This window comes from Nelumbo lutea, chromosome 1, assembly GCF_056320005.1.
Source record: "Nelumbo lutea isolate HS-2025 chromosome 1, American lotus-T2T, whole genome shotgun sequence".
In the NCBI taxonomy this organism is placed as follows: Eukaryota; Viridiplantae; Streptophyta; class Magnoliopsida; order Proteales; family Nelumbonaceae; genus Nelumbo; species Nelumbo lutea.
Window position 1 is genome coordinate 173,808,470 of NC_142684.1, and position 132,800 is coordinate 173,941,269.

The 132,800-nt window shown below is 38.7% G+C and overlaps 2 protein-coding genes and 1 non-coding gene across 12 annotated transcripts; 1 reads left to right on the plus strand and 2 right to left on the minus strand.

Moving 5' to 3' along the window:
- The first annotated feature begins 25,694 nt into the window (after window positions 1-25,694).
- Window positions 25,695-99,187, plus strand: LOC148879279 (glycoside hydrolase family 2 protein). The gene is made up of 11 exons (XM_088960774.1): window positions 25,695-26,275; window positions 27,382-27,520; window positions 28,545-28,772; window positions 41,176-41,234; window positions 41,896-41,944; window positions 43,927-44,157; window positions 52,500-52,669; window positions 52,765-52,969; window positions 97,038-97,706; window positions 97,796-98,023; window positions 98,118-99,187. The coding sequence occupies exons 1-11, from the start codon at window positions 26,130-26,132 to the stop codon at window positions 98,913-98,915; spliced, it is 2,922 nt and encodes a 973-aa protein (XP_088816900.1). The 5' UTR covers window positions 25,695-26,129; the 3' UTR covers window positions 98,916-99,187.
- LOC148879280 (U2 spliceosomal RNA) lies at window positions 74,022-74,209 on the minus strand. Its single transcript, XR_016106019.1, has one exon. It is a non-coding gene; the product is annotated as a U2 spliceosomal RNA (small nuclear RNA).
- Window positions 99,188-102,078: 2,891 nt separating the features above from the next.
- Window positions 102,079-113,446, minus strand: LOC148879281 (cyclin-T1-4-like). Of its 10 annotated transcripts, none has more exons than XR_016104162.1 (8): window positions 113,177-113,446; window positions 112,052-112,595; window positions 111,203-111,284; window positions 110,334-110,468; window positions 110,040-110,215; window positions 103,810-106,751; window positions 103,407-103,552; window positions 102,079-102,327 (listed from the first exon to the last, which is right to left on the minus strand). XR_016104162.1 is itself a non-coding variant. In XM_088960780.1 (8 exons), exons 2-8 carry the CDS (start codon window positions 112,491-112,493, stop codon window positions 102,296-102,298), a joined length of 786 nt encoding a protein of 261 aa, XP_088816906.1. In that variant the 5' UTR covers window positions 112,494-112,595; window positions 113,177-113,416; the 3' UTR covers window positions 102,079-102,295. The 10 variants fall into 10 exon arrangements, 7 of the variants coding, with proteins under 7 accessions (XP_088816906.1, XP_088816907.1, XP_088816908.1 ...); XR_016104163.1 differs by having other exon boundaries at window positions 103,810-108,213; XR_016104164.1 differs by having other exon boundaries at window positions 103,810-108,213; window positions 113,224-113,378.
- Window positions 113,447-132,800: the final 19,354 nt, after the last annotated feature.

Here is a 132,800-nt window from a genome sequence, read left to right on the forward strand (position 1 = left end):
TTTAACAGAAAACTAACGAAATGGGGTATTTTTCTCATGGTCATAGTACAAGGGGGTCTTTGTCACAAAACAAAGTACAAGGGGGTCTTTGTCACTGACCCCATAGTACGAAGGGATCTTTGTAATTTATTCTAAATAATATCATTTTTAAGGAAGAGTTTTATTGGGCCCAAAAATCTAAAATTGATTGGATCAATCTAGGGGATAGGAGTTTTTTCATACAATGGCTACAATTAGGAGGGCAAGAAATATGATTGTCTATATCAAAGATGAGGATGGAATTGTAATAAATAATCATAATGAAATTGTTGACTAATTTTGTAAGCAATTTGAAAAAAGATTCTAGGCCCAGGGGAATAATAATATTAAAGAAGTCAATAGGGGTATAACCCCTTGCATTAGTGATGATCAAAACAATGATATTGGGAGGGATGTTATTGATGAAGAAATCCTCTATGCCCTCACTCTATGAAGGATCTTAAAGCGTGGGACTTGATGGTTTCAATGTTTTATTTTTTCAAAAAATATTGGAATATTGTTAAGGATTTAGCGTGCAAAGTAGTAAAAACTTTCTTTCATTTAGGAAAGCTATGTAGGATTCTCAACAAAACCTAAATTTCACTCATTCCAAAAAAGAAAAATGCAGAATCAATGGATTGCTTTAGACCTATTAGTCTTTGCAATGTTATTTATAAAATTATTTCAAAAATTTTAGTAAATAGAATCAAGCATCTACCGGATAAAATCATTCATCTGTATCACAGTGCATTTATTCCTAACAAACAAATCAATGATAGCATTCTTCTTGCCCATGAGATGATGCATTCTATGAGAAAGAAGAGGGGGGAAATGGCAATAATGGTCTACAAGATTGACAGGGATAAATCTTATTACAGATTGGATTGGAATTTTATTGAGAAAGCCTTAAGGAAATTTGGTTTTCAAGAGAAATGGATAAATTGGGTTATGGAATGTATCAAAACAATTTGTTACCAAATTTTAATTAATGAAAAACCTACTAGAGAATTTCACCCCATGAGAGGTTTAAGACAAGGAGACCATCTTTCCCCTTGTAAATTTGTTTTCTGTGTTGAAGTCTTAGTTAGATTGTTGGAGTAAGAGTCTTTGAAAATGATAAACCCTTTTGGCTACAAAATTGCTAGTGGTGCTCCTACGATTCCCATCATACAATTTGCTGATGATTGTCTTATTTTTTCTGAAGCTATGATCCTTGCGGGTCTTAAGGTCAGAGAAATACTTGATAACTATGCAAAGGCATCAGGTCAAAGCCTTAATTTTTCAAAATCCTCAGTTATTTTCTCTGAAAACATGCTTATGAAATTCAGGAAAATTTTAGCCAAAATTATGAAGATTCCAATAGAAGCAAATTACAAATCCTATTTAGGTGCCCCCATTATTAGAGGAATGTCACAAAAAACACTTATCTTGATCTCCGTGAGAAAACTATTAGTAAGTTGACAAATTGGAAAAAAGAACTCTCTTTCTATAGTTGGTAGAATCACTCTTCTTAACTCCAATGTCAGTATGATTCCTCATTTTATGATGGGATCCTTTCAAATTTCAAAGAACATGATTGGGGAGATTGATAGAATTCAAAGGGGTTTTCTCTGGTCCAACTCTAATGGAAGGAAATTGATTCACCTTATGAAGTGGGAAAGATTTTGCACTCCTATAGATAAGGGTGATTTAGGCTTTAAGAACCTTGCCTGAGTTAATGAAGTCAGCCTTGAAAAATTAGGTTGGAAAATCCTTACTAGTGAAAACAATTTGTGGGTCAAAGTAATTAAAAGTAAATATCTAAAAACAAGTAAGTTCTTGGATGCTAAAAGCAAGGAAGGTATCTTGTGGGCTTGGAGAGGAATCCTTTTGGCTAGAGAGCTTATGAAGGGTTTGTGTTGGAAAATTGGCAATGGTAATTCAGTGATTTTTTTGAGAGATAGATGGATTGGAAATAAAGCTATTGTGAATTTGGTTCCTCAAGATAACATAGGTAATGAGGAACTCTTAGTGAGTGATGTGATTGATTAAGAAAGGAAAAATTGGAATAGAGAGAAAATATGCAATTTTGTTCCTTATGATATTTTGATGAAGATCAAAACTGTTTTCATCCCATCAGAGTCTAAAGTGGATGAATTGGTGTGGTGCTTTAATGTTAATGGCAAATTTTCTTCAAATTCTGCCTATAGCTTGTAATGTGATACTATTTCAAACCCAATAGATAGGTTTAATTGGAATATAAACATTTGGAATCTTAAGTGCTTGCCTAAACTTCAAGTGTTTTTGTACCTATTGTGGAATTATCGGCTTCCCTCTAAGGCACTCCTTAGACGAAAGGGTTTCAACATTAATGGTGACTATGAGGTTTGTGGTGAAGATGAGGATGTGGATCGTATCTTTAGGAAATGCTCTGTCGCTGGGAGTTGTTGGGGAATTATACTCCCAACTATCCAAGGGCTTGATGATCAAGATAGATCCTTAAAAGATTGGTGGCAGGACCTTTCAAAGAGTTTGTTGCTTGAAGGGGATTGGGAAAAGGAAAAATGTGTTTTCCTGTTATGGCATCCGTGGAAGAGTAGAAATTTGAGAGTTTTTAAGAATCTTTCAATTCCTCTTTTTAAGGTCATTGACAATGTCTCCGACTCGCTTATGGAATTTCAAGAGTGTTCAAATAAGTCTAATGGGGAAAGTTTAACCAAAGACCATAAATATATAAGGTGGAACCCCCCTAGATTTTGGTGAGATTAAAATTAATTTTGATGCCTCTTAGATGGAGGACGATATGTGCACCATTGCGGCGCTTGCTAGGAATCACTTGGGTGCAGTTTTGGATATTAAAGCTTATAAATTAGGTTTTACCTCCATAAATACGGCGGAAGCTTGGGCTGCCTTGGAAGCCCAAAAATTGGCCTTGAATTTCACAAATTTTCCTCTCATAATTGGGGGTGATTCCAAGATTGTGATATCTTGTCTTAACAAGTCTTGTCCATGCAACCTAAGGAGCACCATTCAAGATTGATGGGAGCTCAAGGAGATGTGCGGGAAGGGAATCATTTACAAACATGTTTTTCGAGAAGCAAATCAAGCTATGGATTGGTTGGCTCACCATGCTCATGAAGCCTAATTGCTAAGTGATAGTTGTGTCTCTCTGAACCTTTGTAAGTTGCCTTGGCCTTTTGCATTTATTTGTTTTAATGATTTGTTGGGACGTGCTACCCCCCGTCTTGTGCAGCCCCTTACGTTTATTATAAAAAAAATAACAATCATAGAGGAAAGAGATGTGTTGCCATGAAACACGATGGTGATGAACATTAGACAATGTTAATGAAGCCTAACATGGGTGAATGTATGTGAAGGTTTCCCTCAAGATAACTTTGGCTGTTGGGGGCTAATAGTCTATATTGTTAGAGAGTTTAGGCTGGGCACGTTCACCTATTTGTCATGGGAGGGCTTGCCACTTAGCTCAATGGGAGGGTTAGGTAGGGGAAAGAAGGGAGAGAATTAATGAGAGAGCAAGAAGGGGGAAGGGAGGAAGGGGAGGGTGGGTGATGTGGCATTTTTGTGTGATGCATGGGCTTTGTTAAGAAGAGTAGAAAATGTCACTTAAATTATAATCCATGTAAATTAATAATTTATATTAAAATTTTTTACCAAAATTATCTTGTCATAAATTACCAAAATTAAGTAAGTTTTCAATGAATTACCAAAATTATTAATTTAATTTAATTTTTTGGTAATTTAAATTATATTACCAAAATTACCCATGTTAGTTTTCGGTAAATTACCAAAATTAATAATGTTCAATAGTATAACAAAATTAACCATAATTAATTTCCTGAAAATTAAATTTTGATAAATAAATTTACTAAAGTTAACTTTCAATTAATTATTATATTTGGGTAAGTAATTTTGAATGCAATGAAAATATAATTAGTCAATTCACTAAATAAAAAGCAATTATAGTTAAATCGTAATAAATATAACTAGTCAATTAAAAGTAGTTTTATAAGATTAGTTTTCGGTTAATTAGTAATTTACTGTTAAATTTCAATAATTATTATTAAACTAATGTTAAATTAATATAACCAGTCAATTCATTAAATTTCAAAAATTATTGAAAGTAAGTAATTATAGTTAAATGATAATGAAGAAGACTAGTAGACCCGACCCAATCCACCAACCCAAATACAATAATCTCTTTAACCTAAAACACTGATAAAGACATATATGTTTTGTTTGGTACCATTGCCACTTTTATTTGCAATGTTTTGTGTTGGTCAATACAAATTTTTTAAAAATTGTCTTGTTACATCATGTCAAATAACCACTTTCCGCACTAAATTTGATATTTTCTAAAGAAGCAATATCTAGTGTTGCATTGATAACTCATAGCATTTGTGGTAGAAAAAAATACATATTCTCATAAAAATTGCATTGACCAACCTAAAATGTTGCAGGTAGAAGTGGCAATAATGCCAAACACAAGCATAGTGCTTGCTTGACAAAGTGACCACAATAACCGCTCAAGGTCAATCGAATGGCTGGCTTTGTTTGCTAGGGGTGCAACTTGGCCGGGCCTAGCTCGAGCCTGAAATTTTACATGAGCTGGGCTTGGATTTTCAGTCCTGGGCTGGGCTCGGGCCCAAAAAGTCAGGCTTTTCTATTTTTCAGGCCGGGCTTGGGCCTAGCCCTTAGGTAGCTAGAAACCAGCCCGAGCTCAGCCCAATTATATACATTTATACATATATATATATATGTGTGTGTGTGTGTGTATATATGTAAATATTGCATACATATTTACATACATACTTAAATATATGTATACATATTTGCATAAATACATTTATATATGTATAATTTTAGAGTGGGTTCATTGACCAACCCGAGCCCAAGCCTAACTTGAGTGCATCGAATTACAAGACGGGCTGAGCTCGAGTTGGAAAAATCAGGCTTGACCTCAGGCTCGGGCCTTAAGCCCAAATTTTAGGGTCAGGCCTGGGCTGACCATAAACCTAACCGAACCCACCCGACTTGCACCCCTATTGCTTATTATACAAAAGTTCTATTCAAGCCATGAGAAGCCGAAAAAAAAAAAAAAAAGAGCTTTTGGTTGTAAACAAGCATTTAAGACTGAAAAAATGAAAACTAAAAGCATGCCTGGATTCACCAAAAAAAATTTGAGAAGAAGATAAGCGAACAGACCGTTGAGAAATACTTATGAACCTACAACCTCATATGAAACACACAACCAAACCAGAGAACCAAACAATCAATATCTCAAATAATTAATCCTATTAACACCACCCCGATAATTAATCCTATTAACTATTACAGGAATCTATATATATATACTAACAACGAAATGGGGTACGGACGACCCTCAGCATTTAGAAAACATAATCTAATGTTTAATAACCTTTGTTATTTAATAGCCTTTGTTATTTCCAATCCTACCATGCTTTTTTACTCTTTTATTTTTATTTTACTTTATTCAACATCTAATACCCATCTCTCTCTCATTACCAAATATGTAAGATTATTTTGAATTTTCAACATTCCATTTAGTTAATTGTTTTGATTTTTAACTCCTTTATTATTTGTACTTTTATTTTATTAGAAAATTTTATTTTCTTTTTATGTTTTTATTTTACTTTTTAGTGTTTAAACCTCTTGAAACCTCTCTTAAATCTCACAAAATTTCATTGTTTTCTATATTTTTAATATTCTTTCATATTTTAGTTAATTGGTTAAAAATATTCTTTCTAATATTAGTAATAACCTAATTCTTTTTTTAACTATTTTCTATATTTTTAATATTATAATAAGGAACTTCCTACAAATATTTTTTATTTTTTGAGATAGATTTTTATATGGTTTTTTGAAAAACTATTCAAGTTGTTAATGCTATTTTTCTATTTTTAAAGAAAATTAAAGTTTTTTCTATCGATATCTATTGTCTATTGTTTAAACTTTAATGCCCTTGCTTAGTGTAGGCACAAAAGCCCTATTTTGGTTGGGTAACACGTGGATCAAAATGGAGGGGAGAGACGGAGAGGTGGGACCCAATATTATAATCAGGGGAGAGACCAAGTGTGTGGGGGGGATTAGGGTTGTAATAGGATTAGACTTGGATCAAATGCAGCAAAATCTGCACCCGATACTTAAACACTCAAATTTAAATTCGAATCCTAAAGGACTCAAATCGTATTCGAATTTAATTCGATTCTGCTTTGAATTTTCTAGAATACTGAGAAAATAAAAATTTTATTTATTTTTCAAAATTTATATAATAAAATAATTTAAACATAAAATACTAAATTTATTATATCTATAAATTAATATATAATATAATATATAGAATGCATTTTTATAATTTTAAATATAATTATATAACATTTATAAATATTATAATATAATTGGATTTGGATTTTAAGTGGATCAAATGAGTTTAAATCAAAATCTGATCTGATTATTAATTAGATGTAGATTATAACATCCGAATCCAATCCGATTAACGGATTGGACCTCAGATTTCGAGTATCATTGACAACCCTATGTGGGGAAATGGCTAAGCTCAATGTCAATAGAGAGGGGATTGAATGTTGGATGCGGTGGGCCTAGTGTCAAGAGAGATATAGGGGGTTGTGTGGGACATGGCGAGGCCCAATATTAAGAGAGAAATAGAGGGTTGTGTGGGACCGGATGTCATAAATGGGGTGGAAGAGAGATGGGAGAGAGAGAGAGAGAGTGGAGTTGTGTGGGATCCAATGGGCCTAATGTTAGGAGAGAGAGATTGTATGGGGCCTTGTGTCATAATGGGGTGAAAGATAGAAGAGGAGGGGGAGATGAAGGGTTATGTGGGACCCGATAAGGGTCTGTATTAGGAGAGAGAGATAGAGAGTTTTTTTATCACTAAAGAAACATAACTATTATAAAAATATATTTACATCCATCTAGGAGTTCAGAAAAAGAAAGCTAAGCTCCCTTCCTCATAAGGAAAAAACTTTAGCTGTTGGGGGCCAACAACCTATGCTATTGAGAGAATTTCTGGAAATGCCACATTACCACGAGAATGGATAAATTAATAATTACATCTTCATTTATTTTGACTAAAAACCAAAACATGGGCATGAATTGATAAACTACCCAGAACGTATCCAACCCAGAAAATATCAATTTCACAATATTTAACCTCCCTAGAAACCACATGGACAGACATATTATCAGTTGTATTTATATATTTACTATCAAGAAATAAGAAGGACCTGACTAGACCAATAACTTTATCCATCAAGGGTAGACAAGTCCATGGAATACTCCCAAAATCAGCAAAAGCTATAGCTTTCCCTAAGGTGGAACAATATGAAAGGATAATCACATCCAAAAAGTCCTTTTCTCACGCAAATAACAGATCCTTCAAGATAGCTCACAACTCTACTCTAGCTCTACTGGTCCTTGCATTACAGCAAGCAAAATGTACCCATACTAGCATCAATAGTTCCTCCATCACAAAAAATACAGCAAGCAAGAAAATCACTAGTAGATTTATAACAAACAAAACCAAATGTACCCATACTAGCAGCAAGAAAACAACTAGCAGATTTATAACAAACAAAACCAAATGTACCCATACTAGCATCAATAGTTCCTCCATCACAAAAGATACAGCAAGCAAGCAGAGGAAACCGAATGTAAAGATGACTACCAAAATGAGATCTTTGATTTCCAACCCACGGATGATACTTAATAGAGCTCAAGAAAGTTCTAAAAACCACAATTACATTATTCCTACAGATCCAAATGTAATAGCAAGCAATTGCCAACTAGGTTAGTGATGCCGCGCAATCCGGACACTCCTAGCTGGCAGCTAACTGACTCCTAACTGGCGACGGATGGTACCTGAGAAGAAGACTGTGAATGATTCCCGGGAGGCTTGCCCGGTGGGAATACTCCGATGCTTAAGTTATAACGCTGGAGAAAGCAGTAAATAGTGCAAAGACGGCTAAGAGTACAGGTCGCGCTAGATCACTGAATGTTTGAGATTAGCTCGAGATAAATTTCATATATGTTCAAGATATTCAAGATGTTTAAGATGTTCAAGATGTTCAAGATACCTTTTCCCCTTCGACCATGGGGCTCTTAAATATGAGCGTTCTTGTCAAATCGGGCGTAACCGCCACTAGACTTCTGTCGCAACCGTTATCTGCCAGGGCTGTGCAAGTAATCATTGCAGAGTACTACCCAATCGGATGAGTGACACGTCCCGGAAGGACAGACATGCCACTTCCTGACGATACGGTCTTGTCAGATAGAAGCTTCCTGAAAACATTGCATCGCTTAGTAGCGAGCTATCCTCTTGCGAGCTACCTTGTAGCGAGCTCCTAGGGATACTTCGAGGTGATTCCTCTTGAGGTTGCCTTTGGGGCAGTTTCTCTACCTGAGTATCGGAGCGAGCTGGTCATCCTAGCTCACAAGCTGGGGTAGACTTGTCTTCGAGTATTCCCTTTCAGTACGTCAGGGTCCTCGTGCTCACGCTGTAGCGAGCTCACCCTATGGCGAGCTGCCCTGCGGGCTCGTTACTTAGTCACGGTCAGGACGTTGTGCTAAGCTGTTACTTGTGCTGAGTCATGTCCACGTGTCACCGTTTCAAGGGGTCAGGTCAAATCACCCTCCATCAATTGCTCCCCACTCCTCGGGCTAAAGGTGCTACCTTAGCGTGAGGAGTTCATGAAGTGTGACGGGTGGATTTGACCCAAAGTTCAAACTTGATTGGCTGATCGCATTAAATACGCACGCAGAAGTCAGGGGGTCTCTAGACCTTTCCAATGCCAAAAGACGTGCCGAAGTGGCTCTCAGTTCCGGAAGATGTGCAGCCGTTATTACCTTAATCACGAGAGACGTGCAGCCAATCACATTTCAGCTTCAGGAGGCGTGTGGTCAGCTTGACTGTGAAACCGTCAGATCCGTCTTAATTTGAGTCATCGATTTGAGGGCACAGTGGCTATAAATAGGAGGGCCGCAGGCATCATTTCTTTTACGCTAACTTGCCCTGTTTTCGGATTCTGAGGTCGCGTCTTCATCTAGCTGCCCGAGCTCTTATTCTACTCACACTGTCTTTTTGGTTCATTTCTTCCCTGGTGAGTCTTATCATTTTGTCAGTATGTCTAGGTATCCGTACCATGTTTTTTCCTGAGGTGACGACCAAGATGACGCCCCCTCGAGCTTAGGGGGAGCTTGGGGGTAGGCCCCGGAAGCTCAGGAGGCTTCTGGCGAGACTGCTTCTACCTCTCAGGGCAGGGAGCCAGATAGCTTTGGTCCTTCCTCCATGTCGATGGAGAGACTTAGGACCTTGGTTCTCCAATTTAACCTCCCCAGAGACCTTGTCTATACGCTCCCTTCCGGTGACTATCCCTGGGAGCACGATCCTGATGAGATAGTGATCTTCCAGGAGCAACTCATCACTGGCCTCTGTCTTCCTCTTCATCCTCTGATAGTGGAGGTTTTGAATCAATTCAACGTCACTATTGACCAGCTTCATCCCAAATCCATCCGAAATGCAGTTGGGACTATCTCTTTGTTTTATGAGTATTGTTTTCCCCTTAACCTTGACATCATCTCCACCATTCTTTGCATTAAGAATGCTTCCCCCGGAGTGCCTCCAAAAAGGCATTCCTACTATTTTTCTCCCCGTCGCGGCTTCAAGCTCTTATACGAGCTGCCGAACAGGATCCCGACCTGGAAGCGAGACTATTTTGTAGTTCGCAACCTCGAGGGGTGGCCCTTCCCAACTCACTGGAGGGCCGCCATCCAGGATTCGGGGGTCGACTTGGATCCCAAAGTTCGGGAAATGTTGCGGTCCTGGGCAGTAGTTGGCTTTCATTGGTCGGAGTACTTGACCAAAGACAAGCTCGCGTAGTGCCTTGTAATTTTTTTTACCAGACTAATACCTTGTGATTTTTGGCAGCCATCATGTCTGGTGTAGATGCACGCCGCCTTCTGTCCAGCAACCAGAAGTGCAAGGCAAAGAGGTCACGTCTTGACCGAGCTTCCACTTCTAGGGGTGCTGAGTTCGAGTCTGCTGACCCGACCTTCGCTTCTCCACCACCTGAGGTTCCATTGGTCCCATTCGAGGGAGTTGCCATGGAAGGTGGCCTTGAAGAAGGCGAGCTCTCGGGGTAAGGGCAGTTCCCTCTGTCTGGGCCATCCCGCCCCTTCCCTTCCCGCAGTTCCCTACTGGGAACTGGAAGTGTGTTAATGATTTCATCGTGGCTGCGTGGAAGAGCCGAGGGGCGGTCTGCCACGAGGGGGTCGCCCGCTGGGGAGAGATGGACCCCAAAGAGCTCGCCATGATAGCCTCCGCTCACTGCATGGTGGTAAGTGCCCTTTCTCTTCCTTCTATTTTTTTTCTCTCATTTTCTATTTTCTAACCTTAGTCTCTTGTTGGCAGGTGAACTCCGCCATCCACGCCATGGCCCTCCAGACCAACATTCACTCCGACGATGCTCGTGCTCAGAGGTCAACCGTGTAGAAGCTCCCGGGTGAGCTCGACCGGGCCCGAGGGGAAGTCCTTCCGGCTCGAAAGGGGAGCGAGGCCCAGGAACTGCTCGTCTGGGACTAGGAGGCGCAGATCATCCGACTATCTGAGGAGAGCGCTCGCTACCGGGAGGAGTCATCGAGGGTGGCAGCGGAGAGGGATTTTCTTCACCAACAGGTTTGAGACTTAGAGTCCACGCTTCAGGACCGAACTTAGAACTTTGACACCATGATGGAGGCTGAGCGGGCTAAGGCGGTGTGGGACTTCAAGGACTCCCAGGAGTACTACGACCTCCAGGTGGAGTATGGCTCGAGCTCCTACCGCTTTGGATTCAAACTCTGCCGCTGGTTGGTCCGAAAGAAGTTCTCCAGGCTCAGTCTCGACGGCATAACAATGAAGGGTCTAGATCCTGAGATGGCGGACCTAGCGGAGGAGGAGGAGTCTGACTCTCTAGAGGATGATGATGATGTGGAGGCGGTGGATCCCTGAGGCTGGTTGCTTTTCTGTTTTCTTCTCTGAATGGATTCTGGTGGTTCTCGGGTATTAGAACCCGGTTTAAAATATCTCTCTCTTGGGCGGTGGGGCCCTACTTTTTATTTGTTTTTTGCTGAACTCTTCCTGGGTTGTTAAGCTCGGTTTTTTGTTTTATATAATGAAATGTTCTCTTTTTCTACTAAGTATGGTGTGCTCTTTACTTTATGCTGAAGCGATTTTACCACTTGAGCTGCTAGAGCTACATACCCGAAGTAGGGTTTTTCGGTAGTTGTTACCCCGAGCTGCTCCCTAGTGCTTGAGGTAGTGTACCGAGATGAGCTGCGCTTCATAGGGTTCACACCTAAGCTGCCTGCGCCTCAGGTACTAACACTTGGCCTTTGCCGATGAAACAATTATACCTTATACAGTGCCGAGGTCTTTGTTAGCTCGGCATTCTAGCCCTTAGGCTAGGGGAGTGACTCGTGGTCTACTCAGTAGCTCGCCCATGCCATAGAGGCAATTGGGTCTTATCGTGTCGAGGTCTATGTTAGCTCAGAATTTTGTCCCTTAGGCTCTGAGAGTGACTCGTGGTCTACTCAGTAGCTCGCCCATGCCATAGAGGCGATTGGGTCTTATCGCGTTGAGGTCTATGTTAACTCAGCATTTTGGCCCTTAGGCTCTGAGAGTGACTCGTGACTACTCAGTAGTTATAGGTAGTATTGCCTTAAGTTGACAATATTCCATGCCCGAGGTACTTGTTTCCCTTCTAGGGTTTCGAGATCGTATGTTCCTTCCCCGAGCACCCGTTTTACTCGGTAGGGTCCTTCCCACTTAGGCCCGAGCTTGCCAACACTGGGCTCAGGCACCATAACTTTGCAAAGGACCAGGTTGTCGATGCGGAGGTTCCGCTTCATGACCCTAGCGTTATAGTACCGAGCTACTCTTTGCTGGTAGGCTGCGGTCCTGATATATGCAAGGTCCCTTACTTCTTCAAGAAGGTAGCTCATCTTCATTTGCCTTATCGTCATACGCTTTTATTTGTAGCGAAGGAACCTCGATCTCGGCTGGGATGACTGCCTCAGTGTTGTAGGTGAGGTTGAAGGGGGTTTCTCCCATGGCGGTCTTTACTATGGTTTGATAAGCTCATAGAACACTGGGTAGCTCGTTTGCCCATAGTCCTTTAGGTCGGTCTCACCGTGCCTTCAGTCCGTGGAGCATAGCTCTGTTTGTGACTTCCGCTTGGCCATTTGCTTGAGGATGTGCGACTAAAGTGAAGTTATGTCGAATTCCCATGTCTTGGCACCAGTTCTGGAATTTAATGTCTTCGAACTGCTTACCGTTATCAAAAATCAGTACTCAAGGTAACCCAAAATGACATACTATATTTTTCCAAAAGAAGTTCTGTATGTTTCAAGCTGTAATTGTTATGAGATGTTCAACTTCTACCCACTTGGTGAAATAATCAACTACTACTACTAAAAACTTCCTCTGGCCTGTCGCTGGTGGAAACGGTCCGAGTGTATCGATGCCTCATTGTACGAAAGGCCATGGGCTGGTGAGAACTTAAGTTTGGCAGTGGGCTGATGGTGGATATTGGCAGCTTTTGGCACTTGTCACACTTTCTAACGAGCTCAATAGCATCTGTTTTCATTGTTGGCCAGTAGTACCCATGTCGTAGCGCTTTTTGGGCGAGGGCCCTGCCCCCCAAGTGTTCTCCGCACAGGCCCTCATGAGTGTCGTGGAGCACGAGCTCGGCTTCGGAAGGTCGCAAGCAGCGTAGGTAGGGGAGCATGTAGGATCTTCAGTATAGCCGTTCATCTATCATGACGTATTTGGCCGCCTAATGCTCTACCCTTCTGGCGGCATTGCGATCTGCAAGGAGGGTCTCGTGTAGCAGGAAGCTCGCAAGCGAATCAATCCAGCTCGACTCTGTTTGAATGATAGGAGCGGCCTCCTCTGCCCCCCCCCCCACCCCCCCGAGAATGCTAGGCCGAAGTAGGTTCTCATGGTATTATCACTGGTGCTGGATAACCGGGACAGGGTGTCGGCCTCAGCGTTCTCTGACCTCAGGATTTGCCTGATGAAGTGTGACTGGAAGTTGAGCAAAGCCTCTCTTACTTTGGCTAAGTAGGCAATCATAGTTGGTTCGCGAGCTTCGTATTCGCCTGTGACTTGATTGACCACGAGCTGGGAATCGTTGTAGATGATGATGTGCTTGGCTTTCACTTTTTTGGCTAGAGCCAGCCCGGCTATTAACACCTCGTACTCCATTCATTGTTGGATGCCACAAACTCGAAGCGTAGTGCGTATTCCAGTTTTGTGTCACTTGGGCCGTACAAAACAATTCCGGATCCGCTACCCTACTAGTTTGAGGAGCCATTTACGTGAAGGATCCAGGGCTCCTCATCCTAGTTCGCGCTTGGCCTAACTAGGAGAGATGTCGCACTGGTTGCTACCTCACGGTGCTCGAACTCAACCAGCCTAGGAGCTTCGAGCTCGCCTGAACTGGGGGCCTTGTGCTCAATCGGCGTAGGGACTTTGGAGCTGAAAGTGCATTCCGCGACGAAGTCTGCTAAGGCTTGGGACTTGATAGCAGTTCACGGTTTGTATTGGAGGTTGTACTGGCTGAGCTCAACGGCCCACTTTGTCAGTCGGCCAGAGACCTCGTGCTTGAGTAGAACTTGCCTCAGAGGTTTGTTGGTGAGGACGACAATAGTATGAGCTTGGAAGTACAGATGAAGCTTTCGGGCTGCAATAACTAGTGTGTAGGCCAGCTTTTCTATCTCCGGATATCTCGTCTCTGCTCCCTACAACACCTTACTAACATAGTAGATAGGTTGTTGGACCCGATCTACTTCTTTTATTAGTACCGAGCTGACCACTTTGTCACTTGTCGAGAGGTATAACTCTAAAACATCGCCCTCCTCGGGCCGGGTTAAGACCGATATGCTAGCGAGGTACTTCCTTAGCTCGTCGAACGCGAGCTGGCAATCTTGGGTTCATTCAAACCCTTTGCTTTTAATTGCTTTAAAGAAAGGTACGCAATGGTCTGCCAACTTGGACATGAAGCGGCTCTTAGCAGCTATTCGGCCATTCAGCCTCTAAACCTTCTTCACTTTTTGGGGAGGTCTCATGTTTAGGATAGCCTTTATTTTATCCAGGTTAGCCTCAATGCCACGCTGGTTAACAATGTATCCCAGGAACTTATCCAAGGTGGCACCAAAGGCACACTTATTCGGGTTCAATTTCATGTTAAATCTATGCAAGATTTCAAAAACTGAATGCAAGTCTTATATTAAATCATGCGAAAATTGAGTCTTGACGACCACGTCGTCTACATAGCACTCTATTTTTCGGCTAATCAATGGCTCGAACAACTTATTTATAAGTCGCTGAAAGGTTGCCCCAGCATTTTTCAACCCAAAGGGCATGACCTTGTAACAATACAGGTCGAGCTCAGTTATAAAGGCATTCTTTTCCTCATCAGTTGGGTCCATCCTGATTTGGTTGTAGCCCGAATAGGCGTCTAGGAAACTCAACAACTCAGGCCTTGAAGTCGCATCCACTAGACGGTCGATCCTGGGGAGTGGGAAGCAGTCCATTGGGCAAGCTCGGTTCAGGTCGGTGTAGTCGACGCACAAGCGCCATTTACCGTTTGCCTTTTTCACCAGAACTGGGTTGGCCACCCAACTCGGGTAATGTGCTTCCTTGATAAAATCAGTTGCAAGGAGTTGCTTCCCGACCTACTCGTTGACTGCCCTCCATCGCTCTAGGGCTAGGTTGCATTTCTTTTGTCTAACGGGCATAACTACATGATCAATATTAAGCTTATGAGTTATAATGCTAGGGTCTATGTTGGGCATTTCTTTCATAGACCATTCAAAGACATCTAGGTTTTCGAGTAAGAAGCATACCAGTTTAGACCGCAGAGGCACCTCAATGGATGCGTCGATCTGAAGTGTTCAGGTTGGGTCCTCCATCGATGCCGGGATGGAGACGATCTCTTCCGTGGGCGCAGCATGCTCCTCGCCCTTCTCCGTAAGTCGCTCCAGCTCGAGGTCGTCGACCACCTTGGCTTTCCCTTTGAGGGCGGTGACGTAGCATTTGCAAGACTCGAGACTCAAGCTGGTCACCTCGCACTACCTCGATTCCGAAGCCCGTGGGGAACTTCATGGCCATGTAGTAAGTGGAGACCAAAACTCGTAGGGCATGGGTGATCAGCCGACCTACTATGGCATTGTATGGGGAGGGGGTTGCGACCACTAAGAAGTCATGGTTGAGCCTCACTATGCTAGACCAAGTGCCGACTTCCACAGGTACTGTATTCCCTCTTAGGGGCTTGACTTCCTCTCCGCTGAAGCCTACCAGGGGAGAGTTTGCGGGCTTCAGGTTGCTCTCTTGGAGCTGAAGTTGGTCGAAGGCTGCTTTGAAGAGAATATCTGTTGAGCTGCCTGAGTCGACGAGGACACGCTTGACTTCAAAGTCATTGATCTTTACCTTTATGACAAGCACATCATCATGGGGGTAGTGGACCCTGCACGCATCATCCTCCATGAAGAAGATTGGGTCTTCCATCCTTGGCCGCTTTAGGGGTTCTGTTCTTCCCTGACTGCCTCGCGAGCTGATGCCCGAGCTGTAGCTGAGGTGCAACCAGCCACAATCAAAACTCCAACAATCACGTGGATGGTCCCCGAACTGGTCTCTCTTCGGGGGGCTGCTTCTGTGGCTGTTTTGCCTACTTACTGGACTCTGGAGCATCTCTACTCTGCTCCCCCTGGTGACCTGCTTTATTATTACTATTATTATGTATATGATTTTTCAAGTACCCGCGACGGATGAACTCTTTTATCTCGTCATGGAGGTGTTTACAATTCTCGGTGTTGTGACCATGGTCTTTATGAAAACTACAATACAAATTTTTGTTCATTACATTAGGGTCTGCCTTCAGCCGAGGTGGCCACTTCACATACGGAGCGTCCTTGATCGCCATGAGGATCTCGGTCTGCTTCGCATTGAGGAGCGTGTAGTCCCTTTCTACTACTGGAGCTTGAAAAGGCTAATCTGGCTTTGCCCCCCGAGTTTGGTCATTTTTCTTCTTGTTGTTTCCTTGAGTTGGGGGCTCTGGTTCCCTCTTCCTTTTCTCGAGGGCCTGCTCACCCTTCTGGTTGATCTCTTCCTCCGTCCATATAAACCGATCTGAGAGCTTGAGGAACTCGGTCACGGTCTTGGGCTGATTGACAACCACATGCCACTTGAATTCTTTATGAGTAATACCTCGCTTGGCCACGGTGAGACGAACTGCGGGGTCCAGATCGAGTATTTGCAAACAAGCATCATTAAACCGCATGATGTAACTCCGAATGGATTCCCCTTCCTTTTGTACTACGCCGAGGAGGCTTTCTTGAGTTCTTGGGCACCTCTTGCTAATGACAAAGTGGGAGGTGCAGACTTGCACGAATTGCGCCCAACTTCTTGTCAATCCGGGCATGAGATTTCGGTACCATGTGCAAGCTACCCCTTTGAAGGTGGTGGAGAAAGCCACACACATACAGGATTCACTGGCTCTTGCTAGGTGCATCTGGGACTGAAAAGCGTCCACATGATCATTCGGATTGGAGGATCCATCATACTTATCCAAGGGAGGGAGCTTGAAGTCCCTTGGTATGGGGACAACAAGAAGTTCTGGCGACAGTAGGGAAGGAACTGAAAGGAGAGGAGTAGCTTTTACTTCATCTTAGCTTACCTCCTCCTTTCCTTTGATCTCGGGCAAAACACGAGTAGCAGTTCGGCAAGCTCGTCGGTGTCTCCGCTACTTCTTGGTCGGCTCAGCGTTGGTGCTGCTTGCTTCGGTATTACCGAGCTCGATGGGCTCGGACTGTTGGTGGTAGCTCTGAATCGAGGGCCCTACCTGTAGTCAGTGGCTAGGACCTCAAAAGGGTTTTCTACGAGCGGGAGCTCGAACTGAGAGTGTTGGAGCGATGCGGGCTTGACCAGCTAGGAGGCCCTCGACCTGCCCACAGGCTGTGAGGCGGGGGTGGTTGGCATTTCCTTTCTGCCATGGGATGAGGCTTGGCTCTTGGAAGGATCCTGAGCCTGAGATGCTTCTCCCCGACGAGGTCGTTCGTTTTGATGGGAGGGCTTGACTTGCTTCGTGGCCGGGTGCCGAGGGGGAAGCGGCTACTCGGCCTGAGGCAAGGAAGAGGACTACTGTTGATACTAGTACTAAGAAACCTGATGCAACACTTGTTGCTGGTAGAGTTGGAACTATTAGAATTGCTACATTTGAGTTTGCATGGATCGCATGCACTACACTAGGTCTTCCAACTAGTTCTGTTTGGTCACTGGGGGCACAACCAAAGGTTCAGCAAAGGTTGCTCCAACCGTGGAAGGGGGTGGAGCGTTCACGGGTGCCACTGCGAGAGGCACGTTCAATCTGGGGATTCCGTCCACAGAGAGGGGAATGGTGAACTGTCCAATACAGACAGTGGGGAGCTAGGGTTGCTCCCCAGAAGCGTTCTGGTTGGCACCACGTCCGACGCTACTGGAGGAGGTCATGAATGCTAAATTTTCAGAGGGAAGTTGTAGAAACATAGAGGAAGGCTTTTTTGAAGCATTTCCCACAAACGACGCCAAATGATGCCACGCAATCCGGGCACTCCTAGCTGGTAGCTGACTGACTCCTAGCTGGCGACAGACGGTACCTGAGAAGAACGGTGAATGATTCCCGGGAGGCTTGCCCAGTGGGAATACTCCGATGCTTAAGTTTGAACGCTGGAGAAAGCAGTAAAGAGTGCAAAGAAGGCTAAGAGTGCAGGTCGCGCTAGATCACTGAATGTTCGAGATTAGCTTTAGATAAAGTTCATATATGTTCAAGATATTCAAGATGCTTAATATGTTCAAGATGTTCAAGATACCTTTTCCCCTTCGACCATGGGGCTCTTAAATATGAGCGTTCTTGTCAAATTGGGCGTAATCGCCACTGGACCTCTGTTGCAGCCGTTATCTGCCAGCGCTATACAGGTAACCGTTGCAGAGTACTACCCAATCGGGTGAGTGACACGTCCCTGAAGGACAAACACGCCACCACCTGTCGAGAAACGTAGGTGCAGTCTATCAGGCTGGCAGGGACTGCGCCGTTAGTCGGGAGACGTGGTGTAGTTTGACGGGTACGGTCTTGTTAGATAGAAGCTTCCTGAAAACATCGCGTCGCTTAGTAGCGAGCTATCCACTTGCTAGCTACCTTGTAGCAAGCTATTAGGGATACTTCGAGGTGATTCCTCTTGAGGTTGCCTTTGGGCGGTTTCTTTGCCTGAGTATTGGAGCGAGCTGGTCATCCTAGCTCGCGAGCTAGGATAGACTTGTCTTGGAGTATTCCTTTTTAGTACGTCGGGGGTCTTCGAGCTCGCGCTGTAGCAAGCTCACCCTGTGGCGAGCTGTGATGTAGCGAGCTGCCCTGCTCATTACTTAGTTGCGGTCAGGCCGTTGTGCTGAGCTATTACTTGTGTTGAGTCATGTCCACATGTCACCATCTCAAGGGATCGGGTTAAATCACCCTCCATCAGTTAGCACCTTAATTCTTTCTGAATCTTCCTAAAAAATATTCAAAATTTCAAGGATAATATTGACGAGCTCAGAGTGATTAAAGAAGTCCAATATAAAATTCCATAGAGGAAAACTACACACTCTCATATGACTGCCACAAAAAGCACATAGACTAGAGCAATTAAATCCACGCTCCATAGCAAAAGAAGAAACTTGAACAAAGTTCCTAATAACTCTCCAAAATTTACACCTGGGGGAAACTTTTAGTTTCCAAACTCTCTTAATTAGGCTTTTTTTATGAGAGGAAAGCCGAAATTCCCTCCTCTTCCAAATTGAAATATAGGCATTTTTAACAGAGAGAGAACCATTTTTTGCAAGGTTCAACTAAAATTGTCAAACTGAATATTTTACATTTAATACAAAAGGAACCCAATTCTCTCCCAAAGTATTTAACACAAGATCTAAATTGCAATTTCCCTCAAAATCTGCTAAATCATTAAGCAAAATATTACCGTAAGGCACATTCCAAATATTAATAGAAGAATTCATAGGCACTTTAAAAGTAAGATTAGGTTTCAAGACAAGAATAAACCTATAAATATTTTTCCAAATCCTAGAACAATTAGATTTCAGCCTAGTAGGAAAAATACAATGAGGATGAACATATTTACTTCTCAAAAGCCTCACCCACAATCTATGATCTCGATTGAGAAAAATCCAAGCTAATTTCAACTAAATACAATTCTCTCCACTCATTTCACCACCTTTTCTAATTCCCAGACTTCCATACGATTTCGGGGAACAAATTTGGTTCCGATTAGTCCACTTGAAACCATTAGAATTCCTCCCAAAAAACCACTAGAACTTCATCTAAATCTTTATCAAGTTTCTCATTAAAACTGTTAGGAAGAGAAGCCACTGACATAACATGGTTAGGAATAAATTGCAAAGTTGAATTCAAAAGAACTAATTTGCCTGCCTAGGATATATAAGAAGTCTTCCACCCATTTAATTTAGAATGAAATTTATCCAACAAATAATTAAACAAATTACTCAGGCTTTTATTCCAGAAAACAGGAACACCAAGATATTTACAATGAAACTCCAAATTAGCCATCCTTTGTTGCCTAGCCAACAACTTCCTATATCTATGATGTAGATTTTTACTGAAATAAACTCTTGATTTATGGTAATTAATAACTTGACTTGAAAAAGTTTTGAAGTTTATTTAACACTTCTAACAAATTATGAATTTCATCACTAGAAGATTTGACAAAAAAAAACACATCATTAGTTATGAAGGGCATTTTGGTCAATCCACTTGACGGTGGACACGTGGACACTATCAGGAATACAACATCCAACTCAGCAAAACAACTCACCAGATCAGCACGTGGTAGCTTATAACAAGAGCGTGGCTGAGTTGAGGCAAGCTTGGACCACCGAGAACAACAGCTCACCCGAAACCGTGCACCACGAGACCCGCGGGCGACCTGTAATCGCCGCACGAATTTAGCGACTAATAGCCCAACATTCCCTCAAACTGCGAAAACAACTCCGTAGAAAGCTGAAAGACGTTGGTCAATGACACCTGAATACCTAGTAACTATAAAAAGAACCTAGGGACACTTTGAAAGGTATGTGCATTAGAGCTCTTGAACTCCCTCAAAGATTCTCATCAAATCCCCTCTCTGACTTAAGCATCGGAGTGTTTCATGGGTAAAATATACCTAGGCACTCTACCCTTTCTCTCTTCATAGAATTTCTCAGCTCAGACTCCTAGCTCGGCACCACAGCTTGCCGTCATCAGACCTGGACTCAGTTTGAGCCACCTCATCAAACACGAGAGAGTGAGCGAATTGTGTATCACCAATTAGCAAACAAAAGGTGGGAAATTGGAGGAGCCTCCCTAGCTGTTTTTAACCCATGAACCCTACGTGCCTCCTCTTCTTTTACTAACAAACGAGAAAGAAACTCTATATCCAAGATAAAAATATATGGGGACAAAGGATCCCCTTGTCTTAAACCTCTACTAGGAAAAATAAAACTTTCCATATAACCATTAATCAAAATAGAATAAAAAATAGTTGAAATACAATAGCAAATATTATGAAAAAAACCTTAGAAAAACTGAAAGCTCTTAAAACATTAATAAAAAAAATCCCAATCCATTTTGTCATAAAACTTCATCATGTCAATATTGATTGCTACAACATAACCAGGACCCTTTTTTGTTTTTTTGTTCATATGATGGATCAATTCATGAGCAATAATTACATTATCCATTAAATTTCTTCCTGGAACAAAAGCATTTTGAAAAGGATAGATATATTTATCAATCAAACTCACAAGTCCTTTAGCCAAAATTTTATAAACCACATTACACAAGCTAATTGGCTTAAAATCCTTAATTGAAGAAGTGTTCTCCTTTTTAGGAACCCAAGTAATAAAAGTATGATAAAATCTTTTAACAATTTTTGTTTATTTACAAAGAAATCTCTAATATAATTAACAATATCATATTTCATATTAGGGCTTCTTTTATATCCTACTCATATGGAATCCTAATTAAATCATTATTCTCCTCTTCAGAAATAACAAAAAATACAACATCAGAAAGATTCTCCATTTGATGAATATTTGTTTGAGTAAAAGATCCTCTAAAAAGTCAATAAATTCATTTAAAATCTTATCTGGATCATTAGTCCAACTTCCATCTTCCTATCTCACCCAATCTCTTCTATTCCTATGCTGTCTAATAGTTGCATCATGGTGGAAATAATGGTATTCCTAACACCTTCCAACCAAAGCTGCCTGGAATTTTGACGCCAATAAGGTTCTAAATAGCTAAGTAAAAATTCCTCTTATTTTCCAGGAGATCCAACTGCCCTCTAACATCCATAACCTTTACCTCCTCCTCAACTTGTAAAATGTGTTCTTCAACCAAATTCATTTGACTATGGATATCCCCAAATTAACTCCAATTCCAGTTTCTCAAATCTCTCTTTAATCTATCCAGTTTGATTCCAATTTTGTAGGCTGCATAACCATTAATATCAAAATTCCAAGCAAACTTTATCATTCCCATTAGCCCTTAACCATATATTATAAAATTGAAAGGGAGATAGAGAGGTTGTGTGGCTTTTATTAAAAAAAAATTAATTTAATGAAAATAATTTATTTTTCTTTCTTTAAAAAATAGAACTTATTTTTCTTTGACAAATTATTTTTTATTTTTTTAATGATTTTCAATCTTGCAAACTCTTGAGTAAAATTATTTATTTGAAAACAATTTATCTTCTCATAGCCCCTGCAACGTAGGGGTCCCTCCACTAGTATAAAGAATTCTAATAAAACGTGAGGGTTTTCAAGGGACTCGTCAATCTAACAGTTTTTATCCTTCATTGCTTCTAATTTATGCTAAATTTCACGGGCTGCAACTAATAGTTGACTGAGATAGTCCCGACTTCACCCTCTTTGTCATGATCGTTTTAGAGAGGTTCTCGCTTACCCTATAAATCTTGTAGGGCTGCAAATATGCCCGGTCAGGCAGATTCGGATATCCCTCCTGTTCCTAATAAATTAGATTGGATCAGAAAAGCCAATCCGTTAATCTGCAATGACCCGATTCAATCCGTTAATTATGGAATATTATATATTATATATTATTTATATTATATATATATATTTTATATGTTTTATTTATATAATTATATATTATATATTTTAATATATTATTAAAATAATATAATATATTATTTTATAAATACAAATTTAATCAAATCGGATATCCAATAATATATTCAAATTTGGATAATACTTTTGAAAATCCGATGGATCCTAATCGGATTTGGATTAGTCAGATTTTCTTAATGGGTCGGATCGGATATACCCTTGTCGAATCCGATTCGATCCGTCTGTAGCCCTAAAATATTTGACACTTTAGAGTAGGAATGGAAACGGGGTGCCAAAATCCCCACCCCCATTCCCCATAATTTTTTATAATGCTAACTATTTTGTTTTTATTTTTTATTTTATTTAAAAAATGAACTAATTAAAATTTACAATCCTAAAGAAAAGATTCAAACGGGGTGGTACGATGTCCAGATATGAGTAAAGACTGCTGAAGTTCTTGCCCATGATCATCTTTTGGGTTCATATTCAGTCAAGCCCGTGCTGAGTAGATTGAAATTCACATTGATAGGTATTTACCATTATATAAATCGGTATATGTATTTATTTGTCCTAGTCGTACCCACATTGGTCACCTACTGTTAGACAGTGTATGCCCTTAGCTCCAACTGGAATGATGTACATTATGACATTTAATGTAAATAAATAAAGTACATATTTGATTCATGTTATTATGGTGTGTTTCTGTGTAATACTCTTAAACTAGACACATATGAGACTCGTGTTAGTTTAGAATCTTCACAGTCGTTGGATAGATATAGGGAGATTTATCCTGCCAAGGCTGATACTGATATGCCGCCAAGTTGGTTGGGGTGACTTGTCTCAGCTGCCAGGGTGAGACCTGATGCACATGTAGTGTGGGTTTTCTTGAAACCCTGAACCGGACCAGAATTCCAGTATTGCCCTGGACTTTGGAGATAGATGGGCAAAACTGAAATGTTACACCTGACCCCTAGACTCGATTATGATACTGCACTAGGTGTCAGATTGGTCTATCATTGATATGCCAATCAGTGAGATCCTTAGAGGTGGTCAAAACCTGGGTATGTTGGGACAGTCCAAGAATTCATCTGAGTGGGTGATCATAGTAATAGGATCAGCCCCTTTGTCGGACAAAGTGAATGATCGGGGATCCACTCTCTCTTATGGAAACCAAAATTGCCGGCAATTGATTTCAATCATTGAAATTTGTTTTGCAATATATATATATATATATATATATATATATATCTATATATATATATATTTATTTATTTATTTATTATGGTTTCAAAATTTTTGCAAAATATTTTAATTCCCGTGATCCATGTGAGTATAGAGTGCAACACTATTCCTTGCAATCGAGGGAGAGGTCCTCTCTTGTCAGGTAGTGTTTGATCATTATGGGCTGAGAGGTTAAGTGTAAGACCATTAAGGGTAATACTTGATGGGCTAATCTTGCATCTGCCAACAATTCTTGGGTTTTTATAAGGTGGCTTGACCCACGGATCATTTAGTGTAAATGTTGGGCCCATTAAGAGCCCATGGTGATGGACTTAGAAGTTCACTGTCTCTTACAGTGAATTTGACCAGGCCTTGTAACAGAGGCTAAGCTGAATCCATGTGGCTGATGTATAAATCAATGTTTGGGTCCCATGCCATACAAGGATACCCAACTGAGCAGCAGTTTGGAGGATAAGCGAGCACATGGACTTAATGGGTGTAAAACCCAATTTGAACTGGTTTAATATGATTCATTAAAAAAGGGTAGTTCTAGGATTTAGATCAGTATATAGGATAAATGGATTAACCCTATCCACTCATAGAGTTCAGATCCAAATAGAGATTTGGATCAGGAAACTTCTAATTAAATTATGAGGACTGATCTTTATTTATAGATAAGATAATGGTTTATCCTTATTTCTTAAAGAGAGTCCAGATCCAAATAAGATTTGGATTAGGAAACTCCTTATAGGATTATGAGGAGCTCTCTTTAAGGCTATAAATAGAGGAGGAGGGCGAACCCTAGTTCATCATTCAAGTTTATAGAGTCAAGAGAGAAGACAGCTCCAGTCAGACTGATGCCATCTTCTGCTCCTGCCTTCCCCTATTGCTGCCGCCATAGCTAGTTCATTCTCCACCTGTAGGAGTGATCAAGAAGCGTTCCTGATATCAGTTTTTGGTGAAAAACTGATCTGAAGTCGTGCTCACTCACCCTCTATCGAATTCTTGTTGAAGAGTTCGGTTTTGCTAAAGAACCACCTGTTGATTCTGTTCCACCCTACGTTGTGTCATCTTTAGTGGGAGCAATCTTTGGCGTTTTCCTTGGGCGTGAACACCTTCGTTGGGAGTTACTGCTGCTTCGTATCAAGTACATCCCTCTTCTATATTTGGTTTCAAATCTGGTCCGATTTAAGGTTCAAGATTGATATTTGAAAATGCAGTTTTTCTAAAACATATGGGAGAGAGAGAAATTTTTAAAACTTCACCCTACCTTCCTGTAGGATTCGGCTATCCATATGATGATTTTCTTATCCCTTCAACCTACATATATTATAAATTGAACACTTATTAAAAAAATGTTTTAGATTTTAGAAAAATAAAGTCTCATCTATTAATTATAGAGGAGGGAAGAATAGGATTTTGCAAATTTTATGAGTTAAAAATCCATGAAGGGTATGTTTAAATCTAGTGGGTGAGTTCATAAGGTATATTTTAAAATGTCGTGGTATGTTTAAGTTTTTTTTTTGGTAAGCAATGGTGCGTTTAAGTTTTTTTTTGGTAAGCAATGGTACGTTAAAGTCAATTACTCAAAAATCAAGGTATGTTTAAATTGTTTAGCCTTAATAGAAATATATGAGCTTGAGTTTAGGAGAGGAAAGGAGAAAGAAACCATGATAGGTTTCCTATAGCTCTATGTTGGTTGGTTTTGGGAAGTTGCCTTCTTTATTACAATTGTGAAAATGATGGCCTTGATGACATGGCTAATGGAAATGGGTTAGAGTCCTGATGATGTGTCTCAATAGAAAGCCTGAGTTAGAGAAAGGAAGAAATTAGAGAGAGTTAATGAAAGAATTAGGAAGAATCGGGATTTTCTCATCATAGAGTGCATCTCACCGACCTCACAACCCCATCCACTTTATATTGGCCTATTGGGAACATTTACCCATAAATAACCATAGAAAGTATGAAAGATGTTCTCAATGTGCGGCTGAGATGCATTGTGAGGTTTTGTGCGAGGAATAGATCCGGGCATAGGAATGGGTAAGGGAGAAGAGAGAGGGAGAGTAAAAAAGGAGAAAATCATAATAGGGAGAATGGAACTGGTGACGTGGACATGGTATGGATGGAGAGAGAGCTATTTAACTAGAATATGAGAGAGACTTTAGGGTCGAGGCTTTTTAGGAGATGAAAATAGAGTAGGTTTAAAATCTGTTAACTAAAACATGCAAATAAATATTTGCTAGATTAAAAATCACCGTTTTACGTCAGTGGTTCACGTTTTGCTTTGTTTTCTTAAATTTTTTTTTTAAGGTGCCAGTTCACTCACCATAGATTAAAAATCACCGTTGTTGCCGCAGACGTGAATTGGTAAGTGGTAGTGTGATAACAATCTCCTACCCGCAATTTTTGACGGGTGCAAGAAATTGATGCGACCATGGTCGTAGTTGATGCGGATGCGGAGTCCACCTGAATTTGCAGGCAAATAGACACGTAAACTGATTATCATACGCGTAATCACAATTATCCTGACACCACGAAAGGACACCCTGCTGTCTATTTCCTCTTCACCGGAGACCTTCACGTTTCACAGTCGGAGCTTGAGAAAATAAAACGAAGTCTACTCTTGGTCGTCTTGGTTTAGGGTTTAAAGATAAATCCGTAATAGATGGCTGTAATCGGCAAGACGAGGCTCGATTCAGGATGGCTTGCTGCAAGATCCACAGAAGTTAATCTCACAGGAGTTCAGCTCACCACAACTCACCCACCGACAGGGCCTTCGTCGCCTTGGATGCAGGCTGCTGTTCCTGGAACGTAATTGCATTGCACCTCTCTTATTTCTCAATCGGTTTGTTTAGTTGATTTGGTCTTAATTAGGTATTTGTAGTGAAATTGAGTTCCTCCGCTGCTACTGGTGAACTTAACTTGCTTCTCAATTCAAGGCATGTTGTTTTGTGTATGTGTTTTATCAATGCGAATATGTTACCATTTACTCATCTAGTGATCTTCAATGCAATTATGAAATTAAATATAGGTGTATACTTATTTAAGAAAATTTGATGTATTTATGAAGGACAAACAAGTGAATTACCTCAGAAGCTTCAATTTAAAATGGAGAAGATCAATTCTAGTACAATGTGAAAGAATGCAGATTATAAAGAGGTTATTCTTGCAAAGCCCAACTGATCATACATAATGTGATTATAAGCAGAAGTTGTTTGTTAGTGTGCTTTCTTTGCAACTAAAGTAATCAATTCCCTGAAGCAATCTTTGGAACTTAAAAGTTGACAGTTGTATCTATTGTTTCGGGCACCTATTTTCAGTTGGTGCTTGTCATCTCAGCAACCTTAAATTTTGTGCAATAATCATCCCCCCTCATCAGTCATACATTTGAAAGATTGCTTTCTGAGAGGGCTCAAGTATTGGTATGATTTGATTCAAAATGAACAATAAATAGCAACCCGACTATTGACCTAGTTGGAGATATTCTATAACATGATTGCTTCAATATAAACATAAAACTTTTGCTGGTATAAATATCTAATCAAAGGCTTGGAGCATATGATCTATTGGATTATGGTTCTATAAGCCTGAATACACGTTTTTAGCAAGTAAACATGATCTCATCTGATTGCACTCTTTGGTTAACTAAGATAATGATACCAAAGATAGACCGATAGAGTGACATGTTGGATTTCACAATAAGCATCATGTCGGCAAGATAATAGTGTTATGAGATAGTGTGACAGCTTTCTAGAAGTACTTCTCCCATGATTAATGCTTCTGATCTCTCTTCTGTTGCATGTGCATGACTTCTGCAATAAACAAATTGCACGTAAGGAATACTATAGTTTGCTTGATACTACTTTGTTGGAGTTTATTGCTTTCTGTATCCAGACTGATGGTGATTTGATTCACAGTGTTCTAGGAACCCTGTTAAAGAACAACCTTGTGCCGGATCCATTTTATGGGTTGGAGAATGAAGCTATCATAGATATTGCTGATTCTGGGAGGGAGTATTACACATTCTGGTTTTTTACAACATTTCAATGTAAACTGGTAAACAATCCTTTGACATGAATTGTCTTTTGGAAGTTCAATATGCCATGAAAACTTTTTTCTCTCTCTTTCTCTTTTTCTTTGTATTGTCTCTTGACCTGATGGGCCATTACTTGTTGTAATGGTAAAATCTCGGGCTGGCAAGCATGAAAATGTGGGTTTGAATCTGAGAGCGGTCACACACACACACATACACAAACACACACACACACACACAAAAAGATTAGGACCATATCCAGTCTACCCGTTCCAAGACCCCAGCTAGCTGGGACCAGCAATGGGTAATGACCTTGCCTTTTTATCTCGAACATATTATTCCCCCTTCATCTTCACAATGTGGGCAAGTGCTTACTGGGGGTTATCAAATCAAGGTTGCTGCAGAGGTTCCTCATTAATTACATGTTTATGCTGGCAGCTGTCTGGATATGTTAAAGATATTAGTTAGAGATTTAACTCATTTAGAGGCTGACTATCTGGGGCTGTTGCTTGGTGCAATGGTAAAACCTTAGGCTAACAAACATGAGAACCATGGATTTGAGCCTGAGTGCTGCACTTTGTGCAAAAGTGCTGAAGGTTAGGTCCATATCCAATCCACCTCCAAGACCTTGGATATGCAAGAGAAACATTGGGTAATGGATCTTACTGTTTAGAGGTCAACTGTTCATCCCCCTAAGAAGTTGAAATTGGTATGCCAAGTTTGCATTCCAGAATCTTGTTGATATGGATACTGGATTACTGGGGCAATCAATTTTGTTTGTTTTTTCTTTTCTCCTTTTGTTTTTCTAATATCATTATCTATAGTTTCAGTTTTAGATGTTGAAGACGCAAATAAAAGCTATTTGTTTTTGTTCTATTACCTTACAGAGTGTTTAGTAGGAAATTAGGTAAAAAGCTAGGTTTTGGATTTCTGAATTCTCATGACAGGGTTACAAGTGGTTATGTAGTTTGAATGGTTCTTTGTGGAGGAGCTTCTTTCTTTTTAATGTGTGTATATGCTGACAGGTTTCATCTTTATTTTTTGTAGTCAGGGAGTGAACATGTGGATCTCAATTTCCGTGCAATTAATTACTCTGCAGAAGTGTATTTGAATGGTCACAAAAATGTCCTGCCTAAGGGGATGTTTAGAAGACACTCCCTTGACGTTACTGATATTCTGCATCCCAATGGTCAAAATATGCTAGCGGTCCTTGTTCATCCTCCTGACCACCCTGGAAAAATTCCTCCAGAGGGGGGGCAAGGTGGTGATCATGAGGTATGCATATCCATTTTTCCAGCATGTTATGATTACTTGTAATTTGTTGCTTACACATGATTTGAAGTTAGATGTCCATTTGTAACATGGGAGATTATTACTTATGCCATGGAAAGGTTGACTATTTAAAAAATAAGAAATCTAACAGAACAGAACAGAACTGAAGTGAAAGAAGAGTAGGGAGAGAAGAAAGAAGAAGTGCGAGGGAATAAAAGAAGAATAATATATCTGTTTGGTGGAGATTTCTAACTTATCTCTCATCTATCAGGCAGCTGGATATAAATAGATTACTAGTAAGTTTCCAATTACATCAATAAACCTGTTAAGGAAAAATAAGGACTGAAGCGTATTTATTGCTTAATAATTCAAGAGAAATGTCCAAACTACCCTGCTGTCCATAACTATGTTAGTTACATATGTTTTTAACTAAAATAACATGGGACCACACTAACTAAACACTCCAACATAAATATTAATCTACGAAAATATATATTAATTGATGTGGACAGAAAGACAAATTACATGCAGTACCTCAAGTATACAACAATACGCACAAGAAATATCAAGCTGAAAACATCAAAATAAGTTGGATCTTTAGGGATTTCAGACCTGAACCTGAAGTAAAACTCCTCTTGGAATAGTTATGCTACAGTAACAATGGCAGCAAGCTGACCTCCCATGTGGATGCGCAGCGATGGAGGGATTGGAATGCCAAAATGGGTCGACTCTTCAAAACCCAAGCTCCCAATGCTTGAAAACCCTAGCTGGGGCTGAGCTACAGCTCAAACAAGAGAGAAATAACCAAAAAAGACCCCTACAGAAACAACCCCCTTCTCTTTTATAAGACTCACTGGCTTGCTGGACAAGCTAGTTAAAATATTTACACATAAGCCCCTAGAATGTTTCCCTCTCACCAACAACTCCTTAGGAACAAAACTAACGCCAAATGAACACCTAAAAGATGACTTTTGTTACTAAAAGACCCAAGAAACCAAAACCCAACAAAAATGCACCCAACTGCCCTGACCAAAAACCTGACTTATAAAATGACAAAAATACCCCTGATCCCAAACTGTCAACAAAGCTACCCAAAGACAAAAAATTGGGATCCCACTACAAAAAACATGCAAAACAGAATACATTCACACAAATTTTCACTTTTTTTGCCTCATCACATCATTCCCGTCGGGTTAAAAAGAGTTCGACCCCGTGCGAGCAACAACTTTAGTAGCCTTGCACATGTTTCCATCTTGTTTCATAAACTCCTCTTCACTAATCCAAGAGTTCTCAACTGATGGTTTCCCTTTCCACTTGACCAAGAACCTAAAATAGGCCCCATTTCGAGTGTTGGTAACTCGAACATCTTCTACACCATTTACTTGTTCAAACTCATTAGAACTACTGGCCCTTTGTGCTAGTCCTCGCCCATCCTTTGTTGCTGGTTCTTGCTTCCCATGGTAATCGATTAAAGAGGTCTGCTACATTAAAAATGGGTGAAATGGACAAATCAGCTGGTATCTCAATTTCATATGCATTGTCACCAAAGTGTCTCAGCACTTGACACAGACCAATTTTTTTCTGCTTATGGTAGTAGGTCCTAATGGGAAACCTCTCAGGCCACAAATAAACCATGACTAGATCGCCCTCATTAAACTCTTTCATCTGACGATGCTTATCCTTAGCTTCTTTATACCTTTAGTTGCTTTCTTCCATCTTTTGTCGTACATTCTCTTGAACCTCTCGAATGGATTTAGCTAAAGCTTCGACATCATCACTCACTCACCGCAACCCTGTTATAGGAGCTAGATCAACAACACTTTTAGGTGACCGACCGTACACAACTTCAAAAGGAGTCTTCCCTATAGATCTATTAACTGAATCATTGAAGGCAAATTCAGCTTGTGGTAGGATAAGATCCCATTGCTTTAAGTAGTCTCCAACTAGGCTCCTCAACAAGTTGCCTAAGCTTTGGTTAACCACTTCAGTTTGTCGATTTGTTTGTGGGTGAAATGTACTGCTATATTGTAGGGTAGTACCCATGCGCTTCCATAAAGTTCTCCAAAAATGGCTAAGGAATCTTGTGTCACGATTTGATGTGATAGATCTTGACAATCCATGCAACTGAACAACTTCTTTGAAAAAAAGTTAGCTACATGAGAAGCATCAGAAGTCTTTTGACAACAAATAAAGGGGGTCATTTTAGAGAAACAATCAACCACAACAAAAATAAAGTTTTTACGCCTAGCTGTTCTTAGCAACCCCAACACAAAATCCATAGTAATATCAGTCCATGGTGCTTCTGGTATGGGTAAGGGAAGATACAAACCTGTATTTTGATGCTACCCCTTAGATGTTTGGCACTTGTGACATCTATCAACATAATAGAACACATCATTTTGTAGTTTTGGCCAAAAGTACCTTTTGGAGACCATTTCAAGTGTCTTTTTGTGACCAAAATGTCCCTTGCAATGCAAATCAGATATGAGTAATGCTCTCAAGGATCCTGATGGAATACATAACCTATTGCCCATGAATAAGTAACCATTATTCTACACAAACTTGGCTCGAATATCCTTGTCACCTGCTGTATAGCTTCTACAGTAGGGCCAAAATAAGGGTCATCTTGGTATTGGTCTTTGATGGAGCTGAATCCCACAACATTAGTAGACATTGTTGACATCAAGTGAACTCTCCTACTAAGAGCATCAACTACCCGGTTTTTCTGTCAGCCTTATGCTTCAAAACAAGATTATATTCTTGTAGAAAGTCAACTCATTTAGTATGTCTTCCCTTTATCTTCTGTTGGGAGTTAAGGTGCTTCAATGCTTCATGGTTTGAATACAACATAAACTCCCATTGGATAAGATAATGCCTCCAAAAATTCAGCGCTTGCACAATGGCATAAAACTCAACATCATAAGTGGAATACCTCCTTCTAGCATCATTGAGTTTCTCACTAAAATAAGCAATTGGGCGACCTTCTTAGCTAAGGACAACTTCAATCCCAACATGAGATGCATCACATTCAACTTTAAAGAGCTTGTTAAAATCAGGTAAAGCCAATACCGGAGCCTTCATCATCCTCATCTTTAACTTTTGGAAGCTTTTCTCAGCTGCAGGAGTCCAAGTAAACTCACCTCCTTTCAAGCATTCAGTAATGGGTGCCACAATAGTGCTGAAATTCTTTATAAACTGACGATAAATTATTGCTAGCCCATGGAAACTACGAAATTCAGTTAAGGTCTTTGGTGTTGACCACTCTTGAATAGCTTGAACTTTTTCTTGATCCACCTCAATACCCTTGGCTGAAACAACATACCCCAAAAACACCAACCGATCTGTCATAAAATTGCACTTTTTCAAATTTATATATAACTGATTTTGTCTCAAGACTTCTAGGATCACTCTCAAGTTTCTTAAGTGGCTGTCATGATCTTTGTTGTGGATGAGTATGTCATCAAAATAAACTACCACAAACTTCCCCATGAACGGCCTTAAAACTTGGCTCATGAACCTCATAAAGGTGCTAGGAGCATTAGACAGCCCAAATGGCATAACTAGCCATTCATAAAGACCTTCCTTAGTCTTGAATGCAGTCTTCCACTCATCCCCCTCTCGGATACGAATTTGATGGTATCCACTCTTCAGATCTATCTTTAAAAGGACTTGTGAGCCGGCCAATGTGTCTAACACGTCATTAAGGTGGGGTATGGGAAGCCTGCATTTAACTGTAATCTTGTTAATGGCACGACTGTCAACACACATACGCCAACTACTGGTGTAAGCAATGTAGAGACAGTGAAATCTAGTCGTAGGGCTATTTTTGTTCTTTTACTTTTCTTTTCTGTATATCTCTCTTTGTATAATATCTCATGTATATTAAGGGTAGATCTGTCCTTTTACAACTTAATATAAATATTTGTTTTAGGGTGTTGATTGAGACAAGTTGTCACACCCACCATTCCACTGTGTTGTCTCTCTCTCTCTTTCTCAGTTTTTTGATCTGACTCTGACATGGTATTAGAGCAAGTCACGATCTGATCTGCGAGTGACTACTTCCTCACCTCTTTCTTATCTGTTATCTAAGTACTCCCTAACAGTATTTGGGAGGCTCTTGAGTGCTCTTAAATCCGATTTCTGAAGCTGCTTTTAATTAGAACTCGACAAACTCTGTTCCTGGACTACTGCACCACCATATTTCTCTTTCGGATTGGATCTCCCTCTAGAAGCATCGGATCAGGCTGAAACTTTAGATCTAGTGTCACCCAGGGCAGATTTACTGTTTCCAATTGGTTTGGTTTGAATCGGATTTGATCTAGAAGGGTTTTGAGCCACTTCAGAGTTCGACAGACCCTTACAATTTCCTTTTATGGACATTGACTGAAAGGTACTTTATTATTCTATTGTTTTGAACACTTCTCTCTGTGGTTTTTCTTGCTCTTGTGATTCAATGGCATCGGAAAGAATGGAAGTTCTCCCCATCAAGTTTAATGGTACGAACTATGCACTTTGGAAATTCAATTTCCAATTTCATGTGGAGGCGAAAGGTCTCTGGGGATATTTGGATGGATCAGTAGTTAAACCTGATGATTCGGACATCAAGGGTCTTAATCAGTGGAGAATTGATAATGCAAAAATTGCATCTTGGATCTTAGGATCCGTCGAAATTGATATTGCAATTCCTATGAGAGGATACAAGACTGCCTGTGAGATGTATGAGTATCTCGAAAGAGTATATCAGCAATCAAACACCTCAAGACAATACTGGATAGAGGTTGACTTCTTCTCTTATTATCAAGGGAAAGAAAGGTCCAAGAGTACTATGCTGGGTTTATTAACCTTTGGACCGAATATGAGCTTGTTCACATGGGGAATGGTTATTTAGAATGTTGTGTTTATTATATGAAGGAACATTTCGATAGAAGAAAGATTATAAACTTCCTAATGCATCTCAGACCTGAATTCGAAGTTGTTAGATCAAATATCCTGAGTCGAGGAACATTTCCTGACTTGGATACTATTCTCGGTGAAATTCTGAGGGCCGAAACCAGATTTGCCACACAGACTACTCTGGATGGAAGGAAAGAGTCTAACATTGATACGATCTTTCTAGCAACAAAACCAAAAGGGAAGAATGACTTCTCTAAAATACAATGCTATGAATGTAAGGAGTTAGGACATATTGTTTCTCACTACAAGAAAAAGAATACATGCACCTACTGTAAGCAGGTTGGCCATATTATCACTGAATGCCCCACTCGGCCTCAGAAAAGCAGTGGATCAAATAAGAAGAAAGGAAGCTACAAGGCTTATCAGACAGGTGTAGATGGATCAGATGCAGCATCTTTCGTTACTTCTGTGACTGGACAGAATGACACCTCAGGTAGCATTTCTAAAGAATGAATTCGACAACTCATGTCCTCTATTATCTCTTCAGCCTTCTCTGCTATGGGCTTGTCTGGTAAGTCTCCTACCTACTATCCCTCACCGAACCATCTATGGTACATTGACTCAGGAGCCTCTAACTATATGACAGGGGCCACTCTTGGTCAATGTCCTAAACCCCATATCTCCAATAAACACATTGTTACCGCTAATGGTGAGAAATTAGATATACTTGAATGTGATGGTTTATATTTATCTACTTGTAAGTCATCTCCATTTCATTTGTCCAAAACCCTATTTGTACCTAAGCTTACGACCAATTTAATTTCAGTTGGCCAATTTGTAGAGGAAGGTAACAATGTCTCATTTAGTTTTGATGGTTGTTTGGTACATGATCGACAAATTGGGGAGGTGAAGGGGAAGGGGCATAGACTGGGAAGGTAAACTATCTTAACTTCCCAACATAAAAGTGGCAACAAAATACAAAAAATGTGCCCAAAACAAAGAATCCTTAGCCACCCCTTGCTTTGCTAACCCATCAGCCATTGAGTTAGCACTTCTCGTCACCCAATTGTATTGCACCTCTAAGTCCTTACACAACCAATTCAATTTTTTTCTTCTCATTGTTGTAGCTCCACAAGCCACTGATATCTCCTTTCACTTGGGCCTATTTTCTTCGAAAGAAATTTGAAGTGTACTCTGTATTTCAGCACTTTCACACCTATGTTGCCACTCAATTTGATGCCTGAATTTGTGTGCTACGATCGGATTTAGGGGGAGAGTATATTGATGGAGATTTCCAGAACTACTTAAAACAACATGGAATTCAAACCCAAAAATCTTGTCCAGGCAGCCCACAACAAAATGGGGTTGCAGAAAGGAAAAATGGGCATATCTTGAGTGTAGTCAGAACCCTTCCTTTTATAGGATTCCCACGTACCCTCTTGGTTTTGGGTGGAGGTGGCCAACACTGCTGTGTATCTCATAAATCATCTTCCGTCATTAGTTTTGAACAACTCATCTCTTTTTCAATCCCTCTTCCACAAATCCCCAGACCTATCCATGCTCAGAGTATTCAGATGTGCTTATTTTGTCCACCTTGCACCCCATGAATGCACGAAGTTAACTACACAAGCAGCTTTGTGCACCTTTATGGGGTATAGCTCTGAACATAAAGGGTATCTCTGCTATGACCCTTTGGTTCGTCGTCTTCAAATTTCTTGTAATGTAGTTTTTCTTGAAAGTGTCATTTTTTGAACATATTGTGAAGTTCCTAGCTCCTTCTGTTTCCTTATTGCATAATTTTGATTTGACAGGTATATCAGATACTCCATTGTCACCTCCGCAACAACTTGACACCTACTTCAGGAAGCAACGGCATTCTTCAGTCTCCACCCCCCCTCTGCTCTGCCTCTAGTTGTTGATCCGGTCACTCCAGCTACCTCAATAAGTGTTCAAGACCTTCCCTTTGAACCTATTGTTCCTACTTTACGCTGTTCCTCTAAAATTTCTCGTCTATCTAACCGTTATGGTTATTAACCAGACCATAGCTCATTTTCTGCCATTTTATCTACCACAAACATTCCCAGATCTTATCAGTAGACTGTAGTAGAACCACACTGGAAAGATGTAATGGATTCTGAGATTTGAGCTCTTCTAGAGATTGACACTTGGAACCTAGTCAAAGCTCCACCTGTGACATCTCTCATAGGAAGCCGATGGGTCTATTCTGTGAAACTAAATCTGATGGAAGCCTAGACAGATACAAAGCTAGGCTTGTTGCATAGGGTTACAAACAGGAATATGGGATAGACTATGAGATTTTTTCTCCTGTAGCTAAGATGACCATTGTACAACTTTTGATGGCTGTGTCTGCAGTCAAACAATGGACAATTCATCAGATGGATGTCAAGAATGCTTTTCTCGGGAATTGAAAGAGACAGTTTACATGAAGCCTCCTCTGGGATATTGTACATATCTGCAGCTTGTTTGTCATATGAAGAAGCCACTTTATGGCCTGAGGCAAGCTCCTAGGGCCTGGTTTGAGAAGTTCAGATCTGTCATCACTGATGCTGGCTTTATTCAGAGTTCTTCTGATTATTCCTTGTTCACCTTAAGGCGGAAGCAAGGATTAACGATATTACTTATTTATGTTGATGGTATATTCATTATAGGGGATGACATAGAAGGAATTTCTAGACTACAATAGTTACTTAGTGAATCCTTCAAGATGAAGGACTTGGGACCGTTGACATATTTCTTGGGCCTTGAGGTGAGCAGAAATTCTTGAAGCTACTTTGGTAATCAACATAAGTATGCGGTTGATCTGGTTAAACTAGCAAATCTTAGTGATTCTAAGATTGTGGACACTCCGCTAGAACTGAATTTGAAACTCAACAAAGATGATGGGTCTCCCCTTGAAGATCCTACCCTTTATTGTCAGCTAGTGGGCGGTTTAATCTATCTCACCATGATTCGGCTGGACATATCTTATGTAGTTTAGATAGTAAGTCAGTTTGTGTCTTTTACGAGACAACCACATTTATCTGTAGTTCATCGGATTGTAAGATATGTACGGGGCACACTGTCACATGGGATATTCTTCTCCTCATCATCTCCCATTCATCTTATGGCCTATGCAGATGCTGATTGGGCCGGATGCCCTAACACCCAACGGTCCACAACTGGCTGGTGTGTCTTCCTATGCAACTCCCTAATCTCATGGAAGTGCAAGAAACAAGCTACTGTATCCAAATCTTCCACTGAAGCTGAATACAGGGCTATGCCTTTTGTGTGTAGTGAGATCATATGGCTTTAGGCTCTTCTATTTGAAATACTAAGTGAGCCACCATTGTTTGTTCCTCTTTATGCAGACAATATCAGTGCAATCAAAATTGCATCCAACCCTGTCTTCCATGAGTGCACCAAACACATAAAAGTTGATTGCCACTTCATACGCAATCTCTTTCTTAAGGGTACCGTATCTCTTCCTCATGTCTCCTCCGAGCTTCAACTGGCAAACTTGTTAACTAAAGCAATGACACGGGCTCAACATCTATTTCTCATGGACAAACTGATGCTTATTCCTAGGCATCAGTTTGAGGGGGAATGTAGAGACAATAAAATCTAGCTGTAGGGCTATTTTTTTACCTTTACTTTTCTTTTCTATATATCTCTCTTTGTATTATATCTCTCATGTATATTAAGGGCAGATTTGCCCTTTTACAACTTAATATAAATATTTCTTTTAGGGTGTCAACTGACACAAGTTGTCACATCCACCATTCAATTGCGTTGTCTCTCTCTCTCTTTTTCTTTCTCAGTTTTTCGATCTGACTCTGACAAGCAAAGCTGGTACAACACATGGGCTTAAGCTCTCACGGATCAACCCCTTCTTCAACAACTCTGTTACTTGTCTTTGGAGCTCCTCATGCTCCTTAGGACTCATTCTATAAGGGGGTAGTTTAGGCAATGCTGCTCCTGGCATTAAATCTATATGATGTTGTACATCTCTTAGGGGAGAAAGGCCATTGGGTAATTCTTCAGGCATCACATCAACATACTCATGAAGTAGCTTCTTCACCAACTATGGGACAGGTGTTTCTTTGCTAACTTCTTTCGTAACCAGCACGTAAACAACATCCAAATTCCCATATTCTTGAGCCAACTTATTTGAGGTGAAGGGAGTAGTGGTTGGCTTTGTTTCCTTATTTGGAAATGAATCAAGTTGCATTGGTTTAAGAGTTATCTTCTTATTGTCTTTCACAAAGCTGTATGTGTTCTTGTCCCCATAATGAGTAGTCTTACGGTCATATTGCCATGGGTGACCCAAGAGAATATGACATGCATCCATTGGGACATCACACTATACCGATTCTTCAAATGTATTACCAATAGAAAAATTAACTAGGCATTTAGAAGAAACTCTTACCTCATTTCCTTTGTTGACCCATAGAATATGATATGGTCGGGGGTGTTGAACAATCTTGAGCTGTAATTTATCCACCATCTTTTGAGAAACAAGATTCTCACTACTCCCACTGTCAATAATCAGGTTACACAACTTCCCACTAGCTATACAACGTGTTCTAAAGATATTCTTTCTCATCCAGTCCCCTGGTAGTGGTTCTTGAGGTGCAATCATAGAGTGCCGTATCACTAGAGCCTCACCCTCAATATTCTCATCCAAGTTTTCTTCCTCTAAAGCATTAGCTCCAATAGCTTCAGCCACTTGCCCATCCTCAACATGGCCTATATCATCTTGTTGTTCATCAGTGACTTCATCAACCAGATGTGTTTGCTCTTCAATCATTCTCTTAGGACATTCGTTTGAATGATGTCCCAACTCCATACACCTAAAAAATCTAATAGTAGGCTGCCCTTGACTGCTCTTTGTTGCATTTGAAGTCCCTTGGACTGTAGGGTGTGTTTGGTTGATCACAGAACCCCTACCAGCCCCAACACTTCGACCTACTGATGAAGATGTACCTTGGACAACACTTAGCCTCCACCCTGAGCTCTGACTCAATTGAGCTTCAACCTTTAGAGCTAGCTGATATGCACCTTTATCTTATACGGGCAATGTAGGCTGATTTGATCTTGTATTGGCAACATCAAACCATTGATATATCTACTAACTTTTTGTTGATCAGTTTCTAACATATTACTCCGAAGAGTTAATCTATTAAACTCTTTTCTGTACTCCTTCACACACTTTTCCCATTGCCTTAAATTCTGCACCCTTTGATAAAGAGTTCGCTCATAGTCTGGTGGTAAGAATTGGGATTTCAGCTTCTCTTTCATTCTTCCCCAGGAACTAGCCTTTCTTTTCCCCTTCCTTTCTCTGTCTCTTTGGTAAATTTTCCACCAATCTAAGGATGTCCCATGCATCTTGGCTGTTACAAGCTTCACTTTTCTTTCTTCATTTATTTATTTCCAATCAAAATAATTTTCAATACTGTCCAACCAAGCTAGAAGCTCTTTAGGTTCCAACTCACCATCAAACTCGGAAATATGAAGTTGAACACCATGACCTTGATTGTATTGTAAAGCTTGCACTATTCGGTCTTTCCACCGCTGGTTGTTATTCCTTTCATGCTGATCACCTTCAGGTTGTTTAATGTCTTTACTTGATTCTTCACTAATAATGTCAACGAGTTGCTCATCAACTCTAGGAGCTTGTCTTCTTCTTCCTAGCCCCAAATCATTTGCTACATCACCATCCTAGTAGCATTTTGAGCTACAAGTTGAGAAAGATGTTCAATCTATTCTTACAGTCCTCTTATAGCCCCTTGGAAAACCTCTACGGTGACATGTTATGGTCTTCTACCACCCCTACCACGTCCACCCCTTGCAGCCATGATAATATAGAAAACACAAGAAGGAGATGAAGTTTGAAGCAAACCCAAGGAAATAACTTGCTCTGATACCACTTGATGTGGATAGAAAGGCAAATTACATGCAGTACCTCAAGTATACAGCAATGCGCACAAGAAATGCTAAGCTGAAAACAGCAAAATAAGTTGGATCTTTGGGGATTTCAGACTTGAACCTGAAGTAAAACTCCTCCTGGAACAGTTCTGCTACAGTAACGATAGCAGCATGCTGGCCTCCCGTGCGGACGTGCAGCAATAGAGGGATTGAAAGGTGCCAAAATGGGTCGACTCTTCAAAACCCAAGCTCCCAATGCTTGAAAACCCTAGCTGGGGCTAAGCTACAGCTCAAACAAGAGAGAAAGAACCAAAAAAGATCCCTACAACAACCCCCTTCTCTTCTATAAGATTCACTGGCTTGCTGGATAAGCTAGTTAAAATATTTACACATAAGCCCCTAGAATGTTTCCCTCTCACCAACAACTCCTTAGGAACAAAACTAACTTCAAATGAACGCCTAAAAGATAACTTTTGTTACAAAAAGACCCAAGAGGCCAAAACCCAACAAAAATGCACCCAATTGCCCCTGACAAAAAATCTGACTTATAAAATGACGAAAATACCCTGGTCCCAAACTGTCAACAAAGCTACCCAAAGACAACAATTTGGGATCCCACTACAAAAAACATGCAAAACAGAATACATTCACACATTTTTTTTTTCACTTTTTTTTTGCCTCATCACATCATTAATATTTTAAAAAATATAAAAGGACATGCTTTTATAGATAATTATATCATTATAAGGTGATAAATTGATGCTTATAAAGTGATTACACCATTTTAAGATGGTATCTTTGTCAACTTAGAATAAATTTAAGGGATTAAAAATATTATATATTATCCATTTTTGATATTTTAATTATAAGAACTATTTTATTATGTTTTATCTAATACAAAAGTTATGCCTTACATAAATACATATGACTATGCTTCCTATGCTATTATAATGCTTATCTTCTTGTAAAAGTAGTCAAGGCATCACAAGGGGGATTAGGTGCCCTTGGCTGGGCACCTCGCCTAAATGCCTCAAATTATAGCAACAAGGCACCTGTCTAGGCAACAAAAATGACAAGGTGGGTGCCTTATTATAATATAACTCATATTGTTTTTCTTACTAATATTTCTGTTAAAACATTCTATTATATACTAAATATATCCATAATTTGTTTTAAAGTTTTACTATTGAAATTTAAAAGATCAAAGGATTTTGAGAAGAGAGAAAGAAAGAAAGAATAGAAACATAAAATGGTTTTTTCCACTCTATTGTGCATATGAAGTCCTGAAAATTGTAAATATGAAATTTATACAACTATGATCCTGTCTGATATGTAATTGTATGATTGTATCAAACCGCAGATGCTCTATGACTCCTATTATGCTAACAAGTCCACAAATATAATTTCTTTTTTGTACTTTGTATATATTCTGCTTTGTGGAACCATATGCTTTGTGAATATGTAGTATAGAGATGAACATAGGTGGTTATATGTATGTGTTGATATCTATATCCATGAATGTATTTTTGTGCATGCATACATGGATATTGTTTGATTGCTTCCTGAAATTATCTCCTTTACATGTTAGATTGGAAAGGATGTTGCTGCACAATATGTTGAGGGCTGGGACTGGATGGCTCCTATTAGGTAGAAACTCCATTATTCTGGTCAGAGTATGTTTGTTTGGTTTTCCTCATTTCACTTGCTCTTATTTCCATTAAATTTGTACCCTTGAAATTCCTATATAAGATTTACTTGAATAATTGGAACTTTAATTACTTTTGACAGAATAGTTGTTAGATGACTCTTTGTAACCCACCCTTTTTAAATAGGCAGGGTGGTTGATCGTTATTGTTCTGCTCATTTTTCTCTCCTTTAGAATAATGCTTGTTATCTCGTTTTGAAAATTTAGAGGGTAAATTGCTTAAGCCCTGGAGGGAGTTTTTTTTGCCACGTTTAAAACATAGGGGAGGCTAAAGCAATTGTCAGAAAACATAGGGGAGGTTTTAGCAATTTACCCTAAAACTTATCCTATATTTAAGATGTAGTGTACAAAGGTACATATCAATGTTATTAACTGCACCAGCCTGAGAATGAGTGAATAGAAATAGGTCCTTTGGCTGTGGCTGAACAACTTCAAATATGGTATCTTGATGATAACACAAGATTATATATATATATATATATATATATTGTGATCAGTATGATAAAACAAGACTATATGTGCATATTATCAGTGTGTCCTTAAGATTTTTCTTCTCTTAGATTCTTCCTACTTTAGTAGTATTTAATTTAGTATTATTTTCAGGGATAGGAATACTGGCATCTGGGATGAAGTATCATTGTCTGTTACAGGGGTAAGCTTTCATCTGGAATTCTTAATTTCCTTTAGATATTGTTATAGAATTGATAATTTTCTGATTTCTTATTTATAACAAAAGTTCCTCCTTGGGTGCAACTTGGATCGGAGTGGGTCGGGTTAAGGTAAATCCTAGCTCAATTCAATGTGTTTAACTCTGAATTTTAATCCTGAATTCCTAACCTAGTCAGGTTTTCAACTTGATGTTCCTAACCCCAATCAGAACTGATGAAGGGTTGGTCTAGTAGGTATCAGGTTGGGACCTTGGTAACTGAGTCACACATATATGCAGAAACATACATTACGTGCATGGACATTTTGCGTACACATATAATGCATGGAACTCATATAATAATATTTTACAGAGTCACCACTTGTCATCCTTATCTTTGCTTTGGATAAATACTTTTATGTATGTGTTGGGTTTAGGGTGCTGAAGGCCTCAACCCCAACCCCTAACCAAACCCAATTTATCTGTTGCAATTTTCAAACCTTGATCCTAGGCTGGCTTTCTACCCATTGCAACCAAATCTTTTTTTTTTTTTTTCCAATTGGCAGCAATACAACTTTGTGAATTTTTTTTTTTTGATCACTTGGAGAAGACTTAGGATACAAGAAAAATACAAATCAAAATTTAAAGTTACATGTCCATAAAAGAAAAGATATATGAAACAGAGCATGGGGCAGCTATTGCAAAGTGACCATTTTGTTTCTTGTTTGTTGTCAATTAACAGAAAATCCAGTCCTTCAGTAGATTGTATTTGTACATATTTTTCTTGAAGCATTTATTTGCATTTATTTGTTGAATTATTCAGTATATTGCATAGATAATTGAAGAACTAAAAAGTGCCAGAAAGATATTTGTTTATTTTTTCAATTATTGTTCCCCATGTTACTGTGTATTGCCATTAGAATCTAAACATATGACACAAAGTTCTTAATTGGATAAAAAACAATATGCCTCTCAATTTAAGCTTGAACAAGATATTGAAGGAAAGAAGATTCAGACAGGTTGAAACACTGAAGCAACAATATGTATATATATATATATATATTACATTACCGATTTATGTGCCTTGCACCCCATATTATTTCTATGTACCTCAGATTGCCAATCTGTCATCCAAATGGTTAGCTGACCTTGGAATCCGACTAAGTTGAGCTTTAGTTTTTGAAGATAATTTTGAGATTTCTGTCAGCATATTCCTGTACTTCCAGGTCCCCACAGCATTGTTCTTCACCGAAGCAATTTCAACTTTGGAATCTCCTTCAACCTGTAGTCCTTTGTATTTGAGTGACTTGACAAGCCTAGGATGGTAGGACCATCTTGCACTCTGCCCATAATTCTGCTCTAACTGATCTCAGCCCTAGTAAACCATGTATAGGTGCAATTTTACCTTGATAAAGGAACACACTAATCTTTTTAGACATGGGCTGACCAATCTCGGGTAATGGATCCCGAATCAATCATCTAAATTCATGCCAGAGCATTAGTATGTTGACCTTGATGAGGTGGAATGGAAGAACAGGCTTAAATTAGCTGATCCCTTGTGGTTGGGATAAGATTTTGTTGAGTTGAATTTGAGCATGATCTACCTTAGATCACTAATCTGGAGTTCTTGAGTAATTGAAGGTTTTCTGGGTTGAGATTAGACAACATGTCAACACAAATAACTTATTATTTTTTTAAAACTTCTATTGCTATTATTGTTATTACTATTATTATTTTTAAAATATTTAGTAGAACATAGATTTAGGTTTAACTACTTAGTGGGGCTAATTATATGTTGTGTCTCCTGCCTCACACATCAATGGATTGACAGAACCTTCTTCTCTCACACATTCAGTTTTCATTACACAATAAAGGGTGGTACTTATAATACTACCATTTTCCTACTTAGGTGCCATAAATTATGCCATATTATTTGATAGACTATCGTTTCCTTGGTGATATATGACCATTTGGTACAATGGGTGCAGCCAGTTAAAATATCTGATCCTCACCTGGTATCGTCATTCTTTGACAATTATAAGAGGGCATATCTGCATACAACTACTGAGTTGGAAAATAGAAGTGCATGGGTTGCTGAATGTTTATTGAATATCCAAGTGACAACGGAACTGGAAGGAAGAATTTGCTTAGTTGAGCATCTACATACTCAAAACTTGTCAATTCCTCCTGGGGCACATGTTCAATATACATTTCCTCCGGTCAGTAGTATGTCGTTTTTATTTTGTTTGTTGGAGTTCATAAAGTAAACCAATATGCTTCAGCTTATATACCATTGAAGATTATCGATTATCCTTACTTAGTAGGATGAATAGTTTTTTGATTGGACCTCTGTTCTATATCATTCTGATATTTATTTTATGACATTCTTGAACTCTATGAATGACTTGATTCTTTTTTTTTTATGGTAAAGTAAACATCTTGTTAAAAAAGGAAATAACAGTATAACATAATCTATGACTTTATTCTTTTCTTTATGGTAGTATAAAAAGAGCAGCCCTGTGCACGAGGGACAGATGTAACGGCTTTACCCCTGAACTACAAGTTCAGGCAATAACTGATTTCCTTCCCCTACAGACAATGTGGGATCTATGAAACGGCATCCGACTTTATTTTGTATGTGCCTTTTAATGGGTCTCAACATGTCTGTAAGGTGGTGTATCCAAGAGTCACATAACATCATTGTTCATTGCCAATTCCTACAATAACATGTTACCTTTCTCAGTGAAAAGAATGGGAGAGATGTCTAGTCTTACCTGTAAGACCATGAAAAGGTGTACAAATTCTTTATAGTTTCTTTCCATGGGTCCCATCATCTATGCAAGGTGATGTTTCCAAGAGTTGCATAAACTCATGGTTTACTAGCAATTCCTTTGTAATAACATTTACCTTTTCTGATGTAAAGAATGAAGAAAGATGGGTGGAAGTGGATATATCCAGCCTTACCTGTCACAGTTCTAAGTGGCCACCATTAAACTGTTCATTTGCTAAAACAGGTTCATAGACAGCCATTATGCAAATTGCATCAATAGCATTAATCAAGGTGCATTTTATGTCAATCTATGAGAAAGTGAAGAGACAAGAGGAAAGCCAATAGAAAGTATTTATATTAATAAAATGTGAATGGACAAGATTGTCCTTACAAAAGAATTAAAAAAGTTGTACACTAATGTATGCACCTACTAATGTACAAGAAAGAAAAGTAAACTTACATAACTACCCTCCATCTTCTCTACATTCCCCCTCAAACTGATGTTGGGGAATAAGCATTAGTTTGTCCACAAGAAAATTATGTCGGGCTTTGGTCATAGCTTTGGTGAAAAGGTCTGCAAACTGTAGGCCCGAGGAAACATGTGGGAGAGAGATGTGATCCACGTGGAGAAGGTCATGAATGAAGTGGCAATCCACCTCAATATGTTTAGTGCGCTCATGAAATATGGGGTTGGATGCAATCTTGTTCACACTCATGTTATCAACAAACGGGGGAATGGTAGATGAGTGGTCGATGTCCATGTCATGAAGTAAAGCCTTAAGCCAAACTATTTCATTGCATACCAAGGACATTGCTCTATACTCTGCTTTAGTGGATGACTTGCAAATGGTTTGTTGTTTCTTGCATTTTCAAGAAATCAGAGTCACCAAGAAATATACACCAGCCAGTAGTAGAGTGACAGGTGTCAGGACAACTTGCCCAATCTGCATCTGCATAAGCTCAAAGCTGAGTGGAGGAGGATGAGAAAAATAATCCATAAGACAATGTGCCCTTGGCATAACGAATAATCTGGAGAACTGCAGAAAAGTGGGGCTGACGTGGAGCAGATATAAACTGACTCACGAGCTGGGCTGCATAGGAAATGTCTGGTCAAGTCATAGTTAGGTGGATAAGACTACCTACAAGCTACCGATATAAAGTAGCATAAGGGAGGAGCTCATCCTCATCCTTACTTAGCTTGCGGTTAAGATGCAGAGGTGTATCCACTTGTTTAGAATCAGTCAAGCGAGCATGTGTCACCAAATTAGAGGTATATTTTTGTTGGTTGGCAAAATAACCTTGAGGACATTACTGAATTTCAAGCCCAAGAAAATAGGTGATTGGCCCAAGATCTTTCATTAAGGAGCTTCAAGTTGTTAATGCCGTCTACATCATCTCCGATGACAAGGATATCATCAACATATACCAAAAGAAGAGTCAAACCCTACGCTCGCTTGAGAGTAAAAAGGGAGTAATCTGAAGCGCTTTGCTGTAAACCAGCCTCCAACACCATTGTACGGAATGGTCAAACCACGCTCGTGGAGCTCGCTTAAGATCATATAAAGATTTCTTTAGTTTACACAACAAAAGAGGATTACCATAGTAGCCTATAGGTGGTTTCATATAAACTGCTTCTTGTAAATGCCCATTGAGAAAGTCATTCTTGACATCCATCTAATGAACTGTCCATTGTTTAAGAGTAGTAATGGCCAAGAGTAAATGGACTGTTGTCATTTTATCCATTGGATCAAAAGTTTCATCATAGTCGGTTCCATAATATTCTTATTTGTAGCCTTAAGCAACCAAACGGGCCTTATATCTATCTAGAGTACCATTTGATTTGAGTTTCACTGTGTAAACCCATTGACTAGCAATGATGGAGGCATTTGGGGGAGGAGAGATAGGCTTCTAGGTATCATTCTCCAGTAAGGCCTGAACCTCTAAATCCATAACATCTTTCCAATGCTTAACTGCTATGGCTTGGTTGTAAGACTTGGGAATATTTGTGGATGACAAAACAACTGAGAAGGGGCTATGACTAGAAAAGAAACCATAGCGGTTAGGTGAACGAGAAATATGAGATGATCGACACAAAGGAGTAGATGAAGGCAAATCCACAAGACGAGAAGAGGAACTTACAGTAGTGATGGATGAAGAGGAATAGTCGCTGGTGCTGGAGGTGGAGGAGACATAGGCAATGGGTGAGCTGGATGCTTCTTGGAATAAACCTGAAGTGTCCGAGATGTAGGAAGAGAATCACCCGCAGAGCCAAAATGATGTAGAATAGAAAAGATGGTGCAGGCAATTTACTAATGTGTTCAAAGAATGAAAGGTTCTCAAGAAAAATGACATTACGAGAAATGTGCAGTCTACGGACTTTGGGATCATAACAGAGAAATCCCTTGTGTTCCATACTATATCCCATGAATGAACACATAGCTGATCGAGCTGTTAACTTAGTGTGTTCATGGGGAGGAAGATGGACAAAATAGACACAACCAAAGACACGAAGCATGGATTGGTTTGGTGGATGATGAAGCAAGGATTGATGGGGAGAAGAATTTCCAAGGATAGAAGTTGGAAGAATGTTAATGAGGTAAACAACAGTGCTGGTCGCCTTCACCTAGAAGGTAATGGGAACATGGGAATCTTGTAACAAGGATGTCACCATAAATAGCAATGTGGTAATTCTTGCGCCTAGATACCCCATTCAGTTGAGGTGTACTTGGGCAAGATATTTGGGACTGAATGCCATGTTGTTTGAGATAGGTTTGAAATTCACCATCATAGCACTCTCCCCCTGAATCTGACCTCAAAATGCTTATAGTGCTTTTAAATTGGGTCATGACCATAGCATGAAAGTTCTTAAAAGTAGGAAAAACCTTTGATTTTCTTCGAAGAAAATAAACCCATGTGTGTCGAGTACAATCATCAATAAACAACACAAAATATTTATAGCCCAAGTGTGAAATAACTGGATATGACCACACATCACTATGAAAAGGTGTAGAAACATGTTCAATAAAAGATGGAAAAGGAAATTTATGACTTTTACTATAGCAGCAAGTTAAATAAGATTTGTCAACATTCTTAAATGAAGTAACAATCATAGGCAAACAACAAAAAAAAAAATCCAAGTTTTTAGCATGAGCGTGACCCAAACGTCTATGCCATAAGTGCCACACATTATTACAAGAGGTAGAAGAAAAACTAGAAGTAATAGATATCAAAGAAGAGTCTGGTGAAGTTCTGTTATTCTCAAATTCCAGAACAAATAGTCTTCCAAGCGTATGCCCCTTCCCCTTTAGCTCCCCAGTGTGCTGCTCCTGGATAAAACAACCCTCATGAGTAAACAAAACATTATTACCATCATCAACAAGTTGTCCAACAGAAGTAAGGCTAGTAGTCAACTTAGGCACAAAGAAGGTTTTGGGAAGATGTAAGGGTGTAGACTCAAAAGTGAACAAAAATAAATCATCACACCCACATACAGGAAGAGAGTCGCCATTAGCAGTAATAATGTGGTAGACAGAGGTGTAAGGTTTAGAAGACTGACTAAAGGAGGCCCCAGTCATGTGGTTTGAGGCCCTAAAGTCAATGATCCACATGTGTGAATGAGAACACAAATAAGAAGACTTACCAACTAGTCCAATAGCAGAGGACATGAGCTCACGAATCTTATCTTCAGTCAAATTTCCTTGTGCATCAGGTTTGTGAGTTGATGAGGAGGAGGCAGTATCAGTAGGAGTTAGTTCTGTTAGACAGTTTTGTATGCCTTTAGCTTCAATCAAAATTGATGTACTTTATGAGTTTATTGTAAATGAATAAAAGTGCATATTTGATTCATGTTCCCTTGGTATGTTTCTGTGTAATACCCTTAAATTGGACACTTATTGAGACTCGTGTTAGTTTAGAATGTTCATAGCCAGTGGGTCGGTCTGGGGAGACCTATCCTGACAAGGCTGACACTGTGGTGCCACTAAGTCGGTTGGGGTGGTTTGTCTCAGCTACCGGGGTGAGACCCTAGGCACATACAGTGTGGGATTAATTGAATCTTTGAACTGGACCAGATTTCCAGTATTGCCCTGGACCTTGGAGATTGATGGGCAAAACTGGAATGTTACACCCAACCCCTAGACTCGATTATGATACTACACTAGGTGTCGGATCGGGCTGTCTTTGATGTACCAATCAGTGAGATCCTTAGCGGGGGTCAAAACCTGGGTATGTTGGGACAATCCGAGAATTCATCTGAGTGGGTGATCATAGTGACAGGATCAGCCCCTTTGTCGGACAAAGGTAATGATCGGGGATGCACTCTCACTGTTGGAAACCAAGACTGCCGGCAACCGATTTCAACCGTTGAGATTTGTTTTGCAAAGTATATTTTATATGAGATATAGAAGTATATATATTGTGGTTTCTAAAATGTTTGCAAAAAGGTTTTAATTCCCGGGATCCATATAAGTGGAGAGTGCAACACTGTTCCTTGCAGCCGAGGGAGAGGTCCTCTCTTGTCGGGTAGTGTATGATCATTAAGGGCTGAGAGGTTAAGTGTAAGACCATTGAGGATAATACCTGATGGGCTAATCTTGCATCTGCCCACAGTCCCTGGGTGTTATAAGGTGGCTTGGCCCAGGGACCACTTAGGGTAAGTGTTGGGCCCATAGAGCCCATTCGATGGGCTTCAGGGGGTGCACTGTCTTTAACAGTGTATTCGACCAGGCCTTGTAACAAAGGCTGGGCCGAACCCATGTGGCTGATGTGTAGATCAATGTTTGGGTCCCACGCCATACAAGGAAGCCCAACTGGGCAGCAGTTAGGAAGGTTAAGTGAGCACATAAGCTTGATGGGCCTAAAGCCCATTTCGAACTGGGCTATTTGTTTAGATAATTAAAGGGGCGAATTCTGAGATGGATTAGTAGATAGGATAGGGTCTTAATCCTATCCACTCAGAGAGTCCAGATCTGAATGTGATTCAGATCTAGAAACCTCTTAATGGGATTAGGATAAAGCTAATCTAATCTGCAGATAAGATAAGGGTTTATCCTTATCACTAGAAGTGAAGGCTGATCCAAATATGATTTGGATAAGCACCTCCTAATGGGATTAGGAGCTGATCTTTTAATTTAACAAAAAAAAGGAGGGGGGCGGCAGCCTATAGAGAGACCAACAAGAGATACATCAGATCCTCTTTAGTGCTGAAATCAAGAAGAGAGAATTCTGCACCCTGCGAAGAGGAAGCTGTGCTCACGTACCATTCTACTGATTCTTGTGAAGGACAGAGTTCTTGGGGAAGAACACTGCTGATTCTGCTCCATCCTGCACTGCGCCATCTTCAGTGGGAGCAGTCTTTGGATCCTTCCTTGGGCGTGAACACCTTCGTTGGGAGATATTATTTCTCCGTATCAGGTATAATTCTCTCATATTCCTTTTGGTTCAGATCTGGTTCAGTTTAAGGTTCAAGAATGATCATTGAAAATATGACTTTCTAAATAGGGAATGTGATTCCCAGTTGAAGGGAGAGAAAAATTTTTGAAATTTGCCCCTTATTCCGCAATCTTTGGGCATCCATGGGATGGATCTCTCATCCCTTCAAGTTCATCCGAGGCTTGATAAGCCTTATGTTGTCCCTTCATGGGGGCTTGGTTAGGCAATCCACTGTAATGTGTCCCTGCTATTTACAGTAGGTGCAGGAAATTTTCTTCTTAAAGTGGGATGCCACATGTCCGAATTCCTTGCATTCATAGCATTGAATCTTCGAGAAGTCCTTCTTCCCTTTCTATTTGGTAGCCAAGAAGACAGTATCTATTCCATGTTCCTTCTTCTGATCAAGTGCAAACTGGGTGAGGAGACGTTTTTCCTCTCTTAACAACTCTCCAAGTATTATGTCAAGATCAGGTACAGGCTCTCTGTTGAGTATACTAGAGTGAAGAGTCTCATAATCAGATCTAAGATGCATAAAAAATGCAGTCTTTCTCTTACTGAGATGTTTCTTCATAGTTTTCACACAACAGTCTGTAGAGAGACCCCCAAAGTGAGCCAATTCATATTCAACCTAAAGGTTCACAAACCCAGCATAATATTCCTGAATCTGCTTCTCCCCTTGAATATAAGAAAAAATATCAACTTCAGTCTGATATTGCCTAGACATATTCGATTGTTGATATTATCTTTCCAAGGTATTCAAACATGTCATGGGCAGATTTGAGTCCCTTCATCGGAATACTGACATCCATTGTGACAGAACCAAGAATCCATGAAACAACCTGTGCATTCTCAGTTTTCCTCTGTTTCGGTCCTTTGACATCATCAGCATTGGGTATGGGTGTGGAACCATCAATATAACCCCACATACCCTTCCCTTCAACAAAGTACTGGAAATGGAACTTCCACAGAGCATTGTTGCTCCCATCAAACTTGACAGAAATAATTTCACTCTTTTCCAGACCCATGTCGAGTAAGAACACAAAGCAAAACTAGTCGAAACAAGCAATATAAGCTGAGAACTAATCCAAGAGTCTCAAGATATAAGAGAAGAAGCCTCTTACAGTCAAAAGAGAGTGTCCAAGGTACAACAATAGATGAAATCTGAGAACACAGTCCAGAAAAGGAAAGACTGACTGCTGCCGCCCAGAAGAGATGTATATATCTCTTCTGGAATCTGAGAACACTGTGTTCGTGGAACACAGTCCACAAACAGATGTCTTTCGAGAGAGATCCAATGAAATCTCTCTTGTTGATTGCGCAAAAACACAGAAAACTGGTTCCTGGAATGATCAAAACAGTCTAGAACCAATCGATGAAGAGAATAGCCCTCATACAGTTTAAAAAAAAGAGAGTAATGGATCAAAGAACAGCCCACTCTGATACCCTGTCAATCTATGAGAAAGTGAAGAGACGAGAGGAAAGCCAATAGTTCAGATCTGTTAGGGTTGATCAATCTGATTGAACCAACCCAAAGAGTGTTTATATTAATAAAATGTGAATGGACAAGATTGCCCTTACAAAAGAATTATAAGAGTTGTACACTAATGTACAAGAAAGAAAGGTAAAATTACAAAACTACCCTCCATCTTCTCTACGTTTTAAGGTATTCCATTGGCATCATTTTTGATCAATATTCTTGGCTGGTTATGACAGATCTTTCACTCTCAGTGTTTTGCTTTTGTGCTGCATAGGGATCTGTATGTCACTAGTACATAAGCCTTAAAAAGTTATTTTCATTGTGTAAAATAGAAACTGTATTAGAATAATTATTGATTTCTCACTCTCTCTTGATTGGTTAAGTATACATTTAATCAATAGCATAATAATAAGGAGAGGACACAAGTTGTTGCATGCCCAACATGCCATTTAGATGTTGCAGATTCTAAAAGAAAAGGGAGTTTGTCGTCATATCGTATTGAACTTAACACTTCCTCTTGTATTTTCTTTTTGATAATTCTGTAAATATTTATGTTAATATATATCAGGAGGGGATAAAGTCTAGGATGAAATAAGATTTTTACATTGTTCATAAGAAGCCTGTACACCATATACAAATCAACAAGAAAATTTCATCTAATTCCTCTTTTGTGGTGCCATTAGGTAAGGTCCATAGTATCATGACTGTTCTCTAGACAAATCCCTTAGGGGAGATGACTTGTTTCTTCTATTGAGATTTTAAAGAATCGTTTAGAAGGATTAGAAGATAATTAAATGTCTAGGTCATCCATATGTGCTATATTACTTCTATTGCATAAGTACACAACCCTCTGTTTCAATGGCTAACTGAGAATGAGTTGCCAGCTTTTCTTCTACAAGCCCAATCTGTGGTGGCCAAATGGCATGGGGAAACAGTCCCTGTACAACGTGGAGATCACAATTGAAGTAAAGGGATTTGGAGAGTCTGATTCATGGAGTCATTTATTTGGATTCCGCAAAATTGAGAGCTATATAGATAATGCCACTGGTGGAAGGTATATTTCTTTTCCCAAATTCTATATTTGTGGCCTCTTTTTATTAGGTAGTAAATTTTCTCAAACATTTTTAATCAACACTTTCTGCCTTGTAGGCTTTTCAAGGTTAATGGGCATCCTGTTTTCATCCGTGGTGGTAATTGGATATTATCAGATGGATTACTACGACTATCTAAGAAACGATACAAAACAGACATCAAGTTTCATGCAGATATGAACTTCAACATGCTCCGTTGTTGGGGTGGTGGAATAGCTGAGAGGCCAGAATTCTATCATTACTGTGATATTTATGGGTTGCTGGTGAGCTTGTTAGTTTTTTAAGACTGCAACCTCTGGGTTTCCTTCATGAGCGTTAAGCTTTGTTAGTAGTTCTTTTCTGTCCTGTGGATTTTCCACGTATCTTTTTGGTTGATTCATCATACATGGGATTATATAAATATCATCATCACCATCATCATCGTTTATGCCATATCCCAACCATATGGGGTTGGCTACATGAATCCTATTTTACCAGTTCGTTCTGTTTAATGCCATATCCATTGTTAAATTATTGGCACTTAAATCATTTCTTGTTACTTCTACTCATGTCCTTTTTGCTCTACCCCTTTCCCTTTTAGCCCCTTCAACTTGTAACTATTCACTTCTTATGGGCGCTGTTGATGGTGTTCTATGCACATGACCAAACCATGTTAGTCTACTTTCTCTGATTTTACCACTATTGGAGCTACTCCTAAGTCCTTATGAATGACTTCATTTTTTATCCTATCTTTTCTACTTTTTATACTCATCTATCTCAGCATACACATTTCTACCATACTCATTTTCTAGACATTTTGTTTCTTGACTATCCAACACCCTACTCCATACAACATATGCTGGCCTTAAAACTGTTTTATAGAAATTTCCTTTTAATCTAAGTGGTATTTTCCTATCACATAAGACTCCAAAAGCACTCGCCCATCATACTCTAATTCTATAGGTGTCATCCTTCTCAATCTCTCCCTTTTTATGAATTATAAGTGTGTACGTGCTTTGCATGTGGTGGCAATTCTAAATGATGATAATAATAGTAATAATATATCCGAAATGTTCTATAAACTTTATTTATTTTTTATTTTTTGTTTTTTATTGTTAATTAGATGTAGATTGCAAAATCCAAATCTGATTACATAAACACCTCATCCAAATATGTGATAAACAGATTGAATTGTAAAGTTTCAAGTATCATTGACAGGCTATTCTGCTTGGCTCAACTTTTCTTTTGCAGTGTTATATCTTTTTGGTGTATCTTTTTTCTTTTGTTCATTTATAAAAAAAAATGTAAGATTAAATAGAGGGAATTGAATGAAGTGAAAAGTTGTAGTTTAATTTACAATTTAAACCTTACAATTAAATAGAGACTAAATTCAAAAATGAGTATTTTAGTTAATGTTGTAAAAACTGGACCAAATCAAATGGTCAAACTATTTATCCCAGGAATCGGTCAGGTCACTGGTTCCATTTTGGCCCTGAACCGCTATTTTACAAAAAAAAAAGAACATTGAAATGGTAAGAGAACCACTAACTTGGACGGTTTAATCGTTAAAATGTTTGACCCGGTTAACGGTTCTCGAGTTGCTTTCAAACTAATTCCAATTTTTTTATTTATTTTAAAATAGAAGTTAAAAAATAAAAAAATTGAAAAAAAAACTTTCATATGTCATAATCTTGTTTGACTATTCTCAATGGTGAAAATTAGTTAGGGTTTCTAGTTTTTTCATTTTGATTTTGAGTTTTCTTATTTCTATGATTTTTTTTTAAGTTGTAACAACAAAAAAAATGCAACTCCAATGAAGAAATCAGAAAATTGATGCAAGAGATGAGAGATCGAGATGCACCAATGAGGCAAGCGATTTGGGATTTAAGAGAGATTTAGAGAGATAAGAAAGATGCAAGAAGAGGGCAAACAGTGCTATGGCTGTGATGGATGAACATGGAGATAACTGCCACCAGCGGTTCTGCAACACGGTTCTGCAAGGAAAAACTATTACTACTTCTTCTTCTTCTACTACTACTACTACTACTACTACCACTATTACTACTTATCCTCAAGGCAAAACGGTTATGCAACAACAACCAGTGAACATGGTGACAATCACCTTCGGCAATTCTTCCTTCTCTTCTTCTTTCTCAGCATTAACCAACCGCCTCCTCAAAGTCTCATTGAGTTGGTTATTAAAACCTTGATTTTAGTCAAAAGAAAGTTCCACAATCTCATTCATATTTTTAATAGTAGTGTAAATATAGCATTATAAACGTGTCCAATTTTTTCTTTATTTTTTTTTATATTTTTGTGCGTAAAAATAATTCTGATATGTTATACTTACTTTTAGTTTAATATGATAAGTACGTGATATTATACATGTGCCAAAATGCTTTTTTTTTGCAAAATTTATTTATTTTTTTCATTTTTTCTATTTGTATAGTTTATTAATTTTTATTATTTATGACATTAAAGGTTAACACATTTAACCCAAAAGTTGAACTGTTTATTGTTAATTTTTATATTTCATTTTTGGTTAGTTTTAAATTATGTATTCTATTTTCATTAACAATAAAATTAATTCTTGTTTATTACACTTATTTTATAATTTGATTAATAAAAATATCATAAATGTGTCTAATTTTTTCTATATTTTTTGTAAATTTCTGTATTTATTTCTATTTTAAAAATTTTATTACATAACTATGACTTCATAGGTTGATCAAATTGATTCAGATGGTTGAATTGCTTAGCCGCCAATTGGATAAAGAATGGTTTTGTTTTTGAGTCAATTTTAAAATATATGGGTTTATATTGTTAAAAATATCAACATAGGTCTAAGTAGTAGCATTTATTAGTGAAAAATAAATTAAAAATATAAGATTTAATAAGAGAAAATGAGATTTAATACTTTAAGTATAAGACTTAATCAGAGGGGATTAAATGAGGTGGAAAGTAATAATTGAAGTTACATTTTCAACCCTTATAATTAGAGATGTATTAAATACACAAATATGACCATTATAGTAGCCATTAAAGCTAGCACTAAAGCAATAATAAAATGACTTTTATTCCTTTTCTCAAACAAAGAAATAGAGGGTAATTTTAGTCCAAAAAGGTCTCACACTGCATTCACACTTTTATATATAGTATAGATTATTGAACCAAGGTATTGAAAACGGTCACATTGAGTTATTTCTTGGTCTCCAATCCTAAGTGTACCCTGATTTTCACTCTCATTGTTATTAAATTTACATGCCATGTATTTTCTTTTAGTCCTATTTACTTTAAAACCTCTTGTTTCTAAAGCATTTATCCACAAGCTTAATTTTGCATTTAATCCTTTGTTAGTTTTATCAATTAAAGCGTTGTCATCAGCAAACAACATGCACCATGGGACCTCCTCATGAATATGTTTAATTCATCTCATTCATGATTGGTGCAACTAAATAAGGGCTAAGTGTTGAACCTTGGTGAAGGCCCATTGTAATTATAAAATTTGATGTCACTCCCACATATGTTCTAACATTGGTTATTGCACCATAATACATATCCTTAATTAGATCAATGAATATCATATGGAGATCTCTCCCTTCCTTTTTAAACTATTCTATCAATCTTTTCAAAAGAAATATAGCTTCCATGGTTGATCTCCCTGGAGTAAAGCCAAATTGGTTTTCTGATACACTTGTTCCAAGTCTTGAAAGTTATTACAACTTTGCATATCACCTTTTTTCTTAAACATAGGCACTCTACTACTATTTTTTCAATCATCAGGTATCTTGTTTTCTTTCATGATTTTATTGAAAAATTCAGTTATCCATAATAAGTCTACCTCTCCCATACCTTTTTGAATCCCCATTTGCATCCTAATGCTTTTCCCTTCATCTTATTTAGTGCTTCTTTCACTCTAGTAGTTATAATTTCATCAAGGCATATGTTATTTTTAAGACAATTTATAATTTTGTATTACTAGTCTCTCCTCCATTAGCATCCTCTACATGTTGTTTGTTTAATATCATTTAAAAATAGTGTGGAAAAATAAAGAGGAAGAGAAGAAGAAATGAAGAGGGAGAGAAAAAGAAATACTTCTGTATTGATAATGTGTTGATAAAACATGTTGAGCATACAACTTAAATAAGAAAAGATAGGAGAGACTAAACTCCTAGGATTTCTCTCAATTACTCCTAGAATTTCTCTCAATTAGGGATTGATTAAATCTTTCCCTTAAGCCTAGGATATGACTTTCCTAATTTTTTTTCAAATCTAATCTTTCCTAAATTTATTCAAATCTGTAATCAATCAAATCAAATCTTTCTAAATTTGCAGCAAATTATATCTTTCTTAATTTGCCGCAAATCATATCTTGTCGATACTCCCCTCAAGTTGGTGCAAAGATATCTATCATGCCCAACTTGCTAACTTGAAGTTCAAATGGCTGTCTCAACAAGTACTGACTGGTTGTGAGGGCTGTTTCCATTGATTTTGTATTTTCTGCCTTACTTTCTTTTGGTGGCTGGTTGTGAGGAACATCATTATGGACAAATTCAAATATTAAATCAGAACCAACTAAAAGACCATTTTCACTAGTGTTGCTCTCCCCCTGAAGATGGGAGTGTCTGTAGTAGGAGGTTCCTTCAAAGAATGAGACATCCATAGTTACAAACATCCTTTTCAAAACTGGATCAAAGCATTTGTAATCTCTCTGATTAGTGGGATAGCCTACAAAAATACATTTATGTGCTTTTGAATCAAGTTTTGAACGTTTAGGATCATGGTTATGAACAAAGGCCACACTTCCAAAAATTTTTAAGGGAATGTTTGTCATTAGCCGAGAATTTGGAAAACAGTCAGTGAAAAGCTGTATGTGTGTTTTAAAATCCAAAATTCGTGTAGGCAGTCTATTAATCAAATAAGTGGCTGTTAAAACGAATTCTCCCCAAAGATACTTAGGAACATTAGTTTGAAAACTTAGGGCTCTAGCAATTTCAAGGAGATGTTTGCTTTTCTTTTCATCCACCCCATTTTGTTGAGGTGTATTATTACACGAACTTTGGTGTACAATTCTTTTCTCAGCAAAAAAATTCCCTAACACATTGTTAAAAAAATTCCTTTTCCATTATCATTTCGAAAAATTTTAATCTGAGTCTGAAATTGTGTTTGAACCATGTTATAGAAAGTTTTAAACACAGTTTCAGCATCTGATTTCTCTTTTAAAAGGAAAACCTAAGTGACCCTAGTATGATCATCAATAAAAGTAATGAACCAACGCTTTCCAGAAAGAGTTGTTACTCTAGAAGGACCCAAAACATCACTGTGAATCATGGTAAATGGTTTTGATTTTTATATGGTTGGGACGGAAAAACAGCACGATGATGTTTTTCTAATTCACAAGATTCACACTTGAAAACTGAATGATTTTTATTCATGAATAACTTGGGAAACCGATAATGCCATAACAAAACTTCACTATCACTAGAAACCGAGATAGAACTGAAACAAGTCTGTCGGTCTTGCCTTCCAAAGGTTGATCTTTTATTAAAGAGGTAGAGGCCACCATCCAGTTTAGCACCCCCAATCATCTTCCCCAAGGTTAAATCCCGAAATTCACAACAAGAAGACCAAAAATTAACCCGACAATTATGATCAAGGGTTAGTTTGCTGATAGATAAGAGATTGTATGATAGGTTAAGAACATGTAGAACATCTTTAAGATTTAGAGAAGGAGAAATAGACACAATTCCTTTCCCAACAACAGTAGCAAAGGAACCATCTGCATTTTTAACCTTTTGATTCCTTGCACATGGTGTATATGAAGAGAAGAATTGTGAAGTGCCGGTCATATGATTAGTGGCACCTGAATCTAATATCCAAGAGCCATTAGATTTGGTACAAGCAATGGCTGCAGTGAAAAAATTACCTGACTGGGCTAGAAAGCAGGATGGGTTAGAGTTTCTTAACGATTGGGATTGAAACATTTTATATAAGTGCTCTATTTGTTCTTTTGTGAAAGGAAGAGACTGAGGATGATTGCTGCCCTGGATTCGAATTGCTTACTTGAACCGCACGAACATCTCTCCCTGACTTGTTGTCACTGTCTGATTTTTTCTTCCAACCTGCTGGTTTCCCGTGCAGCTTCCAGTAGGTTTCCTGAGTATGCCATGGCTTTTTACAATGATCACACCTCGGGCCACAAGAGCGGACCCTTCATTCTCAGTTTTTGTTTCATTAACATTCTTCAACATCACTTGCCGCCGTTCTTCTTCTCTACGCACTTCTGGAAAAACTTCTCTTATAGTAGGCAAGGGCTTTCGCCCTAAGATATGTCCCCGAACTTCATCGAGTTCTTTATTCAAACCAGCCAAGAAGACAAAGACCCGACCTCTTTCTATCTTCTTTTTGTACCGAGCACTGCCACTCGGACTTTCCCATTTGTCTTCTTCAAATAAATCCAGCTCCTGCCAAACAACCATCATCTCATTATAATAAGCAGTTACGTCACGCTTACCTTGCTGCATCTTCCATATTCGGCTATTCAGTTCGAACAGTTGTGAATGATTGTCCATATCTGAATAGGTTTCCCTAACAGCTTGCCACACATCACGAGCAGTTGGCAGGAACATGAATGGTTTTCCAACCACAGGATCCATAGATTTGATCAGCTAGGGGGTAACCATAGAATTTTCTGAACGCCACTGCCTGTACTTTGGATCATCAGTGGCTGGCGGTTTTACTTCGCCATTCAAATAGCCGAGTTTCCCTTTGCCGTCGATCACCCACTGCACGGACTAAGACCACTCAAGATAATTCTTTCCATTCAATTTGTGAATGGTAATCTGAATAGAATTCTCAGAGAGAGAGATGGCCGCTAACTAAATACCTCCCTCCAAAGATGTCACACCACTGGTAGCATCCGAAGAGGCTGAACTAGAGCCAACCATGGCGGCCTTAAAATTCATGACCGGACCCTAAAGCTCTGATACCATGTGGAAAAATAAATAGGAAGAGAAGAAGAAATGAAGAGGGAGAGAAAAAGAAATATTTTTGTATTGATAATGTGTTGATAAAACATGTTGACCCAAATAGTAGTGATAAGGCTGAGTTGAAGAAAGAAACTAAAGTCACAATAGGGAAATAGACCTCACAAAGAACATGGCTAGCTCAAACCAACATATGCAATTGCATACCTTAGATCTTTTCATCATACCCCCTGCTCTCAAGCAAGCTCCTAATATAACTTGATGCTTTCAGCTGCTTCAGCATGTTAGAGAATCTGTTAGAGGGTTTACAGATCTTTGGACCAACCTAAATGAGATGTTCATGATGTTTCTAACAGAAAGATAATACATCCAAGGACATATTAAGTATCTCTGGTTTTTCTTCTGTGACTTAACTTCATATGGTGTTAACAGTAGGGCGTACAAGTTCTTTTTGAAAGTAAAAATAAAACATGTTTAAAAACAAAAGAAGTTACAAAGAATGGTGATGCAATTACCAATAGAGATAACAGCCCCACTAAAATCAACCCTACTGCAGGCACCCACATACTACCAATTGCCAAAACAAACTCAGACCCTTCATCCACCCTACCCTTACCACAATACCCCACCCTTGGCATAAACAGATAATACACAAATAACCTACCTAAATCCCAAAAGTTCAAGAACCCCAAATTACCCCAAAAGGAAATCCCCACAATCGAGAAGCACCAATCCATATCCAAACCACATGTACATAGCAGCCTCACTTCATATCTTTAGTTTCTTGAGTGAAGTCTTCTTTACTTCTTTTGAATGACCTTTTGGATTTTTTCACCACCTTGTTACTTAGGCCTACACCAAACAGGACCCCTTTTACCCTGATGAATACCTTCAAAATCTGACTCTGATGCTGATTCTTTTGACTTTAAAAATGCCTAACTGCATTAGGACCTTTGTTCACTTCCTTCATCCTCCCAGAACCAACCTCTTCCCTCTTTGACACCGAATCCTTCTTTACCTTCTCTTCCCCCTCCTTCACATTATCTCCGTCAACTCCCTCTGAGACTGCCATTTCACTGGATTGTCAAAAATAAGATCATGCACTGGATTATTCATTTTCTCTATCCCTACTATATTCCTCCTTTTTATTATGAGTAACTGAAAGAGATTTTATTAGTCTGAAATGACCAGTAAAGTATTACAGACAGCCCTTGGGTAGAGGAGCGATTACTACCCTTCCCTGTTGATAAAAAGAAACAGACCAAGAAACATATTAGAAGCAAGCCCAATACATCTGGTTTAAAGAGATTCCTTGTTTAGCCAAAGTATTAGCCAATCCATTTGCATGCCCAAGGACCTAGCTGAACCTTATGTTGCTGTTCTGTAGCAAATATTTGATCTGTCTTGAATCATTTCTAAAACCCCACACTGCATTCTCATATTCTCTTCCACCACAAAAATGATTCCCTTGCAGATTCTTTCCCACCTACAAAATATTAGCCTAAAATTTTACTTATTTCCACTTCCATATTTGTTACTTTTTCAATATCATTCATCTTCTCAACTGGGTGAATCTCATCAATGTAAACCTCCTCCCGACTGTATACCCCACCCCTAACTCTGACTCAAGACTCCTTGGCCTCCTCGGTTCTACTCTCCTTAAGGGGATGTGTTCTGTATTTTTTCCACTTATATGCTCTAACATCATCCCATTATGAACTGTGCTGATTATAAAAAAAGTTTGTCAGTCTTTACTACTACAGGCACTTAATCATAGTTTGGGTAAGAATAGGAAAGTTTATGGAGAGAAATTTAAGTACTTATGATGTTGTGAATGGTTATGAATAGTATCTATTGGATCTTTTCTTCAATCAATTTATTTATTTCTCTTTGCATTTTATGCCCTACAATGATTTCTAAAATGCTACCATGTTTTGTGATTCCCCCCTCTCCATTTTCTGGGTATTGTTGTAGGCAGTAATAGATCCTAGTCCAATCAATGGTTACTATGGATAAATGGCTGCACAGGGCAATGACAAAAATTCCAATACTCTAGCTACTTCTTGTCAACTAACATAAAATAGAATAACAAATCAAGAAGAAAATAAGAAGAGAAATGGAGAAAACTCCAAAATTTAACATGGTTCGGCTCGGTGGCTTACATCCATGAGAAGAGAGGGAATAATACCCACTATGAGAACACGAGATACATGGCTGACTTCTCTACAGACTCACAACAAAATATCCACTCTCACTTAACCCTAATCCCACACAAGCAATGGCTTAAATAAGCAAAAGGCCAAATTGTGCTAGAATTTCACACAAGGCCCTCCTCCTCCCATAAATGCATACAAGTCCCCAAAAGTAATCAGCATTACAAATATATACCTGTAACCTCCAAAAACCCAAATACAATATATCTCTCGACACCCTCCTTCAAACTAAAGGTGGGGAAACCAATTTGAGTTTGCAAGAAGGATATTGAAGCATTAGTCTAGCCATCCAAAGAAAGGTGATGCTAGCCATCCAAAGGATTTCTGACCCATTAGTCTAGTGACTAGTGTTTACAAGATAATTGCTAAAGTCCTATCATTGAGGATCAAAGTAATTCTCCCTTCCCTCATCAGTCAGTATCAATGAGCTTTTGTTCAAGGGAGACAAATAGTTAATCAAATTCTAATAGCCAATGAATGTGTAGAGGAGATGAAGAGATCTAGGAGGGAAGGTTTTGTGTGCAAATTGGACTTAGAAAAGGCCTACGATATGGTGCATTGGGGTTTTTTGAAATAAGTTTTGCATCAACGGGGGTTTGGGGAGAGATGGTGCAATTGGATGCTTGGGTGTGTACGATCTTGTCATTTTTCTATCCTTGTTAATGGAGTGGTAAAAGACTTCTTCCCAGCTTGCAGAGGGTTAAGGCAAGGTGATCCCCTATTATCCTTCCTTTTTACTTTAGTGGTAGATGTCTTCAGTAGACTTCTCTCTAAGGCAGACAGAGAAGATGAATTTAGGGGTTGGAGAGTGGGTAGAGACAATGTCCCACTTACTCTTCTCCAATTTGCAGATGATATCATTATTTTTTGTGAAGGAGGACACATTTGGAAAGTTGGGAGATTGAAAAATCTAATCAAGAAGTTTGAAAAAGTGTCAAATTTGAATATCAATTTGGACAAGAGTTGCATAGAAGGGATTAATATGGAGGGGATGGTCCTACATAGGATAGCAGATTGCTTAGAATGTCATATCACCCCATGGACTCTGACCTACCTAGGGCTTCCCCTAGGTGCAAACCCGAAGGAAAGTAGGTTTTGGAACCCAGTTATAGAAAGATGTAAAAAGAGATTGGCTGCTTGGAAGAGAAGTTACATCTCTTTGGGAGGTAGGATCATTCTGATAAAATCTACTCTGGCTAACCTACCCATCTACTTGAAGGGATGAGAGATCCATCATATGGATAGCCGAACCCTGCAGGTAGGTAGGACGAAATTTCAAAAATTTCTCTCTCTCCCATGTGGGAATCACATTCCCTGTTTTAGAAAATCTGCATTTTCAAGGATCAATCCTGAACCAAGAACCAGATCAGATCTGAAACCAAAAGGTAGGAGAGGGATATACCTGATACAGAGTAGCAGTAACTCCCAATGAAGGTGTTCACGCCCAAAGAAATCTCCAAATATTGCTCCCACTGAAGATGACACAGTGTAGGGTGGAGCAGAATCAACAGTGTTCTTCCCAAGAATCGAACCCTTCAGCAAGAATTCAATGGAGGCTGTGAGCACGACTTCAGATCAGCCTTTCTCCAAAGACTGATATCAAGAACTATTCTTGATCACTCCTACAAGAATGGAGATCGAACTAGCAATTGGCGGCAACTGGAGGAGAACACAGGGAGAAGATGGCGCAGTCACACTGTTGTTGTCTTCTCTCTATGTGATCTAAGATCTGATGTTTGAGGCTTTGAGAGGTTCTGAATGGTTCGCCCCCTCCTCCTTTTATAGACTCAAAGAGATCAGCTCCTAATCCCATTAGGAGTTTCCTGATTCAAATCCTTATTTGAATATGGACTCTCTTTAAGTGATAAGGATAGATGATCTTATCTACAGATTAGATCAGCTCTCCTAATCTCATTAGGAGGTTTCCAGATCCAAATCTCTATTTGGATCTAGACTCTTTGAGTGGATAGGGATAACTCCCTATCCTATCCACTGATCCAAATCCCAGATCCGCCCTTGCTTTAACTAATCAAATTAGACCAGTTCGAAATGGGCTTTAGGCCCAATAAGTCCGTGTGCTCAGTAACCTTCCAAACTGTTGCCCAGTTGGGCTTCTTTGTATGGTGTGGGACCCAAACATTGATCTACACATCAGCCACATGGGTTTAGTCCAGCCTTTTGTTACAAGGCCTGGCCGAATACCCTGTTATGGACAGTGAACCCCTGAGCCCATCACCGTGGGCTCTTAATGGGCCCAACACTTACACTAAGTGGTCATTGGGCCAAGCCACCTTATAAAAACCCAGGGACTGTGGGCAGATGCAAGATTAGCCCATCAAGTATTACCCTCAATGGTCTTACACTTAACATCTCAGCCCATAATGATCAAACACTGCTCGACAAGAGAGGACCTCTCGCTCGGCTGCAAGGAACAGTGTTGCACTCACCCACTTAGATGAATTCTTAGATTGTCCCAACATACCCAGGTTTTGACCCCCTCTAAGGATCTCACTGATTGGCATATCAAAGACAGCTCAATCCGACACCTAGTGCAGTATCATAATCGAGTCTAGGGGTCAGGTGTAACATTCCAGTTTTGCCCATCAATTTCCAAGGTCCAGGGCAATAGTTCAGGGTTTCAAGTAAACCTACACTGCATGTACCTCGGGTCTCACCCTAGCAGCTGAGACAGGCTACCCTAACCAACTTGGCGGCACATCAATGTCGGCCTTGGCAGGATAAATCTCCCCAGACTTATCCAACGGCTGTGAACATTCTAAACTAACATGAGTATCATATGTGCCCAGTTTAAGGGTATTACACAGAAACATACCACAATAACATGAATCAAATATGTACTTTATTCATTTACAATAAATATCATAATGTACATCATTCTGATTGGAGCTAAGGGCACACTGTCTAAAACTACTTTCTCTTTGTCTTTAGGATAATACCAAGAGAAGAAAAGAAATTAGAAAAAATTATGAGGGATTTCCTTTGGGAGATGAGAGAGACTAGAAAGGATCACTCAATAAAATGGGAGGTTGTGTGTAAAAGAAAGGAAGAAGGTGGTTTAGGTCTAGGGAATGTAAGGAAGAAGAATACAAGTCAGTTAGGGAAATGGTTATGGAGATGGCCTCTTGAGAGAGAAAATTTGTGTGTTGAAGTAGTAGCAAGTATACATGGTAGATTGGGGAATGGTTGGGACGCTGGTGTATCGCGTAGGGGTACCTTGGCAGCACCTTGGAAAGCAATTCATAGCCTCCTCCCTTAGTTTCTCAAGTACATCAGGTATGATGTTGGCTCAGGGAATTTAATTCGATTCTGGGAAGACACTTGGTTTGGTGACCAGCCTTTGTGTATTGCGTAGGGGTACCTTGGCAACACCTTGGAAAGAAATTCATAGCCTCCTCCCTTAGTTTCTCAGGTACATCAGGTATGATGTTGGCTCAGGGAATTTAATTCGATTATGGGAAGACACTTGGTTTGGTGACCAGCCTTTGTGTATTGCGTAGGGGTACCTTGGCAGCACCTTGGAAAGCAATTCATAGCCTCCTCCCTTAGTTTCTCAGGTACATCAGGTATGATGTTGGCTCAGGGAATTTAATTCGATTATGGGAAGACACTTGGTTTGGTGACCGGTCTTTAAAGGAGGTTTTTCCTTCTTTGTATTCTATTTCGTTGTATAAAAATAAGGTCATTTCAAATTTTTTGGTTCTTCCTTCTTTGCCTTTGAGTCTTAATTGGGATCTCGAATTTCGTAGGGGTTTGAGGGATGAGGAAGCAACTTGTCTGTCAGAGCTTCTCCTTCTCCTTTATAGTGTTTGCTTAGAGCTTTCTTGTCTAGATAGAAGAATTTGGTTCCCTAGCTCTAAAGGTTCCTTTTCTTGTGCCTCCTTTTTTAAAGCTCTTTGTCAGTCCTCTTCCTCTTTGTCCTTTCCTTGGAAAGAAGTGTGGTTTCCGTTGATTCCCCCTAAAATTCAGGCCTTTTGTTGGGAAGTGGCTCTTGGGAAAACTAACACACTGCATTATTTGCAAAAGAAGAGGCCTTTGCTGTGTTTTCCCCAAATTGGTGCGCTCTATGCAAATCTGACGGTGAATCTTGTTACCATTTACTAATTTTCTATTCATTTGCTATAGATATACGGGATTGGTTTTTCTCTTTGTTTGGGTGCAGGTGGAATATGCCAAAGGAGATAAAAATGCTGTTTGACCCATCTACCTTTGTGTTACCAAAGAAGAGGGGAAGAGTAATATGGAGGTACACTAGAGCAGCAATGGTTTGGACCTTGTGTGAAGAAAGAAATGCCAGAATTTTCCAAGAGAAAGAAAGGAGCAAGCAACAAATTGTGGAGTGTGTAATGACTAGGGTTATACACTGGCTACAAACAGTGGAACTATTAAAAAATTTCACATTTGATGATATTTGGAGGAATTGGCCATTAGTGGCTTCTAGCTCAATGCAGAAGGTTAAGGCAAGGCTGGTTTGGGCTCCTCCCATTGTAGGATTTTTGAAACTAAACTTCGATGGGAGTAGTCAAGGCAACCCAGGCCCAACTAGAATAGGAGGGGTCATCAAAGACAAGGAAGGAAAATTAAGAGCACTCTTCTTAGGACCAGTGGGGAATGGAGACTCCTTAAAGGCAAAATTGTATGCAGCCCTACAAGGTGTACAGATTGCAAGAGAGTTAGGATTGGAAATTTTGGTGATAGAAGGGGACTCCAAGGTGGTGGTGGGTTGGCTAGAAAACCCAGATTCAGTGGTATGGGCTTATAGAAATGAATTGAAGAAATTCAAATGGTTAACTCGGCAGATGGAGGTAACTATACAATGGGTGGGGAGGGAGGCAAATGCTTTTTCTGATTCACTAGCTAAACAAGGGGTAACTAGGGAACAGTTGTACTGGGCCCAATTGTAAATTTGTGATGTTTCTGTATCAATGAGTGAGGCTGCACCTCGCGCCTCATTTTGGGATGCTTGTAACAAATTATTTATCATTTTCTTCTAATGAAATCAATTGAATTTTATCTATAAAAAAAAGAAGGATATTGAAGCAACCTCCATGAAAATAGGTGTATTGTTGAAGCAACAACCATGAAACTTGAGATGTTGAAGGGGCCTCTTAGAAACTAAAGTTGGATGTTAGAAAGCTGAATGAACTCGTGTCAAAAAGCCAAAGTAGAGCCAAGTCATGATCTAGTAATCGCTAAACTTAAGCTAATCAACGGAAAGCCAACACATATCATGCCAAAGAATTAAATTTATCATCAAAAGGCCAATCACAATCTCTAAATTGAAGAACCAACCATGTCAAACAACTAGATCATCATTAATGCCAACAAAATTACCAAAATAGAGTTGGCTAGCGGAAAGCCAACTATGCTGAACTCCATAAACCAGAGCAAACATCCATAGTTGATCAACAGAAAGCCAACTATGAACTCTGTGAATAAATCCTAGTTGTTTCTAGGTCAAAGTAGAGAAGAAGAAAGAAGAAAGAAAAGAGAAAGAAGGAGAGGAGAAGAGTGTTCGGCCAGACTAGAAGAGAGGATGTACAAAAGTACCTCTCCTAGCCGACCCACTTAACTTTTATTCATGAAAAACTTGAGTTACAAGAAAGACAATTTTGTCCCTCATAGAAGATGGGACACATAACTTAAACTCAGATACAATAGACATTTCACTTTCAATAAGATACACCAGAATGACCAAAATACCCTTGACTCGAGCATTCTAACACTCCCCATCAAGTTGGAGAGTATATATCATATAGTCCCAGCTTGTTACAAATGTAATCTATTCTTCCCCGAGACAATCCTTTTGTGAAGATATCTGCCCACTGATTTCTTGAGCTCACATGAGATGTAGTTATTACCCCACTTATCACTTTCTCTCTCACAAAGTGACAATCCACCTCAATATGTTTAGTTCTTTCATGGAAGATAGGATTGGATGAGATGTGAACAACAGCTTGGTTATCACAATATAGTTTCATGGGTTTGTCAATTGAGAAACCCATCCCCTGTAGTAGGTTCTTCAGCCATACTAGTTCACATGTGGTATGGGCCATAGCCCTGTACTCTGCTTCCGCACTACTTCTTGCCACCACTGTTTGCTTCTTGCTCTTCCAAGTTACAAGATTGCCACCCAAGAAGGTACAATACCCTGTGTTTGGCCTCCTGTCTGATATAGAGCCAGCCCAATCAGCATCTGTGTACCCTACTATCTCAAGAGGTCCTCCTTTTTGGTATAACAAACCATGACCTGGAGCACCCTTTAGGTACCTAACAATTCTCAGAACAACTTCCCAGTGAGGAACCCGGGGATGTTGCATAAACTGACTCACCACACTCACAGCAAACGATATATCTGGTCGGGTAATGGTCAGGTAGTTCAACTTTCCCACCATCCTTCTGTACCTTCCAGGATCATCAAACTCTTGACCTGCATCCACACTTAACTTGGCATTGAGTTCCATAGGAGTCTCTGCTGGTTTAGCACCCAACAACCCTGTTTCTTCAAGTAGATCAAGAACATATTTCCTCTGACATAGGTTGATCCCCTGTTTTGACCTAGCAACTTCTATTCCTAAGAAATACTTTAGCTTCCCCAGATCTTTCGTATTGAAGTGGTCCTGTAAGAATTTTTTCAGCCTGTCAATTCCATTGTTGTCACTTCCAGTTATGACAATATCATCCACATACACGACTAGCAAGATGTTTCCATCTTCCGAGTTATAGCTAAACACAAAATGATCAACCTAACACTGTTTCTTCCCAAAGACCTTCACCACTTCACTGAACCTGCCGAACCATGCACGAGGAGATTGTTTCAGTCCATAGATTGCCTTTTTGAGCCTGCACACCTTACTAGCCTCCCCCTGAGCAACAAACCCTGGTGGTTGCTCCATATACACCTCCTCAACAAGATCACCATGTAGGAAGGCATTTTTGATGTCAAGTTGTAGGAGAGGCCAATCATACATAGTAGCCAATGAGATCAACACCCGAACTGAACCAATTTTAGCCACAGGAGAGAATGTCTCCATATAGTCCACACCATATAACTGAGAATAGCCCTTGACCACTAACCGTGCCTTCAATCGTTCCACACTACCATCAGGAAGATGTTTCACTGTATAGACTCATTTACACCCAACAGTGTGCTTACCAGGAGGAAGGGTGGTGAGTTCCCATGTATGATTATGTTGTAGAGCAGAGAGTTCTTCTTCCATGGCTTGCCACCACCCTGGAGAGACAAGGGCTTCATGTACAGTCTTGGGAATGGGAACCGATGAGAGTAATGATATAAACTTGCAATGAGAAGTGGAAAGGTGAGCAGTGGAAACATAGTCTGAAATAGGATGAGAAGTACAAGTACGTTTACCTTTCCGCAAAGCAATAGGGAGATGAAGATCTGAGGGAGAAGGGGCAGTAGCAGGATTTGTCGATGGGTGCTGAAGTGGAGGAGCCGAAGCACTTCTGCGAGTATACACTTGAGTAATTGGCGGCCTCTCTATAGTAACTGGCATATGATGTGCATCTGCAGTAGGAGTGGGAACTACGGGAAGGGGGTCCACAACTGGAACAGGAAGAGGAACCACAGAGGGAGAAGAAGAGACCCCGGCATTGGAGAAAAAGGGAATTGATTCAAAGAAGGTGATATCAGGGCACACAAACGATTTATGAAACTTAGGGTTATAACACTTGTACCCTTTTTGAGTCCTTGAGTAGCCAAGAAAAATACACTTTGTAGCCCGAGCATCTAGCTTGTCTACTCCAGGCCCCAAGTGCTGAACAAAGCAAACACAGCCAAAGACTCTTGGGGTGAGAGGAATGGGAGACAAAGTGGGGAACAACACGGAGAAAGGGGATTGACTTCCAAGGATTGACATGGGCATTCGATTTATCAAAAAACAGGATGTAAGAACAGCATCACTCCAAAAATGCTTTGGGACATGCATATTGATCATCAAGGACCGAGCAGTTTCAAGAAGATGTCTATTTTTCTGTTCAGCTACACCGTTTTGTTGTGGGGTGTAGGCACAAGAAGTTTGATGAATTATTCCATGATGTTCTAGGTATTGCTGAAATGATGAGGAGATGTATTCTTTGGCATTATCGGAGCGAAGTATTTTCATATGAACACCAAACTGAGTGCGTATTTCAGCATGAAATTTCTGAAAAATAGAGAAAAATTCACTACGGTCTTTCATAAGATAGATCCATGTCATTCTTGAAAAGTCATCAACAAAGATTACAAAATACTTAAACCCATTGTATGACACCAATTTAACTGGAGCCCATACATCAGAATGAACTAAAACAAAAGGACTTGAGACATGACTATCAATTCTTGAACTAAATGAGACTCGATGATGTTTTTCCAACTGACATGACTCACAATCTAATGATGAAAGATGACTCAAGGAAGGAACTAGCAGCTTCAAAGCCTTGAGAGAGGGATGACCAAGTCTGTAGTGCCATTGGAGAGGAGTAAGAGACGACTGAAAAGCCACTGGAGGGCCACCACCATCAAGGTAATACAAACCACCGGCTTCATGCCCTCCACCAATCTTCGTCCCCGTCTTGAGATCCTGAAACACACAAGAAGAAGGATAGAAGGTTACAGAACAATTAAGGGACTTGGTTAATCTACTAACAGACATAAGGTTAAAAGGGAACTTAGGAACATATAAAACAGATGCTAAAGACAATGAGGAGAGATCAACATCACCAACACCACAAATAGGAGATATAGAACCATTAGCAAGTGTAACTGTCCGAAATGTGGAGGTGCGAAAAAGGGAAGAAAATACATCAGGAGTCCTAGACATATGGTCCGAGGCGCCAGAATCAATGATCCAGGGTGAAGCTTTGGAAGCTAAACAAGTCATACCTGAATGGGCAAGTGTAGCTGTGTTCTGCTGAGTTGTTTGAAGGAACTTCTCATATATTGCCCGTGGTACACTCACCATTTCTTGCCTGGAAGCACAAGTGGGTGTGGAGGGGGTTGGTGCAGTTTGCTGGCTTTCAGTTTTGTGCTACTACTATTAGATGTAACATGGTTAGCCCAAGTGTTGGGTGGACCACGCAAATCATAGTAGAAATTAACTGTGTGCCTCTCTAAGCCACAATGTGTACATTTTCTCTGAGCATTACCCCTTCCTTTTCCGCGGCCTCCCCCTGACTCACGGCCTCCAGTCCGGCCACTGGCCCGGTTAAACATGTGCCCACCACGGTTGCTTGGAGGGCCACTGCTGCCACCACCACTTCTACTTCCACAACCACTCCCTTTAGTCACTACCAAACCAGATCTATCAGAGAAGGAAGAATGTTCCATTGGCTCAATGGATGTCCTCTTAAGACGGGCAAAAACTTCTTCAAGTGAGGGGAGAGCTGATCCCCCCAATATCTGTGCTCTGACAGGCTCATACTCAGCCTTCAAGCCCACAAGAAACCTAGTCACATCAAGCTGTTCACGTTGCTGTTGTTGGATCTGGACATCTGATGTGAGAGGGTGATACACATTTAACTCATTGCAGATGTTTCTCAAACTTGCATAATACTCTTCTAAGCTTTGACTTCCTTGCTTCAAATTGAAGTACTCTTGGTATAACTGATATACCCTACTTGTATTGTCTTGTCCAGAGTACAACTTTTTAGCATGATCCCAGATCTCTTTGGCTGTATCTAGGAACATGAAGTTCACACTAATCTTTGGTTCCATGCTGTTCCTAAGCCATGTCATTATCTGTGCATCATCTTGTTCCCAATCACTGAACCCAGAAAGGTTTCTCCTCCCTCACATGTTTTACTTTCCTCTTGGCCTTCAAGAACACCGCCACAGATTTTGCCCATGGTACATAGTTCTCACCATTCAACTTGATGGATGTCATTTGAACACTTAGATAGTCTTCGGAGAGCATGATGCCTGTTTTGTTGTCATTCCCTACTACAGTTGAAGCCATCTCAATTATGTCTCCTCTGAATATACACCACAATCTCACACTTGTCACAAGACTTATCTCACTTACAATACCACCAACCCACTTTCTTCAACTGCACATTACACACTACACTCTAAAGCTGAAATCATTCAGTCAACACATCAAACACTTGGACTGCACACTATAGGACCATTTACCACCACCACACCACTACTGAAATTACTCAGTCATTTCATCGAACACTTGTTTTGCAAACTGTAGAACTGATTACACACAAGGTCTAGGGGTTCACTTTTAAGCATTTAAAAACATAGATATGTCAGCCACCACAACACAATCAACACCACACCACTGCTGTCGTGGACATCAGCAGTCTACCACTCTTCGTTCAGCACCACAACAACTAACTTTCGAAGCACACACAAAAAAAAATCAGCATTCACAGTCCATTTTTGAACACACGACAGCAGTGTCCATACCTATATAAGACCAGCTTTCTTCGTACACTGAATAGAGGGTCTAGTATACCACTTCAACGACCACCACAGCACCGGCCAAAGGCATTTTCACCTCCAGGCCCTCAAAACGACAACTCCTTTTCAGCCCTTTATCGAGTCTTCAATCAGATCAGTTGTAGGATGATGAAACCTACTGTGAAGCTGGCGGCGAACCCAGGAAGAAGACAACAGCAAGAAAACGAACACCAGACCTTAATGCTCTGATACCATGTGAATAAATCCTAGTTGTTTCTAGGTCAAAGTAGAGAAGAAGAACGAAGAAAGAAAAGAGAAAGAAGAAGGAGAGGAGAAGAGTGTTTGGCCAGTCTAGAAGAGAGGATGTACAAAAGTACCTCTCCTAGCCGACCCACCTAACTTTTATTCATGAAAAACTTGAGTTACAAGAAAGACAATTTTGTCACTCGTAGAAGATGGGACACATAACTTAAACTCAGATACAATAGACATTTCACTTTCAATAAGATACACCAGAATGACCAAAATACCCCTGACTCGAGCATTCTAACAAACTCCATAAACCAAATTGAGGAATCGGAGTTGGCCAGTTGGAAAGCCAACTTGATAAGTAAATCAAAACCCCATGTCACTGAAGGAGATCAAAACTCCAAGGATTTCTTCAACAATAGCTCAAAACTGATGAGCATAATAAAGGATCATTGTTGAAACATTTCGTCAAACATCTTCCATGCAAAACATGTACGAGGTAAACAAACCAGATATTGACTGATGATGATAGATCCATCATTCACCAAAATAGTCCAAATAGTAAACCAAGACACAAACAAGATCAGATCAGAACCGATCATAACAATGGAGAACCATTGTAGAAATTTGCACCATCGAGACATTTTCTCGAACACCAAATAGTCACCTTGAGCTCTAGTATCACATGTTGATATTGATAATCATAAATAGACCAGAGAAGTTGTAGAGCTTCTATAATACTTCTTCAAAAAATTAGATCTAGTACAACAAACACCAATGCAATTACTAGGGATTAATTGGATTCTCAATTCCAAGTAGTTGATGCTAAGGCTGCATTTGGAGACGATGCAAATATGTAAGAGTGTAAAACGATTCATATAAATTGCAAAGTTGGGTTAGTTTTGCACTGACAAATTTACCTTCTTCCCAAACAAACTTTTAACTGTAATGGATGCAAACATGAATTTCAATAAAGCATATGCTTTTTTTTATCAAAAGCCCACTTGAATGCAAATTTACTTCTTTTTTTATTGATGTACTTTTACATCTTATTATCAATGTAAATATGCATTGGTCTGCCATTTGTCAATGCATAAATGTAATGTTGCCAAACACAGGAAAAAAGTGAACCAGAGTATAAATTTACCCTGAACTGGGATTTACACTCCATTTGCATCGTTTCCAAACACAGCCTAAAGTTCAAATCATGAAAAAATTTGCATAATGAATTTTTCTCAAAGAGATAATTTGATTATAATCCGTATGTGATGAAGTCATGAAGGCTTGATGAGTTGTGAAGAGAAATGACATGAAAATATTGGTTTGCTGGTTTTGGTAGCAAGAATATTATAATTGCATTGGAAACTTACAAGGAGGAAAAATTGTGGTCCAATAAGTTCCAAGTACATTATAATCTGGAAGAAAAGTTTAATAATTAATGTAGGAAGCTTATTTTTTGGGTAGGGAAGCGGCAAACCTGTGTGGTAATTCAATGCATGGGCAATATATGAGAGTCCAATAGTAAGCTATTGTGGTGGACCCTTCCCCAAGAGAAATTAATTTAATATCATTATCAGTCCACATATCAGATATTAAACTCATAAGAACGAATACTACATTTGATCTTAGCCAAAAGGCCAAGAAAGGTATTTTTTTATGTTGGAAGCTATTCTTGTTCATTGCCAAGAGAAAGGCTATAAGGCACTTGTTGCGAAATATAGAGGGAGAAAAGAAGAAGATTTTCTTTATTGATAATTCAAAAAATATTGAGCATACACCTTAAATAAGAAAAGATAGGAAAGACAAACCCCTAGAATTTCTCTCAATCAGGGATTGACTAAATCTTTCCCTTAATCCTAAGATCTGACTTTCCTAAATTTATTCAAATCTAATCTTTCCTAAATTTATTCAAATCTCAAATCATATCTTTCTTAATTTGCCGCAAATCCTGTCTTTCTTAATTTGCCGATACTCCCCCTCAAGTTGGTGCAAAGATATCTATCATGCCCAACTTGCTAACTTGAAGTTCAAACGGTTGTCTCAACAAGCCCTTAGTTAAAATATCTGCAACTTGCTGTGTGGTTGGTACAAATGGAGTGCAGATTATTCCTTCTTCAAGCTCCTCCTTTATAAAGTGTTTGCCAATCTCAACATGTTTAGTCCTGTCATGTAGAACTGGATTATGAGCAATGCTGATAGCTGCCTTGTTATCACAATACAGTTTCATAGGAAAGCTCATTGGTATCTTGAGATCTGCTAGCACCCTCTTTAGCCAAAGAACCTCACACACTCCTTGAGCCATTGATCTGAATTCAGCCTTAGCACTACTTCTAGCAACTACACTTTGCTTCTTGTTTCTCCAAGTAACTAAATTTCCCCAAAGAAATGTGCAGTACCTCGAAGTTGACCTTCTATCAGTGATCGAGCCTGCCCAGTTCGCATCTGTATACACCTCAACCCCTCTCTTCTCATTTTTCTTGAAGAAGAGTCCTTTTCTTGGTGTGCCTTTTAGGTACTTAAGAATTCGATACACAACGATGTTCTTCGTACGGGGAGTGCATAAATTGACTTACCATGCTCACGACGAAGGCAATATCAGGACGTGTATGTGACAAGTAAATCAATCTTCCTACCAACCTTTGGTATCTTCCTGTATCTACTGAAACCCCATCTTTAACTTCTCCAAGTTTAGTATTAACTTCTATCGAAGTGTTTGAAGGTTTGCATCCACTCATTCCAGTTTCTTTCAAGAGATCTAAAATATATTTTCGTTGTGAAACCACAATGCCCTTCTTTGATCTTGCTACTTCCATTCCAAGAAAGTACCTTAGCTGGTCTAAGTCTTTAATTTCAAATTCCTTGGCTAGGCTCTGCTTTAGTCTGCTCATCTCTAGTTAAGATTATGTCATCAACATAGACAATCAGAATCGAAACCTTGTCTTTGTTGGATCTTTTTGTGAAAAGAGTATGATCAGATTGTCTTTGACTATATCCTTGACTTTTAACGAACCTTGTGAATCTTTCAAACCAGGCTCTGGGAGATTGTTTAAGTCCATATAGAGATTTTTTTAGCTTGCATACCTTAGTTCCAAACTTCTCAGTGAAACCAGGTGGAGGCTCCATATATACTTCTTCTTCCAAGTCTCCATTCAAAAAGGCATTCTTCACATTTGTAGAGAAGATGGGCCGAATGGCCCATAGGCTATTACTGTATATTATCTTTATGTTCTTCTCTGTAATGGGCCTTATTCTGGGCCCATACTCTTTTATGTTCCTCTTTTGTAATTTATTCTGGGCCCATACTCTTTTATGTTCCTCTTTTGTAATTTCTTGTCCAACTAAGCACCTCTCTTGTAATTACTAAAAGATTAACCTAATAAAAGTGTATTAGAGAGTTAGAGGGAGGTTAAGTTCAAACTCCTCATCCTCTAACTCTTCTTGCCACAGCTCTCTCTTCTTCTCTAATCCTCTCTTGCTAGTTTTCTTTGTTTCAAACACAGCCCCTACTTCTAGGACTGTTTTTCAACTTGGTATCAGAGCAGGCCATTGCTTGGCGTGCCCCTCATGTGGTTCTAGCTCAGCCAACTACATGAGGAGGTTCTAGGGCTGAGAGTTTACAGTCATCCGCCTGATTCTTGGAGGTCATTGAAGGGTTCCCAAGCTTCTACACACTTGGAGAAGGGTTCGGTGACCAGGAAGAATCAGAGAACAAGTTGCTTTGCTTGATTTAAAATCAGAGAAAAGGGTTTTCGAAGTCATCCTAGAGGACAAGTGTTTGGCCTGGTTTACTGTTCAAACCAGAGACTCTCTTGCTGTAAGTCTTTGCTCAGTTGTTTCTGGGTTATTTTTTCACTGTTCTGGACTGTTAAAAGGTCCGAAGTTTCCTTGGAAATAGTACAGCTATTCGGCTATCCTCTAGTCTGATTTAATCCAGAGATTTATGGGTTGTTTTTTATTTCTTTTCTGGACTGTCAAGTAGCCGAAATACCTCTGGAATCACTACTGCTGAGACTACTTCATTCGGCCACTGTTGCTGGACTGCTCCTACTCAGAAATTTTTGGGTTGCTTTGGAGGTCCTATTCGACTGATTATTGGGTTGGGAAGTTGCTGAGACTGTTTTAAAACTAAGTGATACTAGTCTCATCTTCATTCCAGCCCCTTCTTGAAGGCTGAAACAGTAAACAGTGCCCTATACTTTGAAGGCTGAAATAGTAAACAGTGGGCTGTTAAGTATTGCACACTGAGTGTTCGACAAAAGGTCACTCAAGGACTGTGGTCTTTTGTCTTCCTCTTGGGGACATCGGCTGTTAGAATCTGAAATACCTTGTGTTTGGAAGTTGCTGGGTGTCTTTTTTTTGAAGGCTGAAACAGTAAAGAAAGAACTACCACCGAACTCTGCATGATGGATTTCTCAAACTTTGAAAACAAGAATACTGCTGAATATGGGCAGATTTTGGGAACCCCAACCGATTCTATGCTGGCTGTAACTACAGTCAAGCTTGATGGGACCAATTACTTAGCTTGGTCACAATCAGTGAAAATCCATATTTGTAGCAAAGGAAAATGGGGTTTTATTTCTAGGAGCAAGAAAGCTCCTACAGAGGATGATCCATCTTATGAGAGATGGGTACAAGAAAACTACACTGTGATTGGGTGGCTTGTGAACTCAATGCAGCCACAGATCAGTCAACATTATCTGTGGATGAATTCGGTTAAAGAGATCTGGGATAGTGTTGTAGAGACTTATTCCCAGAAGTTGAATGTTGCTAGAGCTTACAAACTGAGAAGTGATGTGAAGAATCTAAGACAGGGGGAGAAGTCACTTGCAGCATACTTCTCAATCTTAAAATCTATATGGCAAGAGATTGATTTGATAGAGATTGTGACTTGGGATACCCCTAAGGATGCTGAAACATACATGAAATTGGTTGAACGGAATAGGGTGTTTGAGTTCTTGACGGGGCTGAATTCTGAATATGATATTACAAAGCAAAACATCTTGTCCAAGGAAGATGTTTCATTGTCACAAGCATATACTCTGGTCAACAGTGAAGAAAGTAGAAGGCAAGTGCAGGTTCAAGGAGTTGGTATTAATGATCATTTTGCAAATATGATAATTAAACCCAAAGGAGTTACAGAAGCTCACAGTGGCACAGGAAGGAAGGAAGTGGTGTGTGAATATTGTAAGAAGCCAAAACATTCAAAGGACAAGTGCTAGAAATTGCATCCCAATCTTGTACCTATCAGATTCCAGAAGAAGAATGATAGTAGAAAGACGGGAAGTGCACATGCAGCCACAGGCACAGATACAAAGGTTGAATCTACCAATGCACAGTTGGCAGCCATGAAAGCTGAATATGAGAAGTTTGGAAAGATGATCAGTCAGCTTGAAGGTGCATCTTCATCATCCATCCCTTCTGGAAGTTCAGCCACCATTGCATTTGCTACTCAGGTATAAGGGCTTCCGCTAACCATGCATCCACCTCAGGTAAACACAAAACCCCTTGGATCATAGACTCAGGTGCTTCTGATCACATGACCAACCTTTCCACTTTATTTGTTTCATATGATTTACTTCCTGGCCGTGACAAAATCACCTTAGCTGATGGTTCTCTTGCCCCTATTTCCGGCAAGGGAACTGTCAAGGCTACAGACTCCTTACTCTTATCTTCCACTCTTCATGTGCCTAAATTAAATACCAATTTGTTATCTGTAAGTAGCCTGACCAAATCATTGAATTGTTGTGTAACTTTTTTCCCTTCTCACTGTGTGTTTCAGGACCTGAAGTCTCAAAAGGTGATTGGGAGTGGCCATGAAGCGAATGGAATATACTTGCTCGACACCCCTGGCCAATGCTTTGATCATCCCAAGAATGTTGCTTTTGGTTCTACTTTTTCAGAGTCTGTTAGTCAAATTATGTTGAGTCATTGTCGGTTGGGTCATTTACCTTTTTCTGCTTTAAGCCATTTGTTTCCAAAACTGTTTAAGGGAGTCAGTGTGTCTAGTCTCAATTGTGAGTCCTGTCAGTTGTCAAAGCATTGTAGAAAAAATTACCCTGTGAGCAATAACAGGTCCTCTTTTCTTTTTCATATTGTGCACTCTGATGTGTGGTGGCCATACCATTTATCCTCTATGGGGGGTTACAGATATTTTATCTTGTTTATTGATAACTTCTCTAGATTCACCTGGATATACATAATGAAATCCTGGGATGAAGTCCCAAGACTTGTGAGGCAATTTCATGAGCTTGTTCTAACTCAATTTGGTACCAGAATTAAGGTTTTCAGATCTGACAATGCAAAAGAGTATTTTGAGAAGAGTTTATCCTTGTATCTTTCAGACATGGGGGTTATTAATCAAAGCTCCTGTGTTAGAACCCCTGAACAAAATGGAGTTGCTGAGAGGAAAAATAAACATATTGTTGAAGTTGCAAGGAGCCTTTTGTTTGCCTCACATGTTCCCACAAGATTTTGGGGTGATGCTGTACTTACTGCTGCCTATCTCATAAACCGTATGCCATCCAGGGTACTAGGGTTTAAATCCCCCTTCAGTCTTCTTCATCCAGACAAGGATCTCTTCCCAATTCCTCTTTGTGTGTTTGGCTATACTTGCTATGTTCACATTCCAAGTGTGCAAAGACACAAGTTTGAACCGAAAGCCCACAAATGTATCTTCCTTTGTTACTCCCCCACAGAAAAGGGTTATTGCTGTTTTGATCCAAAGACTGGCACCCAACATGTCTCTATGGATGTTACCTTTAATGAACTTTCTCCTTTTTATGGTTCCTCTCAGGATGGACATTGTCCACAGGGGGAGAGTCTGTCACAAGTTTTTGCTCTTCCTCTTCCTGTCCCAGTTGAGTCTCTTGACAAACCTGTATCCTCACCAAATGAGTCAAAGGAGGATCAATCACTTCATACCTCTTGTCCTACGGACCCTATTTCTTTACCCCCTCGCCCTATCCATAATCCCAAAGTGTATCAAAGGCAGAGATCCAAGAATGAGCAAGTGGTTTCCTTTACAACAGATAAAGCTCATACATTCCCAATCACAGATGAGATAACATGTACTGCTTCAATTCCTTTGGAATCATCTTTTCCAGACCTTGATGTCCCCATTGCTGTTAGGAAAGGGAAGCGGAAATGTACTGCACACTGCATTTCCAAACACCTTTCTTATGACCTGCTTTCTCCTTCATACTTTGCCTATCTCTCTTCTGTTGCTTCTAACCCCATTCCTAGGTCTGTCTCAGAAGCTCTTGGGATTCCAAAATGGAGAGATGCCATGGAAACCGAAATGGATGCTCTACATGCAAATGGTACTTGGGAGGTGGTGGATTTGCCTGAAGGGAAGGATCCGGTTGGGTGCAAGTGAGTTTTCACCATTAAATACAGGGCTGATGGAACTATTGAGAGGTACAAGGCTAGGCTTGTTGCAAAAGGCTATACACAGACATATGGGATTGAATACCTGGAGACTTTTGCCCCTATTGCCAAGATGACATCTGTGAGGGTTCTTTTATCTCTGGCAGCTCACTTTGATTGGCCTCTCTATCAGTTGGATGTAAAGAATGCATTTTTGAATGGTGACTTACATGAGGAAGTCTACATGTGTCTTCCCCCAGGGATGCAAGGAAAGGTATGCAAATTGAAGAAATCTCTTTATGGTCTTAAACAATCTCCTAGAGCCTGGTTTGAGAGATTTAGAGCTGCACTTGTTAAATTCGGCTATGTTCAGACACAGTCGAATCATACTCTATTTGTGAAGAAAAGTAGATCTTTGGCAGTGTATCTCATTGTGTATGTTGATGACATTATAGTGACTGGTGATGATGCCTCAGGCATTCTGGCTCTTAAGTTTTTCCTCTGTACAGAATTTGAGATTAAGGATCTGGGGGAGTTGAGATACTTCCTTGGCATAGAAGTTGCCAGATCCAAGGATGGGATCCTTATTTCCCAAAGGAAATATGTTCTTGATTTATTGTCTGAAACTGGAAAACTGGGTGTAAGACTAGCTGCAACTCCCATTGATATGAGTCACAAACTTTCAGCTACAGATGGAACTCTGTTGGAAGACAATGGGGTTTTTCAGAGACTTATTGGGAAGCTTTTGTACCTGTGTATGACTAGACCAAATATTGCGTATGCTGTCAGTTGCATTAGCCAATTCATGCATGCTCCTAGAGATACTCATATGGCAGCAGCAGAACGGATTTTGTGCTATCTGAAAGGCTCTCCAGGGAAAGGAATCCTATTTACCAAGCATGACCACTTGAAACTTGAAGCCTATACTGATGCTGATTGGGCTGGAAATATGGATGACAAAAGATCTATTTAAGGATATTGCAGTCTGGTGGCTGGTAATGTTGTCTCTTGGAGGAGTAAGAAACAATCTGTTGTGGCCAGATCTTCTGCGGAAGCAGAGTATAGGGCCATGGCACATGGGGTCTTGGAATTGTTGTGGCTAAGGTCCTTAATGGAAGAACTTGGGATTGATCATGACAGACCCATGATGTTGTACTGTGATAATCTGGCTGCCATCAACATTGCTCACAACCCGGTACAACATGATCGAACCAAACATATTGAAGTTGATAGACATTTTATTTGAGAAAGAGTCTCCTCTGGAGAAGTGTGCCTTCCATTCGTTACCTCTGAAGGACAATTGGCAGACTTTCTCACCAAAGGCATCTCCAAGGCAAGACTTCATTGTGACACTGGCAAGCTGGGCATGATTGACATCTATGCTCAGCTTGAGGGGGAGTATAGAGAAGATGGGCCGAATGGCCCATAGGCTGTTACTGTATATTATCTTTATGTTCTTTTCTGTAATGGGCCTTATTCTGTGCCTATACTCTTTTATGTTCCTCTTTTGTAATTTCTTGTCCAACTAAGGACCCCTCTTGTAATTACTAAAAGATTAACCTAATAAAAGTGTATTAGAGAGTTAGAGGGAGGTTAAGTTCAAACTCATCCTCTAACTCTTCTTGCCGCAACTCTCTCTTATTCTCTAATCCTCTCTTGCTAGTTTTCTTTGTTTCAAACATAGTCCCTACTTCTAGGACTGTTTTCAACTACATCTAGCTGATTCAATGGCCAATCAAGATTAGTTGCAACAGATAAGAGTACTCGAACTGTATTTAGCTTCGTCACTGGAGGAAAGGTCTCAGAGTAGTCTACTCCATATGTTTGAGTAAAGCCTTTAGCTACTAGGTGAGCCTTGTATCTCTCCAAGGATCCATCTGAGTTGTACTTCAGAGTGAACACCCATTTACAACCAACAACTGCCTTTCCATCCGGAAGTTCCACTTTCTCCCAAGTAGCATTCTTTTCCAAAGCTCTCATCTCCTCAAAAACAACTTCTTTCCACTCAGGGACATTTAGAGCCTCCTAGATACTGTTAGGAATGGATACATTAGACACTTGTGAAATAAAGGTACAATATGAAGGTGAAATATTTTTGTAAGATACAAAATTTGACCGAGGATGTTTTGTACAAGACCTAACACCCTTCCTCAAGCTGACTGGAAGAATTAGAATTACCTAGAGGAATATTTTCAGGGATTTTTGGAGAATTATCATGGGTTTCATGATCCAACCTTAGAATAGATTCTTGTTGATGTTGCGGAATAGTGCCTCTCCTTTTCTGTGCTAGATATTCCCTTGAATATACAAAGCTTTTATACTGTTTCACACGCACCTCTGTTGTTTCAGCTTTTTCATTTTGAGATGGCATCACCAAAGGTTGTTCATTTTCAATATTTAATTCATTTGTTTCCACTAATTTTGTATTTTCTGCCTCGCTTTCTTTCGGTGACTAGTTGTGAGGAACATCATTATGGACAAATTCAAACATTAAATCAGAACCATCTGAAAAACCATCTTCACTAGTGTTGCTTTCCCCCTGAAGATGGGAGTTGCTATGGTACGAGGTTCCTTCAAAGAATGTGACATCCATAGTTACAAACATCCTTTTCAAAACTGGATCAAAGCATTTGTACCCTCTCTGATTAGTGGGATAGCCTACAAAAATACATTTATGTGCTTTTGGATCAAGTTTTGAACGTTTAGGATCATGGTTATAAACAAAGACCACACTTCCAAAATATTTAAGGAAATGTTTGTCACTAGCCGAGAGTTTGGAAAACAGTCAATGAAAACCTGTATGGGTGTTTTAAAATCCAAAATTCGTGTAGGCAGTCTATTAATCAAATAAGTGGCTATTAAAACGGCTTCTCCCCAAAGATACTTAGGAACCTTAGTTTGAAAACTTAGGGCTCTAGCAACTTCAAGGAGTTGTTTGTTTTTCCTTTCAGCCACCCCATTTTGTTGAGGTGTATTATTACACGAATTTTGGTGTACAATTCCTTTCTCAGCAAAAAAATTCCCTAACGCATTGTTAAAAAATTCCTTTCCATTATCACTTCGAAAAATTTTAATCTGAGTCTGAAATTGTGTTCGAACCATGTTATAGAAATTTTTGAACACAATTCCAGCATCAGATTTCTGTTTTAAAAGGAAAACCCAAGTTACCCTAGTATGATCATCAATAAAAGTAATGAACCAACGCTTTCCAAAAAGAGTTGTTACTCTAGAAGGGCCCCAAACATCACTATGAATCATGGTATAAATGGTTTTGATTTTTTATATGGTTGAGACTGAAAAACAGCACGATGATGTTTTGCTAATTCACAAGATTCACACTTGAAAACTGAATGATTTTTATTCATGAATAACTTGGGAAATAGATTTTTTAAATATTGAAAGCTAGGAGACCTAATCGATAATGCCATAACAAAACTTCACAGTCACTAGAAACAGACATAGAACTGAAACAAGTCTGTTGGTCTTGCCTTCCAAAGGTAGATCCTTTATTAAAGTAGAGACCACCATCCTGCTTAGCACCCCCAATCATCTTCCCCGAGGTTAAATGCTGAAATTCACAACAAGAAGACCAAAAATTAACTCGACAATTATGATCAAGGGTAAGTTTGCTGACTGATAAGAGATTGTATGATAAGTTAGGAACATGCAGGACATCTTTGAGGTTTAGAGAAGGAGAAATAGGTACAGTTCCTTTCCCAACAATAGTAGCAAAGGAACCATATGCAATCTTAACCTTTTGATTCCCTACATAGGATGTATATGAAGAAAAGAATTGCGAAGTGCCGGTCATATGATTAGTGGCACCTGAATCTAGTATCCAGGAGCCATTAGATTTGGTACAAGGAATGGGTACAGTGAAGAAATTACCTGACTGAGCTAGAGAACAGGATGGGTTAGAGTTTCTTAACGATTGAGATTGAAACATTTTATATAAGTGCTCTATTTGTTCCTTTGTGAAAGGAAGAGACTCTGAGGATGACTGCTGCCCTGGATCCGAGTTGCTTACTTGAAGTGTGCGGACATCTCCCCCTGACTTGTTGTCATTGCCTGATTTTTTCTTCCAACCCACTGGTTTCTCGTACAGCTTCTAGCAGGTTTCCTGAGTATGCCATGGCTTTCTACAATGATCACTCCAAGGCCTCTGCTTTCCTCCTCGTTTATCTCCGTCTAAGTCTACACCTCGGGCCACAAGAATAGACCCTTCATTCTCTATTTTTGTTTCACTAACATTCTTTAACATCACTTGCTGTCGTGCTTCTTCTCTACGCACTTCTGAAAAAACCTCTCTTATAGTAGGCAAGGGCTTTCATCCTAAGATACGTCCCCGAACCTCATCGAGTTCTTTATTCAAACCAGCCAAAAAGGCAACAACCCGGCCTCTTTCTATCTTCTTTTTGTACCGAGCACTGTCATTGGGACTTTCCCATTCTTCTTCTTCAAATAAATCCAACTCCTGCCAAACAGCCATCATCTCATTATAATAGGTTGTTACTTCACGTTCACCTTGCTACATCTTCCACATTCGGGTATTCGGTTCGAACAGTTATGAATGATTGTCCAAATCTGAATAGGTTTCCCTAACAGCTTCCCACACATTGCGAGCCGTCAGCAGAAACATGAATGGTTTTCTAACCACCAGATCCATAGAGTTGATCAACCAGGCAATAACCATAGAATTTTCTTAACGCCACTGCCTGTACTTTGGATCATTAGTGATTGGTGGTTTCACTTCACCATTCAAGTGGCTGAGTTTCCCCTTTGCTGCCAATCACCAACCGCACGGACTGAGACCACTCAAGATAATTTTTTCCATTCAATTTGTGAATGGTAATTTGAAGGGAATTCTCAGAAAGAGAAATAGCCACAGGCTGAATACCTCCCTCCGAAGGCGTCACACCACCGGTAGCATCCAAAGATGCTGAACCTGAGCCAACCATGGCAGCCTTGAAATTCATGATCGAACCCTAAGGCTCTGATACCACGTTGCGAAATATAGAGGGAGAAAAGAAGAAGATTTTCTTTATTGATAATTCAAAACATATTGAGCATACACCTTAAATAAGAAAAGATAGAAAAGACAAACCCCTAGAATTTCTCTTAATCAGGGATTGACTAAATCTTTCCCTTAATCCTAGGATCTGAATTTCTTAAATTTATTCAAATCTCAAATCATATCTTTCTTAATTTGCCGCAAATCCTGTCTTAATTTGCCGACAGCACTGAATGACTAAAGCACATCCAGATCCATGTAAAAGTTGCATTTTGATGTTACACAACTGTCACACAAACACCAAAAGTCCTAGGACTGATGGAATGCATCAAGCCAAGCTGTTTAACATTTAAGAAAGTCCTATGCCACCAAGATCCACAACTGGCGCCCCAATGACTCTTACTCTGGTCAGCTCTCACACTGGAATAAGTAGCTCTTTCCACAATAGTTCTTACTCGGGTGGCAAGTGGCCATTTCCTTTGTGGATCACTAGTGGTTTCCGTGATGGTTTTCAGTTTTCCCTCTACTCTACCTAGCCTTTGCATGATGGTTTTAATTCTTATTAGCAGAGAAAGAATAGAAGAAATAGGAAGAAGAAGAGAGGAGAGAGAGAAGAGAAATGGGAGAAGAGAAGACCCTTATGCCCCTACAGTACTTATAGTACATAAACAAGATAAAACTGAACTATTTTAACATAGTAAACAGAAAATAAACTAAACAGAATAACAAACTAAACTATTCCAACACTCCCCCTCAAGTTGGGACATAGATGTCAATTGTTAATCATGCCCAATTGTCACATAGTTCATTGTGCCGTATATGATGAAGACCCTTGGTGAAAATGTCAGCAAGTTGTTCTTCTAAGCTGACATAGGGAGTTCACACCTCTCCACTCACAAGTTTTTCCCTAATAAAACGCTTGTCCACTTCAATATGTTTTGTTCTATCATGGAGAACTAGGTTGGCTACAATGTTGATAACAACTTTATTGTCACATAGGATTGTTGACTACAAAACCCAATTCAACTAATAGGTTCTTTATCTACATGATTTCAACAACTCCATGAGACATAGCTTTGTATTCTTCTTTTGCACTAGACCTAGTCACCATACTTTATTTCTTACTTCTCTAAGTGACTAAGTTTCCTCCCATAAAGGTACAATACCCATTGGTAGACTTTCTGTCATTGATTGCCCTTGCCCAATCAGTATCTGTATACACTTCAACTTTCAAATGCCCATGTTTTTGGAAAACCAAACCAGCCCCTGGGAAATTCTTGACGCATCGAATGATCCTTTCTGTAGCTTCAAAGTGGGAAGTCTTAGGACTATGTATGAATTGACTAAGGACACCCACTACATGGGAAATGTCAGGTTTGGTCATAGACAAGTATAAGAGTCTCCTTACAAGTCTTTGAAACTTCTTTGCATCTTTCAGAATCTCCCCCTGATTGTCACCCAGTTGATTATTAGGTTCAATGGGTGAATCAATTGGCTTCACTCCTAACTTGCCTATGTCCTCTAACAAATCTAGTATATATTTCCTTTGAGAGATAAAGATGTCCTTTTGAGAGCGGGCAACTTCAATCCCAAGGAAATAGCATAGGGGGCCTAGATTTTTTACTTCGAACTTAGTGGCTAAGAATTTCTTCAACTTCTGTATTTCAGTCTTCCAATCTGTTGTGACCACTATGTCATCAACATACATAATTAGAGTTATAATTTTCCCTTCGCCTTTCTTCACAAACAGAGTATGATTTGACAGACATTGTTTGAAGCCCACTTGTTGTACAACTAAGTGAAACTTACTAAACCAGGCCCGAGGTGACTGTTTCAACCCATATAATGATTATTTTAACCTGTACACCTTTTGCTCACTACCTTTGGCACAAAAACCTGAAGGTTGAGTCATGTACACCTCCTCCTCTAGGGCAAAGGTCTCTGCATAGTCTACTCCATACATTTGAGTAAATCCCTTTGCCACCAATATGGCTTTGTACCTTTCTACAGTACCATTAGCCTTACGCTTTACAGTGAACACCCACTTGGACCCCACTGGTTCTTTTCCTTTAGGAAGATCCACCAACTCCCAAGTGCCATTTTTGTGCAAGGCATTAATTTCTTCTTTCATTGCATCTGTTCATTCAAGTTTGGATAAAGATTTTGTTACACTCGTAGAAATAGAAATTCTATCAATGGAGGAAAGGAACATTCGATATAAAGGTGAGATATGATCATAAGATATAAAGTGAGAGATATGATGAATGGTAATACAAGATCTAACACCTTTTCTCTTAGCAATAGGAACATCAAGATCATTAATAATAGGAGGATCAATATCAAGAGGATCAAGTATATCAATGGGAACAAGTGCACTTGGCTGATGAGGATCTGCCTCTAGAAAGTTTGATGATGTTGGCCACATAGTTTCAGCTTCCTCGGCTCTTGAACTTTTTTGGTTCTTGTGGCGACGAAGGAAGACACGAAATGGATGAGGGTCAGGGAGAGAAGGTAATAGAGCTTGAATTTGTTTCTTCTCAACCCTACTCTCCCCTTGAGGAGAAATTGAGAAAAAATGTTGACTCCCAAAGAATGATATATCCATGGAGACATAGTGCTTACGTGAAGTAGGATCATAGCATCGGTAGCCCTTTTGAGATAGAGGGTAACTGAGAAAAACACAAGGGATAGCATGAGGATCAAGCTTACCACGAGCAGGGGACAAGTCTTGAACAAAGCAACGACATCCAAAGGCACGCATTGGAATAGAGGACAAAGGAGCCTTAGGAAATAGCAGTTGATGTGGGGCCTTATACTCTAATAATGGAGACGGTATAACAACATCCATCCAGAAGCATTTCAGGACATGCATATGGAGTAATAATTCATGAGCAACTTTAAGAAGATGACGATTTTTTCCCTCAGCAACACTGTTTTGTTGATGTGTCTTAGCACAAGAGCTCCAATGAAGGGAACCACATGAAGCAAAAAACTCCGTAAGATCACTATGAAAATATTCCTTTGTGTTGTCCAACTGGAAAATATGTATCTTAGTCTGGAATTCCGTAAAAATCACGCGTTGAAAATCTTTCATAATCTTTGGCACTTCATCTCTAGAACGCATAGGATAAATCCAAGTGTATCTGGAGTAGTCATAAATTAAAGTAATGAAGTACTTATGTCTAGTCTCAAAAGGTAGAGTAATAGGGCCCCAAACAACAGAATAAACAATGTGAAAAGGAAATTCAGATCTTTTATTTCTTGAAGGAAAAGAACTTTTACAATGTTTACTCAATTGACATGTATGACACTATTACTCATTCAATGACAAAGAATTTAACTCTAGAAACATAAGCTTTAACGACTCAAAAGACAATGTTGAGTTGGACCGATTTCTAGTTATTGGGCCCAGTTGTTTTTGTTCTTATTTTAAGTTGTTAAGTCAGGAAATTGTTGGGCTTTAGGCTCATTAGCTTATGTTTTTTATGTTGTGACTATTCAGCTACTTTAGTAGCCGCCATATTAAGGGCATTCTTGTAATCTTTCACTCTTTTAAGTATAAAATATAATGAGGGGTTGGCGGCCTGAACTAATTCAATTCTGGTTAACATCCCACTCTTCATTTCCTCTCTTTTCTTCTCTACTACTGAAACTCTTCATCCTCTTTTTCTTTCTCTTCACAATGAAATCATCCTAATTTACAAACTGTGTTTTCTACTTGGTATCAGAGCAAGGCTGAAGGTTCCTTGAGCTTTTTTCTCATGCAGCCCTAGATCAACTGACTGCATGGTGATTTAAGACGCTAATCAAAGATCTCAAGTAAGCCCAGTTTTTGGATTTTTTGGTGAAGTTGTTTTGCCCTATAGCTAGTCTAGGGTTTCTCATCAAAATCAAGAAAAACTGGAGAAAGAGGGAGAGTCCTATTTCTGTTGGACTCTTCAATTTTGACCTAGGAAGTGGCACCCTAATTTTTTAGGGTTCCTTGGAGTTTTCTGTAGAGTGTGGTTCAAGTTCTGCTTGATTTGGAGGTTTATGGAGAGAGCGGCTGCCTCTTCTCTCTCTTCTCCCGTCCTGCATATTACATTAATTTTCATCTAATCTTCTTGCATCTTACAGTAATTTCCTTTGCACCTTTTGAGAAGTATGGATGGTCACGAAGTTGAAAACATGCCCGGGAGTGAAATGGACCAGTGAGAGGAGGTGCTAGAGACCTTTCTGGGGCTAGGACCATTACTACAATTAAATTGGATGGTTCAAATTACTTAGAATGGTCACAATCTGTAAAGATGACCATTGGTGCTCGCGGGAAGTTAGGGTATATCACTGGTGAAGAAGTGAAACCTAAAACTAACAGCTCCCGGTGGGTACAAGAGAACTGTATAGTGATGACTTGGCTGTGTAATTTCATGCTGCCCCATATAAGTAAAAACTTTTTATGGGCAAATACAACTAAGGAAATATGGGATGGGGTTGTAGAAATATATTCACAGAGGGAGAATGTTGCTAGGACTTATCAATTGAGAAATCAGATTATTGCTATAAGGCAGAGAGATAGACCTATTGCAGTTTACTTTTCAGCCCTTAAAACCCTGTGGCAGGAGATTGACCATCTAGAGACAGTTCCTAGAAAAGTATAGGGTTTTTGAATTTCTTGCTGGCCTTAATCCCAAGTATGATATTGCAAGACAGTACATTCTTTCCAGGGACAGTGTTACCCTCTCCCAGGCATATGCTTTTGTATCAGGGGAGGAGAGCAGGAGAAATGTGATGATGAAAATTTCTGGTTTTGATTAGTCTCCATGGTTAGCACTGTGAGACCTAAACAAGGTGGAGACTGGGGTGGTAGTGAAATCAAGAAGGTAAACAAAAAAAGATTTGATTTGTGACTACTGTAAGAAGCCTAAACACACAAGAGATACTTTTGGAAGCTTCATCCACATTTTGTGCCGAATAGACTAAAAAATAAGAAGGGAAATGCTCACATGGCAATCACTGGTGACATTCCGGCCCCTCCTACTACAGCTGCTCTAGAGTCTATTGCAGCTATTGCAGTAAGGGCCGAACTTGAGAGGTATGGGCAGTTTCTGAACCAGCGGGGTACAACTAGTTCTAGTTCAGCAATAGGTCGACAGCAAGGTACAAGTGGTTCTGGTGGAGTTCATTGTACTTCCTTTGCTCAAATAGATAGTTCACATGCCACTACAAATTATGTTTCTACTTCAGGTAAGGAGGGACCCCATTGGATTATAGATTTTGGAGCCTCATAACACATTACCCATAGCTCCACTATTTTTTCCTCTTACCAGCTCTATTCTGGTAGAGACAGGGCCTCCACAGCTGATGCATCTCATGTTCCCATTGCTGAGAAGGGATCTGTCAAGCTTAGTGATTTCCCTTCCCTTTGTCCTTCATGTTCCTAGATTGAGCACTAATTTGTTATCTATTAATAGTTTGATTAAAAACCTGAACTGTTCAGTAATTTTTTCTCCTGGTCATTGTATCTTGCAGGATCTAGATTCAAAGAGGACGATTGGGAGTGGTCGTGAAGTGAATGGAATCTACCTCCTGGATGTGCTTCCTCCTCATCAGACTCATCATGTCAACAAGGATAGTAAATCAGGGTCTGTGGGTCGGATTATGCCTTGGCATAATTGTTTGGGTCATTTGCCCTTTTTTTCTTTGAATCTATTAGTTTGTGAAGTCTAGAGTGTGAAGGTTGTCAACTTGGAAAGCATTGTAGACATTCCTTTAAAGCCATTAATAAAAGGTGTTCTTCTTTTGATGTTATTCATTCTAATGTGTGGGGACCTTATCATATTCCTTCTATGGGTGGTTACATTTTCTCTTATTTGTGGATGATTTCTCTCGATATTCTTGGGTTTACTTGATGAGATCTTGAGATGAGGTACCATCCTTGGTAAGGCAATTTCATCAGATGGTGCTAACATAGTTTGGAACACGAATAAAGGTATTTAGATCCGACAATGCTAGGGAATATTTTGAAAAACACCTTTCTTCATATCTGTTAGAATATGGTGTTGTCCATCAGAGCAATTGTTCCTACAGCCCACAATAGAATGGTATTGCAGAAAGGAAGAATAGACACATTGTTGAGATTTTAAGAAGCATGATGATCACATCTACAGTTCTAGTTCGATTTTGGGGTGATGCAGTTCTTGCAGCAGTATATTTGATTAACAAGGTGCCTTCTCGTATGCTTGGATTCAGCACCCCATTCAGTCTCCTTCTTCCCGAGGGGGAGATGTTTCATATTCCTCTCAGGGTGTTTGGGTGTGTCTGCTTTGCACATATCCTTGGCCCTTACCGCTCGGAACTTGACCCGAAGGCAAAGAAGTGTGTCTTCCTTGGATATGCAGAAAATCAAAAAGGTACTACTGCTATGATCCAGTCTCTGGGAATTGGTATGTTACTATGGATGTCGCTTTTTTTGAGTCCACATACTTTTTCTCGAAGAATCATTCTCAGGGGGAGTGTTTTAGGGAAGTGAGTGAGCAGTCTATCCCTCTCCCAATTCCAGTCCCTGTGTCCACTCCTGTGTCACCTACCTTATCACCTCCCTTGTGTCCTGCTTCTCAGCGTTACTCACAACAGAGACTTCACAGGGAGGTTGATTCCACTGTAGTAGAACTCACATCACTTCCTATCGGTTCCTTGGAGACTCCAGATTCAGCTAACACATATTCAGGTATTCCTCTTGATCCCTATACTCCCATTGATTCTACTAATCCTGTTACAGATAACCTGGACCTTCCTATTGCCCTCAGAAAAGGGAAGAAAAAGTGTATTGCTCATTGTATTTTACAGTACTTGTCCTATAGTGGACTTTCTCCTTCCTATCGTGCTTTTCTTTCCTGTCTTGACTCTGTGTCTATACCCAAGGGTGTTAGTGAGGCTCTCTCCAATCCAAACCTAAGTGGAAGGCAACTATGCAGGAAGAGATGGAAGGTTTAATTAAAAATCAGACATGCTCCTTCCTATCGTGCTTTTCTTTCCTGTCTTGACTCTGTCTATACCCAAGGGTGTTAGTGAGGCTCTCTCCAATCCAAACCTGAGTGGAAGGCAACTATGCAGGAAGAGATGGAACCTTTAATTAAAAATCAGACATGAGAGATTGTGGACCTACCAAAGGGCAAGGAGACTGTTGGATGCAGATGGGTTTACACAGTAAAATATAAGGCAGATGGAAGTATAGAAAGGTACAAGGCCAGACTTGCTGCAAAAGGATACACACAGACCTATGGCATTGATTACTTAGAGACCTTTGCACCCGTTGCAAAGATGAACTTTGTTCGGATACTTCTTTCTCTTGTTGCCACATAGTCTTGGCCCCTGTTTCAACTTGATGTGAAGAATGCTTTCCTAAATGGGGATCTACAAGAGGAAGTGTATATGGATCTTCCTACTAGCTTCTATAGTGATGCTGAAAAGGGAAAGGTATGTAGGCTTAAGAAGTCACTTTATGTTTTGAAACAATCACCCAGAGCATGGTTTGACAGGTTCAGAAAGGCCTTGGTTGCTTTTGGCTGCAGTTAGACTCAATCCAATCATACCTTGTTTGTGAAACGAAGGGGATCCTTTTTGTCAGTCCTAATTGTTTATGTGGATCTTGACCTAAGTGAGATTGATTGTTTGAAGAAGAATCTCCACAAAGAATTTAAAATTAAGGATCTTGGAGAACTTAGATACTTCTTAGGCATTGAAGTTGCAAGATCAAAACATGAAATTTTTATCTCTCAGAGGAAGTATGTCTTGGATCTTCTTCAAGAAACAGGGAAGCTTGGAACAAAGGCCTTCAATACTCTTATTGATCAGAATCACAGAATTAATGCATCAGAAGGTGAGCCAGTAAAGGACATTGGGAGATATCAGAGACTTGTGGGGCGGTTGCTATACTTGTGTATGACAAGACCAGACATTTCCTATGCAGTAAGTGTGGTAAGTCAATACATGCATGCTCCACAAGTCCAGCATTGGGAGGTTGTTGACAGATGCAGATTGGGCAGGGTGCCTTGATGACAGGAGATCTACTTCAGGAGTATGCACCCTTGTTGGGGGTAACCTTGTCTCGTGGAAGAGTAAGAAACAGATAGTGGTGGTAATCTGAATCCGTTCCCTATTGGGAGAAATTGGTATACAGGCAGAAGAACTTATGATGTTGTACTGTGATAACTAGGCAGCAATTAACATTGCTCATAACCCAGTTCAGCATGACCGGACTAAGCACATTGAAGTGGATAGACATTTCACCAGAGAGAGGGTGATTTCTGGGGAAGTTTGTCTCCCATACATTGCTTCTGATCTGCAGCTTGTTGATGTTCTTACAAAAGGTGTTGCAAGGAACAAGCTGGAGCATGATCTACGCAAGTTGGGAATGTGTGACATTTACTCCCAATGCAAGTTAGGAAGTTGTTAGGCTTTAGGCCCATTAGCTTATGTTTTTTAAGTTGTGATTGTTCAGCTACTTTAGTAGCCGCCCTACTAAGGGCATTCTTGTAATCTTTCATTCTTTTAAGTTAATTATAAAATATAATGAGGGGTTAGCGGCCAGAACCAATTCAATTCTGGTTAACATCCCACTCTTCCTTTCCTCTCTTTTCTTCTCTACTGCTGAAACTCTTCATCTTCTTTTTCTTTTTCTTCACAAGGAAATCATCATGATTTACAACAGTGATTTTTCTACTATGACTATGCCATAAATAGGCATGACTCTCACTAGACGAACTCAAAAGACTCTGTAGCCACAAGACCATCTTTATTCTCCAATGCGTAGAGGCCATCTACCACCCTTCCTCTACCAATTATTCTCCTCAAGGTCAAATCTTGAAACACACAAGAAGGAAAGAAGGTTATTGAACAATGCAAAGAGTGAGTGATACTACTAATGGAAAGTAAATTAATAGGCAATTTTGGAACATGCAACACATAAGAGAGGGTAAGACCAAGGGGAAGGGAGATGGTTCTTTGACCAGCTATGATGGAATGACACATCAGCCAGCCTCACCTTATCTCTCCCAGAGAGGAGGTTATATGCCTGAAATAACCTCCAACTTACCAATCATGTGATTTGAAGCTCTAGAGTCAATTATCTAGGGAGAATCAGATGTATGAGATGACACATGGAATGTAGTGGCAGAGTTACTTGATGTAGATGCAAAGGTGGTAGAAGGAGTAGGGCTGGAATCCATCTGACAAAGTGTCCTACCATATAACTCCAGATGGTCACGAAAAGAATTGATGATCTCTTCCTTGGGACCGAAACCAAAGTGACGCTCTTGAAGTACCATGGGACTAGTCTCTTGAGATGCCACATTTGTTGAGTTATACTATTTCTGATTTTGTTGAGCTGGCTTCTTACTTTGATCAGATGCTGATTTCTTACTTAATTCCTGAGCCCACTTAGGCTTCCCATGGAGATCCCAACATGTGTCTCCAGTGTGCCTAGACTTCTGACAGTGAGTGCATCAAAGTTTGTCTTTGTCATCTACCCTCTTTTATAAATCACCCTTCTTAAAAGAGCCCCTGCCATTTGCACTTGTACTCCCCTGGATTGCCAATGCAACTGGCTCCCCCTCTGCACAATTCATCACACTTCTTCTAATCTCTTCAGACTGAACTAAGGCATAAACCTCTTGGACTGAAGGTAAGTCTTTACTGCCCAAGATTTGTACTCAAATAGAATCATACATTTGGTTCATCCCCAAAGAAAAACAAATACTCGTTGTTGGGAGACAAGTGACTTGTAGGCCTTTGCGTCTTCATCACATTTCCAATCCACACTTTGATAATGATCCAGTTCCTTCCAAATTGATGTCAAGTCTGATTAATACATTGAGAAACTTCTCTCCCCCTGCTTGCAAGTAGAGGATTCAGCTTGCAATTGGTATATTTTTGCATAATGCCTCTACTCCAAATAGGTAGGTTTTGCTTTCTCCCATTTTTCACAAGTTGTTTCATCCCACATAAATGTCTTCCTTACTGGTGGCAATATGGAAACTAAGAGCCATGACATCATCATACTATTCTCTTGGTTCCACCTGTCATGTTCAGCACCTTTAGTCTTTGGTTCCTTCACTTTACCATTAATATACTCTTATCTTCCCACTAGTAGTATTATAGAGTTTAGTTCCCCTGGACCATTCAAGGTAATTTAGTCCATCAAAGGAAATTACAGCCATGGGGAAACTCATATCCAGCCCCCACTCATTCTGTTTTGACCTCCAGTAATCCCAAAAGTTGCAGAATTCTCAGAAGACATGTTTAGTTCACTATTCGGCCTCAACACACACCCTAAGACCCCTCCTGATACCAAAAAGCAGTCCTAGAAACACACCAGAGATGCAGCCCACATGCACACACTGCAATCTGGACACAGTCTGAATACAGACCAGCTTTAATTCTCCAAAAAGGATTTTTTTTTTAGGTTGATTTCAGTGCTGTACAGCCTTAACAGTTACAATCCACCAAACTTTCATATCATCTAAACACACCAACTACCAGGAGGGGTCATTAAACAGTGCTATCACACCAAAAAGGTTAAAAAATAGGTCATCCATGATCTACAGGTGTTCCATTTTCAGGTACAGGATCACACGATCCATAGAAAAGAGGTTAGAACCTCACAACTTCTCTGATAGCACTCAGCAGTCTCGATCCATTGTTTTTTTTTCCTTGGTACACAACCAAGAGAAAAGGAGAAGAATTAAATTTTGTATCAGTCGTAGGTTGCCTTTTCTTACTCCAGTCTGGAGAAGACAGCAAGATGGAGAAGAAAAGACTTGTTCGGTCTGCTCTCACACCCAGTAGAACCGCTCTGATACCATAGTAGCAGAGAAAGAATAAAAGAAATAGGAAGAAGAGAAGAGAGAGAGAGAACAGAGATGGGAGAAGAGAAGAGAGTTTTTGGAGAGACTATCAGTTCTGGCAGCACCAGAATATTTTATTATATATAGGGCGTCACTTAAAAGAAGGGAAAAAGACTCTTATGCCCCTATGGTACTTACAGTACATAAACAAGATAAAACCGAACTATTTTAACATAATAATCAGAAAATAAACTAAACAGAATAACAAACTAAACTATTCCAACAATTCTATTCTAGGTAACCCTTCTCCCATGTGACTCCTATGATTTGAACCTAGGGTTGGGGGGTAGGCTCTGATACCAAATGTTACATATCCAACTAATATGGCACAAACCCTGGAACTAACAGGACATTTCAAGCCAATCTGTAAACCTTTAGGATAGTAACAATTAAAGAACATAGAAGAGTTTGACAAAGGGAAGAAAGAGGTCAGCATAAAGTAATGATGTTTGGTTTCCTTTCATATTGTCCAAATTCTGTCATGTTTAGTTCTGTTACCTGCTGTACTCTTTCAAATAAGCTAGTAATTTGATCAAGAGACCTTTTAACTTGGTAATCAAAATACCTAAATCTTTCTAAGGAATGTCAAGGAATTAGACTGACACCCTTGAGGCCTTGATGGCTAGTACAGCAGGTAACAGAACTAAACATGACAAAATTTGGACAATAGGAAAGGAAACCGAACATCATTACTTTATGTTTACCTCTTTCTTCCCATTGTCAAACTCTTCTATGTTCTTTAATTGTTACTGATCTTTAATTATGCATAAGTTGCTCACTTATGCATCATCTTTTTTAAACTATTTATTTAGATGTTTCTCTCAGTCCTTGCCATACATCTATTATGACCTATTTACCTATAGTGCTTTCCCTAAAAATTATTACTTTAATTTTAGATAAGCATTTTTTATAGCAACACTAGCATGAAATTTTAACTTTAAGGATGGATAATTGAGGTTTACAGTTTACTATTTCTTATTTTCTATATCTCTTGTCAATTACCTTTGCAAATTTACTTAAAAGTAAATTGACATCATTTTTTTTTATCAGTGAAGTAAATTGGCATCATGTATTCTCCTGTTTTGCCTGTGAAATAAATTTTGTACTCAAAAGTGGTTTTAATTTTTTATCAACGTTTGTTGTAATGTTAACCCTACATGAATTAAATGGTACACATTATACTTCTACAATTGTGTCTATAGCTGATCCAAACTTGCAGGTGTGGCAAGAATTCTGGATCACAGGAGATTGTGATGGACGAGGTATCCCTGTATCAAACCCAAATGGTCCACTGGACCATGACCTTTTCATGTTATGTTCCAGGGACACCATCAAGCTCCTGAGGAATCATCCCAGTCTTGCTCTTTGGGTTGGTGGGAATGAACAAACTCCCCCAGATGATATTAACACAGCATTGAAAAATGACCTGAAGCTTCATCCATATTTTCAAAGCTTAAGTGAAACAAGAAATGCCTTGGAAGATTTACCTATGACATCTGAAGATCCTAGTCAATATCTTGATGGTACTCGTATTTACATTCAAGGATCTATGTGGGACGGCTTTGCAGATGGAAAGGGAGATTTCACTGATGGGCCTTATGAAATTCAGAATCCTGAAGATTTCTTCAAGGACAGTTTCTACAATTATGGGTTCAACCCGGAGGTTGGTTCCGTGGGCATGCCCGTTGCAGCTACCATAAGAGCAACAATGCCTCCAGAAGGGTGGCAAATTCCATTGCTGAAAAAGCTATCTAATGGTTATACAGAAGAAATCCCAAACCCTATATGGGAATATCATAAATATATTCCCTATTCAAAGCCATCACTGGTTCATGATCAGATTGAATTGTATGGCTCCCCAAAGGATCTTGATGATTTCTGTGAAAAGGTAACAAAGAAAAGAATATTATCTCTACGTGCAGATTACACATTTGCCTCCTGTTTCCAGTTCTTATTGACTTGCATAATTATGATCAGGCACAACTTGTTAACTACATCCAATATAGAGCTTTACTGGAGGGCTGGACTTCTCGTATGTGGACCAAATACACAGGTGTTCTAATTTGGAAAACTCAGAATCCTTGGACAGGTCTGCGAGGTCAATTTTATGATCATCTCCATGACCAAACAGCAGGTTTCTATGGCTGTCGGTGTGCTGCAGAACCGATTCATGTCCATCTCAATCTAGCAACATATTTTATAGAGGTAACTTGTATGTGGCTGCTATTTTAATAAAGTAACAGGCTCAAAACCCTTGTTAGGTTTGAAGAGTGTTAATTGTAGTTTCTTCCTTAAGCAGGTTGTGAACACCACCTCGGATGAATTATCCGATGTAGCAGTAGAAGCTTCAGTGTGGGATCTAGAAGGAACATGTCCATACTACAAGGTTACTGAGAAACTTTCAGTTCCGCCTAAGAGAACTTTACCCATAATTGAGATGAAGTATCCAAAATCCAAAAATCCTAAGCCAGTCTATTTTCTTCTTCTCAAGCTATTTAACACATCAGACTATGGCATTCTTTCTAGGAACTTTTATTGGTTGCATCTGCCTGGTGGAGACTATAAATTGTTGGAGCCATATAGGAAAAAGAAAATACCCCTCAAGATAACATCAAAAGTCCTCATCAAGGGGTCTACTTACGAGATTCAAATGAACGTGGAGAACACGTCTAAGAAGCCAACCAACAAAAGTCTAATATACAAGAGTAATGTGGCAGATGAACAAATTGGTAATGATTATGAAATGCATATGATGGAACCATTACAAGGATGGTCAGAGGAGAGACGTGAAGTTGGATTTTTGCAGAGGATCTATAGACATTTCTCAAGGGCAGATGATGGTTTGAGAGTTGTGGAAATGAATGGGAATGACTCGGGTGTTGCTTTCTTCCTCCATTTCTCTGTCCATGCTGCACGGAAGGAAGGAAAAGAAGGGGAAGACACGAGAATTCTCCCAGTCCATTATTCTGATAACTATTTCTCATTGGTGCCAGGTGAGACTATGCCCATCACTATTTCTTTCGAGGTTCCACCAGGGGTGACTCCCCGTGTCACCCTTCGAGGCTGGAATTACCATAATGAGCACTCTGTCTGTTGATTCCTTTTGGGTCATGGCCAATTGCAGTTGCAAATTTCACTAGAAAGATATCGTTTTCTTTACAAGCTAGACTATTGCTTGGGATGGTTCAAATGTTGCTAGTCAGAAGAAAATTCTTCTCCTGGAGACTTCTTTTTTGTTTTAAGGATGCCATTCTGTAATGAACAATCATTAACTATTGGGAAATAAAGATATTGCTGTCAATTTGTGAGAACCTTACTTTCTCTGTATTATTTTCTGTTAATTAATAAAGATAATGGTCTGTTCATCTATGATGCGACTTTCCCTTTTCTTCTCTGTTTTTCATATTTTTTTTGAGAACCCCTGCCAATTTTTTTTATCCCCGTGACCAGAGGTGAGCTACTAACCTTCAATCATCACTCCCCTACGAATGCATCTAAAATATTTTGAGTATCAAGCAACGTAAGACATTGCATATTGCATAATCGTCTTTAGTTTTAAATTTGGGTAAATTACAAGACCCCCTTGTACTATGGGTTTAGTGATAAAGACCTTTCTATACTTTAATTTGCAATAAAGATCCCCATTAACTTTAGCCATTAGACAAAGACCCTCTATTAACGTTCCATCAGTTTAACTTCGAAAAAGATTCTGAGTCATGTATAAAATATTTTAAACGTTCAAATTACCCTTATCTAATTTATCTTTTTCTTTAATTTTTAATTTATCAATTCATCTTACTTTTATTTGCACTTTGTAAATGTTTGCCCCGAAACCAAAGTGACGACGATTGTTTACAACGCAACATTTTGCCCCAGTTGCCATTAAACCCATTGAAATGGTAATAACCGATTGCATAGTTTTGGGCTCACAGAACAAACATCATCGTGTAAGCCTTATCCTAACTCAAAGGAATCGGCTACATCAATTTTGCGTCAAAATCCTAGGTTTGGGATACAGGACCATTAACCTGTCTAGGCTTACAAATTGAAAAAAAAAAAAAAAGAGATGAGGACTAAAAAAATAGTTCCTCAATAGAGGTCTTATAGGCTAAAACTTGAAGTAACGAATTGGGTGTTGGAACTTGGAAGCACTCTCCGGTCTCCACCAGATTGAAAAAATATTCTGTATATGCAATAACTACACGAATCAAATGGTATATGGATCATGGCTTCAAAAATCCGAATTTCTGGATTATCAAGAAAGTACTTGAATTCTGAACAATTTGAATGGGTAAGAAAAATAACATAAATCAAAACCGATTAGCAACACGCCCAAAATCTTTTGAACTTCTTTCATTTCAACATTTGGGTATTGGAGTTGATCTAATATATAATATATCAAGATGATCTCAAGACAACCCATCTTCTTGAGATGGGTGCCACCATCTTCTTGAGACAACCCATCTTTTAGACCGGTGGTGCAACAAGGACATGACCTGCAACTTTCTTGGATTTGATTGGACAGATGCCACCATTGTTGGGTCTGACGGTCTGTTTGTACATACTGAACGTTCAAAAGGTGTCACTAGGCCTTGCTGGAGGGGTTGAAGCTGAAGCACTGTGTCTCAGTCTAAAAGTCTTGTCGCCACAAGCGTCTGGAAAACTGAATGCCAGATGATGATGAGAACGGTAGCAATTTTGAGGAGAACTTCTACGAAAACCCATATGCAAGGTTCAAAGTATTGATGCAGTTACCGGCGTATTGGCAAGTATCGGCGTTTTTTTGTGTATTTTTATTTTTTTTATTTTTTTCAAATCTAGTTCAAAGGGATCTGTTTAAGACCCAATTACCCTCTGAAGCATGGCCTGATCCGAAGCACCCCCCCTAAAACACCCCGTGTAGAGACGTATCGAAAAGGCCACGATATGATACATATCGACCGATACAGGTTGATACATAACAATATTTTGAACCTTGGCCAAATGTTTTATGAACAAATAAGTTGTCTTCTGTTGTTTGTAATGTGGAAATTTGGGTAAAAGAATGGGGTTCAATGTCTGGAATGATAAAACAACAGTTATATATACACATGTGCATAGAGCTTTTACAAAACGGCAAAAAAAAATAAAGTAGAGAAAATTTAGTGGGGGTATTTTAGAAATTTAACATCTTCCATCATCTCACTTAACAGTCAAGGGGATATTTGTTGCAGTGTAAAAGTTCAAGGGAGGTCTTTGTCACTGACCCATAGTACAAGGGGGTCCTAGGTGAGTAAATAACTTTGCCACCTTGGGGGAAAGTTATGACACTTGAGAGGGACAAAAACACTTCTTATAATAATGGATTTTTATAGATAAAATGATTCTTGCATTATTTACATGGAAAATAAAAAAACATGAATACATGCACTTATCCGAGTAAATCTTTTCTCAGAAACAATTACCTGGATAAATACATTTACCTGGATAAATAACCTACCAAAATGTTAACGGGGCCTAAATGTTTTATCATAGGAAAATGGACTGAAATGCTGGTACGTTTTGAAAAAAAAAAAAGGATTCTTGGCATGAAAAGAAAGACCTTGGCTGTGAAAGCCAGTAGATGTTACAATTTGGAGTCTGTAATACCGGAAGGAAAACCCACCGGTTACAACTTTTATAATATCGGTTGATTGGTCACAAATTTTTCCGGTATCATATCCTTTTGGCATCGCAGACGAACCCAATAAAATAACATTCAAACGGTCATCAGCTTAAGCCTTAGGGTATTGGAGAACGGTACGAGTGAACATGGGAGTGGCTGGCAGGCACTCCCCTAAGAAAATTTGAAACTCAAAATAATCTTCGGCCACTTTAATGTGTGGACAAGACGAAAAAACAAACGACTTAGAAAGTAGTGTAGTTGAAGGAAATTGAATGGAAATTAGAGTGCCTCTCAGCACAAGTGCACAACTTAGAGTCCGTTTGGTTCACAGTCGAAATCAGAATTGTAATGGTCCATTCCCATAGTCTGTTTGGAATTGAGATGAACAGGAATAAGATTTCATTCCCAAGGGAGGGGCAGGGAATGGCCATTCCCTCAAATGGGGGAATGGGAATTCCATCAGGAATAGAAATGGGATTCCGATTCCACCCAACCAAACAGTTGGAATCAGAATAACCCATTCCAATTCCAATTCCAGACCCTTATTCCCACTATTCCCACGAACCAAACAGGGCCTTAATGTAATTCAATAAACTGATTACTTGTGCAAGAGCCATTGTCCCACCTCTAACAGACTCCTTTGGTGTGTAACAGTTAAAGCCAGTGCAATAATAATGCTTCATCTCTACATACACATTCTCATACGTAACTTTGTGAAAAAGAAAACCTATCTATTGTCATTGATTCTGAAGGTGTATAATCTTAATTTAATAAAACAATGGATGCCTATCTTACACTAATTATCATGTATTTGAAGTATAATTGTGTCTGTTCTAGAAAAGCTCCATTAATTGCTGGACCACATCTGCATTACAAAGAATAGACAAGTTAAAAATGATTGAACAGGCAACCTCTGAAAATTTTCTTAACAAAAATATCACTGGATGTATAGAAAGGTGAAATTTTATTCTATATTTCTGAAAGCAAATATAAAGAACATTCCAGATGCAAATAGAATTTCAAAAGGACGAGAAATTATTTTTGCCATGTTGATGAAAATTTTCAATGAAGTTGTACTGTTCTCCTATAATGCCAATACCCTGTGGCTTCCAATAACCAATTTCTTAACTTTTTACTTGATTGATAACTACCCAAACAGGGATTTCCAAATAAGCAGCGAATAGGGCTCTTTATGGAGCCAATATTGAGGAGAAGATGATTCTTAACCGGAGATCAATTTGAGAAACTCATCATGGAAGGTCTGTCTAATTTTCATTTTATTTTTTTAATAAGCAAATGGGCTACACAATGGGGGTAGCCCTCCCCCAAACCCACAAGTCATACCCCCCCCCCCACCACCCAAAAAAAAACCCTGGAGAAGGCAAAGATTTGATCTGGTCTTTGCTATAACAAGCTGGAGTCTACAGCAAGTTAGTTGGCACCTTTGAAGAGCCAAAGCAATTCGGTAGACTTACAAATGTGGTGAATGCCCCTACGTAGGGTAGAGAGGGAAGTTGGCAGGATAGTCTACAATGTGTAGGGCACATGGCTCTGGTACATTTTTTTTTTGGATCAGCAAAAGGATTCCACTTATAAATTAAAAAGCATAATACAAACTGTTGGAAAATTCCAACACCCTTAGTCACATGGGTTCACAACTTTGCTCAGAACAAGTTCTTCTCGTTTGCAGTTGACAGACCTATCTCGTTTGCAGTTCTTCTCACATGGCTCTTGTACGTTATTCATACATTTAAGCTATCTAATAAAAATCCTGATTGTTACTGATCAAAGAAAGAACATATATAGACACACTCCAATACCCCAGTAAACCCATATAGTAAGGTCCGTGATCATTCCAGAGAAATCTCAGACCATACAAAAATGGTAGTTAATATAAGTAAAAGCAAGACAAAAGGTGTCGGAAAATAAACAAAAAAAAAATACCTTGAAGAATAGAGGGAGTAGTTTGGAACTCCTGCCACATATTTCGTTGAGAAGAAAGATCAAAATTGAGGAATTTAGCAGCAAGATATGCAGCTCCAGCTGCAATATGATGTGGCTTAAATTGAAGCCAGAGTGAACTTCTAAGCCTGCCAAAAAATACATTTCCATTGGACTCCATACATTCAATTGCATTAGAAGATCACACAGATGGAAATAAAAAGTAAAATCAATAGCCAAACCAACAGTCTGCAGCAACACTAGAAACGAACAAGCAATATCTTGTACAAGGTATTTCCACATGAACACAACCAGTATCAGTTTCAAAAAAATAAATAAATCTAAATAATGAAATACAGATTTCTTGTAAGCAAAGCAAAAACTTCTCAAGCAATCTTTTCCTTACCAACTAAAATTGCAGCAACCAGGTTGAACAATTTCCAAAGAAACCTTCTGCAGAAACGCTGGCAAAGTGCCAAAACTACAGCAAATATGTGTACCATTTGGAATAATGCATCAGCTCCAGGTGTATTCCCTCTCCAGCAAGCCGCACACAATTCATTGGGAAAGGTAACAGGATATTGCGATTCATAACAAGTACACAAACTTCATGAAATGGATGCTGGGAATCTTCTGCCCAACGGTATGATATAAAGAGGCATGCCAACATGCATGCTTTCAAGCTCATTGCAATCATTATGCAGGTTACTTTTGGGGATAAATTCATATATTAAAATCTGCATTGCCATATACTGGGGAAAACCCTAAAATGCAAGTGAGTTTCACATGTTCATATATTCCAGAAAGACAAGAGCCAAAAGCAAAAACTGAGTGGAACTAAAAACTGACTCATCCCAGTCACACTACGCAAATGCGATATCTCACAAGTCAGGCAAACATGAAAACCCAAACTGCAGTAATGCCCATACTTCTATTGTCCTCCTTATACTGTATGAGCCTTCAAAAAAATGTGCGCAATCATTTCCTTGCTTGTAGAACAACAACCAATATGTGGCAAATGGAAGGAATCCATTAATTATCCTACACCTTGGTCTCGAATCTATCCAAGGTCAAATTCCAACAACCTCACTAACTTTCAGAAACACCATATCAAAACCCAAATGAAACCAATGAAGTGGTTTCATGCACCCAAAGAGGCAATGAATGAGAAGATGGTTTACTGGCTCCATGCTTTCCAGCAAAGGAAACACATGCTGGTCATATCTTCTTTCTGGAAGAAAGTGGCTGACCATCAGGATCAAATATGCTGTACAAAAGTCACTAAAAATACACATGTATGACAGTGAACACATGGGTTTACAAATATAGAACTCCCCCTTAATCCAGAAGTCCCCCTTAATCCTGGTTGAATACACATGTATGACAGTGAACACATGGGTTTACAAATATAGAACTCCCCCTTAATCCAGAAGTCACTAAAAATACAAACACACATCCCTTTCAACCAGGAAAACATTACCAAAATAAATAACGTTCTGAGAGTTAACACGGCTTTTTTTTAACAAAGCATCATTCTTAGCTGTTTGTTAGACAAACTGGGTCACTGTGTGTGCGTGTGTGTGTGTATATGTGTGTGCATATTTTAGTTGGAGTAAGCACCACCTTGAAATAAATGATTAACAAAAAAACTTTGCCTTTGAAAAGACTTGCATGATGTGGTGATACCCTCAAGATAAAAGCATCTTTATTAATTGTGATAATGGCCAAAGATTTTACTAAAATGAAATATAAGTAAAATAATATTATTTAATATATTCCAATAGTAAAGAAACCTTTTCTTTTCAAGCTTTTTAATATTTTAAATAATGTCCAAGGCTTGCAGAAGCAAATTTTATGGCCAAATGACTGAATTTCCCAGACAAGCATTTTTTATGGACCTGTATGCATAGTAATTGGCTGTCAAAACTTTGTCATACTTGTACAATTAGAAGATATAAATGGTCTGTAAAAATGCACCAGTTCATTCAAGTACATCTTCAACATAACATGTCACATCAAGTGTCAGAATCAGCATGCCTATGAATTATGGGACTCAGTGAGCCTCAAAAAATGAGGTTCTTGATCTTAGAGAATATATTTTATTTTCTTGATAAACATAATTCAAATTAAGGATATCATGGGAATTATATGGCGAGAACTCAATTTATATGTCAAGGCCATACTCTAAAAGTAATACACCAACCATGGGGCTCCTTGATGTTAGAATTTAGCCTTTTAGGACAATCCCTGTGACACATTTCAAAGTTCTTCTGGTGATTACCCAGAAAAAGTACCCATGCTTCTATCTAAACATATAATGTACCTATGTACCTTCCATACGAGAGAGACAAAGGAAAAGGATATCCTTGGCTTCAAGGCATCTCTGTTCTTGATAATAAACTTTGACATTACCAGCATCATTCAAAAACACCAGCATATCCATATTGTCATAACATGGATGAGATACAGAATTAGTGTTCAATGCAAAAGCTAAAATATAAACAGAAAGAAGGCACACAATTCTAGTGTGAGAAAGCTATTATAATATTATCTATATATTTATCAAAAAAATAATGTTATCTATATAGCTATTCCCTATTACCCTAAACTATTATAATATTAACCATATAGTTGTGTCCTGGCACCCTAACCTATGAGATTTAAAAGTCTGAATCTTAAACAAATAAACCACATCCATGTGCACACTTGGGTGCAATGTAGACCTAGACTAAGGAAACATAAAAGGGCAAATTGAAGAGTTCATGGAACTCTTGTAAGCAATTGACCATGTTCCATAAACATGGACATTGTACATCCATGTTAGACTAAAAAGGAAGAAAAAGACTTCATAAATGTGAACTTCCAGAAAGTCAATATGCTAACAGGTCTAAAAAAATTAATTTGAAAAAGTTGGGGAAAAACAGATACAGAAATAAACCTTTTTGTTGTTCTTCTGCTTCTTAATTAAGTTATTAAAAGTGTTTTTTATGGGTTCTCAACTTCTTTTTCTTCTACTTGTAAAAAGTAGGACAACTGAAAACAACAGTGGATATTAACTAGGAATAAGATCTCCACATATACGGTCTAGTGCAGCCAACTCCATATAAGAAATGGAAATGTGATTCACATTTCCAGTTCAAGGAAAATGGGTCAGCAAAATGTCCAGTTGCATGCTTGAGATAAATCTGCAAGGCTCCAAGTGCCTGGTTGCCTTCTTGGACACCAAAATATCAAATTGAAAGAGTTGCATTCTTCCAATAAGAACTGAGTAGAATGGTGAATATTAAAACCTTCCAGTAATTCCTTCATTCCTCTAGAACTTCTTGATCCTCCCCCATACATATAAAGCTGAAAACAAGAAGAAAATAGATATATTAAAATTTTCCAACCAATAGTGTTAACCTTTGCCTGCCATGTCAATTTTCAGAAGAAAGTGAAAAACTAAAAAGAAGTCTCCTCCCCTAGTTTCAACTCTTTTTTTTCTTGTGCTTTTAAGAAAGTAGGAAAAGGATCTCAGTTATATGGTCCGGTAATATCCATGCCCTCTACATATCCTATAACCTTCTTAAACACACAAAAATTGCAGTATGCTCTTCTGCCAAGTGACAATTTAAAGCCAAGCAGAAATGCAGAATAGCCAACAAAGTTTCAAAAATCCTTTGCAATCACTTTCTAAAATCATTCTTAAAAGAACCTGTGTCACTGGGTGGAGCTTCCACCAAAGTTCTCTTGCCCAGGTTCAAATTTCATAAAAAAAAAAAAAGCTGTAGACAGAACTTTACCATGACTTCAATATTAAGGTATAAAATTTTGAGTCAAGTTGACCTTTCCTGAAACTATTGAAAAAGGCCGCAGTACAGAGGAAACAAAAATTAAATATTTTTCAGAAAGCACTTTAAAGAATAAAGATGGAAGCTTGGAAAAGGAGAAGAGATAAGAACCTGCATAATATTACACTTATGTAAAATGCACAAACCATGGGAAAGGGACTATCTAAAACATTAAAGGAAAGTCTGTCTGTATTGAATAACTTTTGAAACCAAAAATAGGCCTTATCCAGAACTAATAATGATGCATAACTGCCACTGATCTGGAGCCTCTAATTATGGGTCACTTCTTGAATGGGTTAGACCGGGTATGTTTATCTATAAAAATAATTCTATCCACCCAATCATCTCGCTGTTTCCACAAAAAAAAAAAAAAAAAAAAAAATAATAATAATAATAATAATAATAATAACAATAATAATAACAATAATAATAGTAATAGTAATAGTAATAGTAATAGTAATAGTAATAGTAATAACAACAACCAAATGGTTAGCATTGGTTAGGGTATCTTAACAATTACTTTTATTATGGACAATCCTGGGGATAACTTATCTGGTTGAGATCACCAGACTGGTGCACTTGCTGACAGGTTACAAATTTTATACACAGCAATTTTCAAGGATTTCAGAGGACCAATCCAAAAAATAAATAAATAATGATAATACCGATGATGCTGATGACAATAGTAGTGGTGGTGGAAGTAGTAGTAGTAGTAGTAGTAGCAGTAGTAGTAATTATAATTATATAAAAAAAAAAGTAGCAATAATATAGAAGTAAGTAAATAAGAAAACAGGTCCTTAGGGTTCTGAGGTTATCACCAATAACCAGTGACCAAGTTGGTAAAAGATTTTCAAGGTAAAAGACATCCACAACATATCAGCAGTTCAACTTCAGATGTAAAACAAAACTTTCCATGGACAGCATATCAATCCGCCAGCTAAGAATATCATATAGGTGAGCACGCTATTGTTGTGAAGACCCTGCAATTAATATGCCATGCCAAAAAATCAATATGCGACACCAGAAAAACTAGGTAAACTAGTTACTTTCAGGGGAAATTAGTACTAAGCCAATAGCTCAAAAAAAGTAAGTTTGAAGATGCAAAAGGAAGAGGAAAAAGGCACTTGCCACTGTGTACAAGTAATTGCTGTTAAAACCTCAATTTATCTGTATTTCATAATTAAAATTTGAACAAGTTGCCAAATTTATTTTTATTATTATTATTATTATTATTTTTTTTTTGAGAGTGGATTGATCACCAATGCATAATCACCCCAGCAATGATAATCCTTAATCAACATTTTGTAATAGGGTATTCATATGGCACAAAAACCATACTCTAATAAATCCCTTTAAAAATTTTAAAATTTTAACTGAAGAACCAACAGGGACACAAGCATTAGAAAATTCATTGAACCCAGATTTACGTCGCACTGAAGAGTCTTTGAGAATCAGGTGAAGTACGCCAACACATGGAGACACAATCAGGTCAAGGATAGCATGTGTTATATTCTGAAACTACTTAATTCCATATTTTGGCAAAATCCCCCAAACTGAAACGTTCTCCTGTTGAACAGCTTTTTTAGTTGTTATACACTGATTTAGATTGTCCATCTACCACACAATTGATTGCTTTTAGCATAGCTAAAGTAATTGAAGAATTTTCTTCATTTCTCTTAGAGATAAAATAACAGTGGACTTCCATTTTAAAAGCTAAACACTTAAAAGATGCTAGGAAACATCATAAGAGTACTCCAAGCAGGAATTAGTAAAGTCCTAACTAAATAAAAGGCCGTTTCAACTAAATATCAATCTCCAAGAAGAAAATGCCCATTTTGGTTCATTAAAGACAAAGAACAAGAAAAGAAAAGAAAACAACTAGAGATCATGAAACCATCATGACTTGCAGAGAAAACAGAAAGTTTTCATATAAAAGAAAAGGACCATGGAAATACTATTCAAACTATCTTCCCCAATGACCAAAACATTGACAAGGAAAATTCATAGATAGCTACAGTCATGTGAAGCCTTTCAGTCTGAACCATAGAGAGGTAAAAAGAGAACCCATTTACTTGCAACACACTTAAGGACCTCAGCCAAAAAAAAAAAGACAAAAAAAAGGACTTTTCCTCTTTAAATGATTAGACTTGTAACCATAGAAAACCTATGTCTTCTAAAAGAAGACTAAAGTCTTGAAGCTTTACAGATTTACATGGATATCAAACAAAACAAATATACAGCCTGCCCATAGGGCAATATGCAGCCGTAGATTTAAATCAGATCCAAGTAATCTATAATAACGAAAGTGGCAGAGCAATAGCAGAAAGCTTAATGTGGAAGTGGACAGAGAAAATATTATCAGAACATTTCCAATATTGAAATGCTACATAGTAATATTATAGACTTCCAGACCGATTCAATGTTCACAGTTTCTTCTCCACATCTATGGACGACTGCAAAGCAGGATTAGAACCACATGCAACTGCCATACACATTGTCCAGACTCCAGTTCATAAGCATTCTCATAACCCATGACCTATTTTGCATGAGACTAAGCACAGCAAGGAACTATAGCTCAAGAAAAATGCATCAATAGACCAACTTGACAAAATTGCTTAAATGGCCACTATCTTGGTACCCTGAGAATCATTCACCTTGGTTAAGTCAGGAAGACCTAGCCAAGATTTTAAACATTGACATGAATCATGATCAATCATGTTAAGCGAAGACAAGAAAACTTATTAGCATCTAGTGCAAGAAAAAGAGAAAGATAAAACACAAAAAATATTTTTTGTAACAAACTTACCCTTCGCTCACCAAGTTGAGCGCCAGATTCACCAAAACAGTTTGTGAAAACCCTAATTTGTTAAGCACTGATGTAAGAGGAACATATGGATGCTGCACATCGAGCTCAAAATCTAAAGTTGTCAGTATCATTTGCTCAGCCTCAATCACCCTTTCTCGATACTGCTCAAACCAGCCCTGCTCAATAAGAGATATTAAAAAAGAGTGAGAAATGGCTGGATAGAATTTTCCTTAAGGTTCATGCTGATGAAACTAAATTATTGGAACAAAAGCACTAATGTCTTTATATACTTACAACAGGGAGCAGATAAGAAAAGGATGAAAATTCTTGCTTATAGCCAATTTCACAAGATGCTTTCAGAACATTGTTCAAAGGGCAAGGCGTCTCCTCAGACTTTGCAGCAAGGAATAGAGCTGCTGTTGCAATTAACTGCACACGAAATGAGAACCACACTGATTAAAATTTATAAAATAAGCTCTAAGAAATAAAATCAAGTCAAGAACCAAGAACTATAAGAAGAGATGCGGAGAGTAGTGAAATCATCAGAAAATAAGAAAGACAAAAGACATTATTAAAATAACTAACAATTTTTATTAAATGAAGAACTAATCAATGATAAAACCTATAAGTTATACACCAATTAATTTTTATAAAAAAGATGTAATGTAGAACATAGATGGAAGGAAAGGAGAAAAAAAAGAACTTTTTGTCTATAAGAAGAGATGGAAGGAAAGGGGAAAAAAGAATTATAAGAAGAGATGCAATGTCAAAAAATGATGTGGAAATATAACTTGCCAAGAAATAAAATCCCTCTTATTCATAAGAAAAAAAAAAGATGCATACATAAGTTTCCTTTTGCTGAAACATAACTTGTGAACCTAAGGAAAGAAAGAAGCATACAAACAAAGAATTTAAGCTATTAAAAAGACTTCCTAAGTTTTGAGATTTGTAGAAACCTCTCTGTAATAGAGAGGTCCAGCTAAGGACATTTTTCTTGCAATATGCAAGTAACCCTAACAACCTTATAAAAGAGACGTTTCTTCTAGAATGAAACTTAATTAGAAAGAAAAGTCACTAGCATTATGTGTCTTGATGAACATAAAATAATATATGCCCTCAAAACACCCTTTGAGAGAAAGAGAAAAGGATAACTGGAAGCTCACAAATCTATCATGACAAGCATGAGATTGTCGAACAAAAAAGCGGTGGCAAAGGACCATTGCAGTTCCAATAGTAGTCTGTGGCCTGTAAAATACGACAAGCAATTATCTATTTGAGTAAACATATCATATAATATTAAGAAACAAAAAGGAAAATTAAGGGGTTTTTGCAAGTATGTATGATTTCATTTTTCAAATAAAAAAGGACTACCACACGCAAAAGCAATATAATTTTGCTGAAGTGGCAGTTATTTATGTTTTTTTTAAAGATGATGATTTCATTAATTCTGAAGAGAAACAAAGGAAAGGTTCCCAATACAACCACAATGGCTGAAACAAAACAAAAAAAATGAGCAACACATTAAATATTACAGAGCAAAGTTTTCATCCCAAATGATTCCTATCCCAATCACTATGGAAATGACTGAACTTAAAGCCCCAGAATAGCTGTGAATGGAGGTCTAATTCATCAGAATTATCTCAACTTTGCCGTATATTTTCTAAACTGGCATAGCCTGATTCTGAAAGGTTCTATCATTCCTATCTTTCCAAACTGACCAGCATATTGCTCTTTGTCCATTCTCCAAATCACCTTGCCCGGAGAACTTTTGGTTAGGAAAATCAAAAGCATACATGTTGGTGAACACCCCCTCTAAAGAACTTTTGGTTGAACATAAAAGAAATACATAGGATGAAGAAAACAAAAATCAAAGCAAAGAACCTTGACTTAAACCATTCCATAAGAACTTAAGTCATGGAAAGGCAAACCAGTGAAGGTTCAAAAAACCTAACCAGAGACTCTTAAGAAAATAGTTGCTTAGTTAATACGTATATGCAAGATAGAAAGCTTACAGTTCTAGTCGTGTTCCAAGATTCTGAAGAAATGCACAATATGAGTATCTTAGATGTGTTTCACGTAATGAATCAATACCATCCTTTCTTGATGGGGAACATCTCTCAATCTCATCCCTAGACATAAAGACCACTTCGTTATCCAATTTCAACTGATCATTTTTCCAAGCTGTAAATGTACGAGCATGCATATCAGGTAGGGCATGATATGAACTATTGCTGGTTGAAGGGTCATTGCCAATTTTGTTGGGATGCCTATAATGTCTCGTGCTGTCTTCCCAAGTAAGAGTTGAAAATTTTCTCTTCTTCATGTAAAGAGCAACACAGGGTTCATCACTGCTGACCTTATAAATGTGGTCTCTGAATTTCCTTGAGAAGTCACGATGGTTGCTATAACTGTTGTTGTAATTGTTGTTTCTATAAAATGATGATCGATGTTCATTTCGAAAATTGCCTCCTTGGCCCCGATATGTCCGTGAGAAAGACATATTCTGCTAAGCTATAGAGACCACCGTCTGAAATAGAAGCATTAACCAAGAAATTCCTGCGAACATGTTGACAATCAATGTCAATTCGATGACATATATTTATATTGAAATTAAGAACATAAGGATGAAAATCAATATCCCATATTTCAAATTATAAAACAGAACATATATAAACAATCCAGACAACCAAAAAACAAATCAAATAAAGAAAATGATAGAAGAGTGTGAAAGATAATGTCTTCAGAAAATAGACTAAAAAATCACTGTTCCCGTCGAGGACAACTTACGTGACTTCAGAATAAAGGTGCCAATATTAAAAAAAAATCATAAATTTGAGAAATTAGTAATCTACTTAATCCAGATGTAAAACGAAAAAAGAAGGGGGAATACTCAAAGCGTTCCTCCGCAGAAGAACGAAATTGACGCTTTAACAAGCAGCTAATCCATGTATCGACGAAAGACCGAGCAAAGAACCCTATACACGATTCTATTCGATGATCAATCAACGAAATTTAAACATATGTTTTGCATCTCTCCAATTGAAGAATTCAGAAAGGCAGATGAATCAGACGAAAATATATGCCTTAACAAAATGATCCACATAATAAAGCAAAAAAAAAAATCGAGAACGAAATACCCTTTTTGGCAAGAGAAGAAGGATCGGAAACTCCCCTCAGTTTCTACCTGATCTGTAAGATCTGATTGATGAATTGAGATTGAATTTATAAGATTGGAATAGGGAAGGAACTAAGATAGGGTTTGCTCTTCTGTGATCACCTAATCGCCTATGGTAAAGATAAAAAGAGAATGGCGAAACGTTTTCTACAAGTCAACTAACCAACAAAAGAAGTTTGGTCTGAAAGGTGTCAACCTAAATAAATATCATCATCATCCATTGCTAATTTCAAGGTTTCTTCTTTCTCTGGTTTCTTTTTAGGTTTGTTCGCGGACCAAAAACGATTTGGGAGCGGTCCACTCAATCTTTCACGCGTGTAGAAGTGTACTGTAGAGGGCGTGTTGTGAAATTCGAATTTAAAACCCGATCTGCGCCTCACACCCACGTACTATCATGCATTGGAAACATCTCCCGTACTAATTTATTTTTCATGGTGGATGTGCATGTGAGTCGCTCGTGTGAGGAGCACATCCCGATCAGATTTGTTGGATTTGGTAATAAGAGAAAAGTTTAATTGTGAAAAAAAAAGCAACTTGGGATAGTAGACCAATATGCTTCTCACATGCACATCCTATCATGCATTGAAAATATCTCCCGTACTTATAAGTTATATTTCACGAGAAATTCTCTCAATGCACAATGGATGTGCATGTGAGGATACCAAATCTCCTCCTCACACCTGGTGCCTCACACGCACATTCTATCACACATTGGGAACATCTCTCGTACTTATTGGTTATTATTCACGGAAGATGTTCCTAATGCATGGTGGATGTGCCTGTGAGGCGCCCATTTGTGAAGAGCAAATCCCGTCACACATGTGAGGCACCCAAGTGTGAGGAGTAGATCCCGTTCCGTTTTAAAGCTTCTTGTGTATGACATGCTAGCATGTATGCAGGGGTGAAAAAGTAATTATATAAATATTTTTAATTAAAAATAGGTCATTTACTAAAACCCCTTTATAGTTTCATAGATTTATGAAAACCTCCCCTATAATTTGCATTTTACTAAAACTAGTGAATGACCTCGTACTAAGTACGAAATTAATATAAATGATTTTTATTATTGTTTATAAACTACCATTTTTTAAGATACTCATACAGTCTACGGGTCCACATAAATTGACCCTTGTATGTCAAATCCATAAAATTATACTGGTCATTAAATTCAACTTGAAACATTTATTACTTTAATTTAACCATTATTATTATTATTATTATTATTATTATTATTATTATTATTATTATTATTATTATTAAATTATTTTAGTATTTAATTTAAAATTTTTGTTATTTAATAATAATATTTACTAAAATTTTAATTATTTAAATATTTACTTAAAATATTTTTTCCAATCGAGTATAATTATTATATAATAGATTTGTTAATTCACATTTTGCATTTAAGAATAAACATTAATGATTTGGCTTAACAATTTTAATGACCATTAATAAATATTGATTCTTATTTAAGGTTTAATTACTATATTTGATAATTATTATGGGGGCATGCTTTGAATAAACATTAATGATAATTGATGATTGTTATTTCATTTTTTATTATTTACTTAAATAAGTACTTGATGATTGTTGTTATTATTAATTATTTCTATAAATAATTGATTGCTATTATTATTTACTTAATTCAGTAATTTTGAGTAAGTAATTATTTGATTTAATCTGAATTATTTAATTTTTTTAATTATTTATAATAGACATTTAGGGTAGGCTCTTTATTTGATTTAAGAGACTTACCATGTTTTTATCTAGGACCCCATACTAAGAGGCAACTACAGTATCATTTAATTTGAAATTTACTATTTAACAATAAAAAATCAATGTCCTATTGAGCAAACCACCCCCAAAACAGTATCAATAACTTTGAAATCACTAATCTATTTATAAAATAGTAAATTTAGATGGTCGTTTATAACAATATCACCAATACTACTTGATATTTAGGGACATATGAATGGATAAAAAGCATTTATGATATCCATTCAAAGAGGCAAAGAAGGAAGAAAATCATTCAAAGAGATGCTAAGAAAAACAATCCATACCAAACAACATTTGCAGATGCATCAATCCTGTAAAGTTAGAGTTAAAAAATATATGACTACAATCAAATTATCATCATGTATGGCTACAATCAACTGATAATATAATTAAGACTCTGAAGCCCATCCAACAGAGGAAACATGAAAGAAAGGAGAATAATGGGACTATCCTAAGTATGGAAGTCACCTCCAAGTTAGGTGGCAATGCTTCTTTTGGTCTATCATGGTTATGGATTCTAAGTCTAAGCTCCCCACAATGCACGTAAACTGGCTAAAATTTATCTTTAGGAAAAGATAGGAAAACCTGTACATAACCTAATGGTATGTTTGAATTATGGGAATTGGGAGATAGAAATAGAAAATGTAGGTTGAAATTATAATTTTGGGCATGTCATGTGACAAATTCAAGTCAATTAGAATACTCATAGATTTTTAGTTCATTCATTTAGTGGTAATTTGAATATTTTTTATTCCATGTCTTTATTGAGTAATATAGATTAATAATTATGAAATCAGCAATAATAATAAGTATATTATTATTACTAATAGTTACTAATAATATATTCTTAATATGTGTGTATTGATTTTGAAATCAGTAATATTAAATTATTATTATTATTATTATTATTATTATTATTATAAAGTAATTAATTTGTTATAATTATGATTTTTAGTTAATTCCTGAAATAATAATTGCTTATATAATTCTTTTAGTTTAACAATAATAGCTCTAAACTCCTGCCTAAGCAAGGAAAATCTGATTAAGACGGGAATGGTGCTGGATAATGTATGTGCCCTTTGTCCAATGAAACTTGAGAGAGTGCAAACCAATTCTTCATCCATTGCAAGATATCAGATACAAATTGCATCTGGGTTGAAAAATATCTTTTGCGAAGTAGGTTGTAAGCCTAGAACAATGGAAGAATTTATTAGGAGTTGGAAAGTGCAAATTGCTCTTTTTTAGCTTTTAGGATTATTTGGAGCGGAAAGAATTCAAGGGTTTTCGACAACAAATATGAGACAAAATTTTCTTTGGTGGGTGTGCAGTGCATGGCAGGGTAAATAGGATATCATCATATGATATATTTTTGGATAAAAGGAATTATGAATTCATAAGTGTTGTAATGTAAGGTGTACATTCCCTTTCCCTTTCCCTTTCCCTTGTACAGTCCCTTTGTTTATATGAGGTGTTTGTATGGTTTTGTTTTGTTTAATGGATAAAATACTTAACCTTCTTCAATACACATACACACATTATGAATTTTAAGCACACTCAAATATTAATCAAATCAGGTGTCAAATCCTCAACTTAAATAGATGCATATTTTAATATTCAAATCCAAAATAATTGGAATTGATTTAGGTGTCAAATCCACAACTAATCTGATTGTTAAACTATTCAAATCTAAAATAATTAGATTCATGTTTTAAACTTTTGGAGTCCATTGACAACCCTAAGCAAAACTGATGCATTGTGGTTAAAATAGTCACATATCAATTGATAATAATTAGCCATAGGTCCATGGAGGTTCTTTTTGGAGACCCAAGGAGAACAAATGTCGAAATAACTGCTACAAAGGACTGCTTGTGTACAAGGTATCCTATCAAAATCATGAGCTTTTTGTTTCAATTAACCTCTCATGTTGCAATAGCCTAGGAATGACGCGCTACTTAGAGCAACTTGGATGCCTTCAAAACTGGAGGCACAAAGCTTGGGCATTTTTACAATGGACAAAACTGTAAAAATTCTTCATACCTAGGTTCTTGGAATGTAATAATTTCATATTGATAACAGTAGTTCAGACTTTCTGTCAAATAAATCAACTTGAAGATTTTAGCATGGTGCCAACTATATGGATCATATCAGCTTGATTACAGTAATTTGGGTTGTGCAGAAACTAATTAAAACCCTTAAGACTCTAGAACAAATTTCCATGGTTCTCTGCTTAAGCAGTCTATCTAATTTTATCCATATATTATAATTCAAATTGCTTGAATTATAATAACTTATCCATTTATCTATTTAGATTTCTACATAATTATTGAGATCATTGGTCAAATTGCTGAGCTTCTTGAAGTCTGGATGAGGACTAGAAAATCCAGATACTCCATGCAATCACTAAAGATTTTCTTGTGACATGCATGGATCAGTTCATCTTTTCTTGCCTTGTTACGTTTCTGGATTGTTTTTTCAATAAAGATTTTTGGTTTGTATCCGATTTTATCTATATGTTATAATTCAATAAAGATTTCTGATCTCTTGAATGGTAACATATTCGTGATTCAAATATCCCATGCATCACACAGGCCATTCGATTAGTTAAAATAAAAAACAACAAAAAAACCATTGTCCAAGTCAACGGTTGTTGGCCCATGAATGGTTTTAGAGTGAAACGGAACCGATTACTTGACCGGTTCCTGAATCAACCGGTCCAGTCCTGTTTTCAAAACCATGATTTCAAGATGAGATTAGTGCTAACATCATATTTGCTCTATAAATTGGAAATGATATAGGGAAACTTATGAGTCAGTATTTGGAGATTTATTATATAAGTGGGTGTTTGTTTGATATAAATTGTTGTGTTGCCGCATAAGGTTTGGATGGTGGCACATCAGTGTCATATTCACATCTAGACCTCAATGATGAAAAAATGTGTTTGGTATGGTCCGTATTGGTATGGTGGAAGCTGCACACACAATATCTCGAGTTATGTCAATATGCCTATTTGAGGAAGCTAATTTATTTTAACTTCCTGATAAAACCGTGCATTTGAGAAGTTATGTGAGATCATGGTAGTGAGATGTATCAATCAATTTATATTTTGAAATACCCCCACTTTGATTTCGGGAAAAAAAACAATGAAGAAACAGCCCCATTAGCAATGTTTACAACCAAACAGTACAATAAGTTTATGGTTGCCAGCAGAAACACAATGGTGGAGTGCTGTATAGACTTTTCGAGGTTGTATATATTGTATGGTAAAGATGAACAAAATTAATTTAAATAAACCTTTTTTTTTTCATGGGACTACACAAATATGGGGGTAGTGTGTTCCCTACTAGGGGTGATTATTTCAACCCGTGTCTGTTATTTTATATATGTAATTTGATATTATATTTTATAATATTTTAATACGATACCTATAATACTTATTATATATAATACACAAAATAAATTTTAAACATATATTACAGGAGATGTAATATAAAATAGTAAATATACACACAAAAGATATTGGCCCAGACCAGGCCCAGAGCGGCCCATGAATCACCTCTATACCCATCAACTCTGATAACTGTGGGATTTGATCCCATTTCCACCACAACCAGCTAAACACTTGACCAACTGATAACTGTGTTTGGTTGCAATGCAAATAAATTTATACTGATACGAAGCTGTGGCAGTGCAAATGATTTGAGTGTAAATTCTGACTTATTTGTATTTTAAAATTTAGCTTATTTTGTTTGATTGCATTACAAATGAAGTAAATTAAGACATGAAGCAGAATAAAGTAAAACCAAAAACAAAATTTTAACTTATTTGTGCTCCTGTACATTTGTACTAGCACAAATAAAATTACACTGCAACCAAACACAGCCTTAGCAAATATTCAACCAATTTTACAATAAATACATTATAAATTTATTGTAAATACAATAATAGATATAATCCAAGAGATGCTAACTAAATATCCAATTATCAGAAGATCAAATTGAAGAGCTATACCGATTCCAAGCTGCAACTCTCTAATTAGTTCTATCTTAAATGAATTTGAAGTCGACGCACAAACCACGACGAATCTTCTATTGTTGATATATTTGAACCACCGAGGTGCGCATTAGAAACCTAATAGTAGATTGCAGAAGGCCAGAACTCAAAAGCCTTTCATGTCGCCTTGATTGGGTAGCGGTTTCCCATGTTTCTATAAGCTCCAATATTGCTGCTACCGTAGCAATATTGGCTACTAGTTGTATCCATTCTCTGGTTTGGAGTATCACTACCTAATGTCTATTTGGTATCATCAGGCGGGAGATGTAAACCCATATTTTTTTTTAATGGAATCAGCCGTAAGGCTTTCAAGATGGGTTGCCCAATTAGTGGGGTTTCTGGCTGTTCCTTGTGTAGCGATCATAACTACCCTTTACAGTGTTCCTCACACCAATCTCATAGTTAGATGGACCTGTTCATGGGCTGGGTCGGGCCAGGTTCAGGCTGAGCTTTGTCTTTGTATTAATAGAATACATTTAGGCTTGAGTTCAAACCCAGCCCAATCATCAGGCATAAGTGTTGAGTCCGAATCCAACCCTCATATAAAGTCCAAAACTCAGGCCTGAATCCAAAGTGTGACAAAAAATTTGGATCAACGAAAACAATTTTATTTGTCTTAGAAGACTCAAAATCCAAAAATAATGAAAAAACCTCACTATGATTCAAAAAAAGATGATAAAAAAAAAGATGGACCTGGTGTTTTAGACCAGAGTCCAAGCCTGACTTAAGATAGGCTGGGTCGGACTTGCCCGTCAGACTACCCAACCCATGAACAGATCTACTCATGGTAAATGACGAGAAATATTCCTGATGCATTATTGCAAATGATGTGAGGCCGATGTGAGGAGCAGATATGGATTCAGTTGTATGGTCCTACAACGCCATCAGGGCATGAACCAAAATAAAAATGAATAAACTACATTGGGCTTGGGTTAGGGTTTAGGTTCATTGAAAATTTAACAATTTGCGAACCCAACCCAAGTTGCCCTCTTACATAACCAGTGATATCTAATTATATGGGTTTTAGTAAAGTACCAAATATGTTGGGTTAGTGAAAATCTTAAACTTTTTATAATATAACATGGGTAATGGTATAATGCAACGCTAAAAGGAGTTATTCCTCTTCCTTTTCTTTTCTTTTCTTTTCTTTTGGTTTTCTTGAAGATAATGTCAATAAAACCAGAAAAATGGACAAACAGCAACAGAAAAAGAACCATGAAAAACACATACAGACCCAGACACACAAACAAAGAGAAATCAGAGGCGAAGTTAACTCAAACAGAGGAGTAAGCCCTCTTTTATATAAGGAGTAAAAGTGAAATGGGACGGGTCAGGTCAGCCCGAAATATTGCCCTGCCTCGTACTCGGATAAGAAAAGATCCACATTTTAAAATGGACCTAACATGAATCTGGATTTCTGGCATGAGCGATCTGACCAAATTTTGCATAGATATGCATCTCATCATATGTCATATATATGTACATCTCCTTTAGGATCTGACCTACAATCCATCTCAATGTATAAATGAATCAGCTGAAGATCCACCCTATGATATCCTAATTTAGAATCCAAACCCATTTCCTATCCAGATATGGATCTAGCTAGATTTGTCTGGGTTTGCTCGATCCAACTCAATTAATGCCTCAGGAAACGCCAAGTGCTTATTTTCTCAAAGGGATGCCATCTGGGCACATCTCAACTTTGATATTTGGGACTCATCGTCCACCATACATGTTTTAAGTCACATAGCGCTACCCCACATTAAGAATTTTTATTGAGGACCACCAATGGTTGGATCAACCGAAAAGCCCAGACTGATCCTACCCAATAATAGAGTCAGAACTGATTCTATCTCTCTATCTATGTATCCACTTAATTTGCTATATTTTGTTTGGCGGAACCAAAGTAAAGGGCTTGTCTGGGTGTCCATATGCAGAACTTGTCTAAATTTAGGGCCACTCAAATCCTTGCCCACCTTCTACCGGCCCCAAAAGGTTGTGGTGTAGCAAGAGAGAGTGAAAAGAGAGCCTCAGACATGTCTTCTTTAGGGCTCAGTTGGGAGTGGGATAAGCCCGACATCGCACTCACCAATTTGTTTCATGTGTCAACTGCTGTTATTCGGGACCATTCCTCGTAGGGCATATTCCACAACTAAGGTATTCCAGCCGTGTCATGCAGCAACCGCCCTTCAGTACTACATGTCCATGATTCTTTGGAGCAATGTTTGGTTGAATGCGATCCATACCTATTATAGTGGGGTTCATGAATTTATTACTTACATGAAATTTTATTATTGGTTTTACGGTCCGTTGAACAGTCATTTCGTTCAACTAATCTGTATTCAATTCCTTGTGTGGGGCATGGCTCTACAGAACAGCTTTCTTATCTACCTACACTAATAAGGGTCTCATTGTGTTTGTGAGAATAAGGAACTGTAATGTCCCATTTTGATTTCAGCTATTTGATTGGGTAGAATGGATTTCAATTCCTAACATTCTCCCATTTGAGTTAGTGATCATTCTGGCCTCCTCCCTTGGGAATGGAAATCTCATTCTATTTGACCTAAAAAGAAAGAAAAAAAAAAACAAGAATAACCATCCTCGGGAGTCCTGTATATCTTATAAAATCCATTCTGATTCTAGTTTGAATCAAATAAGTGAAGGGGTAATGATTTTGATTCCAATTCCAATTTCAATTACAAACCATGGACCCTAATTTTACTTGTTTCAACTCCATTGGGGGTACTAAGTTGGATAATGAATTTAAAAAATTTACATTGCATCAGACCCTAACTTCTAAATTGGATCGATTCAAATTTTAACAAAATCGCAATTTGACTTGGCCCAAATTGTATCCCAAGACTCCATCAATCACCTTTTCTCTTAGTGGGATAATGGATCATTCATCCTTCGTTTGGATGGTTGGATTGTTGTTACATACTTGCACAGGTATAGGGTATGTAGGTTATAGATATGGATTGCATCCGGTTTAGTGATGCAACTTGGGCAGCCTCCTGTTAGACTTTTGTCAAGATTTGAACGGAACAACTCAAAATAATGTAAAACATGGTTTTTAAAATCGGATCGGAACGGATGATTGAACCAGAAAAATGGGAAATCGATCATTTAATCGGTTCCATTTTACCCCAGAATTGTCTTTATAGCCAAAAACCGTTGATTTAGTCAGTAAATCACTGACCCGAGTGGTCGAAGCGTTCAAATCATTCAAACCGTCCAAGGGTTTTTAACCGTTATTTTTATTTTTTATTTCTTTTGTCAAAACAGACAATCCATTTGGTTCAAATGGTCGAACCATTCAATCCAAGAACCGAACTCCTAAACTGTTCGTTGTCCAGTTCGATTTTAAAAACCTTGATGTAAAATGTAAAATGTTAATTGGGATCAATCTGTGTTGCATCCCTACCCCTAGTCGGCCGGCCGGGTCGGCTCAGCTTAGTAACTCCCCAGACCAAACATTTAGAAGAGAGACCAACTTTTAATTTTATAACATGGTTGTTGGGTTGGAAATTTCCCATAGCTTGCGCTACCCATAGATGTCTAGATGGTAGCCTTCTAATCAGTGGTCTTCACGGGAAAGTAAAAGCTCCCATTAGCGTTAGCTGTACATTGAGGTAAGAAGACGATTTTGTTTCCGCGTTTCTGTCATGCCAACCCAACTCGGAGTTGGTGGTCCTTACCCACATCTTTCAACAGGTTTCATGAATCCTATGTTATAAAAAAAAAGGGAGCCATAAATGAAGCTTCATCTGATCAATATCTATCACCGACTGAAACATTTCATTATATATGCGTCTTTTGAGTTTTGACAGCTAACCTGTTAATTATCCCATCTCCAGACTCCAATCTGCATCTTCTCTCTCTTAAACAGAGAAGACATTAGCTACATCCTGACATACATATAGTACACAGAAGTAGGTGCCTTATCAATTCAATTAGCCTTAGACTAGTCTAATTGAGAGATCCATCACCAGAAAAAAAATACATGTATCTCATGGTTGGCATCATCCATCCAAAGTTTTGTTTTTTGCTGCATCATCCATAGTTTTGTGTAGAAATGATTCCTGAAACGATCGATTTAACCCATTTAATTAAGATTATATATATGTGTGTGTAGGGGACTAGTTATATAACATATATAGCTACTATACCAAAACCCAAGCGTTTGTCATTCTAACTATTCTAAGCTATATACTCTTTAAAATAAAAAAGCACAAGACTAAAACATAACATGAGCTCTACTGTCAGAAATGTTTATACGACACATAATCATGGTCATTATTTTATATCCGACTATTTGGACTCTCTCTCTCTAGTTTGGTGAGTTAAAAGGAAGGAGGATATATATATATATTCGATCTACAGTGGTCCATGGGATTCCCAGCTGACTTGGGCTTGAGACCACCCACGAGACACCATGTGAAGACCTCCAAGTGTTCGACCAATTCACGTAGGCCGGTACATAACTACATATTTCTTGATTTCAACCTTTCCGCCAAATGAGTGAACGACTCAACCCAACACATCTATCTGATCAATGCACATTGCGCATATGTCGCGCATATCACGGGACGGGCTGCTGGCTGGCCGCTGGCCTGGTGTCATTGGGCAGTGGTGGCCATCTCCGGCTCCTTCACCTCACAATCCGACCCTGATTCTTGCCCGACACATGCATGTGCCATGCGTCACGGTACAATATTATCATTCTTATTGCTTAAACAATCCATAAAGAAAGATGCGAGTTGAGAGAGAAGGGGAGGACTGTAGCTGTTTCCCATGCACCATCAATACTAGAGCTTTCTATGGTCTCTATTATCCATCCTTGAAAACCTTATCGGCTACAGTACTGGGATTTTTTATTCCTTGGTTTAATTTCTTGCTAGCTTCTTTAATTATTTAACAACAAAATTACTTCTACATCATCATGTGCTAATAATGATCATATACTGTACCTAGCCTGGTTTCACATGATCATCCTCTCAATACATATATAATTATATATATGCTAGTTGAAGCAAACCCTTCAGTCCACAACAAGTTTATTCAGGCCGGTTTTTCACTAAAATCCCACTGTATGTGTTGCCTTTCTCCATGCATATGTAATCATTTAATTTAGTGTAGTAGCAATGTATTAGAGGATAAAAATTTATTCAGGGATATCATCTAACAACTCAAGTTTTTAAGGTATATGGAACTGTTTGGTTCGCGGGAATAGGGTTTGGAATTGGAATCGGAATCGGCTATTTCGATTCCAACTATTTGGTTGGGTGGAATCAAAATCTCATTCCCATTCCTACCGGGATGGCATTCCCCATTTGAGGGAATGGCCATTTCCTGCCCCTCCCTTGGGATGAAATCGTATTTCTGATGATTCCAATTTCCATTCCCATTTCCATTTCCATTATTGTCTAAATCAAACATGCTATGGGAATCGACCATTCCGATTCCAATTTCGAAGGATTTCGATTCCAATTCCGGTTCCGATTCTGATTCTAACTACGAATCAAACGGACCTTAAGTTTTTTTAAATGGTATTAGAGCATGTTTGACCAACCCAATGGTTAAGTATTTCAGCACAATGTATGGATTGTCTTGATGGGCTTATGCTTGTTCATGCTTAAAGCCCGATGAATGTTTGCGTGGGGGAGGGGGCTTTAGGTTGAATTAATGGTTTTTAAGAATTTTGCTACCAAATATGAGGCCGAGAGCAACAACGTGATTTCGCTAGCGTCCGAGGCCAATAGGTTCGATCTGTAAATAGGAGAAGAGCACACGTCAGAGGCCCCAACTGTTATCCCAGGGGCAGAGACTCCAACGATCAAGTTAGCCAAGTGTTTAAGGAGAGGTCGGACCAGGCAAGAGACGAGAGCTCAGAGCTTAGTCCTTAACAACCAAGAATGGTTCTTAGTACCCTTACCTTGAGGTGAGTGCCCCCTTTTATAACTAATCTTGCCTTATGAGTGATTGGCAGCAACTGGTGATGTGCGACCAGAATTTGATATGGCCGACGCCATGTAGCACGATTTGAGACCACCAAGTATCCCTGCATCAAGAATGACACACGTATTTAGGGTTGGTTGGTTGAATTAGTAGTTTAATCACATGAACTATGTCTCTGTAAGAGAGTTTATTAATCTTGATCATGTATTTTAATCCTTTAATTAATCATTTTTAGCAACTTTCCTATCATCTCTCCCACAACAAATGTGCTACGTTGGAAGGGTGCTCACAAGTCACAAACAAATTAAGATGAGGAAGCTACAGCCTACAATTGTGTAAAGTAAAAGCTTATTCATTAACTATTTGAGCTGTAGTATTGCTTTGTTTTCGCTGAAAAATGAGAGAAATCATATAGCTTAAGTATGTCATAGTGTGTAAGCGAGATAATGTTTATCCTCACCATAACCCAGATTTGTGATAGACTCAGTCCCATGTATTCTAGTCTATCTAGAACTCTTGTATCTTATTTTTTATCTCTTATCTCTTGTAACCTATTTATCCCTTATCCCTATTGTAATCCATATCAACATACATATATAAATACTTGAATTGGGTATCACACCATCATTGTGTGTTGAACACATTCTTTCATATTCTTGCATTTTAGTTTCATGGTATTAGAGCCTGAAATGGCTTCCAGTGGTCAGGCAATGTCTCCATCTCTCTCAATAGAAACAAAGACCACAGATGCCTTTAACAATGGTCTACCAGTCTCCCTCACCTATTCAATAGTTGATATGCCCAATGTAACTCACTACCTGCCCATCAAGTTAACTGCCGACAATTATAGTATTTGGCAAGCCCAGTTTTTTCCTATCTTCAACACTCATGATTCATTATGACTTTTTGATGGAACGATGATGTGTCCCCCCAACCAAGATTCCTGATCCTAATGATCCTACGAGAAAGGTCGACAACCCGCTAACTATAACCTGGAGGCGTTTTGATCAACTCGTGTTGAGTTGGATCATCTCATCCCTCTCCGGAAGTATGATACCCCAAGTTGTTGGGCTGCCCACTACTGTAGTAGTCTGGCATGCTCTAGCCCGCATATATCTCGAGCATGAATTCTCCAACTACATCTGCAACTCCAAACAATGAAAAAATGTGCAAGTTCTATTCATGAATATATTCAAAAAGCTAAAGGTTATGCTGATTGTCTTGCTATAGTTTCTAAACTTGTCTTCGATACAAACATGGTTCTTTATATTTTTGCTGGTCTAGGACTAGAATATGAGTCATTTGTTACTTCTCTTACTACATGGATGGATAATGATATCCTTATCGTTGAAGACCTTTAAGGCCTTCTCTTAAGCCATGAGATTTGGCTTAAGCAACATACCTTTCAGTCTGCTGCTACAGATATTGCTTCTCCAGCTAATAATATGGCTTGAGTTGGTAACCAACCCCGCTCTAATAATTACAATGGTCGAGGCTCCAATAACAACAATGGTGGATGAGGATCCAACCATCATAATAACAGAGGGGGACGTGGTGATTGTGGCTTTGGTGGTCGAGGTCGCAGATAAAACATGTTTCATGGTGGTTCCAACAACAGTAACAATAATAATGGACTGATTTGTCAACTTTGCAATCGTCCTAGACACATGGTTCTCACATGCTGGAAGTGCTTTGATATCTCTTATCATGGTGAACAGATGAACAGTCCAATGCAAGTTTATCATGCCAACACCAATTCTGGTTGTTGATATGTACATTTTGGGCCCAATATGAAATTGAATGAAAATGAGCTATTGGCTCACTAAGAAAAGGATAACAGAATTTGGGGCCCAAAAAAGATGTTGGATAAGGCCCACTACAAACCAAAGTGAATAGTAATGAGCACCTACAACGTGGAGGCTTGAATTTTGAGACAAATCCCACTGTTGAGTGGCAATTACAGAGGTTTTCTTAAACTCTCAAATCTTGTTAGAGAGATCCCCTCTAATCAAATTGGTGTGACCCACATTTAAGTGGCAATTAATATGAAAGAAGGATGGCCAAGATATATTTCTTTGCAAGTGGATTTAACCCCTTGGCATGCCAACCCCATATGGTAAAGCTACATATGATGCGCAATCACCCAATTGCCATTCCAAACCCCGACCTTTAGGTGGTAGCAAAATGGAAAATCAGCGAGAAATCTTCTCAAACTCATGTGGCGGGTTTGGATTAAATTGTATTGACATTTAAAGGTTCTTAAGTGACAAAATAAAAGGAGAAACAACAGTTGGCTAATTGATATGGTATTTTTCTTTTATCTTATGTGGGCCCTCCACCAAATCATAAAAAAATTGATCCTATGGCTTAACTTGTGGGGACCAATTAGATCTTAGTAAGATATTCCCATTAATAGATTGTCGATGATTGATTAGGATTGATAAGAGAGAATCACGTTAATAGCTGGAGGATCTAGTGGGACCCATTTAATGGAGATTAATGTGCAATATTGCCTAATTGATGAGTTGGTAAGAGAAAATTAAGGTTGGACAACAAATCTCTTGAAGATCACTAATGGCATTCCCTTTTATAACGAGAACTTCAAAATTGAAATAGGGAGGGCTTTTCAAACCTAGACATCTACTATAAAATGGAGAGGAGAGCAAGGAAACTCCCCCTGGGAGAGGTGACCGAGAGGATGAAGAGAGCTGGTTCATCTATAGAAAAGAGAAGATAAAAAAATAATAATAAGAGAAGGAAGGGAGAAGACAAAAAAATTTGGAAGAAGTCTACCTCATGAGCCGATGATGAACTGTTGAAGTTTCGAATTAAATGATGCTAGTTGCGTGCATATTGAGAGATTTTCAACTGAAATCATTCTCTCCTCTTCGGCTCTCTCCAACAATTTCCAACCAGAAATTCGGCTTCTCAACTGTTGAAGCTTCAAAACTACTGCAGTCACGTGTCATGCAAATCGAAGAATTTGGTCCTTTAAGTTGCTGTACTCAACGAAAGCTCCCACCAAATTACTGCAAACAAAAAATCTTCTATTAAATTGTTGTAGTCAAGAAGTTCTTCGTTGAATCATTACAAGGGACCTCCTACCATTAAAGTCGTCAAGCTTTATAAGTCATGTCCGTGACAAGCTACAAATGCAAGTTCAATCATGTTCGTGACAAGAGAATTAGAGGGTATTCTTCAAAGAAAAAAAAAGAGTTTGTATTTCACTTAAATTTCCGCAACAAAAAAAAATTAAATTAAATTTCTTTGAATTTGTCCGCATTAAGTTTTTGTGCTCCAAATCTATGCATGAAATTTGTGTTGACACTGTTTTACAAGTTTTTTATCCAAACTGGTATCCTGATTCAGGAGCTATGAATCATATGACACCAGACATCAACAATCTGCAATCTCCGGTGGATTATAGTGGTACAGGTCAAGTACAAGTCGACAATGGTTCAGGTTTGGTTATCATTCATGTTGTGCACTCTAATATCACACACAACTATCGTTCTTTCTATCTCAATAATTTGCTTCATGTTCCTTCTTTTTCTAAGAGTCTTTTATCTGTTTCTCAATTCATTAGAGACAATAACTTATTCTTTGAATTCCATTCTTCTCATTTTGTTGTTAAGGATTCTATCACAGGGAAGTAAGTGCTTCGTAGCCCTAATATCAACGGCCTCTATTGTCTTCCTCAATCTTTGCAAGTTCCAACCTCAGGTACCCACATGTTGTCTCCTTTTGCTTTCAACAATGCTTTTGTTAGTTCTTCTCAATGGCATGCTCGACTGGGGCATCCAAGTTTACAGGTAGTTCAGTAGGTTCTTACTTCAGTAGGTGTTAATGCCAATAGTGATGCACATCGCTCTCTTTGTTACTCATGTCAGCATGCGAAGATTTGTCAGTTACAGTTTTTCCTTTCTACTTTTAAATCTTCTTCTCCTCTTGAATTAGTTATGTTTGATGTATGGGGTCCTTCCCCTTATCTTTCTAATAATGGGTAACGATATTATGTCATTTTTATTGATCATTTTCCTGTTTCACATGGCTATATCCTCTTACTTACAAAAAGGATGTGTTTTCTGCCTTTCTTCATTTTTAACGCCATGCTGAAAATCTTTTTGAACACAAAATCAAAGTTTTTCGGAGTGACTGGGGGAGGGGGGGCGAGTTTAGGCTGCTGCCTAAGCATCTTGACGAGTGTGGTATTTCTCATTGAGTTTCTTGTCCATGCACACATCAACAAAATGGTACTGCTGAATGCAAGCACCGCCATATAATAGAATCTGCCTTGTCTCTCCTCAATCATGCTTCCCTTCCAATTCGTTTTTGGGTAACGCAGTTCATTGTGCTGTGTTTCCAATCAATTGCCTTCGTTCTACTATTCTCCATGGTCTTTCCCCGTATGAGGTGTTATTTGGGCGCCCACCTGACTATTCCATGTTGTGAACCTTTGGTTGCGCTTGTTACCCTTTGTTAAGGCCCTATAATCAGCACAAATTTCAATATCGTTCTGATCAGTTTGTGTTCCTTGGTTACAGTGCTATGCATAAGGGATATGCTGCTACTTCCCCTCTATAGGTTAGATTGTTGTCTCACGCCATGTACAGTTTGATGAGACTCACTTCCCATATGCCACTGTCTCTCCAACAATTGATTCTTCACCACCCAATACTGGCGTTACAATCACAATTCCTATTTCTAGGGCTCACACAATCTCACAATCTTTAGCCCCCTTCAGTAGTAAGGAACGACAGCCATCTCTCATCTAGGCCCACTACCCCAACAGCTAACCCGCCATTGGCTTCGTCTCAGCAAGGTATACCGTCCAATGATTCTGGACTCTCATTTTCAATAGCGTTTCAGCCTACCATGTCGTCCACTGATTCTGGACTTTCATCCCCAGCAGTTGTACTAGCCGATATTGGGCCCTCTCAGTCATCTTCTAGGCCCATAGACTCTCACGATGATGAATCCCCACCTCACAAGGTTTTGCCACTCTCTGATATTCTCCAACGGGCTGCAATTGTCTCTCTAAAAGCTGATCCTCCCCCTCGGCCTCCCCCTTGGAACTCTCGTCACCACCTTCACGAAGCTCACCTCTTTGAAGCTGCTCCTATTGAACCCACCTCCTACATAGTCGCAAAGAAATATCATTAATGGCAATCAGCAATGCAAGTTGAATATGATGCCTTGATGAAGAATGACACTTGGTTGTTGGTACCAGCTCCCTCTCATGTTAATATTGTGGACTTAAATGGATTCTCAAGGTGAAAAAGAACTCAGATGGTTCCCTTGCCCGCTACAAGGCCCGCTTGGTGGCCAGAGGCTTCACTCAGCAATATGGGCTTGATTACACATACACTTTTAGCCCAGTTATCAAGCCAGTGACTATACAGACTGTTTTGTCTATTGCCATCTCAGACAATTGGCCCATTAGGCAACTAGATGTTCACAACGCCTTCCTTCATGGCGTTTTGACTAAAGATATTTACATGGCACAACCACCCAGTTTTGTTGATAGACGTCATCCCAACTATGTGTGTAAACTCCATAAGGTGTTATATGGGCTTAAACAGGCCCCCAGAGCCTGGTTCTTTCAATTATGCTCTCACCTATTTCAGTTGGGCTTTCAAGGGTCTTCTTGTGATCCTTCTTTGTTTTTGTTTCACTCTAATAGGCTCACTCTTTATGTGCTTGTGTATGTCAATGACGTCATTGTCATAGATGACCAACCCTCAATGGTCCAAAAACTTATTGATGATCTCTCACATAGCTTTGCTATTAAAGATCTTGGGGACCTCCATTACTTCCTGGGTATTCAAGTTCAACGCACTCCATCTGACTTGTTCCTCTCACAACACCAATACATCCTGGATCTCCTTCAGAAGGCGCATCTTACCAAGGCCAAATCTATGCCTACTCCTTTGGCTTTCAACTGCAAACTCCCCAAGAATGATGGTGCTCCACTGCCTGATCCAACAGACTACAGGAGTATAGTTGGCTCTCTCCAATATGCTACTATTACACGGCCTGGTGTGGCCTATGCAGTTAATAAGATCTGCCATCTTAGCTCCCACCACTACTCACTAGAGTGCTGCCAAACGCATCTTGCGTTATCTGAAAGGGACTCTTGACTATGGTTTATGTTTGAAGCCTTCACAATCATCTCAACTGCAAACCTATACCAACGCCGATTTGGCCGGGTGCCTGGATGATAATAGATCCACTAATGGGTTTGCTCTCTTCCTTGGAACCAACCTCATCTTATGGAGTGCCAAGAAGCAACACACCGTTGCACGCCCTAGAACGGAAGCTAAACTTCGTGCCCTTGCCACTGCAGTTACGAAAGTGATTTGGATTTAGCACCTTCTAAAAGAGCTTCACATCTCGTTGGGTTTCCCTCTTGTTGTCTGGTGTGATAATGCCGAGGCACTCTGCCACAGTGCCAACCCGATGTTCAAGGCCGTACCAAACGTGTGGAAGTTGATTTCCACTTCGTCCGTGATCTAGTACTACAGTGTGCACTCTCCCTTCGATATATGCCAACAGAAACTCAGCTTGCAAATGTATTCACCAAGAATGTACCTCACTCCCATTTTAGTTCTTTTTAAGACAAGTTGAACATGTGTGCCCCAGTTCAACTTGAGGGGGCATGCAAGCAAGATAATGTTTATCCTCACCATAACCCATATTTGTGATAGACTCAGTCCCATGTATTCTAGTCTATCTAGAACTCTTGTATCTTATCATTTATCTCTTATCTCTTGTAACCTACTTATCCCTTATCCCTACTGTAATCCATATCAACATACATATATAAATACTTGACTTGGGTATCACACCAGCATTGTATGTTGAACCCGTTCTTTCATATTTTTGCCTTTTAGTTTCATAGTGAAAATATTTCATCCCCTACTGTGTTGAAACTTGAAGTTGGCCAATTCAGCCTATATATGGTCGGACCAAGATCCGATTATGTGGTGTATTTGGGTCCAAATCTGCTGTTAGTTTTGAGATTTTAATGGATGATAAAAAACAGAAGCATCTACCATAGATGCTACATTTGGATTCAATAAAATGTGTGTGGTTGGACTGAAGCGACCATATATATTACAGTGCCATGCTCAATTCTGAATGAAAGAAAACAAACATGTGGACCAACCAAATCTTCTACATTTCTAACCTTATAGATACACACCTAGAGAATTTGTGTGCATGGCGCACAACGAGATCGACTAGAACTCTTCATAAATGCTACTTTTAATACTAATCAGCCGGCCGAAGCTGGCCCATGTACATTCACTTGATGAATGGCTCTGCCTGCTATAAGCTGTGTTTGTTTCTCCCTAATATTTTCTAATTTGTTTTGATGTAAATGGCCAGGAAAGCTAAAGTTATTGTAACAACAAACGAAATATGGATCAAATATCTCATCTGAAAAAATTTCCATCCACAGCTTTACTTATTCCTCTGTTATTGATACTTTCCGTCAAGATGATTTTCATGTTGAGCTATCAGTTAAAGGAAAATTCTTGTCGGCTAGGTGCTATGAATGGGTTTAGGGTAGGGTTGCAAACAGTATCTGAATTCGATCTCATTAAGGGTGATTTGAATTCGATCTGTTTATGATTAGATCAAATATGGATCCGCCCATATCCGATTCCATTCAATTTAATCGCTTATATACTTAAAGTTTGTATTATATATTTCAGTAAATATGTTTAAGTTTTGTATTTTAAGTTTTAACTAAATTGTCTTGAGTTGAAGTTTCATACAAATAATTTTCAATTCATTTT

Excerpts from the sequence above, each read along its gene's own strand:
- LOC148879279 (XM_088960774.1), top strand. The coding sequence starts at position 26,130 with ATGGCTGTAATCGGCAAGACGAGGCTCGATTCAGGATGGCTTGCTGCA. Across the intron at positions 26,276-27,381 it reads CAGGCTGCTGTTCCTGGAAC|TGTTCTAGGAACCCTGTTAA; the intron begins GTAATTGCATTG and ends TTTGATTCACAG. Across the intron at positions 98,024-98,117 it reads TAGCAACATATTTTATAGAG|GTTGTGAACACCACCTCGGA; the intron begins GTAACTTGTATG and ends TTCCTTAAGCAG.
- LOC148879281 (XM_088960776.1), bottom strand. The coding sequence starts at position 112,539 with ATGTCTTTCTCACGGACATATCGGGGCCAAGGAGGCAATTTTCGAAAT. Across the intron at positions 111,285-112,051 it reads CTTGGAACACGACTAGAACT|GCCACAGACTACTATTGGAA; the intron begins GTAAGCTTTCTA and ends CGTATTTTACAG. Across the intron at positions 103,553-110,039 it reads CTCAACTTGGTGAGCGAAGG|GCTTAGAAGTTCACTCTGGC; the intron begins GTAAGTTTGTTA and ends ATTTTTTGGCAG.